The following is a 102,822-nucleotide window of genomic DNA, read 5'->3' as shown; positions in this document are numbered from 1 at the left end:
CCTGGGCTCTATCTCATGCCCCAGCTCTGGACCTCAAGACCTGCCTCCAACATTAAGCATTTAGGAAATATTTGTCAAAGTAAAAGAATGCATAATTAAAAAGGAATGAATACTCTCAGCATGCTAATCTTGCAAGCCCCAAACCAGAAACGGATGGTAAATGTCGCAAACAGCAATTCAACACTCTTACTAAAGCTATGGGGAACTAGAACACGAGTGACTTACAGCGCAAGCAGAAGCATCATGTACTGCATAGTCTGGCGCGGGGGGACAATTTCTAAACAACTTTCTGGAAGTCTCTCAAACATATACATTCATGAATCTTCTGGCCGACCTGTCCCACGTGATTTTTCCATTGTTCACAACGTAAGCGGCGTCTGTCTACTCAGGACAGCTGCAGCTCCACACCGGGTATTAGCCACAAAGCAAATCTAGATGATCGAGCCAAAGGCACATGGATATTGGGGAGTGGGAGACGGAAGTTTAGGGCAGATGATTTGGATTGTATCTTGCAGGTGGTGTTTGGCTTTCCCCCGGCTGCACCCTTCCACCTTGCCTTGGTCAAGTCGACACAGTTTGGGTGTGGTTGCTCATAAATATTCCCAAAGAGCAATGACGATTCTTTTGGATTCCTGACCACACCATCTCTGTTGTGGGAGAACTATGGGGTGTGTGTGCAGGCCTCTCAATGAAGTTTTAATCAAAGCACTGTTTCCTTCCCATTGTTGCTTTTGGAATGGCCTTGTTCTCTGAGTCCAAGCTTTGACCACGGCCCCTCCGCTGAATTTTTCCATAGCAGCTTTGGATTTCTGCCCCACCTCCTCCCATCTGCACGCCCCCATTTCCTCTCTCTCTGTTTTGGCTCCGAGTGGTTCTTGGTAAAGTGGTTGAGAAGTAACAAACCCAAAATACCTTAAGTAACAAATGAGTCACCATACTTCAACGGCAGATCTCTGAAGATCAGCCGGGTATGTTAGGGGATAAATAGCAGAGGAGGTGACTGCCCAGAGAAAGAGAGAGGGAGGAAAATAGAAACAAAATGAACAAGTTGGCAGAGGAGGCTGACAGCAGCTGAGTGGGTGGAGGGGGCGGGGAACTTGGGTGGCTTGCAAAGGTGAGATCAGCACTGTGGCTTGTCACACCCTGGCTGACTCAGGCTAAGTGCGGGCCCCTCGGGAACTGCTAATACTGGGCTGTCTAGTAAAGCTCAGCTGGATAAGTCACCTGACTGCTCTCTTCTGTTTACAAGTTCTGGGTCCTGGGGCTTGGAATTCTTTGTTCAGGTTGCAGCAAGGCTGCTAATCAGGGACACAATGATGTTGCTCCAGGGCCATTCCCTTTCTGGTCACGTGGTATCAGGGTGACAAGAGTCAGGGTGTAACCCAAATGACTTCTTGGTACTTTTCAGTCAGTTGGGATTTTTTAGAATGCATATTTTCCTAAGACCTGATCTTGAAGTATAATAGTGGTGCTGGATGCCGGCCCAAGGCTAAGCTAAGGCTGCAGGCAGAATGGGGGGGGGGGCAAGGGGGGGCACACACACACGATGGCCAACTCAGGCGGTGGCTGTGCTGAGGGATGCAGGGACGCTGCCGCACCAGGATGGGCTTGGCTGAGAAGCCACCAGGGCGTGTGTCTTGCTTAGGACGTGACTCCTACGGAGGCCGAGGCCTTGGAACATGTCTAATGGTCTGATTTCGTGGGGATCTGGCTGACCAGCCCACAGTCCTTCTCGAAGACTTTTAAACTGTCACAAGAAGCCAGAAAGAAAAAACACGTGCACAAGGAACAAGGGCCAAGAGGCACGCAGTACCACTAAAGTGAGATTCCAGGAGAATCTTTTGGAAAAAGACAAAAAAAATGTATAAAATGTCCCCTGAGATAGGCTGTCTCAGATCATGGGGATGACAGGATTTGCTCACAAGCTGGTTCTCGTTTTAGGACAAAACCAGGAAGTTTGGAGACTAGCTTAAAAACAGAGGAAAACAAAATAAGTTGATTTGGGTTTTTTATGCCTGCAGCCAAGTTCCGCTTCAGTTGACCCTGCAGGGGGGCCGGCCTCAGCCTTGGGTTTCATCTCTAGCAGCCCTCCTGCCCCTATCCCGCATAAGTGCACAACCAGATGCCATGACTCGGAAAGAGCGGAGCTTGATCTCAAGAGGAAGTGGGGAGACTTAAAGCTAACGAGGCTCGGCAGCTAGATAGAAAACAACTACAGTTCCTGTAAAGAAAGACCAGAAGTCAAGACCTGATCAGGGCAAACTTTCTGATCCCCGTTAAGTTCCTAAAAAAGTGTTGCCTCTGCTCACTTTGACCCTCTCCCAGCAGAGCCAACCGGTGAATTACTGAATATCCTTCTTGGAAATGATACATGCAAATTGCCTCCGGGAAGTCCATATGCTTGGCCTCAGAAGTCTTCATTTCAAAATGCTTTTTTAAGATGCTATAAACAATATATGCTTATTATGAAAATAAACATAGAAACAAAAAATTAGCCACAGTTCCAACACTCAAATGTTAAAGTGTTTCCTTCCAGTTTTTTTTACAGGCATAGATTTATTCTTTTAACACAGTCGCTCTCATTCCGTATATAGAATTTTGTACACTGCTTTTTGCTAAGTATATCTTACTGTTTTTTCCTGCTATCATATGGAAAATTATATTATTATTAATTATTATTATATATTATATATAATAACTCTGCTATATATGTAACTCTGTTATATATATAATAATTCTGTTATTATTAAAATTATTAATTATGGTTACATAACTTTCCATTATATATATATATAGAATTAACTTAACCCATAGAGTTAACTTAATCACTCGCTCTGTTTTGGACATTATATTTGTTTCCTGTTTTTAAAACTCTGAGTCTTTATTTAATTAATGTACACAATTTGGAGATTTTCCCATCAGCCCATCACTTAGCCAGGGGAAGTCCCTGTAGGACAAGACAATCGGTGGGAGCTGCCCGTCAGACTCTATGGGGGATTCTCACCCCTCTTGAGCTGTAAGATTCATGGATTTCTGGTACAGGGGTCTTGAAGGACATAGAAATTGCTTAAGGCATTATCATTAGCATCTAGCTGTGTATTTCTCTGCCAGATGTGGCCACAAGTTCTATCTCCAGCTCCATATTTTCCAGCATCCTGGAGATAAGACAAAATACTTCCAGTGAGCGGAAAAAACAGTAAAATGGAGGACGGGGGCTACACTTGGTGTGACAAAGCTGAGGATCTCGTTTAAAAGAACATGAAGTGTCTGTCTCTTATTCTGGTTTCTTACTGGAGCATTCTGATTTCTTTGGGGCTTGCCTGGCGAGGCCACTTGCTGGAGAAGTGTGGTTTGAGCAACAGAGTTGGGGCAGCAGAAGCAGGAAGAGTTGGCAGCATTCAGGACGGGCAGAGTCAACTATGGGTATAATTTATCATTTACCAAATAGCTTGTGTATGGTTGTCATTAAATATTTCATGCAAATGCTGTATTCTTTCAAAGGCAAGATCTGTGTCATATATAGTTCCCAAGCATCATGGAGGAGAATGTGCTGCATACCAAGCACTTCTTAGTGATTATTTCATTTAAGAATGTGAACAATCCCAAGTTAAGTGCTATTTTCCCCATTTTGCATGAGGCAATTAAACCACAGAGAAGTGAAATAATCCTCCCAAAGGGAAATGGCTAATAAATGTTTGAGCCAAGATTAGAACCCAGGGCTAACTTCAAAGCCTGTGGTCTTTGCAACATATCATGCCATCTCTCTTGTTAAACCTAATAGATAAACATAAAAGATGAGTTAATACTCATTGATAAAAGGTGGGGCTTTCTCTGACTTCCGGAAGTCATCATTATGGACAGGTAGGATCCTTCATAGCATTTTCTTGAGGCCCTAAGGACAACCCATGAAGACTAGCAGTCAGCCAAATCAACTGTGGAAAAGGGGCTTGTCCATAAGGTGGTTTTATTCTTTTTAAAGATTTTATTTCTTTATTTGAGAGAGAGAGTCAGCACAAGTGGGGGGAGGGGCAGAGGGAGAGGGAGAAGCAGGCTTCCCGCTGAGCAGGGAGCCTGATGTGGGGCTCCATCTCAGGACCCTGAGATCATAACCTGAGCCGAGGGCAGACGCTTAACCCACTGAGCCACCCAGGTGCCCCCATAAGATGGTTTTAATGACCCCATGGAGGCTCTGACAACAGGAGCCCATAGGGAGCTTCCACCCCCCATTTTGTCCAAGGCCAGTCCTTGAGACATATTATGGTTGATAGAAATGAAAACAATTAGTTTGCTGTGCTTTTTAATACCTGAATAACAGAATGATTAGATCATAACATAAGTGTTTTCCCACTAGACTTGAGTTTTGTGAAGCCAAGGACCATACCTGTCTTCTTCATTGCTATATTCTCACTCCTAAATTAGTGCTTCATCCACAGTAGATGCTCAGTAAAATTTGTTAAATGAATGAATGAAAATAATATCTTACCAAGTCTGTGCCAAAGGTGTCCACTGGAGTTAAGGATGTTTCATGATCAACTCCCCAGGTATGGAGGTGTTTCTCAGGATGTACCATCTGAATTGAGGTGGCCCAAAGCAGGATTGATCAGGGAGTGTGTGCAATCAGCTTCCATTTTTAAAATATTCATAATAAACTCTTGGTTGGGAAGCATGTAGCCATCTGACTTGGGAAGTGGAGTTTCCTTTTTCCCCTGCTCTTGCAGCATGGAGTGAAGATAAACATTCTCTTTTTCTCTTGCCCTTGATTCCTCAATCAAACTGGATTTATGCTAGGCTTAGGAAGAGAATCCCTCCTGCAGAGAGTGCCTACAGCATCCTGCTTATTCCCCAAAGGGAAAATTTGGGCTGAAAGTATACATTAAGCCCCATCATTAAGCAATTAATATTGTGCCCAAGAAGCAAAAAGTAAGAGCATTACAAGTGGATTTTGTCATAATCCTACATCTCCCAAATGTGTAAACTCCAGGAAAGTCCAGATCCCCAGCAGGAACCCATCTGCTATATTTCTGGTGTGATACTCTTCTGTTTATATTTGCTCATTTCTCTCACCAAGTGCCAGGAAAGAAAAAGTGATATTTAAAAAATTCATCTGCTAGTATTTATGCAAACACATTTCTCTCCAAGTGTGGGTTGAGCAATGTGAGTGAAGCAGATGCAAATGCCTCCAAGGGACCACACTGTCACTTTAATAAAGAGAAGAGAGAAATATATATGCCTGGAAGAGTTAAAGCAACTGTCCTCTGACCAGCCACACCCGATGGGGAGAAGGTGTGGGTCTTGAGCCCCAGATTTGGAGGCTCATTTGAATTTGTCAATGAATTTCTGGATCTTCTCTGCGCTGGCCAGTTAGGAGATTATAAAAGCTTAAGATTCCTGGTTGAGGATGTAACAGTAAACAATTATAAGAGAACATGTCACTGACATGAGGAGAAAAGGGAAGAAACTTTGGTTGATCCTCAATTGTGTGCCAAACTTTTTGCTGAGTGTTTTACGCACATTATTTCATTTAATTCCGACAGCTTTCTTATGATACGATCATCCTCGTTTTTCAGAACCAGTATCACAGTGGCCAAATAATTTGCTCAACATCATATAACTTAGGCTATTTTGAAAATCCATGCTCTTTCTCCTATATCATACATAAGAAGCTTCTAAGGCTTAAAATCTAATGTTATATGTGTTTGTCTTCTAAATACTTAGCATTTAGGGGCGCTTGGGTGGCTCAGTTGGTTGAGGGTCTGTCTTCGGCTCAGGTCATGATCCCAGGATCCTGGGATCAAGTCCTGCATCGGGCTCCCTGCTCAGCGGGGAGTCTGCTTCTCCCTCTGCCTCTGCCTGCAGAGAGCCATCTTCTCCCCACCCCACGCCCCCGCTCGTATGTGCATGTGCACTCTCTCTCTCTCAAATAAATGAAATCTTTTTTTTAAGATTTTATTTATTTATTTGACAGAGAGAGAGAGAGCAGGAACACAAGCAGGGGGAGTGGGAGAGGGAGAAGCAGGCTTCCAACTGAACAGGGAGCCCAACGCGGGGCTTGATCCCATGACTCTGGGATCATGACCTGAGCCGAAGGCAGACGCTTAACGACTGGCCACCCAGGTGCCCCTCGAATAAATAAAATCTTTAAAAAAAAAATAGCTAGCATGTGTGGAGTGCTTACTGTGAAATAGGCAAAAGTCAGAGTTCTTCATATATGTTAACTTTGTAATCATCTTATGAGGTAGATACTGCTATTATCTAATCCTCCATTTTAAAGATGGGGAACTGAATTTTCAAGCAAATAAACTTGTCCAAATCACAAGGAAATAGCAGAACTCAGTCTGGACCCCCAAGTCCGTGCATTTAAGCACCGCACTACACTGCCTCTCCTTTGAGGAGTCCTTCTAAGCACATTCTAGAATCCCACTCTCCCCTTCAACCATCCCAAGCTTACACTGATATGCTATTCAGCAAACATAGCATTTCAATTCCTCTCTTTTTTTTTTTTTTTTTTTTATTTATTTATCATGAGAGACAGAGAGAGAGAGAGGCAGAGGGAGAAGCAGGCTCCCAAGGAGCAGGGAGCCCGATGTGAGTCTCGATTCCAGGACCCTGGGATCATGACCTGAGCTGAAGGCAGACGCTTAACCATCTGAGCCACCCAGGCGCCCTCAATTCCTCTCTTAATCTCTCTCTGGCTCACATCCCAGAGGCCTGCCTGGAGGCATCATGCCTCAGGCAGGTCAGGACTGTTACTACAAACTTGAAAAACCACCTGGGTAATCTACACTCTTTAGAAGTTCAAGAACCAAGCACTGTGATTTCAGTTTCCCCTTAGTACAAAGAGAGATTCCTCTGGTTGTGATAGAGGCTGGTAGGCCTCCTCTTCCAGCCCGATGCTAGGAGGAGGCTGGAAGAGGAGGCCACATGCCAGGCCCGGAGCCCCCTTGCCCTCTCCTGGCCTCTCCTGCCCAGGTCTCTGCCTGAAGGAGAATGAAATAAATTAGAAGAATCAAAGCAGGACAGCTCTTTCCCATTCCCTGTGAAATCCCTTGTTAGCGTACCATGTTTAAAAGAGCATAGCGGTGACGAGAGAGCCAGGGACCTGGTCTCAGAACCACGAATACCACTTAGAGAGAAGCAAGCACAGGACGGGAAGAAACTGAAAGACTGAGCCTTAACCCAAAGACACAGAGTTAGGCCTAAAGAAACTACTTAAATCAGTGAATGACTAAATTTTAAAACCTATTGAACTAAAATTAGTTCTTTCCCTCTTGCTACCCAGCAGGTGCAGGCTCATAAGAGATATCAGGGTGATTCAGAGAGAAAAGAAACTATGTGTTCTTTAGACAACTGAGTGGAGTGAGTAATTGTGAATCCTGGTTTACACATGAAAGGGTAAGCAGATGTGAGTTTCAGCAGTCAAAATCAAAAGCGGAGAGGCTCCTAGGGCTTCACTCCCTCCCTTCTCCATAGCAGAGGGGGGTGGGAGCCCCAGGACCTTTCTTTGAAGACCTGGTCTCTCCCCCAGTGAGGTCCACATACTTATATTTAGACAATAAAAGAACACGTTCAATGGGGTGCCCAGCTGTCTCAGTCGGTAGAGCATTCTACTCTTGACCACAGGGTCATGGGTTTGAGCCCCACGTTGGGTGTAGAGATCACTGAAAAAAAAAAAAGAACACATTCACTAACCTCAACCACCATGTTCAGTGTGGGTAAACTGCCTGTGTTTTTTCTGGTGAGGTCAGTGATGATGGTGGCATCCTCTAGGCCCAAGGAGTAGAATTGCAGCCAATTTCTATTGCCCGTGGGTGACCAGGACACTGACCACCACAGCGGGGTAACCCTCAGCTGAGAAGGAAGACCTAAGGTTCCAAGCGCCCCTCATTCCCATCACAAGAGGAGGGTGCTGAAGACCCCCTGAGGAGAAGGAAAGAGACGAGCAAAGCTGTCATGAGAGACTGAGGAGTTAGTCTCAGCAGGCCTCTAGAAGGTTAACACGTCTCGGGGTAAAGGGGCTCAGGGCTCTATGTGGCAGAAGGTTGCCGTTACTCTATACATGGAAAACGAGAAAAGAAGACTCTTCTACTCCAAGTACAGGAATGAGCCTTTCTATCTCTGTCCATCCTCCCTGATGACAGGCAGCAGAAAGTATAGTTGATAGGCGCCCAGATTGGGAAGTTCAAATCCCAGTTTTGTCACTTCCTTCCTGTATAACCTTGGGCAAGTCACTTAACCTCTCTTAACACCCTGCATGTGTACTTTCATCTGTAAAATGGGAGAAACTAATAGTACCTTCTTCATAGGATTGTTAGAGGAATAAATAACACATATAAAGCCCAAAGAACAGTTCCTGGCATAGAATAGGCCCTCGATCAATTTGGCAATGATTACTTTTCTGACAAGGATAAAGTAGTATGATTTTGCAGTTTTTTCTAGTTTAAGGTATCCCTAAATTTATTGACAGGTGATTGAGGGTAGACTCTAAGAGGATTTTTCAACAAACAAGTCATAGACTATCTCCCTCCACAGGCCAATGACCTTCGCAGGGACCTGCAGCCCACACCCTGGAAAAAAAAGTGTTCATTCAGATCCTTCAGCAAAAGAGGGTTTCAAAATGAGTTTGACATCCTGACCCTTCGTGTCATTGGACAGTCTGATAACCGTGTTGTGTCAGAAGAGAGTACGGGACTACTCTTTTTTTCCCGCTGAAGGCTGAGTTCAGGATCAGGCCAGTCTTCATTCAGAACGGGCGCGTCAGCAAGACAACAATACTCACGGAAAGAATGTGGAGTCAGTTTTAACTGTTAGGGTTTAAACATTGGTTTCTTGGCTTCCTAACTACAAGAGCCGAAGAGAGTGGTCTTTAAAAATAGGGGATAGCATTGGGGGATGGGATAGCTGGGTGATGGGCATGAAGGAGGGCACTTGATGGAATGAGCACTGGGTATTATATGCAACTGATAAAGCACTGAATTCTACCTCTGAAACTAATAATACACCATATGTTAATTAATAGAATTTAAATAAAAAAAATTTTTTTAAATATTGGACTAATAATACCTAGTAGGTATATAATACATAGTAGGGTATGGGGAGGGAGAGTTAAATTATTTCTATAAAGTGACCAGCATAGTGCTGGCACTCAATGTCAGTTCCCACTTCCTCTTCCCCCATTTCCTGCTGAGATACAGAGTCAGCCTACAGCGTCAGGAGGGGGCAGTCATCAAATAATGTGTCAGTTTATTTTCCTCCCACTTTTCTGAGGCAAGACATCATGAAGATGGGAGGAAACAAGCACCCATTGTTCTAATCTTTTCTACCTGGTGAAAATTGTCCGTCTTTCTCTTCCAGTACTTAAAAAAAAAAAAGATCCAAGTCCAGCTGATACCGAATTTATCTAGCTACTCTAAGATCATCTTGATTAACCTAGGTAAAAGTGTCCTGTGGCTCTCTATTGAAGGCGGAAACAAATAAGGCCTCAAGAAAATCTACCCCAATACGGCCCCTCCCAAGGTTTGCAGGATGTGCGCAAACCCAAGGGGGCAGGCAGGCAGGACAAGTGAGGCCAGGGGTCAGGCTCGGCCTGGGCACCATGATGCTTCATTATCAAGGGAGGTCATACACGTCCTGCTAGCTTCTTACCAGAGTTTAAGGACAAAGCTGAGTCTGCAACTAGTCCCCTCCAGCTGTATTAATTCACAATCATAGAGCCCTTTTTCCCCACTTGGATCCATTCAAGCACCCAACCACCAAATCTCCAAGGCTTCACCCTACTTTCCCACCTGCTCCATTTTCTTCAACCGCCAGAGAACTTCCCAGAGGTGGAGCGGAGGTCAACAACCTGGGGCCCCTTGGATGGGAGGAGTCACTGTAGCTGCGGACACACACAGGAGCTGACTTGGAAAAGTACCTGCCGCGGAGTCCAGAAGCCACTTCCCAGAGAGGACAGAGGCACCCAATGCTGGGTTCCTGGACCACCACTGATTTGGCCCAGAACCTCAAAGCCTTCCGTGCCTGTTTCCCAGCATGTGGGAAGGCTAATGACAGCAAAGGAAAATTGCTACCTACTACCCCGCCTGTCATTGCTCTAAGTGCGAATGACTTGACCAACTTGAGAATGCTGTGGAGATTAATGAGTATTTACTGCGTATTTTGAGATAAAAGGTGCCAAAATGACCTCGCAGGGCTGAGGCAAACAATAGGGTGTCAGCTGGGGTGCAGTGAAGATTTGACAGACTGTTCCTTGATCTGGTCAACAGAACTTTAAATTTTTGTCAAGGTAGAACATTTTAGATAACAATTATCTTATTTTTTTTTCCTTTGTAAAGTACCTCAACCTCACTCCGTCCAAGCTGGAGGCGTCCTGAACAGCTGTGTTGGAATACAAAACCCGCTCTCCCAGCTGAATTGTTCAGGACTGCAATTTAAAAACAGAGTGAGCATCTTTTCGATTCGTCTTCACACCATGGCTATGAAGGGGATAGTATCTAGCTTCTTTCTTTTCTTTCCTTCTCTTTTAAACGAAACAAGTAAAATTTGCAGGGGTTGAGACTCTGCTCAGCTTTTGATCCTGTTCAGCTTTTGCCCTGAACGTTGCCTTTGCTTTTCTTGGCTGGGCTTTATTTCACACTCATTTCGGAAATGGAGATGTTTATTTGCTCAGGGGCCCCTTGGTTGCCTCTCTGCTCAAACTTCAAGAGCACAACAGAAAAGATGGCAACGATCATTTGCAATCGGCCCTCCCAAACCTCGGGTGTCGGTAAGGGAAGGCAAAGCAGGCTAGAGGAGGCCTTGGCTGCCACGCTCACAAGAGCGGCGTGAAGAGGAGGAAGTGGGAAGAGGCCCGGTGCCTGCGGTGGAGACTATCAGCCAAGTCAGCACCTACAGGCCGGTGAAGGCAGCCAAGGAGCATGTGCCTGGTGGCCCACAGGGAAACTGCCAGAGCAGTCAGTAACCAGGGGCTGGCGGGCCGAATTTCTGCACACTGTCTGCTCTCCTGGACGCTGTCGGGGACACAGACATCCTTTGGGGTCGGGAGGCTGCTTCTCGTGGGCCTAAAGTCTCTGCCTCGTTCTCTTTTCCACCTTCTCCCTCAGCACCATGCTTGGATCCATAGTCTTCTTTGAGTCCCTGGTACATGCTGGTTCCCCTCGAAATCAATTCCCAGGGGCCAGGGTGTCCACAGTTTAGCTTTTACCCTTAAATCATTTTGATTTTTTGACCTGTTTACGGCGCCACGGTTCCTACCTACTTCCCATCTTGCATTGTCGCTTGCTGTCTTTGGCATCCTTTTCCTTCTTCCTCCTTTTTGGGCCAACCCATTGACGGTCATTCCACAAAATGGTTGAGCAGTGAATTTCCTGTCTGATAAACTTAGCCTTAAAACAAGTTTAGTTGCAACAGTCTTGGGCCCTATTTCAAAAGTGATGAGCAACGTGCTTTGAAACATCCAAGCCTGTCGCCTCTCTGAACAGACCTAGGGCCATGTTTATCTCGTTCTGTGACTCATTGACCTCTCTGACTCTGGTTTCCATGTTGTGAGATTACCTTGGAGTTAGTTGTGAGATGAAGACCTACTGACAGAGGTTCAAGTTGATAGTGATAATAACTCCATTAAACTGCAGACAGAAGGCTGACATGGTTTCTTACCCGCCAGTAATCAGCACCCACAGGACTGAAGTGCTTTCCAAGATTCGGGATTTGCTGGGGGGTCCTCATAGTTAGCAGCCCACAGGGGGAAGGGGACACCCAAAACGAGCCTATTCTGTGAAGGTAGTTTGCACCTTTTTGTAGTTTGGTCATCATTTTGGCAAGATAGAAATCCCCAAGGGCCAATTTACCCCACCGGCCACCCCCTACAAATGCAAAAACAAACAAACTTAAGTTTGTTTATTGAGAAGAACACCAAAGCTTTGGCAGAGGACAGGGACAATGTCTTCAGATCCCCAGGACCTCATGATCTCAAAATATATTTATTGAGGTCCTTTGATTATTCTGAGGGTTAATCACACATGATTTTCCAATCCTTTCAATCTTGGCACTGTCCTTGGAGGGTAAATCTCTGTCCTAGAGCACAACCAGGTAACATCATGGGCAGACTAAATTCTTGATTTTATAAAACATGGAAGGAGAGGCAAAAGACCAACAGGAGCCTGAGCCTCTCCAATGCCTAGAATTAATTAATTGATTCGTCCATTGATGATTTTTAAAGATGTTTCCCTCTAAAAATTGGTGGAGAGACACGGGTGGGTCCAAAGGGGTTGCCAAGATGGCCAGAAACCCAAATACTGTTACAGGCAAAACTCTTGGCATAAGAGCAAAGAAAGCCGGGCCATGGGATTGGACTGTGTTTCTGAGGTCGTGTCAACAGTCTCCTGGGCCACAGCTTTTGCTTGCTCAGAATGCAATTTGTTCAGGCAGTGCAGCTGGGGGCAGCAGGGCTTCGGGGACAAAAACCTTGGCTGGTGAGAGAAAATCAAAATAATCCCCATTAAGTTCCCATTATCTTAAAAATTAGAAACCCTAATGAGAAGCTTCCAGAGCAAGTGGAGCAGCAGGAGGGCCCCTCTGATGAACGCTGTCCTCCGGGAGGATGTCACTGGCACGGTGGGCAGGCTGACTGCCCCAGCACCTCAGAGCAGTTTCCCCGGAATCAGCCAAGATGGATTGGGCGCCCCTGGACTCAGAAGCCATGAACAGACAGAGAAGCAGCCCAGAAGCGAGGCCAACACCCCGAAGGAGACCCTGGGCCTGAGGGGTGATTGTCTTTAACCCTGCATATTGTTAACTGTTCCTCAGACGCTGAACAAATTTACCTTGGAAGGTCCCAGATTCTAAGTGTGGTGCCACCTAAAGGCAGGTAAAATGCCCGGTAAATGTTGTCAGCCTGTGTTCCCCTCAGATTTCAGGTGGAGGAGCCTCTTACATACAAGAAGGTAGCTGGGGATGCTTCCTCCCCCGGCAGTGAGCTACTGTGGAAACACTGCTCTCACAGCCCTGGCAAATGGCCTCCAGGGTTTTCTGTCCAAACACTACATCTCCTCACCAGCTCTGCATCACATCTTGACGCTGCGTGGCCCAGTAGTATCACATCATGCGGTGGCACTGGGCCAGGAGCGTGCCCGGAGCACTTAGCACCATACAGGGAGTCTGCGGGGCCTGCAAGCTCCCTTCCCCGCACTCCTACTGGAGCATAGGAGATTATCAGGCGGCAAGTCATGGTGTTGTTATTATTACCCTGATGTGTAATAAATCTACATGGTGCAATAAATTAAGGCAAGGCTCTGTTCTCACTTTACACACTGCCAATAGTTTTATTGTAACAGCTCGAAGATGTGAGTTTTCCTTTTTAGGCAGAGCAGAGGAAGCTGTGAAATGTGAAGAGAGAACAAAAGGAGATGAATGTAGTTTGCAAGACAGGTTTTGTACGCCCGATGGCTCATCAGGACATCCAACACCTAACATTTTTGTGCTGAATGGTATCAGGAAACTGGGATGCCTTACAATGCCCACAAGAATTCATTTGAATTTATTTTCATATCAATGTATCTGCATTCTGCAGAGCCGAATTCTCTAACGAGACTTTCAGCGCTTTTCTTTCAGGGGTGAACCTGAGCTGATTGTAAGATCACAAATGGGTTTGGGAACTCATTAAAGTCAGCAAATGAGCATTAGGGAGGTAGTTGCATAGGCTGAGATTGTGATAATCTGTTCATTTTGGCAATTACAGCTCAGGGGATGAAGAGAGGGGTGGCAGGACCCTACAACTATATGCGCCCCCAGGAAGATTATGATTCATCTCAGAACCCTGTCCAGAGACGCACACGCTCTGGCTTTTCTTCCTTTACACCATTCACCTCAGTTCTACAGGAGGCGAGGGAAGGCCTCGAGAAAGGTTTGCCCTCTATCCCTTGCCAAGTTCAAAGCCCAGGCAAGGCCTCCAATCATGTCCCCACCGTACCTGACACTTAATGACACTTAATGCATTTTGTCAGGCATCCTGTTCTTGGTAGCAAATTGTTAGTCATTCAAGATTTCTTAACCCCCTGGTGTGAGAGCCTTCCTTTTATCTTCTTCCTCTTCAGGTCTCACGGGTCTGTGCTTTACGTGTCATTGTAGCCCCTGAACGCTTATTACGCTGTTGAGCACATAGTTGACACTTAACATAGAAGGACTGTTAACATAGGACTGTTGATGGGGCGCCTTGGTGGCTCAGTCGGTTAAGCGTCTGCCTTTGGCTCAGGTCATGATCCCGGAGTCCCAGGATGGAGCCCAGCATCGGGTTCCCTACTCAGTGGGGAGTCTGCTTCTCCCTCTGCCCTTCGCCCCACTTGTGCCCTCTCTCTCTTTCTCTCAAATAAATAAATAAAAATCTTTAAAAAAAACTGAATGTTGTTGAGTTGACTTTCAAAATAGTCATCTAGCTCATTCTATGACTACCAGCTCTGTCCCCCTGGTTTACCATCATCCCAGTATTGTCCTTAATGACCTTCCAGTCCAAAACAACTGACTCCCTTGGTACTCCCCTTGGCAAAACCCTAATGCTCACCCTTTTACTCCTCCTTAGAAAATCCCATACTTCTTCATTGTAGCAAATGCTAAGACAGGAGATTTCATTCTCTGAGCTTGGATGGTCTCATGAATTCTATTTTTCTCTTCTAGGTTTTTCCCCTAATACTTTCTACTTCTGGTTAATCTGTAACAAGCTTAATCACTACAAACTCTGGAAAAGCTGAGGTCATAACTTCTGAATCTGGTTTGAATTTGGGATTTGCTCCTGCAACTCAAAATTAATATTATAAATTTACTGGAAGTGTGTTTTCTACTTTCTGGCCTCAAACTAATATTTTTTACACACAAAGATTGGTATCTGGTTCAATTAAGTTATTAAATGAAAAAGAAATTTCCAACTCCTTCCCTGGCCTTTCCCTATCTCACCACTGCCCCGCCCCCCACTGGAGTTACTGGCGATGAGAAAGATGCAGTCCTTGCTTGAAATCCCCTTAGGTTGTATCATTGTTTGGAACTTATTGGTTCTCATCCAGAAGCAGACAGGGACAAAGCAAGGAGTTACTATTTTAACTCAGCCATATAAAGTAGCACAGGGGCACCTGGGTGGCTCAGTCCGTTAAGCATCTGACTCTTGATCTCAGCTCAGGTCTTCATCTCAGTGTCGTGAGTTCAAGCCCATGCCCAGTGAATGCTAATGAATATTTATCGAGCACTTCTGTTGCTCCCAGTACTGTATTGTCCATTATATTATCTCATTTAACTTAATTCTTGCCCTTTCAGGTAGTATTGATGTTTTCATTTTATAAATGAGGAAGCAAATGTTTAAAAGTACTAACTAGGTGACTTGTGTTGAGTGGTAGAACCAGATTTTTGGATACTAGGTCTACTGTTCTTTTCATTTCGTCATGTTTCCTCTTGTCTGCTTCTTAACTGTATGCTAATAGAATCCTATATGCAAGAACTGGAACTCCGTACAAGATGGCGGCTCTTAAAAGAACCTACAGAGCATGAAATCCCGTTACAGCAAATATTATTCTGACACAACCCCTTCTAGAGCTGGCACTGGCTCCTGGGTTTCATCCAGTAAATACTCAAGTGATACTTCACGAGCGTTTATACAAATTTCTCAGTGGAAATTTGGCATTTAGGACATCTTTAAGATTGGGTCCAAGTGTTAAGCAAAGAAACAGGAAGACTGATAGTAAGATGTTGGTTGTATGTTCCTTTATGCTATAGCTTCTAAAAGTTATCCTCATTTAATTGGTTGTAAACAAAATTGAAAGTACCATGAAAATAGTACCTTTAAAAGGGCCCCTGGAATCATGTCAATTCAAGATAAAACTGGGGGTTAGTAAATAACCATTTATGTGTCCTACAAAAGTATGTTTCTCAGCATTGACTATGTGTCAGTTACCATTATGAATTTTTATGTATTATTTCATCTTCACAACAACTCAACGAGGTAAATGCTATTTTCATTTTATACACAGAGAAACTCAGGCTCAGAGAGGTTAAGTAATATGACCAAGGTCACATAGCTGATGAGTGGCAGGACTAGAATTTGAACTCACTCACACAGGATGATTCCAGAGCCTACATGTTTAGTCACACTTAGAGTTGCCAGATAAAATACAGAATGTCCTGAATTTCAGATAAACAAACTCCAAATATTGCATGGAGCATATTTATACTAAAAGCATATCTGTTGTTTATCTGAAATTCAAATTTAACTGGACATCTTGTCTTTTTACTAGTCAAATCCAGCAAACCTAAGCACACTATGTTGCCTTCTGTAAATTCATAGATCTATCTATATTCAGGTTGCTTAATTCAGTGCTTTACATGTGCTTGAATTTTATTACAGAATAAATTACATTAACTTATATCCACAAAGCTGCGGCAAGCCCTCTTGGATTCCTTTTCCCTCCATTTATTGATGGCTGGGGACAGCCTTCTCCTTGATAGCACAGTTCAGTGCAAGCTTTTCTCTCCTGATAAGAAAAAACTTTGCTTGCTGTTGGCGCATTCTGGCCTCCTGCCTACATTGGGCTTTCCCTTCAGTGGCCAGCAGTGTCCTCCCTGGTGCTCATCCTTATCCAACTTCCTTGCTGCAGAAATCCTTGATTCTTTCTAGGAGTTAGAGTGCCGAGTGGCTGCATAGATGCTTCCTTCCAGATGAGTGTTCCCAGGAGGTAATGGAAAAGGAGTTGTCTACCTCTTAGCAGAAAGGGGCCCTGATATAAAGTCTGTGGTATAAAACATATAAATAGGCAGTGCATACACCCCAAAACAAACAACTCTTGCTTATCTGTGTGTGCACTCTCCACTCCAATGTAGTTCCCCACAAGGCACGACGTGCACCTGACTGCCTCCTGTTACCACCCAAACGACCTGTGCTGCAGAAATAGAAACTGCCTTTAATGGCCACTTAGGAGACACATGGATTGCCCCCCAGATCACAAATGCATTAAAAAATAAATATAAAGGGCTTTGGAATTAGCTCATGTTTATTATCTTTTAGTAATATGAATAATTGAAAAGTGACCACCTATTTACAAGCCTGGATAGTTACAGAATCACTCTGATAGTCCAGGTTTTTTAAATCTTTCAAATGGCATGAATTTTTATGAGCCCCGGATGAAATAATGATAGATAATATTTATTATAACATAAAGCAACATCTTGTCATCGTGTGATAGGCTCCGTGACAGCACTTTACATGCCCGATCACATAATTTTTACCAAAACCCTGTGAAATTCTGTACTTTTATTATATCACAGGTAAGAACACAGAGGCTGCAAGAGGTTAAGCAATTTGCCCAAGGTTGCACAGTTGGTCGGTGGCAGAACTTGCATTTAAACCCATGTAGTCTCACTCCAGAGACCACATGCTTAATTATGAGCAATAACGCCTCCGTGGCATCAGATCAGTAGACATAGCTTCTGCAGTGAAAAAGCAGTTTTGGTTTTGTTTTTAAATTCAAATTTGTTGTTAACTCTTTCATTCTGAACGCATGAGGTGTTCTCTTTCCGAAAAAGTAAAGGATATCCAGGAGGAGAAAAGGTGGGTGGCAAATAGCCAAACTGGTCAGGATTAAATTAGATCATTAAATCCCTACAAACATACAACCTACTAAGACTGAATCATGAAGAAATAGAAAATCTGAGCAGATCAATTACTAGTAAGGAGACTGAATCAGTAATCAAAAACCTCCCAATGAACCAAAGTCCAGGACCAGATGGCTTCCCTGGTGAACTCTACTAAACATTCAGAGGAGAATTAATACCAATCCTTCTCAAACTCTTCCAAAAAGATAGAAGAGGGGGGAGTACTTCCAAACTCATTTTATAAGGCTGGCATTACCCTGATACCAAGACCAGACAAGGAAGCCACAGGAAAAGAAAATTACAGGCCAAGATTCCCGATGAATATAGATGTAAAAATCCTCAACAAAACATCAGCAAACTGAATTCAACAACACATTAAAAGGATCATATATCATGATCAAGTAGGATTTGTTCTAGGGATGCAAGGCTGGTTCAACAACTGCACATCAGTCAGGGTAATACACCATATTGACAAAATTAATAGATGCAGAAAAAGTCTTTGACAGTATTCAACATCCATTTATGATAAAAACAAAGAGGGTATAGAGGGAACAGACCTTAATATAAAGGCTACAAAGGACAATCCCACAGCTAGTATCATACTCAATGGTGAAAATCTGAAAGCTCTTCCTCTAAAATCAGGAACAAGACAAGGATGCCCACTTTCACCACTTTTATTTAATACAGTTTGGAAGTCCTAGCCAGAGCAATTAGGCAAGAAAAGGAAAAAAAATAGTCATCCAAGTTGGAAAGGAAGAGGTAAAAGTGTCACTATTTGCAGATGACATGATATTATATATAGAAAACCCTAAAGTTTCCATTGAAAAACTATTAGGATAAATGAATTCAGTAATGTTGCAGAATACAAAATCAATACACATGCACATAAATTTCTATACTAATAATAAACTATAAGAAAGAGAAATTAAGAAAATAATCCCATTTACAATTGCACACACACCCCTCCCCCACCCATAGGAGAAAACTTAGAAGGTAAGCTCCTTCACATAGGTCTGGTGATGATTTTTCTAAATCTGACACCAAAGATAAGAGCACCAAAAGCAAAAATAAACAAGTGGGATTACATCAAACTAAAAAATTTCTGCCCAGAAAAGGAAACCATCGACAAAGTAAGAAGGCAATCTACTTACTGGGAGAAAAGATTTGCAAATCCTATATCTGAAAGGGGTTATTATCCAAACTATACAAAGAACTCAAGCAACTCAATAGCCAAAAAAAAAAAAACCCTAAAAAAACCAAAAAAAATATCTGATTTTAAAATGGACAGAAAGTCTAAATAGACATTATTCCAAAGAACAATGACAAGACATTGTTCTTGCCAACAGGTACATGAAAGATGCTCAACATCACTCATCATCAGGGAAATACAAGTCAGAACCACAATGAGATATCACCTCACACCTGTCGGAATAGCTATTATAACAACAACAACAACAATAAGAGAAAACAAGTGTTAATGAGGATGTGGAGAAAAGGGAACCCTGTGCACTGTTAGTGGGAATGCAAATTGGTGCAGCCACTATGGGAAACTGTATGGAGGTTCCTCAAAAATGAAAAACAGAACTCCCATATGATCCAGTAATTCCAGTACTGGGTATTTATCCAAAGTCAATGAAAATCTAACTCAGAAGGATACCTGCAACCCCATGTTCACTGCAACACTATTTACAATAGCCAACCTATGGAAACAACATAAGTGTCCATGGATGGATTAATGGGTAAAGAAATTTATATACACACACACAGACACACACGTATGTGAAATAAGTCAGAGAATACAAATACTACAAAATCTCTCTTTTATTTGGAATCTAGAAAACAAAATAAAACAAAACAAAACCCAAGCTCATAGATACAGAGAACAAATTGGTGAGGTGAGATGGGGGTGGGAGAGTAGGAGAAATAGGTGGAAAGGGTCAAAAGGTTAAAAAACAAAATGGATGCTGTATGACTAGTACCCAACTCATACCACACGTGACTCACCACACGAGTCCGTCAGGCAACACTTGTACTGGTTTCTGCCCTGCTCAACTGGACAAGTCTCCTGATCGCTCGGTTGCATGTCCCAGCAATCTCAAGTTGCCACAAAGGATTCTAAGTGCTTACTCTTGTTTTCTGCACTTAATGTCAACCGGTGCTATGATCTGAATGTCTGTATCCCCCTACAATTCATATGTTGAAATCCTAGCCCCCAAAGATGATGATGGTATTAGGAGGTGGGGACTTGGGAGACCTTGCTTAGGTCATAAGGGTAGAGGTCTCACGAATGGGACTGGTGCCCTTATAAAAAAAAGGTTGCAGAAAGATCTCTAGCCCCTTCCACCAGGTAAGGACACAGCAAGAAGGCACCACTGTAAACCAGAAAGCAAGCTCTAACCAGAATGTGACCTTGCTTTACTTTGATCTCAAGACTTTCAGCCTCCAGAACTTGAAAAAGAAATTTCTGTTGTTTACAAGCTATCCAGTCTGTGGTGTTTTGTGACAACAGCCCGAATGGACCAAGACAACTGGTAATAAAAAAATTTTGTGGGCCAGCACCAGTTTGTGAACCATACTTTGAATAGCACTAATAAAGAAAAGATCAGCTTAGCACGTAATTAATTAAAATATACAAAAATGTTAACGAATTAGATGGTTGGCTTATATTCTCTCCCTAGCCCTCCCTCTACAACACACACACACACACATACACACACACACCCCCATTCCTGAAATATTTATTGAGAACCTACAATATGCCTCCTATATTCTAGGCTTTGAGAATACAGTAATGAACAAAACAGATCAAGTCCGTGCCCTCTGGGAATTTATATTCTAATCCAATCAATGTTTTGACACCCAAAGGTCTCGGTTCCTGTTTGAGATCTTGCCAATTAATAGCTCTGTGCTTCTGTGCAATTCATTTAATCCCTTTGAGCAAGTTTTCCCTTCTGCAAAATGAGACTTATACCTACTTTAATGATATTGTTGGTAGGATTAAATTAGGTACTGTAGAGTCATTTTGGAAACTGTAAAATGGTATACCAATGCCAGGTCCTTTGTATTTTTTTTTTTTGCAACAAGCATAAAGTAGCAAGCACTCAGTTAAGATTTGTCGACTAAATGTTTGTAAGGTCCTATATGTGTGAGGTATATTTTTTGTGTAAAATATGCCTGCTCTTCAAATCCTTAAAACCACTGCACCAACAAGAAAAGTGTATTAGGTATTGCGGGGCATAGCATATGTAATTCTACTCTTGGGTTACAGGTTTCCAAGAGTCCTGGTCTAAAAACACATTTTCTAAACATTGACTGGATGGAAGCCTCTTTTTATTGATTTGTATCACAATCTGAATGCTTTTTTTTTTTTTAAAGATTTTATTTATTTATTTGACAGAGAGAGAGAGAGAACAAGTAGGTAGAGAGGCAGGCAGAGGGAGAGGGAGAAGCAGGCTCCCCGCTGAGCAGGGAGCCCGATGTGGGGCTCGATCCCAGGACCCTGGGATAATGACCTGAGCCGAAGGCAGCAGCTTAACCGACTGAGCCACCCAGGTTCCCCAATCTGAATGCTTCTTAAAGGGCCTTTCCATAAATTGACCATCAGAGTAGCTAGCTGTGTTGTTCCTGCTAGTTCTAAGCATACCTGCGCTCTCTAGGATTATGAGATAGAACGGAGTTGTAAAAGTGCCCTAAGTTGGGAAGTGTTTGGAAGAAATTCTCAGTGAACAGTAGCATGAAAAGAAGTATAGTTAGTCTGTTTCTCTTCAAAAGTTTGAATCTCATGTTAGGAAATGTCATGGTTATGTTTTTGTTTTAATTTTAAGGTCAGTTCATTGAGTCCAGTGATGAAAGCTAGCAAAAGAATATGCTCCTGAAAACGATTTTTTCTTAGAAAAAAAAGGCAAATCACCACCCTCTCAGCTCACTGTGGCAGTCAAGCTCTGCAGAGAGGAAGATCCATTCACCAGTCCAGTCACTCTCTGGGTCAGTGGGATTGTAGGTGAGATCGTCCTCACATGCAGCTCCTGGAACAAAGACTCATCCACTTCCACGTTGTTTCTAGCATCCTCCAAGAACTGGCTATTAGTTGTGTCCTGATTATGATCTATTTCAAAAAGCTGTTTCCCGCCTCATTTTTTTCTCCTGCTGGTTCTTCTTTCATTCATTGCTTCTTAATTTCCAAGAGCGCTGCCCCAAACCTGGCGTTCCAACTTAAGAAATTCTCAGTTGTAATAGGAGTGCCGTGAAATAATTGCTTTTTGGCTTCTTCTGCTTCTTGTCCTTTTTTTGTTTCTCCCCAGTATAAGGACATTCTCTCTGAGGGTCAGTGATTGTACTCAGAGTCAGAGAGAGGCACAAATGCTCTTCAGATTCCACAAAAGTGTACAACTCGATTCAGTGGCTGGCTGAGGAGTACCTCATACATATAAGCTGCACGGCGTAATTAAAACACGGTGATCTACAAGAAGGGATATGTAGTAATGGGAATAAAATGACTGCATAAAACATATGACAAGGCAGCACGACGTAATTAAAACACGATGATCTACAAGAAGGGATATGTAGTAATGGGAATAAAATGACTGCATAAAGGCAGCACATCAGTGCCACAGGTGAGGTGAAAACCGAAACTGTGGGGCTTCAGAGGAGAGGAAAAATCAGAAAAGGCTCCGGGTAGCTACTGCAACATGAGACAGGCCTCCAAGGATTTCAACAGATTCGGGGTCTGCAAGAAGGGACGGGGGGCATTGCTCCAGGCAAAGACAATGTAGGCAAAGGGGTTGGCTCCTTTTTGAGAAGTCGGTTGGAATTACAGACAGTAGTTTCAGGCTTACTTGAGAACCAGCTCTTTCTAAATAAGGGTGTCCTGCAAGGTGAGGCCGGAAAAGTAGGATGGAGCCACGTTCCTGGGCAAACGCCAGTTTGAAATTGATGGAGAAATAGCGATAATTTTAAAAATAGGGTGGAGTCCTGATTTGGCCACTGCTTTAGAGAGGTGGTTCCGGCAAGAACACAGGATGGACGGAAGGGAAAGGAACTAAGCAGGAGACCAAAGAGGAGACTACAGGAAAAGTCTGGACTAGAGGTAATCAGTCATGGCAGTGGAAGGAGAGAGGAGCGGCTGGTAGAAGAGACGTTGTGTAGGAAGGACCTCTACCCGTCTGTCCGATATAGGAGCCCCCAGCCATATGGGCCCATTTAAGTCTAATTTAAATTTGTTGAAGTTAAATAAGATTGAAAATCCAGTTCCTCAGTCGTGTTAGCCACATTTCAAGGGCTTGATAGCCACATGGGGCTATTGGACCAGACTATGTAGATAAAGAACATGGCAGAATGTTCCACTGGACGGTGCAGATTGTTACACTTTGGGGACTGACGGGGCACAGGGATGGGGAAGATTATAGGCAGCTGAGGCTTGGTGGCTGAGTAACTGAGAAAGATAGTGTCACGAGTAGAAAAGGCAAAATCAGGAGAAGGATTTAGGAGGAAATATGTCATTTAGTTTCTGTCAAACACCAGGTAGGATAAAGTGTGTACACAAATGCATGGTGTCCTCAGTCAGTGGAGAAAAAAAAAAGGGCAGGTAAAATAAAGGCCCCAGTGGGCTATCCCAAGACTTATAAAGAGGCCCTGGCAGAGTCCAGTTGGCTTATCCCCTGCTGTGCTCAGTTTCTCTCCAGCTTGCATAGCTCCCTCAACCTCCCCCCAGACCAACAGCTCAAGTATGCTGTGACAGGGCAAGAGCCTGAGGGCCCTGCTGGTTCCTCAGTTCCATGGCTCTCCCTGAACCCATTTTTCTCACAGATGCCTTCGCTTCCTCTTTCCCAACCACCTCACTCACCCTTCCCCATGCTTGATCCTTGGAAAGTCCCCTTTCCCCACTTATTCGACTGCTTCCTCCTGAACAATTCTTTCTCACAGGGACCACCAAACCACTGACCCCACCGCTTTTTTACTTGCCTCTCTTCCTTCCCAGCTGAGATTCCAAGGTCTGTTACTATAACCATTCCCTGGTGTACACTCCCTCACCCCCTCATTTACTTTCATCAGCAAACCCAGCCCGGATCAAATCCAACCCTCCTGCGGTCCCCCAGGCAATGGCATGTGGCTGAAGAAAACCACACAACCTTGCTGAATGGTCTCACTTTCAATATAGGACTGCCAGCTCAATAGGGCCCTCAACGCTGTCCACACTATACTTCTCCAGTAACTCTTCCACCCTTCAGGGGAATTCTTGCTCACCTTCTTCTAGCTCCTTAAATAGCCAATAGCCCCTCCCCATTCACAGTTTTTCATTGCACAGAATAAAGGAAAGCACACAGCCCAGATCTATCTCCTCAGACCCAATGAGGTAGCCGGCACATTCAGTACTCCGTGCAAACGGGGAAAACATGCACGGTGTGTGTGTGTGTGTGTGTGTGTGTGTGTGTGTGTGTGTGTGTGTGTGTGTGTGTGTAGGAGGGTGGGGAGGATGGCTAAAAGGCACCACTCCTCCAGGTGGAGTAATTAGAAAAGGTGCCCCCCCCCCCCCCCCCCGCCACTTCCTCCAGGCGGACATGGCCTCACAGCTGGGTTGGCAGAACAGGGGCTGGATATTAGCTCCCACCTGTCCCCTTCTGCTCTGCAGTGGTCTGAGCATGCCACCACCAAATGGACTACCTGACCTACCTGCATTTGCATCCACAGACTTTGCCTTCTCCCCCCAAATAGTGTGTGAACATACTGTCCTTGCTCCTATCCAAGGCCACACCTTAACTTCCATGCTAGGTCTCATTGCTTCGTATCTTCTTGAGGACAATCTTCCTGCACTTGTCTCCTCTTGTCTTCTGTTCCATCACATTTGCCTCTCTGAAGGATCAGTCCAGCATACCAACAAAGGAAAACATCTCCCATCTTAAAATACTCTCCCTTGATCCCAAATACTCCTGGGGCTACTACCCTTTTCTCGGTTACTCTTTATAGCAAAGCTCCTCAAGAGCTGTTTAGACTTGCTATAAACACTCTCTCTTCCTCACTTCCCATGCTCTGTTAACACACCCTAATCAGACTTTCTCCCCTACAACACCATTGAAACTGCTTTCATCAAAGACGTTGGTAACCTTCATCCGGCCAAATCCAGTGTTCAAACTCTGTCCTCAGCTTACTTGTTTCAGCAGTATTTGATAAGAGTGATGACTCCCACCTTCCAGAAACAATTCTCTTATCTTCCATCACTCACCCTTTCCTGGTATTCCTCTGATCTGACTGGTAGCTCCTCCTCCTCTTCTACTTAATCTCCAAGTGTTGGATTCCTCTTAGTCCTCTCCTCCAGCTACTCTCCCTAAGTGCTTTTATGTAGATTTCAGGCGTAAAAAGCATCTATGTGCTGATGAATCCCAAATTTATATCCAACTGTTGTATTCAACGTTCCATGTGGATATATAACAAGCACCTTATGTAACATGTACAAAACAGAACTCCTGATTTCCCCCATCCCCAAATTTCTCCTGTTTGAGTCTTCCCCATCTTCTGAAATGGCACCACCATTAACCCATCCTTCAGGACCTGAACCTAAGAATCATCCATGATGTTTTTTCCTTCACACACTCTCTGCCAAATCCATTCCAATTCAAAATGTATCTGAATAGCCTTCTCACTCCTTTGTTGCCATCCTATTCCAAGTTACCACCACCAACATCCTTAGTGGGCTTCTTGTGGACATTTGTGCTTCCCTACTGTGTATTTTACACATTAGTATGTGTAAAGAATATGTGCATGAATAACTTTTAAAAATGTGAATCAGATGTGGTCATTCCTCTGCTCACCCTCCCATGGCTTTCAGTTGCTCTTACAACAGCCCACAAGGCTCCACAGGATCTAATCCTTCCATACCTCTCTCCACACCTGCTCTCTGGCTAGCTGGTTCCATTCAGCCATACTGGCCTTTTGCTGTTCCTGCAACCTACCGGGTGTATTATTCTCACCTCTGAGTTTATGGCTGATTATCTTTCAGCTTGGAAAGGCTGTCCCTGCCAACCCCCTCCCCCCCCAACACACACCCTAGGTATTTGCTAGGCTTATTCCTTCACATCATATGTATATGATAGGTACTCAAAGGTCTCCTCTGCGGGGCAGTATCTGGCCAGCTATAAAGTCATTCCATTCCTGGCTTTATTTTTCTTCACACTACTTATCATTACCTGACATTTTTGTTTACTTGTTTGTTGTCTGTCTCCTCTCTCCCACCCCACTAGAATTCAAGCTTCCCGAGGGGCCTTTGCTTGCCCTATGGTGTTATCCGCCTCCGCCCCGCGCCTAGAACAGTGCCTGGCACTTACTAGGTGCTCAATTAGTACTTGTTGAATGATTGCATTCCCTCCAAAATTCTATTCCTCCTGAATCTTCGGACCCTTCTTCATTTCGTTTCCCGCCTTACGCAGCCTCGCACCCAGCCCTCCGCAAGGCCCCAATACCCCGCTCCTCCCACACGTCTCTCAATTCCCACCACCCTCTTCTGCGCGGCTCCTTTAAGCGGACTCCGGAAAGCCTCGGGGAAGGCGGGACCGAAGCCTTGCTGACGCCGACTCGGAGGGGCGGGGCGGAGCTGGGGGCGGGGCCTGCGTGCTGCGTGCGTGCGCGTTCTGGAGGCGCCGCCGCCGCCGCCGCTGTCGAGGCCGCCGCCGCCGCCGCCGCCGCCGCCGTCGCCGCGCAGAGCCGGAGCAGGAGCCACGGCCGAGAAGAGGGAGGAGGTGGAGGAGGAGGTGGAGGAGGCGCCGGACCGGGGGGGTGAGTGAGGGGCGGGGAGCTCGAGTTGGCCCCAGAGGGAGCCGGGGGCGCGGGTCGGCCGAGCCAGGGCTGAGGCGGCTCATGTCGCCGGTCAGTCCCCTGGCTCCCCCTTCCTCCTCCGCGTTCCCTCGGTGTCCGGGGCGGCGGCCTGGGGGCCTGGCCGGCGGGAGGGGCCGGGGCTCCGGGAGGCCCTGCCGCCGCCGCCAGGGCCAGAGCCAACCACGCCCGCGGACCGAGCCGGTCGACTGTGGCTGGGCCTGCGGGAGACGGACGGGAGGGGCCCGAGCCGGGTGTGGGAGAGAAAGAGGACATTGTGTCCCCCACCCTCCAACTGCCCGAGGTGTCATGGCACAAGCCCATTTCCCTCGCCATCTCCTCGGACACAGTGCCCTCGCCACTCAGTGCCCGAGAGATGCAGAGGGTTGGACATCGCTGCCTTTTTTCTCTTGCATGTCCCCACACTAGGGTCAGACCTTCCCTCAAACCCAGCTCTCCCCTTGGGGGTCACGCGAAGAGGGGGTTGGAGGGTTGGGTGAATTTTCTGCCCTCGTCCCTCGCTGGAGAAGGTGCAGGTAGACGGGAGCGTTGCCCTCTCTGCGTTCACTTCTGTCAGGGTCAGGGTCTCCCTTTCCTTCCTTTATCCCCCCAGTGCAGAGGGCTGACATCTCTACATCCCACTCCACCTCCCAGCCCCTTTCCCGCCCTCTCCCCCACGTCTTCCGTAGCTTGCCATGTGTACGCCTTTTCGGCGTTGCTCTTCTTGGGTCTGTGCTTCTTCCCTGAATTTTCTTAGGGAAGGGGTCACCGTGTGATTCTTGGCTTCCTTCAGACTGGGGCTGGTAGGAGTGTCGCTTGTCCCCTCAGGAAGTTAAGGACAGTGTCTTCAGCTGAATTGTGTAATTTACTGCTACAGGGAGAAGGTGAGGGGAAGACACTTGTGCCTGAAAAATGGGATCTTCTTGCAGGGCTAAGCACCAAGAGTTTGGGGGACCTTTTGACCTCTTGGAAAAAAGAACTAACGTTGAGTTATGTTACTCCTTTTGGGGAGGGAAGATGGTTTTGCCACTGCTTTGAAGGGAGGAGGGTATAAGAAAAAAGGGAATAACAGGGCAGGAGGTTAATGGGCCACAGCCTTACAGGTGGCCACAGTTTTCTGCTTCCTGGGTGTGGGATGATGATTCTTTCTGTTTTTATCACAGTAAGAGTAAAGTAGCAGCTCTTAGTTTTAACGTGGGGCGCCTACCTTCAAAAGCATGCTGCAGGGCAGTCTCAGAAGGGATGCTGCTGGAAACAGGATTTGGAAACTTTCTTCTGGTTTCCTGTCAGTGTGTGGAGGCGGGCATGCGTATGTGTGTGTGTGTGTGTAGTTTTTCTTTCCTTTTGATGTAATTGATATCTGCAGTATTTTGACATAATAGTAAATCAGGCCCTGAGCTCTTTTCTGTCTTTATTATGATTTCTTACAACACTTTCTGTTTTGAAGTTATATTTGCATTGGTTGAAATTATTTTTGCATTAGTTGAAATTATTTTTGCATTGGTTGAAATTATTTTTTTAGTCTGGTGTTTAACTGAACCTGTTTCCTTGGTATTTTCAATTATGTACTGCAAAATATGATTAGGTGTAGGATATTGAGGATCACACGGTGCCTGGCACAAGGTAGGCACTCAGTATTTTGTGGATGAATTGAATGATTGCAAAGAAGTGGCTAGGTATTATATATCTTATGTCCTTTTGAGAGGTGGCTTATATTAGAATATTGCACTTCCAGTATAAAATAGTAATTCTTAACCTTTTCTAGGCCACTGACACCTTTGAGATTATGATGAAATATATAGTCTCTCTCCCCAGGAAAAAAAAAAAAAGTAATAGACTTTTATGCACAAAGTTTTGCATTCAGTTTCAGGGTCGCTCTGAAGCCAAGCATGGATACCTGTCTCAAAAACAAACTGGAAACCCTAGTATTCAGTTCCATATTAAAACTGTTTAAAAGCCTTTGTTCACTTTCTATGTAGCCTCAAGAATGACAGTGCCGATACTTACAGACTAAATTTTGGGTCTTTAGGAACAAGATTTAAGAATAATTGTTATTACAATTTTATGAGGAAAAGGTGTCACTAATAACTACTACCAGTTTTAAGCTAATACACTAATGGCTTCCAAGGAAGTAAGATTGTTGTAGTCACTTTTGGCAGCCTAAAATCATAATCACAACTGACTTATAATTTCTATTGTACTACTTAGTTATATGATCAACACTTGAAAATGTTCACAAATCAAACTATTCATTTTTCCTGTTCTCTTCCGAGCTTGTTTATATGCATGATTTTTCATGTAGTTAATAATTATTGTATCAACATTTAATATTAATTCAACAAATGCTTTTTGAATGCATATTCTGTGAATAAAATCAAGTTCTTGTTGTCATAGAGCTTATATTGTAATCAGGAGAGATGGGCCATAACCAAATAAATGTAGAATATGTTAGATGATAACATATTAGGTGAGGGGAAAGAGAGAAGCAGTGGCAGGGAAGTCATGAGACTGGAGCAGAGACCTGAAGGAAGTGAGTTAGGTGTGCTCTCTTGGGGAAGGTTATAGGCAGAGAGGACTGCAAGTGCAAAGATCCCCTCGGTGTACTTGGCCTTTTGAGAAGACAGTAAGCAAGAGTGAGTGAGAGAGCTTTAAGTTAGAGAAGTAACTGAGCCTTGTAGGTCATGGTAAGAACTTGGAATTTTACTTTGAATGAGATGAGCAATCAACTATTGGAAGGTTTTAAGTAGAAGAATTTGTGAAAATCCTTCTGGCTGCTATGTGGAAATCAACTTGGTGGGGAGTTGGGGTGGGCAAGAGTGTAAGCAGGAAGACCAATTAGGAGGCTAATCTTTATTTTAAGCCTTTTTCGGAGGTTGCAAAATAGTCCATCTACCTGTTGTTGGGCATATAGGTAGTTTCGGTTTCCCTTTACTAAAATTAAGATGAAATGAACACTTTTGTATATGCAACATTTTCTTTCTTTTGGAATATTTTCTTGGGATTGATTTCCAGAGTAAGGACTGCTGAATCAAAGTATATGAATTTACTTGTCTTCTTGATGTATCTGTGAATTCCTTCAAATAGTGTGTTGTACTAGTTAAAGTGATAGCCACAGTTGTTGATCTAGTGTTATGGCAATATCACTTGCCTTGAGTATTATTTAATACTTGAAGAAATCATTTTGGTTATAAAAGAAAAATCTTCTAGATTGTTAGGTTGAATTTTCCAGTAGCTTGAATTTAGAGTTCGTATGTTAGTTCACCTCTCCAGCATTTAACAACAGAGTGCTAATTGTTGGGTATACAGAGATGAATTAGACAGGGTCTTTGTCCTCAGGAAGTTTTACATTCTGTCAGAATCTAATAGTTAAATAACTTAAAAGTCTTGCCCAAGTTTACTACCATCCATGAACTTTGTTATTATATGGCTGATGATCTTTTATATAAAATAGACATTCTAATCAAGCATCTAATTTTTCATATTGATAATTTCTTCTTTTTTTACAAAGGGATTTTTAAATGATACCTGCAATTTATTTAATTTCTGTTTTATGTCTTTAGAATCTTAAAACTGACAGCCCCGTGTTTTGTTCTTTGCAATAAATTATGCAGCTAGTACTTAGTTGAATTTTTAGATTGTTGTAATTCTTTATAGTTATTCAAAACACAGGGACTATTGTTTTGTTAAATAAGGTTAGCTTTGCATCTTTGACATTTTATTTAGTTTATAAGGGAGAACGATACCAGTCTGTTTTGATAGGAATTATACCACTGTGAGGGCATTGCTCAGCATTTCTAGTTCTGAAATCTAGATGGCTTGATTTGGCATGAGCAGGGAACTCCACCATCTCTAAAGTGAGTGAGTTGAATAATTGAGTTACCTGCAAACACCTAGCACTGTGGCTGAAACATGCTAGGGATCCAGCTGATGTTCATTGAACCTCAAATAACCTCTAAGTTTCCAGTTCTAAAATTCTCTTATTTTCGTTCAGTCAAAAAATTTGTATAAAGCGTTTATATATTAATTTTGTGGTGAATTTAAAATTGTGAACATCATCTTACTTCCTCCTGATGTTCCTTTTCAGATTAAACTCATTAATTTTAAAAAGAGTTATGGCGTATTTCCAAGTATTTTCTCTTCATTCTGATGTCATATATTGCTGCATGACTTAATGCCAAATTCACATCTTATGGAAGTGATTAGTGTTAAACATAAATATGTTTAAGCTTTCTTATGTTACTGAGATGAAGCATTCACTTCCCCCCACCCCCTTTTTCTGTTCGTGAAATTTGGGGATTACAAGTGGTAGTTTTTATGTACTTTTCAGTCTTTCATGTACGTGTACATGTACTGTCCCATTCAGGTTATGAATTTTTGTAATAGTGATTATGGACACTGAATGATTCACACACTCTTTACAGTCCCCTTCTCACAGTTTTGAGATGAGTGGTTAAGAGTCCAGTTTGTTTCAAAGTTAAATGATCCAGAAGAGTATTGAACCTATAAGCTTAGCTTATCATGATGTACTGATCAGCAAAGCAGTTCAACAGAGAACTATGCCATGCTCTCGTTTGCACTTGAAAATAGGCCTTTTAGATGTAGAAGGTACATGCGTGCACCAATAAGAAAAGGAAATTGTGTGTGATGATTAAGGTGGAGTTGAAACAAAAAATAGTGTACTTTTATAAGTGGTCTAAAAATACTGGTTTTAATATGATTTTCAGAAATATATGATATGCATAGGGAGGATTAAATGTGTTTTATGAAATTAACTTCAATCAGTAGACAAATTAATGGCTTTTTTTTTTTAAAGGTACTGATGTCTTATTTATTTAGGCTAATTCCAGATAAATCTGGAAAAAACATTTCTTTGCATACCCAGTTTTCTGTTTCTAGCCTATGTATGTAGTTCACATTGCTACAGATTGGTTCAAAGTGTGGAATGATAAAGTTAACTAAATTTGGAATTAAATATGTAACCCTGTGTTTGGTTTTAGAATATATTTAAGTTAGTCCATATTTCATAAGAATAGGAATATACTAAACTATACATTGTAACTGGTAAACGATACTGTTGGATTAATCAAAGCTTGAAGTATGTTACTTTGAACTCATAAGTATATGTACCTATAACATTCCATGGTTGTTTGCAGTGCTATGTTATACACATTTATTCTGGTTGTAAGAAATAACTTTGCTCAGGATAGAACTCTGGTTTCGTTATCAACCACAAAAGTGTAAAAGTAAGAGAGGCACGAAGAACTGGGTGCAGTTGTTTTTTGGACAAATCCCAAATGCAGCTTGTAAGATTCTAAGTTAGTAGTAGGAAATTATCTCCTATTGCAGACTGAACATTTCATATCAGTCTGATGTGTAATCTGAAGAGTAAATTCATTCACTGTATTTTCAGTGATATTTAAAAATTCATTTATAAACAGGATCATTCTGTTATAGACAAGTTGGCTGTATTATAAAACATTAAGCAAGCAGCCATAACTTAATTATTTTAGCAGTTGAAATTTAGACCGATCTTTGGAGTTTATGTAGTTTTCAGTATCTAGTCCAAATCTTTGATGTCTTTTGATCTACCTTTTCCATTCCATTGAATGCATGTAAAAATGTTGCATGATTTTATTAATAGATTTCAGATTCAGTCATTGAACAGATGTTTGCATGACCCAATATTAGGTTCTTTGATGGAAATGGAGATGTGAGACTGTAGCTTCTATTTTAAGGAATTTATAGTCTAGTAATTTATTTTGTTTGCCAGAACCTGACATATGTTTTATAAATAAATGTTGGATTTTCATGGTAGAGTGGAAATAGAATGATACTCATTTTCTAAGTAAGATCAGTGTAATACTTTAAATTTTCTCCTAGTTGCTCAACAACTATTTCTGTGGTATTATTTTCTTTTTTTTCCTGTGGCTTTATTTTCTAACAGCTTTTTAGTATTACAAGCAAACCAGTTTTCCAGTTTAAAATACAGTAAAATAAGAATTTTTTGCTTAATGCCTGTTTTACTTCAAGACTTTTTGTTTTTGTTTTGGCAAATTGTTTTTCTGCACATATGCCAAATGGTAGGAATTTTTTTTCCTCCTGGTTCAGCTGGCAATTTTAATTCTGTGGTTAATGCAAGAAGGTTTTTTTGTTGTGCTTTTGTTTTTTTGTAGACCAGCTTAATCTTTTTTTCTACACTGATAAAAATCATCTTTTGCCACTAAAGTTAACTATGCCCTAGAACAGAAATGTGCATGTAGAAAAAAATGGCATCAATGTGCATTTTTAATGAATGTTGGTAGCTTGCCAGCTTTATTTTCAAGTTCCTCCCCACTCCAGACTTAACTATGATGGGCTTATAAGGCAACAGCAGTATACATAGTTAATTTGCAAAACAAGAATAGTTTTTCTGGTTTTTCCCTTTTGCATGTTTTGAGTTAGGATTAATTGGACATTTATTATTCTCAATAGACATACAATAAAACAGTTCATTTAACTGGTGCTTTCTGTTGAAACACTGGCTGACTTTTAGATAGTGAGCCTTGTGCAAGTTTATGAATACTACTGAATTTTGGGTGACATTCTTTACACAGTCTAAAAGTAAGTGTGAGCTAACAGAAGGTGGAAATGAAACAAGTTTGACACTTTCTTTGCACTAGGAGGTGTTTCTTTTCCAAGTAACATGCCTTTGTAGGTTCAGGATCATTTTCAGTGAGTATAGCTGCTTAAGTATTTTTTTTCTTGTTTAAAGTAATTCATGTTCCATTGTGGCAAATTTTGAAAAGAACATAAATGTAAAGAAGAAATTGAAAATCATCTATAAACCCATCACCCAGAAATAATTACTGCTGACATTTTAATGTACACTTTTCTAGTTCTTTCCTTGCATGTATAGATTTTTTAATTAAAAAAATGGAATTATACTTTTATATATACTGTTTTGTTCCTACGTTTTTCTCTGAACAGGATATTGGTCTCCTAGCTTGGGACTTTTAGGTTGATTCTTTATAATACTATTTTAAATAACACTGGAGCAAACATTTTTGTACATTTATCTTTGATTGCATCTCTGTTTTTTTTTTTTCTTCCTTTAGGATAGATTCCCAGAAGTGGGATAACTGGATCAGAGGGTGGTTACCCTGTGTATAAGAGTGTGTGTCTCACTGCACCTTCAATGGCATTGAGTAGGTCAGTTTTTACAATCTTTGCCAATTTGATAGATATCTGTTACAATACGTGGGTGGTGATCGCAGTATCCTCTTATTATTAATAATCTGTAAAACCATCATAGTGTATGATTGGTAATTTGCAATCATCTTTGAAAAAGTTGGTTGGAATGAATTTCTTTGGAAATATTTTAGGTGAAAGTAATCTTTGTGACAAAAAAGGACATTCCTTGAAATTGCAATTTGAGCATTGTTCTTTTATTGGAAAGAAATAGCATTTTAATGTTCTCCCTTTACTAAACTGGCAAACATGAGAAAGCTTATTGTATAGTATGTAGTAGGTGGAGATATCATGTAAAACTAAATTATTTCAGATAGATGAGGGGGGTAGTCACATAGTTCAGACCAAAAAAAAAAAAAAAAAAGCCAACTGACTTAGGGTTTGGAGCAATGTTTCTGGACTTAGGCAGCCTGGGTTCAAATCCTTGCTTTGCCACTTAACTAAGTATATGATTTGTGGCAACTTACTGAGTATATAATGTGAGATAACTTATTAAATGTATGATTTGATGTTTCTGAACTTTGGCTTTCTCATCTTTACAAGGAGAATAATAATACCTACTTCATAAGTTTGTTGAGAGGATTAGAAATAATATGTAAAACTAACTGCTTGGCACATAGTAGGCATTTAATAAGAGCCAGCTGTTGTTAAATTTGGGGCTTTTTTTTTTGCCCATTTGGGGGGGGCGCAGGAGATATCATTTGTGTGTCCTTGTTTACATGAATAAATGCAGAGATGCAAAAGGGCCATGAGCAGTGGCAGCTGGAGGGGAGTGGTAGACATTCTTTGTGGTAGGAATGGCATGAGCCAAGATAGAAAGTTCAGGACAAGTTGGAGGACAGGAGATTGATTTGACAGAAGCCTGAGCTTGTATAATTAGAAAATACGGTGATAAGGCTGTAAAGATTTGTTGGGCTAGACTGTAGAAGTCATTGAATGCTAGGTTGAGAAGTACAGACTTTTATTTAGGAGCACAAGAAGTTTTGATATGAGGAAAATGACCCAATCAGAGCATTCATCTTTTGGAAGATGAATCTGGGTACAGAGTACAGAGTGAATCCAGGAAGAAAGGCACTGAGGGCAAGGAGGCTGGCTTGATAACAAAGGTAAGGCAAATCTGAGGGTTTAATGGAAAACAAGAGGGTAGGTTTTGGGGAGAGTTTCTGGGAGTTGCTGTTGTGAAAGTCTCTGGGTCTTTAAGTGTACTCAGTTTGGAGATGAAATTCAAAAGAAATAGTCTGTGCCTAAGGGATAGGCTAAATGGAGTTAGGAACCACTGAAAGAAGGTAGGACTCACCATGCTTTGGTTGTTGCTACTTTTTTTTTTTTTTAATCAAAGGGTAAAAGAGTCCTATTCTTTCACCTGTGAAAAGCATATGCTTACGCTCTTTGACAAATGCATAGTCTGCAGAAATGTTATTTATTTAGCATTTTGAGTTCTTAGTTAACAAAGACTCCTCAGTTTTAGACATTATATTTCTGGAAGTATTATCTTAAAATACTTCACTGTAAGGTTAAATTCTGCTGTCCATGCAACTGGGCTTCAGAAGCATCAGTTATGTGAGCAGAAGTGATGAAAAGTGAAATACAGGCTTCTCGTTAAGCAGCTTAGAATATTGCCAGTGAAATATGGAGCAATGAAAAATAGGAAATTGAGTATGTGATCTTCAGAGGAAATCCTACTTTTAGTACTTCTCTCCTCCCCTCTTTAATTTCTTAATTAAAAAAAAAAGTTTACACGTGCCATTCTTAGTCATTTTGGTACCTGGCTCTAGCTCTATGCTAAATTGTACTTTCCACTTGGCTGAATAAGTAAGCAGGTTAGCCTACAGACTGATATTAATGTTTCTTTGTGACTGGTAAGTAAACTCACATGGGTTGTGGATTATCTGCTTGCTGTCTTCCTTTAATACCACCAGTCGAGAAAAGAAGCAACACCCGATTTTTAAAAAATAAATATGGGCTTGTGATACTTTCAAGGTGTTTGCATTTTTTAAACCACTGAGTTGTTATATCTCTCTTAAATGTTTCTTTTAGTTTTCAGATATTTTCTAAATTCAGAAATAAAGTTTTTTGTTGTTTTTTTTTTTTTAAGATTTTATTTATTTATTTGAGAGAGAGAGAATGAGAGCGAGCACATGAGAGGGGGGAGGGTCAGAGGGAGAAGCAGACTCCCTGCCGAGCAGGGAGCCCGATGCGGGACTCGATCCCGGGACTCCAGGATCATGACCTGAGCCGAAGGCAGTCGCTTAACCAGCTGAGCCACCCAGGCGCCCCAGAAATAAAGTTTTTATTGTTAGTTATTTTCATTTAAATCTCTTGCTTTTAAAAGTATTCTTGAAAATATTTTTAAATTAGTAAGCATATTTAGCACATAGTATTGGGATTGTGTGTGTTACTTATTTCAAATACTGTGTTTTTCTTATGTGAAACTGCAAAAGCCCATTATCTTGTCAACCGAATGATATTTCATTTGCTAAAGAGACCTCAGGTATTCAAAACAGTTATTTAATGTCTCAAACTATAAGATTCTAGTTGAGTCTCTCTTGATTTGGTTTGAAGATATTTCTGTTTGTTAACAGAAATCAGAACTACAATTATTCTCCTAGGTCTGATCACTCTATCCTTCCCTCCTTCCCAACCCATTATAGCTGAGAGCAAGATCTTCCCTGGTTTGGGCCATTCTGGCATGGTCACTGTTAGGGCAGCTATGGCCTTCCCAGTCTGTATGTTTTACATTCTTAGAAGCTGTCCTGCTTGCAGGAAAAATAAGTTATTAGATTGAGTGGCTGGTAGTTCATGGTATACGATTATAAGAAAATTCACAATTTTATATATTATACCTCAGTAAAACTGAAATAAAAAAATTCATTTTCTTTTTACATGAAGTGACATACAAAGTGTGTGAAACCTGAATAGACTTTCATATTCTATCCAAAAGGATGAAATAAAATAAAGCTCACTTGTTGAATAGAACGTTGTATACATTTTTCTTATTCTTTATAGTCAAAAAACATTTTTTCTTACTTCTTTTGGATCAGCAATTTTGAATGCTAAATGTAAGTTGTTGACTAAGAAATCAGTCTTTCCCCAAAACATTCTTAAACATTTTGGCTAGTGATCTAACAAATAGTTATTGCATGATTATGGGGTGCCTCGTACTATTCTAGGAACTAGAGATAGAGCAATGAGTAAGACTTGCTGTCATGGAACTCTTTATACAAGTGGGGTTTGGTGGTGGTGGAGAGAAATAGTAAATAAGTGAACAAGATAATTTCGGAGGTCACAAATGCCATGAAGAAGCTTTAGATTGAGTGTTGAGGGAAAACTCAGATGATAATATTTAATTTGAGACCTGAATGACAAAGCTAGATGGAACGATCCGCAAGAAGAGTGAACCAGGTAGAGGACCCAGTTAGTACAAAAGCCCTTAAGTGAGAAGCAGCAAGTTATGTTTGAGAAGGCCATAGTGATAAGCTGAGAGGAGACTGGTAGATCGGCTTGTCAGGAGACAAATCACATAGATCTTTGGTGAAGGGTTTGGATTTTGTCTTATAAATACAAAGGGAATAACATAACAATAAAAAAAAATTTTAAAAATATATAAAGGGAAGACACAGGATATCAGTACATACTTATCTCTATGGATAAATATGTGTAACTTTTGAATTAGAAGTTGGTGTTACTAATGATACTGGCTTAAATCTGTAGGGTAACCAGTAGTTTCTCTAGACATAGAAAATCATGAACATGGTACATAAATTATGTTTTTCTCAGGGGTCTGCAGAGAAAGGAATGAATTATTCTCAGTATTGTAAAAAGCCTAATGAAAATTATATTTGTGCTCTCAATAGATTTAAACAGGTGAAATATTGTGTATCTTTGCTTTGACCAATAATTATATTGACTCAAATCTTTGCGGCTAATTATCACAAATCATTATCATATATTGTGGTGATTTGCAAGCTGTTAATGAAATAAAACATCATGCTTGCACCTCAAGAACCTAACATTGGGTTTCATTAGTATTTATGTCTTTGACAGTTTGAGACATCTGATTAGCCATTACTTCTCTAGTTAATTAAATGTCAGTGCAGTTGATAGACAAAAATCTGTAAAGATGTGGAATCTGTGGAAAAAAGAGATTTTTCATAGTAAGGTTGAGAACCACTGATCAATGTCCTAATCTGTAGAGGGACCTGCAGGGAGAAGGGAAGTAATATTTTTTTGAAGGTAAAGTTACTACATCGCATTTAATCTGTACAGCAAATCTGAAAAATAGATATTGTTCATTTTTTACAGATGATAAAACTCAAAGTAATTATATAATTTATAAAAATTAACAAACTCTAATTATAAAGGATAATGCTGACAGCAAACTTCCAGAAGGGACTACCACATTACAAAGCACACAATAGGTGGTCAATAAATATTTGTATTTTGCTTATACGCAGACGCAGACGTGAATGAATAAGTAGCTGAATCCCTATATCCTTATAATCATTTCTCCAGTGTAACACATCATTTTTCTTCTAGATGAGTCTAGAAAATTACTCAGAAGTAATTGGCTTCACTTTTTTTTCCCTGCAGAATTCCGCCCCCCCCCCCCCCCACGAGGTGTTAAGTTATTTAGATCAGTCACAGAGTACAAGTCCTGAGGAGGGAAATAAAGACCACAAACTTGGAAAGTATAATTTTCATTTAGATTTTAACTGACTAGTTTGTAATGTTTTTAGCTTTTAAAATATTAAAGATACCATCTTTTGTATTCACATTCAAGATACCATTTTTGGTTCTGTGCTCTTAATTTTTTTTTTTTAACTTAAAAATTTATTACAGTTTTCTGAACTGAGATGGTGGAAAAACAGTAGTCAAAATGTTTATGTAGCCAATATAAGTTGTCCACCTAATCTCTGACTGTTTCAGTGGTGTGGGAGGGCATACTTGGGCAGAATAGTAGTATGAGATCTCTGAACTACTTATTTACAAAGCTTCTTCTAATCCTTCAAATGAATTAATATCCTAATAAATTTAGGTTTAGAGTTCTTTCAAATGAATACCTAATAGGAATGGATGCCTAAGGGATGAAAGCAAATGCAGGTAATCTAGAGAGTAAAAGAAACTATTTTAGTGGAAGGTCTCAAAAGGGAAGGGATTATGATACAGGATTAACTGTAGGAGAATGGGTAATACATGGAAGTTGCTATGATAGACTGGAAGAGAAATTTATTTTCACAGAAACAGAAACGAAATTGATGAAACGTGGGCTATGAGATAAATTAATGTTGAACAAGTAAAAAGAGCACTTAGGTTAGGTATGGTGGCCTGCAGGGACCTTCAGAGGGGATATGATGAATCTTACCATGTGTGGCAGTATCATTATTTCATGGAGTATGGGATCTGTCTTGTTGGTTTGAGTTGGGAGTATAGTACAGTAAATCTAGATAGAATGAATAGGGTTGTTTTTGTGAAGAAGGAACATATTTTAAAATATGTTTCCAGTTGTCTGAGACTAAGGTTATAAGATGACAGGTCTATTGGAGATAAGTTTGTATGATATTTTGGTTCTTGGTATCCTTGAAGTGCTCTTTTTGCTATTTTCGATTTTTTTGCTAGATTTCTATATGACAGCTTTTAGACTGCTTCTGCTGCTCTTTATTCTAATCATATAATCGGTTTAGTAATGGCATACATGACTCCTGGAATGAGATTTTCATGCTTCAGAAAATTGTTTTGCATATAAAGTACAAGTAACAATTAGCTCTATAGATGTGTATATCTAAAAATTGTGGGTGAAACGTTTATTAATTTAGTTATTTGAGAATATCAGATTAAGAAAAACGATGGGCAAGTGAGCTTAGAAGGTCAATCTTATGTCTCAGACCCACCTTTGTTTAGATTTTCAGGTGGTAGCTTATTTTGATGGTGTTTCTTTTACATTCAAATGGTAAGGCTAGAATTTGACTAACTCAAAATTGGTCAAGTAGTATACTCTTTTAAAAAAGTTTTTGTGTCTTTTGAATGGAATTTCACACTTAGGACAAACTCCATTGTAAAACATCCCTTTGAATTTTGAATAAATATTCAGTAACTTCTCATAGTACTCCAAAGTCATAATTTTCACATTGGAATATGACAGCATTATAATTCAAGAACCAACCAAAATCTGCAGTTGAAACCATGAGTAGAGGGGTTTTAGATGATGTAGTCATTCTGCTATTCCCATTATGCTTTGGACTTGGACTACTGTCATCAATAGAACAAGCTTGAGACTGTGTCACCACTCAGTACCATCTGCTTGCATGTGTATGTAAGCAATAGGCCTTCGACACTAGATAAAAAGAATCATCACTTTGTGGTATTCTTAGCTGGTTCTGCTTGGGTTCCAGTGTACTGGGCTGAGCTTGTGTCTACAGTGAATTGTCACAGTTTTGATCTTTTGCAGCCATAACACTTCTATAACCATGTTTTTGATGTACTGCTGTGCTGAAGATGGACATGTGAAGTTTTTCAGTAATGAAAAGAAAATGCTTATTTAATCAGTGAAATTTAAAAATGATTTTTAAAAAATATTCAAATACTTGCAAGAGAGAGAACTCTTTCTATAAAGGACCAGCCATCTCCTCTCCACCTCGTGGTTAATTTTCGCAGTATAACAAACTACTTTTTAAGTCTAGTAAACCAAAGTATTTTGTAGAAAATCAATCATAATTTTATTTGTCTGCACTATTTTTAAAAAGTGCTGTATTGTTAAGAGAGAAATAAACATTACCAATGTTTATATAATATCAGTTCTTAGTTTTACAAAATGCCTATTCATATATAGGCTAAAAGGAAATACCAAAAGACTAAAGTTGTTATCTTGAAGTTGGGATTATAGGTGGTCTTTATTTTTCTCTTTAAACCTTTTATTTTCTGAATTTTTATACATCACTCATATATTTTATAATTTAAAATGAGTTCATTATAGAATGTGAAATGAAATTTAATGAAATTTTTAAAGATGAAGATTCTTAGGGGATAAAATGAGTTTAAAGGCTTTAGAAATGAATTAATAAACAGGATGCATTCCTGAGATGGAATATATAACGATAAAATCTGTACTTTAAAACAAAACAAGCAAAATTAAGTTGTCATTTTTTGGGTGTAAGGAGTGAGAAAAAACTGGAAAAGTATTGTTGTACTACTTGATATGATGACTTGGAAAATTTTTGTTCCATTTTCCTAACTCAGGTTTGCCTCAGTTACATTCATTTATATGCTCTTTTATGGATAATTATTTTAATACAAGATTTAAATTTATTCATACAGATGATGTGCCAAATCTCACCGAATATTTGGTCATTTGTTAATAAAATATTTGTGGCCAGCAGGCAAAACACTCAGTGAAAGTTTGCCGATAACACCTACTAGCTGTTACTTCTTATTTCTCAGTCTTTTCATCTGTAAAATGGAAAAAAAGAACAGTACCTATTTCTTAGACATGTTTGAGGATTAAATAAGTGTATGTGGCATACAAAAAGTACTTAAATATTATTGCTGCCACTATAAGGATTATTACCACCACCAAAAGGTGGCATAGATGTCTGTCAGGAATTGGAAAAGATTGCTATGGACTGGAGTGGTATCTTACACTTTGTATCCACTACTTTGACTAATCTCCTTGTATTCTTCTTTCCTTAAATAGAACTATTAGCTATGCACTTAGATAGTTTCATTATTTATGTATGCAATAAATCTTGGCATTGGTGGCTTAACGTTTTAAACCCAGAGTATTTAACATGGGAGATGTTTAATTTGGTGTAGGCAAAATGTTGAATTCTGCATATTTCAAGGTTGACGTGCCACTGAAGTATATTAACTAGAGAATTGAGTTTAGCGGACTGCATCCTAGTTATTATTATCCAGCAGTGACTTTTGTTCCTTACTTGTTTAATTCGCATCATAAGATTAGAAACTGTGTTTCTGTGTGACTAATGGTGCCTTGAGGAAGCCAGTGGTTAATGCTGGTTTTTGCAGATTTAACTGAAGTGAGTTTATTTTAGTGGCAAAATTTACAAATACTGCTTTTTTCTTTTATATTCTTCACAATGCCTTGTACCCAGTAGAGATCGTGAGTAATAGGGTGTGCTTGATAGTTTGTGAAGAAATTTGAATCTTCAAGTTCCTTCAAGGAAAAAGAGGAGTTTAGCAGGGATTCCTAGATTTCTGGGCTCTTAGTTTATTTTAATTTTTATCATTTTAGTACATAATTTAAAAAGTGTCTTAGACCAAATTAAAATATATCTGTATTACGTATTTCTATGGAGCGGTATGATGATGTAAGTGTGCCTCATTGAATAAAAGCCACTAGCCCCATGCATAGAAATTTTGATTTTATTAGGTCTGCAGTAAGGTTGATTACCTTTCAGTAAAGGTAGTTTACTTTGTAGTTGATTTAGTTTACTGCAGAATCTGTAGTTCACTTCTCCAAGTGATTCCAGATGATTCTGATGCAGTACTTTCTCATTTTTTTTATATTTTCATTTTAGTATTATATTGAACAAATAGTCTGCATTGTATTTAAAGACTTAGAGGAGTATAGGAATAAATTTTATATTTAAAAATGAAAATTAATGCTATGTCTTAACTTCCATTGTATATCCCTTTGTAATTAGTTCAATGTATATATATTACTATCCAAACTCATGTAATATCGGGACACCAGGGTGGCTCAGTCGGTTAAGCATCTGCTTTCAGCTCAGGTCATGATCCCAGCTCCTGGGATCGAGTCCCATATCGCATTCCTGGCTCAGGGGGGAGCCTGCTTCTCCCTCTGCCCGCCATCCCGCCCCTCCCCCGCTTGTGCTCTCTCTCTCTCTCTCTCTCTCTCTCTCTCGCTCGCTCTCTGACAAATAAATAAAGTCTTAAAAAAAAACAAACTCAAGTAATATCAAGTTCATTGTAGAAAAATTGAGAGTACCAATGAAGCAGTGTTCGTCAACCTTTTTAGCATTATTACTTGCTCACCCTGCCCCAGTCTTTAGATATTTTTTTTTCCTAATTATACCCCCATGAAATTTTAATAGGACAGATATACTCTATGTTTATGTACTGTATGTTAATTTGTGTTTTATATGCTAAGAGTTTTCCTTTTCTTTTTTTTTTTTTTTTTTTGCCCCTCAATAGCCAATTTTCACCCCCTTGGGGGTGATACTGCCCCTGATGAGAATGTATGCGATAAGCTTAAAAAAAAAAAAAAAAAACCTTGATTTTACCTCTTAGCCTATTAATATTTTGGTATACAATTTTCCCAGTGGTTTTCAATGCATATTTATTTTTTCTTTTAAAAAATGAGATCAGATGCATATTTCATCTCCCTTTGAAAAAATATATTGTGAATTTTTTGTGAAAAATGAACATATTTTAATATCTAAGGATAAATATCAGTGCATTGTATTCCATTATATGAATTTGCCATCATTTCTTTAAGTGATTCCTTGTACTTCTCAGGTTTTTTCTATTATAAAAAACCTGATCTGAATATCATTGCAGTTGAATTGTTCCATGCATTCTTAATTATTTCCTTAGGATAAATTCCAAGAAGTAGAATTATATTATTCTGTACATTTAAATATTTTTTTGGTATGTATAGCTTAGAGTGTGAAAGCCCCTTTCCCAAGGACAACCACCATTAATGACATGCAGTAATTTATCCATTCTTCTATTGAAAAACCTTTTGTTTCCTGGTTTTTTGTTTTTTGTTGTGGGCATGCATCTTTGTTTGCTTGTGTTTTTCTGTATAATAAATTCCCATTTGTGTGAGAGTTGTTGGGTCATTTAAGAATTGGAAGTACTTTACATGCTTGAATTTTTTTTCTTTAGGCTCTCCTTATTTGCCTGTTCTGATGTTGCTACTAGATTTTAGTTACTAATAACTTTGTAGTGTTGTGCTTTTATATCTGGAAATATAAAATGTTCCATTAAGTAAGCAAATGTGTCTGTATATTTTTCAGATTACAAGTTACAGTTAAGTTTGGCTAGGTTTTTTGTTTTATTGTTTTTTAAAGACAAGCATATGTATTTTAACTAGACTAGAATAATACAGATTTTTGAGGATTTACAATTTTAGGCTTGAGAACTTTCAGTGCCTAGCAGTGATTCAGAACTCTAAAAGCACCTTTCAGTTGCAAAGTAAAGAAAAAAAACTATTGAGCTGTGAGCTTTATGGAATATTTGGAACTGCAACATTTTTTTTTTTTAAGATTTTATTTATTAGAGAGAGAGAGAGACAGTGAGAGAGGAGACACAAGCAGGGGGGGTGGGAGAGGGAGAAGCAGACTCCCCACTGAGCAGGGAGCCCAATGCAGGGCTCGATCCCAAGAGTCTGGGATCATGACCTGAGCCGAAGGCAGATGCTTAACTACTGAGCCACCCAGGCGCCCCTGGAACTGCAACATTTCTGTCAAATATGCCTTTTAATCTTTGGTTTATTGATTGAAGTATCTTGGACATATACTCTGTTTGCAATCCAACTTTTCTTCCTTTTAAAAGGAAATACATTCTCTTTCTCATTTTACGTTTCTGGTAAGTACTTATTTTAGGTATGCCCTGCTGTGCTGTTTCTGCTTGTTTTTATAGAATTCCTTTATATATTGTCTTCAGAGTTATTCATACATTTTTCTGAGGTTTAGAGTCTCATAAAGTTCAAAATATATCAGAATAGTTATTATATTAGAATACTTGTGAATCAGCACCCGATTTTTACAGAATCTTAATCTAATTAGTGTTTTTTGCTAGATTGAAACAGGTTTCTTTATAGGAAACCATTAAACATTGCAAAAGAATTATACTTTGGTTTTCAAAGTAGAAATTTTTTTGTTTTTGAAAAATAGAGCTAATTTTGGGATGCCTGGGTGGCTCAGTCAGTTAAGCGTCTGCCTTCAGCTCAGGTCATGATCCCTGGGTCCTGGGATCGAGTCCAGCATCCGGCTCCTTGCTCAGCGGGAAGCCTGCTTCTCCCTCTGCCTGCTGTTCCCCCTGCTTGTGCTCTCTCTCTCTCTCTGACAAATAAATAAATCTTAAAAAAAAATAAGGCTAATTTTTCTCAGGTAGTTTCACCTTTAAATTTAAATTTAATTTTAAGTGCTCACACCATCACTAAAATCTTTAAATGTTGATTCTGACCCTACTATAATTATATGAGCTAGTTTTCTTTTTTAAGACACACTCTTGAGTGAGACTTTCAAATGCTCTAAGTGTTCTGGAAGAATTCGTTGACCTTTGTAATGAAAAATCCCTCCTGAGGGTACTACATTCACCACTAGGATGAAAGCTAATTATAATAAATATAATAACCGATACTCTACCTAGGCAATTCAGACAGGTCTGTTTTCTAGGAGTAGCCTCTCTTGGAGTTGAGTTGTCACCACAGCTAGCTTAGGCTCATTGCAGAGGTTCCCCATGCTTTGGATCACAGTTCTTTATTTAGTGAATTGAAAAACCATCTGTTTTCCCTCATGGTAGTAGTCTTTTTTTTTTGCATGGTATGTTTTAAAAAATTAGCATCTCAAGTGTGATTTTGTCTATTGAGGCTTACCATTTAACCAGGTGGGAGATTTTATTCTGTGGTGCAGAATTTAACTTAAACACTTTATGAATGTACACAAAGCTGGGTCCTTTGCTCAGAATCACAGCAGCAAACAAATGACAACATATGTTTGAGCATCAACTCTTTATGACTTTAGACCTTTGGCCAAGCCTTATGATTGCTTGGGTACTGCCTTACCACCCGCATTGCCTACTCCTTTGTTTTCTGAACCCTGAAGCCAAATGAAGAACTGAGAATTCATTTAAATGTATAGTCCATATAAGAAGGAGATTTTATTTTAACTAAATGTTATATGAGATTACTATAAATGATTGTAAAAATCATTGTAAAAATCATTTATGTGTGATAGACATTTGTGTTTGTAAAACTTCCAAATATTTCCATTTTATGCTTATTTAAAATATTTTCTCCTCACACTAAGTATTGTGATAAATTAGTACCAGTAAGACTTTAATTAGTAATAGCCATCTGGTGGAAAAGATTTGTTAATAGATTTGTTAGGATATAGATCTCCACTGTACAGAGAAGTAGGGAGATTCTGTGTTTTGTGCCCTGACAGAAAGTAAATTTTCACGACAGCATTAAGTAATTTTTACTAGTTTTTTATATAATTTTTCTAGTCAAAATTTAAGTAATCCTTGAATATCTTTTTAGTCACACTATTTTTAAAAAACTGATTGTTTTTAACTAAACAAGTAATACATTATAAAAAGAAATAACAGGTCACATAAAAAATATAGATCAAGTGAAAAATACAGATAAGGCAAAAGTAATAGTTACTAGTTTGCTGAAATTCCTGTGTAAACATATGTACATGTACGAATATTGTTTTCATAGCTGCTTTTTTTTTTTTAAGTTTTCAGATACAGAGGTGAGACATGAAGACTAGAAGTGTTCTTTACTATCATGCTGTGGTACTAAATAAAAATTCCATTCTTTAAAGACAGGTTTTGTCAAGTTCCCCATCTCTGTCCTTGCTCTTCCCCTCACCTGGATTCTTTTTCATTATCGCTCTCCTTGAAAGGAGAGAGGTATACTGATGTGGTACATCTCCATTCTGGCTTGGCTGTACATAAGAATTAACTGAGGAGCTTTGAGAAATAACCACATCCTGGCTCCACTATCCAGAGATTTTTATTTAATTGGTCATGATGAGGCAAGACATGGGGGAGGAAAATGTGCTTTATCTTAGCCTGCATATGGAAGCTTGCCGGAGCTTCTGAGTTCCAGTATGGGATCCAGGAAAGCAATGATTAGTCCAAGGATCTTCTTCCTCAGTTTCCTGTCTTTAAGAAGGGTGATAGGCAGGGCGCCTGGGTGGCTCAGTTGGTTAAGCGACTGCCTTCGGCTCAGGTCATGATCCTGGAGTCCCTGGATCGAGTCCCACATCAGGCTCCCTGCTCGGCAGGGAGTCTGCTTCTCCCTCTGACCCTCCCCGCTCTCATGTGCTCTCTCTCATTCTCTCTCTCTCAAATAAATAAATAAAATCTTTAAAAAAAAAAAAAAAAAGAAGGGTGATAGGCATAGATCTTTATAATCCCTCAAGTTCTCAAAGGAATGCAATGCCACAAACTTCTTCATTTAGTCCAGTATTGGTTCACTTACAGAATTTGTAATACTTGAATTCTAAGGAAAATCAGCTCATTAATGCAGCACAGATTAGATAGAGAAGAAGGTCAGTGGTGAAGCAGTATAGTGTTGTGGTTAACTGCACAGATGCTAGAGGCAGACCGCCTGGGTTGTAATCGCAGTTCTGTAATTTATATCTGTTGAGCTTGGGCAAGTTCGTTTGAGCCTCTCTGACTCATCAATAAAATGGGGATAATAGTCTCTACCTCATAGGGATGTTGTGAAGATTAGAAATACTAATGTATAAAGTGCACAAAGCAGCATTTTGTGTATGATAACTACTCAATAAATAGTACAATTAATGTGTTCCTTTTCTTGTATCTTCTTTTCTAACAATGTTACTCTTTTCTTGCCCATTCCTCCTGGAGGTAAATTAATGCTTTCTTTGGTAAACTAGAGCAGGGGTCAGCAAACTTTTTTCTGTAAAGGGCCAGATAAATATTTTAGGTTTTTAGGGCCATATGGTCTCTGTTGCAATACTGTGGGGCAAAAGCAGCCAGAGACCATATGTAAACAAATGAGCATGGCTGTGTCTACTTTATTTATGGGCACTGAAGTTTGCATTTCATATAATTTTCACATGTCATGAAGTACTGATTTTCTTTTGATTTAAAGAAAAGATATTTAAGACTGTAAAAACCGTTCTTAGTTTATAGGCCACACAGAAATAGGCAGTGGGCCCTGTTTGGGCTGCAGGTCATAGTTTGCTGATTCCTGAACTAGCGTAAAGGAACCCACACATTCTGACTATTTTAGACACCCTTTCTTTCTTAAAGCATGCCTTCATTCTTTAACTTCCCTGTACTTTGGAGGAATCTAGAAAATTATTTTTATTGCCATCAGGTTTAGAATTTAAAAATTCTACTTAGAGCTCTGATCTTAACGATAAGCACATGTGTGAAACAGGGAGCTCTGTGAACTCTCCTCTCCTCAGTAACATATATAATAGTACTTAGGGTTCTTCGGTTGCAAGCAACAGAAACAGACTTTGTCTTGCTCTCAGCACCAGTATAGTAGGTGTTTGTATTAGGGTTCTCCGAAGAAATAGATCAGTAGGATACATACACACACAAATATTATACATTTTGTGTGTATGTTTGTATAGTGAGAGATTTATTTCAAGAAATTGGTTAACATTGTTTTGGGGCCTAGCAAGTCCAAAATCTATAGGGCAGGGCAGCTGGGAACTCTCTGGCAGCCTTGTGGTAGAATTTCTTCTTCATGGAACCTCAATTTTGCCGTTAAAGGCCTTCAGCTGATTGGATGGAGCCTCCCCCACATTATTGATAATTTCCTTCACTTAAAGTCTACTGGTTATAGGTATTAACCACATTTACATAATACCTTCACAGCAACACCTAGATTTTGTGTGTGTTTGAATAACTGGGTACTACTGTATCCTAGCCAAGTGACACATACAACTAACCATCACATAGTTCAGTAAATATTTTTCCAATAAAAGGATGAACAAATGGCTAAAATGGTTAATTTAAGCAGAAAAAGACATGTATTTGAAGGATGTTGAATAATAGAATTTAAGAAATAAGCGTTCAGACCTAAGGAAGCCCCAAGAAGCACTGGGACAGTTTGCAGGGTTTTGAGACCTAGGTAGCAGGAATAAACAGTGTCTTTAGTGTAGCACAGTCAGAATGAATCTGCTCTAACCTTCTCCAGTCCTCACATCATTCTGCTCAAGATTCAGCTTCTTAAGAGATCCTGCCTGATTGGCCTACCTTGAGTTTGGGTAAGAGAGCTCCTTTGCCCAGTAGAGGGTGGGACACCTTGATTGACATTTCCACCAAAACTGTGAGGGAGTGAGGTTATTTCCCAACAGAGCGTTAGGATGCTGTTACCAAAAGGAGGAGGTGGGATACTAGACTAATGCAAAAATAACAGATGTCTGCTTCACCAATTCTTGATATCTGCCCACATAGAAAGACAGCTGGTGAGTCTGACATGGACCAGGGCCAGATCATGGAGAACTTTATAGGCCCTGGTAATCAGCTTGGGCCTTAATCCTCTAGAAGAAGGAACTTTTTTGGAGTCATAGCCTCCAGTGAGAATTTGAAATTTTTGAACCAAATTTTGGACCATCTTCCTTTCTTCAGAAAATTATACTGAGGCTTTAAAAAAGGTTTGTTTTTGGAGCGCCTGGGTGGCTCAGTCGGTTAAGGTCTGACTCTTGATTTCGGCTCATATCTTGAACTCACAGTTATGAGATGGAGCCCCACATTGGGCTCCGTGCTCGGTGTGGAACCTGCTTAAGACTTCCTCTCTCTCTGTCTCTCCCTCCTCCCCACTTGTTCATGTGTTCTCCCTCTCTAAGAAAAGGGGGGAGGTTGTTTTTGTTTTTTGTTTTGCATAGCATTTCAAAAGATCCTCCTACCTTTTGAAGTACATCTATGGTTGGTGGGAAGAAGGGCCAGTCTCTTAACCTGAATGCTTAAGAACTCATAGGGAGACAGTGGTATATACTAGTAAGGATTTTAGGCACAGGAACCACAATATAGAGCTGCATTTTAAATAAATCATTCTGGCTTGAATTGGAGGGTGGATTCGAGGGGTGTAAGGCTGGATGGAGGCTGACAAACAACCACAAAATTACATCTCTTCCCTCAGCTTCTGATAGTTGCAATTTTATGATTCTCTTTAATCTCTGATTGCTTGTGGAAAGATTTGGTTAAGGGATGATGAGGGCTTCAATTAACAAAGAAGAAATAGGGATGAAAAGGGAAACAACTTTAAGAAATATTTGGGAGATAAAGTTCACAGGACCTAGCTGTTGATCATATTTGGGGAACAGATTGTCTATGGCCATGTATGTCTCTAGCTTGCATGACAGAAAATTGCTGAGGGAATTAGTAGAGAGCAGGTAGAGGGATTGACCTTGAAGGTGAGGAGGGACTCACTGATATGAGGAATTCTTAATCTCAGGAAACAAACTGAGGGTTGCTGGAGTGGGGGGTGGGGTGGGAAGAATGGGGTAACTGGGTGATAGACACTGGGGAGGGTATGTGCTCTGGTAAGCGCTGTGAATTGTGCAAGACTGTTGAATCTCAGATCTGTACCTTTGAAACAAATAATGCAATATATGTTAAGAAAAAAAAAAGAAGATAGCAGGGGGGGGAAATCGGAGGGGGAGACGAACCATGAGAGACGATGGACTCTGAAAAACAAACTGAGGGTTCTAGAGGGGAGGGGGGTGGGAGGATGGGTCAGCCTGTTGATGGGTATTAAAGAGGGCACGTTCTGCATGGAGCACTGGGTGTTATGCACAAACAATGAATCATGGAACACTCCATCTAAAACTAATGATGTATGGTGATTAACATAACAATAAAAAATTAAAAAAAAAAAAAAGGTGAGGAGGGACTTTATCCCCTGAGTGGGACTTGAGGAAAAAAGATCATAGTGACTGGACTTGATAAGTTTACCAGTGAAGGGAGGGAATGAGGGAGGAAGTAAAGCAATGATTGGTAAAAGGATGATGTGCAGTACTGAAGGTCCAAGTGAGATTTCAGACCAGGAATTTGTAGTAGTGACATGAGTTACATAATGGTGTTTTCTCCAGCAATAAAGAGAGATTTTTAAGATTCATTCATGGTTGGGGCACGTGGGTGACTCAGTCGGTTAAGCATCCGACTCTTGATTTCGTCTCAGGTAATGATCTCAGGGTCTGAGATTGAGCCCTGAGTCAGACTCCGCGCTTAGCGGGGAGTCTGCTTCTCTCCCTCTCCCTCTGCCACTCCCCCCTGCTCTTGTGTGCCTGTGTGTGCACTCTCTCTCCCTTTCTCTCTATAAAATAAATAAATAAATCTTAAAAAAAAAAAAAAAGATTCATTCGTGGTTGTTACACTGGCTGATTTTGGGGGAAACCCAAGAATATATAGAATAGAAGTGGCTGGGCAAACAATAACTCAGACAAAGAGTGTGATAATGATAAAGAGGAAACACAAATAGAGCCCTTACTCTGTGCTAGGCACATATATAAGTATGCTTTGAAGATACTAACTCATTAACTCAAAATAACCCTGTGAAGTAGGCACTGTTATCCCAATGATGAAACAGAGACACAGAGAGGTTAAGACATTGCCTAGGATTACAGAGCAAGTTAGTAACAGCTGGACTTCAGACCCAAAATTTAGTTTCCAGAGTCTATCCTTAGCTACTAAGCTACACTGATGATCACTCTTGGAATCCAGGTTTGGGAGAGAAGGAGAGGAGATGATAGGCTAGGAGATGGTAAAGGGATCAAAGTGTCTGAAATTTTAGTGTGGCAGAAAACCTGTGCTGAAGGATTTTCCTCAGATTACAGACATACTCAAATACACACTGATTTATGCCAGGCCAGGTATTGCAAAAAAGGAAATTAATTTAGACATTTACTAGTAACTCTTAATGATCAAGAGCCTTTTTCATGAATTATATTTGGACTTCACAGTTCTTTTGCTTCATTTTTGCATGCTGATAAGATATTCTTGTAAAAGTAAACCTCTGTGTTTCCTTTTGTATGCTTCATCACCCCAGTTTTGACAGAACCTTTAGTAAATGACCAGATTTTTTCTACTCTTTTTCTTTGCTCTCATAACATTAATGTGGCAGGCTTTTTCATTTTAGTGTGTTTGTATCCACTGTACTGCTGTTTAGTAGGGGAGCCCTGCCAGTTAGAGCTAGAGATGTTTTGTTCTAATTTGGAGAGACAGCATGTGTCTAAATTCTCCATCAGATTTCCTTTTCTTTCCTTTCCCCCCCCCCTTAACTTGGTGCCACATTTGTAAATACATTTCTGCAAATGCAGACTAAGGAATAAAAAAATGAATGCATCCCTCAGAATGGAGCACCTTTTCAACATAGAACTAGTTTGCTTTTTCAAAAAATGTTTGGCTTTTTCCAATGGTGTTGTTACCTAAAGGCCATACAATTGATAAATTAATCAAACTAACACTGTGAGAAAAGGCATCATAATATTTTTATCTTACTAAATTTCGACAACTGGTTTTATTTTCCTGTATCTCTCACTGTCTTATATTCTTAGATCAACATAATGGGTATTTGCGGTATTAGAGACCACTGGAATGCTGCTGCTGTTGTTTTGTTTTTTTTTTCCCTGTATTAATCTAGATACCAAGTTAAGTTTGATGTTTGCTGTGCTTGGTGTGCTTTACAGATTGATTTGGGCTAATAATTTCAATTATTTGCTTCTAGCCAATGAAAGGCATTGTTAGAAACAGGACTCTAGAGGGGCGCCTGGGTGGCTCAGTTGTTAAGCGTCTGCCTTCGGCTCAGGTCATGATCCCAGGGTCCTGGGATCGAGCCCCGCATCGGGCTCCCTGCTCCGCGGGAAGCCTGCTTCTCCCTCTCCCACTCCCCCTGCTTGTGTTCCCTCTCTCGCTGTCTCTCTCTCTGTCGAATAAATAAATAAAATCTTTAAAAAAAAAAAAAAAAAGAAACAGGACTCTAGATCTAGATGTTGAGATTTTAGCCTCTAGAAAATTTAATCATATATGTTTAATTGTAGTATCGGCCTTTGAACCCTGACCCTCAAGGCTTTAGTAATAAAGTTTTTTCTGTAGTCAGGTGGCTTTCGATCTGACTATAAATACTTTTTCCCAGTTAACAAGCTTAGTTCAGATCTAGACCTCAAAGTAAACTCTTTTTATGCTTAAGAGAATTTTAATAGTTATTATTGATTGGTATCTTTTAACTTATGTGAAGTTATTTAAATTGGCAAATCATTATCAACAAAGTATTATAATAATTCATTTTTGTAGAACTTTGAGGATTATGTGAGTCCAAAAGTATTAGACTCAAGCACAGTTTTAAGAGTTGGTAATTTTGTAATTTCTTTGTATGTAGCATTGTCCAAATTTCACAGTTTATATATGACTTTGATACTTTCATACATACCAAAGGATTAAGATAACATCTAGATACTGAGAAATTTCTTTTCTTTTTTTTTTTTTAAAGATTTTATTTATTTATTTGAGAGTGAGAGAATGAGAGAGAGCACATGAGAGGGGTTAGGGTCAGAGGGAGATGCGGGACTCGATCCAGGGACTCCAGGATCATGACCTGAGCCGAAGGCAGTCGCTTAACCAACTGAGCCACCCAGGCGCCCTAGATACTGAGAAATTTCTAATAAATGTGAATGTGTATGAATGTTGTAGATAACCTATCAGTCTTTAAATTTGTACTATATTGAGAATTTTACTCTTCATTGAAAATAGCTGGTATACTTGTCAAGAATTAATTCTACATAGAAATTCCTCTATAATCATATTTTCAGGTGTTTTATAACAAAGTCATTGCTCAACTGTGCTATATAATTTCTGTTTATTTGTTGTATTTTGTGTATGTGGTTACTTGGAAATTTTATCATATATCATGGGAATAATTCTTTTATGACAATTTAAAGATTGTTCTCATACCCCTACATTTTATTTTTGTAGTTTTAATTATTTTATTAAATGTTGGGGTTTTTTTTGGCAGTTCTGATATCCTTAAATGTTTCCAGGCTTGTGACCCTTGGTCACTGTCTTTCAACATATTGATGTCAAATGCAAGATTTTGGGGTTATTTTCCCCTTATACAATGTTCTTTAGATAAAAGAAAGATACAATTCATTCAGACATAACTTTATTTTTTTATTTTTTTTTAAAGATTTTATTTATTAGAGAGAGAGACAGCGAGAGAGGGAACACAAGCAGGGGCAGAGGGAAAGGGAGAAGCAGGCTTCCCGTGGAGCTGGGAGCCCTATGTGGGACTCTGTCCTGAGCCAAAGGCAGATGCTTAACGACTGAGCCACCCAGGCGCCCCCAGACATAACTTTAAAAAATAGAATTAGGGCGCCTGGGTGGCTCAGTCGTTAAGCGTCTGCCTTCGGCTCAGGTCATGATCTCAGGGTCCTGGGATCGAGTACCGCATCGGGCTCCCTGCTCCTTGGGAGCCTGCTTCTCCCTCTGCCTCTCTCTCTCTCTCTCTCTCTCTGTCTCTCATGAATAAATAAATAAAATCTAAAAAAAAAAAAAAATAGAATTAGATACTATTATTGAGCAGATATTTTGCAGGATTAATATTCTTTCTAGTTAGAATTTTCCTGGCAAAAATGTTGTAATTTTCAGAGTTGAAAGTATTTTAAAGCTTTGATCAGAATTTTCAAGGAGGTTGTTGTAATATATTGGTTTCTTAAAACATGCAGACTCATTAGGTACCAGACCTTAACACTGATGTATACATAAGTAAAAATGGGAGTAGGGAAAGTGGAGGTGGGATTAGTTGGTTATGCTGATGGAATGTGGGTGGACCTGGATGATGACAAGTATTTCCTGGTGATCATTTCTGTCAACAAATAGTATTTCAAATATTATTCTCTGAGGCAAGTATTCTAGCACATATCAACCACAGTGACTTAGACTTACAGTCATTGGAATGGGTTTTCTTAAAAGAATGTAGCCACTGTGAGCAATGTAATCCCTTGAAACAAGGCTTAATCTTGAATTAAAAAAATTAAATAGAAGCTGATATTAAAATAAGTAGGATATGTTATCTCAACCCTTCATTCATCACCCTATTTTGTTGTGTAGGCTTCTGGTCATTAACTACTTTTTATCAGTTTTGTAGTAATTGGACAAGGAAAGAAAATGAGATGAAATGCACATCTGGAAATTTTGCCTTTTTTTGGATTTTGTTCTTGTTTTGCTTTTACTATAGAAAATAAAATCTGATAAACAATTTAGGAAGAGGGCATAGAGTTAGGTTAAGAATGTGGGCACTAGAGTCATATTACCTGAATTCTGATCCCAGCTATGCAAATTATTGTGTGCAATCTTTAAGATACTTTTCTTAGTATCACTTTCTTTAGCTATAATATGACAATTATAATTGTAACCCTGCTTTATGGTCATGAAAATCAAATGGTATGGTCCATATGAAGTACTTAGCATTGAATATTAAATATTATTGTTTTATTATCCCTTTTCTGTTGATCAAAACTTTACATGGATTCTGACTTCGTTTTTGAGGTTACTGTTTGGTTCCCATTGAATTTTTACCGGGCAGTTTAGTGTTTAAAGGAATATTTAATACATTTTTCCTTTTAACTGGAATAAGTTAAAGATGCAAAAGATTGAATGTTGTCTTAGATTCCCAAGACCTGGGGAACCAGTCTGAATACTTTTATGCACTTGGTTAACCTTTATGCCATTCAGAATGTGAGACCAGTTTGTGCTGATTTCCATTCCTCTGTTAGTCTTAAAAAATGAATCACCATAGTCTTCAATGATGTCATTAGGACCATTAGGAAAAATACCTGTTATAACTATGAAGATCCAGAGAACTCTTGTTTATACTTATTTTAATAGTGAAAGCTTGGTTTTGGTTATTTCTTCTGACAATATATTAGTAATGTTATTAGTAGAGTGCTTTATTTATAGACTTTTATAAATTTGATCTTCACAATTTTGTGAAAAAGGTAGGACAAATGGAATCACTCCTACTTTTAAAGATGAGAAATCTGGGCTTCAAAAAGTTCAGTGACTTTCCCAGAGATAGTGATGTCTGTCTCTTTCATTAGTTTTCATTCTACCATATCAAAGAGTTTCTATGTAGAACCAATTCCTTCTATATGATCAACCTATAATTTCCAGAATGTAATACTCAAATTGTTGAAATTACTGGATTTTCACATTTGCCAGAAGTATGTACCTTTTGTTTTGTTTTGTTTTGTTTTGTTTGGCTATATATCAAGTTAGAAGAATAAATACCAAGTTCTGCCATAGTATATTAGTATAATTTTAATCTTATTTGTAGCTGTAGGATTTAGAGATACTTGATGTGGAAGTATATCCTTAAAATGCATTTGGTGCTAGAAAGTTATTTTAATAAGTTAATTAACTTTCAATATAATTTTGATTCAGAGGGCACTATGAAAGATTTTTTTTCTCTGATTCTTTTGATATTCTTAGTCAAGTTGCCCAATTTCAAAAGAAAGATGACTTTTTACTTTCAGCAATCATTTTAAAAACTAGTATACTTTATATTGTGTAAATACCTATGGGGAGATGCATATTTCTTTTGATTGGGGACATTCTTTGTGTAAGAAGTTCAGTTAAAGTATTTTTAGATCCTCTGCTTTTGTATTCATGGGCTCTATGCACATCACTATGAAGGAGTATGAAATAATCCTTGCCTTGCTTTCAACAAAGTTGAAGCATTGATAGAGAAGGTAAAGCTAATTATGACACAGAGTAGAGGCTGCCAAACTACAATCTAAGGCCTGATTTTATATGGCAATCAAGCTAAGATGGTATTTGCTTTTGTTGTTTAAAAAAACAAACAATAGAGTGTGTAACATAGACCATGTGTGGTCTGCAAAGCAAAAAATATTAACTGTCTGGCTCTTTACAGAAGAGGTTTGCTGACTATGAATTAGAGGCATATGTATCACATAAGATAAAGTATAGCTAGAGACATTAAGGAATGCAAACCAAAACCACAATGAGATACCATTTCATACCCATTAGGATAGCTGTAATTAAAAAATGGACAGTAACAAGTGTTGACAAGGATGTGGAGAGATTGGAATTCTCATGCACTGCTGGTGGGAATGTAAAATGGTAAAGCCACTGTAGAAAACAGTCTGGCAGTTCCTCAAAAAAGTTAAACCTGGTTACCATATGACCCAGCACTTCCATTGTAGGTATAAGCCCAAGAGAATTAGAAACATATGTTCACATAAAAACTTGTTCATAGTATTATTAGTCACAATAGCCAATAAGTCCATCAGCTGATAGATGAATAACCAATATGTGGTACGGCCATACAATGGAATATTATTCAGCCATAAAAAGAAATGAAGCACTGATACATGCTACAACATAGATGAGCCTTGCATTATATGTGAAAGAAGCCAGACACAAAAGATCACAAATTCTGTTATTCCATTTATAAAAATGTCTGTCTAGAATAGGCAAGTCTATAGAGACAGTAAATTAGTGGTTGCCGGAGGCTGGGGAGGGGAAATTGGGAGTGACTAGTACTGGATGTAGGGTTTCTTTTTAGGGCAATGAAAATATTCTGGAATTAGTGTTGGTGATTGTACAGCCTTGTGAGTATAATTTAAACCACTGGATTATACACTTTAAAATGGTGAACTTTATGGAATGTGAATTATATGGCAACAAAAGAAAATGTAACTAAGTAGTTTTATAAAAGAAGTAATGAGAGATCAGGTAAAGAAGACTGCAGACATGAATTGATTGATACAAACTTTGAAGTTGGGGCTTGAAATGCATCTCAAAGGGCATGGAGAATTTGGATAGAAAAGAGGAAGTAGGTGGGTATGGCACTACAGATCTTAGGAACAGGTATAAGCTAAAATCTTCCTGTTTGACAGGAGAGGAAGAAGTGGCAAGACTAAGGAAGAAAGACAAGCTGAACTTGTTTCCATGAGATTTCTAAACTGTCATATTTAACTGAATTGCACTGCTAGGGATCATGCTTTGCACTATCATTTTTATGGAATAAATTGTGTATTCTTCTAGGCCAAAGCAGGAATTTTTTATTGCAGCCAGAAAGCAAGAGCCATGGTACTTTTAACAGGTTATTGTAAAGATTTTAATTCTCAGTATATGCTTTGAAGAATTTGCTACCATCTTTTTTTTTCTTCTTTTTCAAGTTTTTATTTGAATTCCAGTTAGTTAACATACAGTGTAATATTAGTTTCAGATGTAGAATTCAGTGATTCATCACTTAAATATAACACCCAGTGCTCATCACAAGTGCCCTCCTTAATACCCATCACCCATTTAGCCCACCCCTCACTCATCTCCCCTCCAGCAACCCTCAGTTTGTTCTCTGTTATGAAAACTCTGTTTTCTGGTTTGCCCTCTTTGTTCTTTTTTCCCTTATGTTTATCCTTTTTGTTTCTTAAATTCCACATATGAGTGAAATCATATGGTATTTGTCTTTTTCTGGCTATTTCCCTTTACATAATACTCTCTGGCTCTATCCACGTCATTGCAAATGGCAAGATTTCATTCTTTTTGATGGCTGAGTAGTATTCATGTGTGTGTGTGTTTCACATCTTTACCCCTTCATCAGTATTCGTGTGTGTGTGTGTGTGTGTGTGTGTGTGTTCCACATCTTTTCCCCTTCATCAGTGATGGACATTTGGGCTCTTTCCAAAATTTTGGCTATTGTTGATAATGCTGCTATAAATACAAACATCAGGTGCGAGTATCCCTTCGAATCAGTATTTTTGTATCCTTTGGGTAAATACCTAGTGGTGCAATTGCTGGGTCGCAGGGTAGTTCTATTTTTAACTTTTTGAGGAAACACCATACTGTTTTCCAGAGTGGCTACACCAGTTTGCATTCCCACCAACAGTGTAAGAGGGTTCTCCTTTTTTGCTTTGTTTTGTTTTTAACCAATTTTAAGTCATACAAAGTATCTATCTGATTTTTTGTTGTTGTTATTCGGAACAAAAATCCTTAATAATATGGTTCATTATACTTGCCACTTTACACTTATAAAGTTCTTTCTTGTGTATTGCCTCATTTAATCCTCTCACCACACCTGTGAGATGGATGGTATCATTCCCATTTTTTTTTAAAGATGAAAGAGGCCATATGATAGAGTGATTTGGAGCTACGATGGGGCCACTGGAGTCAAAATGCCTAGGTTGGAATCCTGGTTTTGCCAGTTACTAATTGTGTATGAGTTTTGAGTTATTCTAACCTCTCTAGGTTATATGTTTTCTCTTATGCAACATGGTGATTATAATATCATAGAGTTGTATTTATATAAGTTATAGAAGTAAAATTCTTTTTTTTTTTTAAAGATTTTATTTATTTATTTGAGAGAGAGAGAGAATGAGAGAGAGCGAGTACATGAGAGGGGGGAGGGTCAGAGGGAGAAGCAGACTCCCTGCTGAGCAGGGAGCCCTATGCGGGACTCGATCCACGGACTCCAGGATCATGACCTGAGCCGAAGGCAGTCGCTTAACCAACTGAGCCACCCAGGCGCCCTAGAAGTAAAATTCTTAAGAATCATGCTTGATGCATAGTAAGCCCTCAATGTGATGCTGTTATTTATAAGAATTGAGTGAGATTAAGAAGTCCAAAGTCTTCCAGCCGATAAGTGGTAGAGCCAGCACTTAATTACAGGTGTTCTGAATACAAGTCTTGTTTTTTAGTTGCCTTTACCAGATTTTTATTATATACTTATTTATTGGCCATACATTTATAAACTTTCTAAACTTTCCATTTACATGGAAACCAGACAATAAACCAGATATTGATAATGCAGGAGATTTTCTACCCTCTTTACAACAGAACTTTCATTCCAAAATCCAGTCTTTTGCTTTAATCCACCGATACCCAGTTCTTAGCTGTTACAAACCAAATTATGAACTATGGAGGGAAATTGACAAAGGAAAACAGATTTAACATAGTTAACAAAAATCAACTTGAATATGATAAAATGAACAATTAACAGCAAATAACACCTGGGGGGAAACCTGGAATAATGAAAAGGGTGGCTGTCCTTAATAAATAAGCAGAAAAGACTGATTGATAGGAAAAACAAATTTTTTCAAAGACGAATGAGAAAAGAATAGGCAGTTTGCAAAAGAGAAAAGATGTGACTGGTAAATATCTGAAAAACAGTTTAACTTCACAAGTTAATCAAAGAAATTTAAGTTTAGGATAATACATTTTTGATGATACAGTTAAACCAAGAACATTTAGGTTAAAATTTAAAAATTTAAGTTGAAACTGTGCTGTTAGGGATAGTGAAATAGGATCCACATATTCCTGATGAGAATGTAAATTGATAAACCTAGTAGTCTCCATGAAAAACCTTAAGAATGTTCCTAATCTTAGACCTAGTAATGATCCATCTGAGAATGTAACCCAGAGAAAAATGATTACTTTGGATAAAAATTTACGCACAAAGATTCATTGTAGCATTATCTATAATAAAGAACATTTGGACATATCTGGTCAAAAGAGGAAATTATTGTACATTTACTGCAGTATTATTTGTCAAATGGTTTTCATTAAAAATTTTAATGCCCTTGAGAAAAGATGATGAGATAATATTTGGAGGGGGGGAAAGCAAGATTCAAAATTACAGCACTAACCTCTGTGTCAAGTGGTAAACTGAAGTCTTGAGAATAAATATTATGTTCATCCTGGACAAACATTTACTGAGTAGCTCTTAAATGTTTGATGTACTGAATGTCTACCCGCTATAAAAATAGAATAAATAACACAAAATACCTCTTGAACCCAAAACCTCTTTCCTTGTAGTAGTGAACACTCATTTCTCTATTCTTTAAGCAAACTCCTCAAAAAATTTTCTACAATTGTTTCCAGTTTCTCACTCTTTCCTAAATTCAGTCAGGCTTTTGTCCCTAGGTTAGTCCACTGAAATGAGCTCCTCAAGTCTCCAGTGACCCCCAGTGGTCAGTTCCCAGTCCTTCTCTTACTGGACTCCTGAAAATAGCAGTTGATCACTTCTTTCAGATGTTTTCTTCTCTGTCTTGCAAGAAGCCACACACATGGTTTTCTCCCTACCTCACTGGCTGCTGCTTCTTGTCCTCCTTTGCTGACTGCTCTACCTGTGATTTTTTTTAAGTTAATATGATGAATTACGTATTTTTAAAAATTGTGGTAAAATACACATAAAATTTACCATTGTACTCACTTTTAAGTATACAGTTGAGTGGAATTAAGTCTTTTACATTTTTGTAAACTGTTCCCACCATACATGTCTAGAATTTGTTTCATCTTCCCAGACTGAAACTGTGTACCCATTAGACATTTAACTTCCCATTCCCCTCTCTTCCCAGGCTCTAACAACCACCCTTCTACTTCCTGTCTATGAATTTGACTATTGACTGCTCTGGGTGTTTCATGTACCTTGGAATCATACAGTATTTGCCTTTTTATGACTGGCTTATTTCAGTTAACATAATATTTTCAGGACTCATCCATGTTGTAGCATGTGTCAGAATTTCCTTCTTTTTAAGGCTGAATATTCCGTTGTATGTATATGCCACATTTTGTTTTATCTATTCATCTGTTGATGGACACTTGGGTTGCTTCCACTTTTGACTACTGTGAATAATGCTGCTGTAAACACAGATGTACTACAAATACCTATTTGAGTCTCTGCTTTCAGTTCTCTTGAGTAAAATACCCAGAAGTAGAACTGCTGGATCATATGGTAATTCTGTATGTCATCTTTTGAGGAACTGCCATAGTGTTTTCCACATTCCCATTAGCAGTGCACAAGGGTTCTAATTCTCCACATTCTTACCAATACTTGTTATTTTCTGGTTTCCTCATTTGTTTGTTTCGTTTGATTTGTTTTGGTAGTAGCCATCCTAATGGATGTGAAGTGGTATTTAATTGGGGTTTTGATTTGCATTTCTCTGATGATTAGTGATGTTAAGCATCTTTTCCATGTGCTTATTGGCCATTTGTGATTTTCATATCTTTGGAAAAATGTCTATTCAAGTCCTTTGCCCATTTTTTAATTGTGTTGTTTTTTTGTTGTTGAGTTGTAGGAGTTCTTTATATATTCTGGATATTAACCCCTTGTCAGATGTATGACTTGCAAATGTTTTCTCCCATTCCATCAGTTACCATTTTACACTATTGGTCATGTCCTTTGATTCTCAGAAGTTTTAAATTTTGATGTAGTCTGATTTATCTATTTTTTTCCTTTGATGCTTGTGCTTTTAATGTCATATCCAGGAGATCATTGCCAAGTCTAATGTCATGAAGCTTTCCTTTATGTTTTCTTTTAAGAGTTTTATACTTCTGTTCTTACATTTAGGTCTTTGATTCATTGTGAATTAATTTTGTATAAACTGTAAGGTAAGGATCCAGCTTAATTCTTTTGCATGTGAATACCCAGTTCCCAACACCATTTGTGACTGTCCTTTCCTCATTGAGTGGTATTAGTACCCTTGTCAAGTCATTTGACCATTTATGTAAGGGTTTATTTCTGGGCTCTCTATTCTACAAATTTTGATATGTTGTATTTTCATTTTCGTTCTATTCAAAATACTAATTTCCATTTTGGTTTCTTTGAATCATGGATTATTTAGAAACATGTTATTTTGTTTCCAGATATTTGGGGATTTTCTTAATGTCCTTTTCTGATTTCTAGATTAATTCCACTGTGGTCAGAAAACATACTGTGTATGGCTTAAATTCCTTTAGATTTATTGAGACGTATAGTCTAGATTATAGTCTATCTTGGAAATGTTCCATGTGCACTTGAAAATAATGTGTATTTTGTTGTTGGATGAAGTATTTTATAAATATCAGTTTGATCCAATTGATTGACGGTATTGTTCAGTTCAAATATGTCCTTACTCATTTTTGCCTGCTGGATCTGTCAATTACTGATAAAGGGGCGTTGAAGTCTCCATGAGTCTATAATAGTGGATTCATCTATTTCTCCTTGCTATTGTATTTTTTGTCTCATGTATTTTGATGCTCTGTTGTCAGGCACATACACATTAAGGATTGTTAGATCTTCTTGGAGAATTGACTCCTTTATCATTATATAATGTCACTCTTTATCCCTGATAATTTTCCTTGCTCTGAAATCTGCTTTGTCTGAAATTATATAGCCACTCCAACTTTTTTTTTTTTTTTTTTTTTTAGTGTTAGCATGGTGTATTTTGCTCCATTTACTTGCTCCTTTACTTTTAATCTATCTGTGTTTTTATATTCAAAGTGGGTTTCTTATGGACAGCATATAGTTGGATTTTGGGTTTTGGTCCACTGGGCAGTCTTTTATGGTATATTTAAACCATTGATGTTTAAAGTGATTTTTGATTTGTTGAATAAATAGCTACCATAGTTGTTACTGTTTTCTATTCATTGTCCTTGTTATTTTTTTTTTTGTCATCTCTTTTTCTGCTGCCTTCTTGTTTTAATTGAACATTTTATATACTTTCATTTTTCTCCTCTCTTACCATATCAGTTATACCTTTTTTAGTAGTTGCCTTTGAATTTAAAATACACACTACAGCTGATCCAAGTCCACTTTCATATAACACCATACCACTTCACAAGGTTGTACATGTACTTTATAACAGTATTCCCAGTTCCTCCCACCAGTCTCTTACAACATTGCTGTCATTCATTTCACTTATCCATAAGCTATAGTCACCTAATTTATTATTATTATTCCAGATGAGATAAGGCGCGTTCAGGGTGGTATGGCCGTAGACTGTTGTTAGTATTCCAAACAAACTGTTATCTGTTAGATCTACTGATGATAAGAAAAATAAAAGTTTTTATTTTACCTTCATACATTCATATTTAGTTCCAAATACCGGCCCTAAATCGTTTTCCTTCCTTCTAAAGAACTTCTAACATTCCTTGCAGGGTAGGTCTTCTGACAACAAATTCCGTGAATTTTTGTTTGAGAAAATCTGTATTTATCTTTCATTTGAAGGATAATTTTGCTGAATATAGAAGTGTAGCTTGGTGGGTTTTTTCTTTCAATACCTTAAATATTTCACTTCCCTCTCGTTATGCTTGTGTTACTTCTGAAGAGAAATTGGACGTAATTCTCATCCTTACTCCTCTGTAAGTAGGGTGTTTTTTCCCCTCTGGCTTTTTTCAACATTTTCTTTTTGTTTTTGATTTTCTGCAGCTTGAATCTATGCCTACGTGTAGATTTTTTGGTATTTATTCTGCTTGATGTTCTCTGAACATCATGGTTTTGTGGTTTGGTGCCTTCTCTTTATTATTATTGTCTTGATTATTATTTATTAGTTATTAATTATTTTTTCCTCCCAACTCCTCATTCCTTTTGGCCCTGAATTCAAAGTATGTCTAGAAGATAACTAATTCTTACCACTCCAGAGCCACTACTACTTTGGTCCATGTTACCATCTTTTGAGTTGTTTCATTTGCTTTCACATAGTTCTCCTTACCTCTGCCCTTCACCTCCTCCTTCCTTTCACCACATAACAGGATAGCTGTTTAAAATTTCACTGGGAACCCGGCATCCTTTGCTCACAACCATCTGGTGACTTCCCATCTCATACCAAGTAAAAGCCAAAACTTTACCATGGCCTGTATTTAGCTGTCTCTTACCTTATCTCCAACTAATCACACTGTACTCCAGTTAGGATGCCCTCCTTCCTCTTTGGAAGTCAGCATACATCTCAGAGGTCTGCACAACTCTCTTGTCTAACTTCCCATTGCCTTTAGGTGCTCTTGAAATTCAAATACCAGTTTTTCAAATTACAAATCTCCATGCCCCATGAACTCCCTGTCTTCCTTTCCTGCCTAATTTTTTTCCAAAACACTTTCACCAGCTGACCTGTGTCTTTGGCAGGAGAGAACATAGCACATTAGAGAAAATTAAAGAAAGTCAGTTGGCTGGAGCATTGAGAATGAGAGGGAGCATACTGTGGGGTGAAGCTAGAGTAGGAGTTAGGGACCAAACTGTGCAGAACCTTGTAGACCATCTTAACATTTTTGATCTTCATTTAAAAGTAGTGGGAAAGCACTGTAGTATCTTAACTGGAGGGATTTGGGAGGATAACATGGGTCAGTAACATGATTTGATAATGATCGTTCTGGCTTCATTGTGGAAAAAAGATTGGAGGGGGAAAAATTGGGTGTGGGGAAACCAGATGAGAGGCTATCGCAGTAATCCAGGTATAAGCTGATGGTAGCTTATCTGACCAGGGTTGATGGCCATATGGAAAAAATGTTTGGAACTGTTTGATTCTTATGAAGAAATCCACTTATAAACATATGTGGTCAGCAATTTATAACTCCTGATTGCCAGATTAAGATCTCCCATTTACGTGATCTCCATTGGATTCCATTATGAGAAAATAAAATTGTTCACCCAATGTAACTCTTTAAAATAGATCCTAGAAAATCAATAGTTTTATATCTTTTTATATATTTCTTTGTGGTAGGCACAAAAATCAAAGATCCCTAATTAAGTTACTCTCATTTTAATGGCCAATTTCTAGACCTGATCAAATTGATTTCTCTGTCATGAAAACAAAGCTTTAAGTAATTTTATTATATTTTTTCTGACCTCCTCTCATCTCAAAATTAAGAAGTTGATTAGGACTAAGATTGTTCTCAACGGGATTTTTAAAAGACAAAGATGTCTGCCTGTGGTATTTCTTGTCACAAAGCCAGTAACCTCTGTCAACAGGAACCTGGGTAGAACTTCAGAGTTTATGAGAATCAGAAACTCAAGACAACTCTGGCCATGCTAAGATAGATTTAAAGATCTTAAAGCAAACAAACTAGTAAACTAGGATCCTAACAGTAGTTTTCTAATATGGCAATATTTTCATCAAACCAAAATGTTGGTCCTATATTTGTTTCAGTTTTAAGAGGGAAAAAGCATTGAACTTCTCCCATGCGAGGCATTTTATTTTATATGTGCCTAAAATATGTTATATTGTTTAATTATCAGAACCAAGTCAAGTTATCTGAATCCAGCTTTGTTTTGTTAATAAGAAAATTGCATATTAATGAGGGCAAATAACTTGTCCAGGCTCATGCAATTTATAGAGTTTGGTTTTGGATCCAGATATGCCAGCAGAAAGATCTTTCATTTCAATCAGGGGTGTTAATTTGGGTTCCCTGGGCTCTACTTCCCCCTATGTGTTTATGGTTTTCAAAGAGCTGTGGCCCTTCAATTCAGTAAGGTTCAGAATCAATAAATTTTATTAATCTGCCTCCTGATTTGGGATTCCTAATCTGACAGTGCAGTCCACTCTTGGCTTATATTACCTTTCCACAATTCTTGTCAAAATACCAGCAACACTCTAGTTACAGTAGTAAAGCAGTGATAGTAGTTATTTTTTAGTGGATGATATTTGCCAGGCATTATACTAAGGGCTATATACGCATTATCTTGTTCATAGCAACGTTGCTGACCTATGTCTTTACTTCAAGATTGACCCTCTTTCTATCTCAAATCCCAGCCCCATTCCTTGCTTTCCTAACTGATTTCCCTGCTCCAGCTTTTCATTCCTTTGTTCCAACCTACACAGTTCTCATAGAGCTTTTTTTTTTTTTTCTTTCCTCAAATTCTCTGCTCAGAAGCCTTAGGTGGCTTTCCCCCACTGTTAGGAAAGGTTCAAGTTCTTAGAATATCAAACAGGGCCTTTGGTAGCTTGCTAGCTTACTGTTTAACGTCTGTATTCATTCCTTTCCCACTGCCTTTCACTGAAAATACTCAAACCACCTAGCCTTCTTTCTAAATAGTTTTTTTCTATTAGACTCATTTTCTTGAGTCTGCCTTTTAAAATGGAATTCCATGTCTACAATACTGCTGCTTTCTCTACCCCCTTCCTCTGCCTCACCTTCAAGAAATATATGCAAGGCATACAGTGAAAAATCTCCCTTCTTTCCATGTCCCCTCATTCCTCAATTTCCTTTCAAAGGTAGTCTGCATTTACAAGTTTCCATGTACATACGTGAGTATAGAAGGAAGTTAGCATGTTGGTTAAAGAATGTGAACTCTGGAACCAGGCTGCCTGAGGTTGAATCATGGCAGCTCTTCCTAGATGTGTGGTTTGGGCAAAGTACTAGTTCCTACTTCATAAGCTTTTTGTGAGGATTTCTTATAACAGTACATGGCATGTGATAAGCTCTCAGTAAATGTATGCTATTATGTTATTGTTGTGTTGCTGTTTTATAACAGAGCATGATACATTGAAAAGAGAATGGCATTTAAAAACAGCCTCTTAGTTATTTTGTGCCTGAGTCATTTAACCCAAGTTAAACCTTGTGTGGTTTCCTCATTTTCATAATGTACAGTTTTGATTTTGATGAACTGAACAATAAAAGGAAAGAGCTTTGTAAATAATAAAATGCTATATGAAGTTTAGTTGCTGTTGGTCACATCATTTTGTTTTCTCTTCCAGGAAAGGTCACAACATTTCAGCTGATGATAAGAAGTGAAATAGTCTTTAAAGGATAAAGGGTAAAGATATCACAAATTTAGTGATATCTGCTGTTTTGCTTTTTTTTTTTTTTTTTTTTTAAGATTTTATTTATTCATTTGACAGAGAGACAGAGAGAGAGGGAACACAAGCGGGGAAGCGGGAGAGGGAGAAGCAGGCTTCCCACAGAGCAGGGAGCCCGATGCGGGGCTCGATCCCAGGACCCTGGGATCATGACCTGAGCCGAAGGCAGACGCTTAACCGACTGAGCCACTCAGGCGCCCCTCTGCTGTTTTGCTTTACTAATTATTCTAAATTCATACTTTTTCATTAGCTGTGGCTTGCTTTCATATTAGTCTTGCATTTTTAAATTATGATTATATAATTTATGTGTCAGTGCCATTAAGGGAATAATGTTAAATACCTTTATTTGTGCAAATGTATCAATATTTCAGAATTGATATATTTAGCAGTACTTAGTATAAATTAGTAAACCTAATTTGGTAAGCCTTATCTTTTAAGGAAAAAAATTTTTGTCAACCTAGAAAATATTAGTCACTGCCTGTAACATTCTTTCATGGTTTACAAATGTGTTATTTGCCTGTGATGATAACAGTTGCTGAAGAATATTCATTTTACTAAGTATGTGGTGATACATGTAAAAAGAGGTTCCCTTTGATGCATCTTTGGATGATTTATGCTGTTGTTAAAACAAGAGAGGCATTCACCTTTTTTTTTTTTTTTTTTTTTTTTGATAACTCCTGGATTCCACAGTGCATATCAGTACCCAAAGACACACAGAATGGCATATTTTTGAGTACTCTGATATTCTCCCTTTCTTAATGAGAGGCATTTCCAGTATCCAGTGTTTAGGAGGAAAAATGTAGTCAGGTCAGTAGGTGGTAGAGCAGAATCCTAGCCAGGCACTATGGATGCTAAGTTCAGGCTTTAAACATTTCCCTGTATTGCTTATGAGAATGAGATCACAAAAAATTACCAGTAGACAAAGGGAGGGGGGATTTCTAGAAATAATATAAATTAAAAAGAATATAAGCTTAAGCTTCATGGAACACTTTAAAAACAGATTAGTCTAGAGAATTGGTGAAGTGGAAGACGATCTGAAAAGTAAATTAACCAAAATAAAGAGACAGGGATAGGACATATGTAAGAGAAGAAAAGAGAAGTAGAAATTTCTAGTTTTCTTTAATTCTTGTCTCTCTCTAAGTAATGGATGTATTAGTTGAATGCTTTGCTGTCCCGCTACAGCTTCCCATTCACTGCCTTTCTGATAGTGAATTTGACTACATGACAGGGTTTGGGCAGTTGAGATGGAAGTGGAAGTTATGTGTGCGTAGGTTTTAACCTTATAGGTTATGCCTATCAAAGGAAAGAGATATACCTTTTCCTTCCTCTGGACTGGAATGTGTACATGGTAGTGAACTATTTTTAGCTTGTGGAAGAGGGCAGTACTCCAAGGACAACAGAGCAACAAGATGTAAGAACTTAGCTCTCTGACTGCTAAGCTGCCCCCTGGACTATATCCCTTCTGACTGTCATATGAGAGAGGGAAGAAACTTGAATTTTGTTTAAGCCCTCCTAGGGTCTCTCATTACAGTAGCCTAGTCTATGTCCTAACTAATAGAAGAAGAGCATGAGAAAATCTAACAAATCTAAGCAGAATCCAGATATGAAGAAAAATGAAGTAGAAAGAATATTTGAGGAGATTATGATTGAGAATTTCTAAAACTACAAAAAGACCCAAATTCAAGAAGTCAAATAAAGGGTAAATAAAAATATAATTTGCATACAATGAGCAATCTTAAAAATAGCCAGAGGGAGAAGATAGATTATTTTTAAAAGATCTGCAATTTATTGAAAGGAAAATTAAAACCAAAAGACATGAGGATAATAACTACAGTGGGCTGCAAGTAAATAACTCTTAAGGCAAAAATTTCTTTAAGAGTATAGGTAATACAAAGTTTTCAGATAAATAAAAATTGAGAGATTTTACTACCAATAGAACATCTCTTAAGACAACTTCAAAAAGACATACTCTAAGACGTGATCCCTGATGGAGGGTTTGAGATATTAATTAGAAAAGAAGAAAGGCTAAAAATTAAAGAGCCAAGCATCCAAGCTAAATTAGAAAAAGAACAGAATAAAGAAGGGGATGAAGAAATAGACATAAAATCAGATATTAAAGAAATAGAAAACAAGCTTATAGTAAAGGATGAACAAAGCCAAAGTTGATTCCTAGAAAACGACAAACCTGGTAAGAGCAATCAAAAAAACCCAGAGGATTAAGAATGAAAGAGGAGCTACAACCACAGATGCTATAGGATTATTATAAAAAAAGTATACCTAAGTAACTTTTTGTTTAAGCAATAATTTCAATGGTAGATTATTGCATGTGTTGTCATAATAGTATATTAAGCTTTTCAAGACCACTTGTCAAATTTGCTTTCCTGAATAAGAGGGTTGGATTAAATATTTTAATCTTTCACTTGAATTTTTGGAGAATTTCAAGGGTGCAGTGAATGGGATGATTGTCTCAGTCAAACTTAAGTCATACAGTATTAAGATTTTGGTAAAGATTTACTTGGGCATAATTGATGGATGAGTTTCTTTTAAAACAGTAGAATTTGTGTTTGTTTTTAATATATAAAAAAGTGAGGAAGTATCATTCAGTAAGGAAATGCAAGAATATAAGAAACTGTAGAAACCTTGTATTCTTAAAATTGTTTTTTAAAAACGTGTTACTGGGGTGCCTGGGTGGCTCAGTTGGTTAAGCCTCTGACTCATGATTTTGGCTCAGGTCATGATCTCATGGGTCCTGAGGTTGAGCCCCCATGGTGGGCTCCTCGCTCAGTGAGGAGTCTGCTTGAGATTCTCTCCCTCTGCTGCACACTCCCCCCCCCGCAATCATGCACTCTCTCTTTCTCAAAAAAATCTTTTTTTAAAAAAAAGAAATATGGAGGAGAACATTCAAAGAAGCTAGAAGTTTGAAGTAGCTGTTGTAAGTTAAAGGGGATACAGTGACTGCTTTTTTTTTATTTTAAGCTTTTTAGTAATGCCTGCTAATAATACTAATTAGCACATAATACTTTTAAGAGACAGTAAGAACTAAAGCTTTTGCAGAGGAGACCAGAATGATTATAGAATTTGAAACTTTACCATTTGAAAAAGGAAATAGGACTGCTATTTGAAAAAGAGGATATTAGAGAGGGGGGAAAATAACTGTCTTCAAATATTTGAGGGATATGGACTTACGAAGAGGAATTCTCTTTATTCTGTTTAGCATCAGAGGACAGACCCAGTAAGTGGCCACTACAAAGAAATAGAACAGTGAACGGTGTAAAGAACATTATAACAATTAGGTTACCCAGAAATGGAATGGACTATTTTATGAAGGTAGAGTTCAAAGGGCTTAGATGACCATATCTAGAGATAGTTTTAGACTGAATTTCCAGAAAAGAAACACCTACTCTAACTCAGGCATGCTGTTGTTCAATACTGACTTCTGTATGTAAAACAAGAAAAGACAAAACCAGCTATTCATACAACATGTCATAAGATTTGCTACATGGAAGTTAAATGTATTGTTTAACAGGTCTTATATTTGTCATCCTAGACTTCATAAAATAAGCTTTTATCATTTGTGGTTTGTAAACTTAGGATTTAGGAGGACTTCTTTTTATTGTATCAGGACTACTGATCTCTTTTGTCTTATTCCTGTTATCTTTTGTTTACCTTTCTTTCCTGTTGTTTATTTTTCATTTTCTAACTTTTGGTTGAATTGGTCAAGTTTTCTTTACCCTAGTGATTTTTAAATTATATATAATCTAGTTGTATTTTTCATCTGTCTACATTTATATTTTTTCAATGTATAGAGAGACTCAGTATCTTATTTTTTTTCCCCAAGCAAGAGAAAAACTTCCAACATGCCTTAACTTTCCTTCCTAACTCCTCTCTAACCAGTGTGGAGATAATCATGGAGTTTTATTTCCAAGTTTTTGTACATATTTTACAGCAATAATTAGATTTCTAGCCATAATTTTGACTGCTTTATCTGCTTGTCATGATTTCTTATTCTTAATGCCTTTTTGTTTCTTGAATCGTTTTCCTTTTTTTGTTGGCATACCCATACCTGTAAGTTTTAATATGTATTTTTATTGTCATTTAGTTCTAATTGCTTACTTTCCATTTTGATTTCTTATTTGACCAATATATTATTTAGAACTGTGTTGTTTAGCTTACAAACATTCTATGATTATGTAGTTATATTTTTGTTGTATTGGTTTCTAGTTTGATTGCATTATGGATAGAATACTCTGTGATTTCAGTTCTTTGAAATTAGTTGAGCCCAGCATGGCCTTACTAGTAAATGATCCAGGCACACCTGGCTGGCTCAGACTGTAGAATGTGCGACTCTTGATCTCAGGGTTATAAGTTCAAGCCCCACATTGGGTGTGGAGATTACTTAAAAATAAAATCTTAGGAAAATTAAAAATAAAAAGTATGGGGAGCCTGGGTGGCTCAGTCAGTTAAGCATCTGACTCTTGGTTTCAGCTCAGGTCATGATCTCAGGGTCTTGGGATTGAGCCCTGCTTCTAGCTCAGCAGGGAGTCTGCTTGAGGATTCTCTCCCTCTCCTTCTGCCCCTCCTGCCGCTCACATGTGTGCACTCTATCTCTCTCTAAAAAAAAAAAGTCTTCCTAAAAAATTAAAAAATAAAAATAAATGATTCATGTACACCTGAAAAAATGTGTCATTTGCAGTTGTTAGGTATGGTGTTTTATATATATATATATATATATATATATATATATATATATATATATATATGACTATTGGGTAGTTGATTCATAATTTGGTCAAATCTTTGTTACTGATTTTATCTTCCTCTTCTGTCAGTTCCTGAGAGTCATGTTAAAATCTAATCATGGCTGTGTATTTCTCTAGTTTTCCCTTTAGTTGTGTCAACTTTTACATTACGTTTTTTGCCTTGTGTTTTAATTTTCTTTCCTATTGAATATTTATTAATGTAATTACTGATATATTTGCATTGTTTGACATCTTTCCATTTCAGTTTGTCCGTCTGTTCTTTGTTCCTTTATATTTTCTTTTCTTCCTGCTATATTTAATTATTAAACCATTCCAAACTGTAGTGGCTTAAAGCAGTAACCATGTATTCTCACCTGTTAGTTTTCTAGAGTATGGAAATGGGAGTGGCTCAGCTGGGTGGATCTGGCCTAAGGTTTTTCAAGGTGTTGCAGTCAAGATGGTGGCTGTCTGGGATCATCTTAAAATCTTCTTTATTCACAGATCTGTGGATACTGAAACTTTGAGGGCTCCTCACGCAACTCTCTCTGTCCCGACAGTCTCTCCAAAGTGGTGGCTTCAGGGCATCCTGACAGCTCTGGGCCCCATGGCATGGCTCCCAAAGACAGATCCCGGAGGAGGCTCTGGCCACCCTTTCTAGCATCAAAAGTCAGACAATATCACTTCTGCTATATTTTATTTAATAAACCTGCCGCTGATGTCATGAGCACTGGGTGTTATATGCAACTGATGAATCACTGACCTATACCTCTGAAACTAATAATACAATATATGTTAGTTAATTGAATTTAAAATTTAAAAAATAAATAAACCTGCCCATATTCAAAGGGAGGGGAATATATTTTTCCTCTCTAGAAGCTTTTTGGGATTTTGTCTTCACTTTCAGTGGTTTGAAATTTCAACTCCTGTATGTTCAGTTGTGAATATCTTGTTGTTGTTATTTATTATGTTTGGCATTCATTGAGCACTTTAAATCTGAAGATGCCTAATTTTCTTAGTTTACCTCGGGAAATGTCTTTCTATTATTTCTTCAATTCTTCTGTTTCTAGACGTCCTGTCAGATAGCTGGTAGAACTTTGAGATTTAGCCTTCTTACCTCTTTCTTTCATATATTCCATCTCTCTGTCCTTTTGTTCTGCACTCTTTGGGTAGGTTCAGTATATTGCTTCACTGACTTGCTTTTCAGCTATATCCATTTTTCACTTCAGCCCATCTACTGATTTTTTTTCTGATGGTCATATATTTTATTTCCTAAATCTCTAGTGTATCTTTTGCATAGACTTGATAACTTTCTAAGTTTCTTTAGGGATATTAATTTATTTTACAGTGCTTTTTAGGTCCTCTTAACTTTTTTCTTTGGTTTTTGTTCTCTGTTTGTTGAATTCATTGCCTCTGTCAAATTGTTTTCCTCAAATCTGTGATTGTCTGCTCTTCTTGAGAATCCCTGTTGGCCTCTTCTATTTATAAGAGCTTATCTCCTTTCATTATGGGAAGGGGTAGGAATGTTGTTGGGCTGAATGTGCCTGGTTTTAGACTGTGAAGACTAATTTATATACTTCATTTACAAATATGTGATGTCTGATCACTTTATATATATCCTACCCCCAAAGTGCTACTCTTGAGAACAAGAAGAGAAAGTATCAAGGAAGAGATTCTTGCAATGAGATAATAATGTGATTTCATGTTACCAAAAAAAGTTGAATTTCCATTATGAAGTAATGTGAAGAACATTGTTCTTTATTTTAGGAGATTAAATCTTACCACGATTTCCATATTTACTTAACCATCACCCCCAGCATGTGTGGTCAGTTGTCAGTTTTAAAATATTCATGGCTTCTGGGGCGCCTGGGTGGCTTAGTTGGTTGAGCTTCTGACTTTTGGTTTCAGCTCAGGTCGTGATCTTGGGGTCATGAGATGGAGCTCCGTTGGGCTCCAGGCTCAGCGGAGAGTCTTCTTCCCCTTTCCCTCTGCCTCTCTCCCCCTCTCTAAAATGTGTAAATAAATCTTTAAAATAAAATAAAATATTCATGGCTTCTGTAAATATAATCAACAATATAACTGCTTGTTAAAAAACTACCTTCAGTGTTCCTTAATGTAAAAAATTTTTTCTCTGAAATTTCTCATCACAACCAAATTTCCTTAAATGAACTTTGTTTTCTAGGTTCATTTGTGTAGGAGAAACTATTTCATCTTGTAATTAATTAGCTTACATATTTAAAAACTGAAACAAAATTGGGATTGATTTGTGTCATAAAGACAGTCATGTTATTTTGTGAAATTTAGAAGTTTTGCTGAAGGAAGAATGAAAAAATTGTATTATAGCTTAGACTATAATGTTGGGAACTCAAGATTGACTTAAAATTTAAACATAGTGTAATGTTTATTCTTGTCCTCCTTATTTGTCAGAGAATCTTAACCAGAGTGAGAAATTTTCTGGTGCTGTGTTGGGAGTGCAGGGCACAAGAGATTTCCATAAAAAGGCATGGGATTTGCTTGGAAGAACATAGTGGTTTTCTAACTTGGCAGTAATGAGTTAGAACTAACCCCTTTCAAAAGAAAATATTAATCCACATTATTCCTTATTGGGTATTTGTGTGTGTTTTCTTATCTGAGCTATATTATTTTTGTATCTGCATGTGTGTATATGTGTATACATTCATGACCCATGGTATTTGTTAGGTGTAAAGAAAATAATTTTCTGTACATATAGTATATATGAAAAGTAACTTTGGGATTTGAATATCTTACTACTTGATTTGAGGAACAGGGGCCAAATATTTTGTTGTTGCAGAATACCCAAAATAATTTGGCCATGTCTGAGTGCTTTTCCCAAATTCTGTTGCCCTAGGAGGCAGTTTGGGAAATATAAATGAGCCTTGCTATATTAGGATTCCCTCTTGAAAGATACACATTTTCGGATTAGAGAGATGATGTATTTACATCTTGTTAAAATGACAGTGGTCCCCAGCTAAGAATCACCAGGGACCTGAGGAGGGAGTTATAGATATTGTAGATCTGTCTGGATATATATATGCTCTTGTGTTTAATAATCAAGGTGTTTGTTTTAATTTTGTTTTCATAGAAATCAGAGAACCACCTGATACAGATAGAGGTATAGGATGATTAGTGTCCAGCACAAACCTCTTCCCGCTCATGTTTTCCTCCAGTTTCCTGTACATCTACATTGTAAAATGTGGTCTTTTTCAGGGCTTAATTCTTAGCTTTCTTCTATTTTCACCTAATAAATTCTCCTTGGTTGATCTCATCTGCTGTGGTTTTAACTACTAACATTGCTTACAAAAACTCCTAAGTCTGTACCCTCTAGCCCTTTGGTTTCTACTGAGCTTCCAGACTTAAGAGTTTTAAATACCACATATTACCTACTTTTCCCCATAGGAATTTCAAACTTAATTTTGGGCAGGAATATTAACTTTCTTTTTAAACCTCCTTTTAGCCACCTAATTTACCCAAAGTAGATATTTAGGAGTTACCCTTGATTCCTCTACATTCCCCTAAATAATAACCTGTAACTAGCTATGGAGGCCTGTCGGTTTTACCTTCAGAAAACCACTGTCCCCTCATCAGCCGTGGTGCTGCTATGCAGGCCTGTGTCATTTTCCACCCGAGCTATTTCAATAGCTTCCTGACTATTCTCCCTGCCTCTGGTGTCTCCTTCAGTCCATTTTATATACTGTTAGCAGTTTCTTTCCAGAATATATATCTGACTATATTACTTAAAAAAAAAAACAAAAAACTGTTTTCTCCCCATTGCTTACTAAATTGTAGACTCTTTTACATGATAAGTGCCTTTGCAAGCATAACCCAGTCTCCGTACCCTGCTCCATTTTCCATACCTTGCTTTTTTTTTTTTTAAAGATTGTATTTATTTATTTGACCGAGAAAGACACAGAGAGAGAGGGAACGCAAGAGGGGGAGTGGGAGAGGGAGAAGCAGGCTTCCCGCTGAGCAGGGAGCCCGATGTGGGGCTCGATCCCAGGACTCTGGGATCGTGACCTGAGCCGAAGGCAGACGCCCAACGACTGAGCCACCCAGGCGCCCCTCCATACCTTGCTTTTAAACAAGTTCTGTTCTGGCCACACCCAGCTGTGGGGTATTCCCTGGATCTTGTGTATTTAGTGATTTAGAGTATTTGCTTAAGCTGTTTCCTCTCCTTAGAATGCCCTTCCCTACTTACCTGGAACATTCCTATTCAGTTTTTCATTTAGTTCTTATGTAACCTCCATTGAAAAACTAACTGCTCTCTCCTCTGTTTCTCCATCCTTCCCCAACCTTTTAATCTCTGTTCTGTAAAAACAGAGAAACACACATACAAAAACACATGTTCACATCATATTGTAATTACTTACTTTTTCCTCCTCCATGAGCTCTTCAAGGATGGGAAACATACTTTTCATTTTTGTGTCCCTTGCACCTAATACAGAATTGGTACCTGGGAGATACTTTGTAAATGTTTTTTGATTCAGAACAGCAATCATAACCTGCTGCCATGTCTGTTGCATAGTCTACTATAATTTATCCTTACTATGTTTCTTAGTAAGGGCTGCTGGAACAAATTGGCATAGACTAGGTGGCTTAAACAACAAATTTATTTCTCATAGTTCTAGAGGCTGGGAAGTCCAAGATTAAGCACTGGAAAATCAGGTGTTTGAGGAGGACCTGCTTCCTGACTTAGAGGTGGCTGGCTGTTTCTTCACTTGGTGGAGAGTGAGAGAAGCAAGCTCTTGGGACTCTTATTAAGGGCACTAATCCAGTCATCTAATCTTCCTCTAATCCTAATTACCTCCCAAAGGCCCCACCTCTTAATATCGTCATATTGGGGGGCGACACATTCAGTTTATAAAACTATATATGTAACTGGTATTCTGAGAAATTTCCCTTTTTCCCCATTGGATTTTCTTAAATTAATTCTATTGAGCTACAATTTACATGTAATAAAATGTCCCTGTTTTTTTTCTTTTTAAATTTTTAAAATTTTATTTATTTTTAAATTTTAATTCCAGTATAACATACAGTGCTATATTAGTTTCAGGTGTATAATATAGTGATTCAACAATTCTGTACATTACAGTGCTTATTGTGATAAGTGTACTCTTATTCTCCTTTCCCTATTTCCCCCGTCCTCCCACCCATCTCCCCTCTGGAAACATCAGTTGTCTATATTTAAGAGTCTGGTTTGTTTGTCTTTTTTCCTTTGTTCATTTATTTTTTTTCTTAAATTCCACATATGAGTGAAATCATATGGTATTTCTCTTTCTCTGACTTATTTCACTTAGCATTATACTCTCTAGATCCATTCATGTTGTTGGAAATGGCAAGATTTCATTCTTTTTTATGATTAATATTCCATTGTCTATATACCACATCTTCTTTATCCATTCATCTATTGATGGACACTTTCATTGCTTCCATAATTTGGCTATTGTAAATAATGCTGCAGTAAACATAAGGGTACACATACCTTTTCAAATTAGTGTTTTCATATTCTTTGGGTAAATACCCAGTAATGGAATTACTGAATCATATGGTAATTCTGTTTTTAATTTTTTGAAGAACCTCCATACCGTTTTCTAAAGTGGCTGCACCAGTCTGCATTCGCATAGAAAGTGCATGAGGGGGGCGCCTGGGTGGCTCAGTTGGTTAAGCAACTGCCTTCGGCTCAGGTCATGATCCTGGAGTCCCGGGATCGAGTCCCACATCGGGCTCCCTGCTCAGCTGGGGGTCTGCTTCTCCCTCTGACCCTCTTCCCTCGTGCTCTCTGTCTCTCATTCTCTCTCTCTCAAATAAATAAATAAAATCTTAAAAAAAAAAAAAAAGTGCATGAGGGTTCCTAAAATGTACTTATTTTAAATGTGCAATTCAAAAAGGGGGCTCCTGGGAGACTTGGTCAGTTAAGCGTCAGCCTTCGGCTCAGGTCATGATCTCAGGGTCCTGTGAGGGAGCGCCACGTCCGGCTCCTTGATCATTGGGGATTCTGCTTCTCCCTCTTCCTCTGCCCCTGCTTCCCCCCTGCCCCACCTCCCCCGCTTGTGCACGCTCTCTCTCAAATAATCTTTTTAAAAAAATAAATGTACAATTCAATAAGATTTGATAAATGGAAATACCTATGTAACCACCACCATTGTCAAAGTACAGATCATTTCCGTCACCCAGAAAAATTCCTTTATGCTCCTTTATAGTCATCACCCCTGCCCCACCACTGGCCTCAAGTAACTTTCTGGCACTATAACTTGGTTTTGTCTTTTCTAGAATTATATAAGTGGAATCATAAAGTAGTCACTCTTTTGTGTATTTTGCTGAGTGTTTTTTGAGATTCATCCATCTTGTTGAATCTGTCAGTAGTTTGTTCTTTTTTATTACTGAGTAGTATTCCATTGATTGGACGTACCCCAATTTATCCATTCACTTCTTGATGGATACTTGGGTTATTTCTAGATTTTGGCTATTATGAACAAAGGTAAGAGTTGAAATTTATTTTTTTCCAGCTTGACTTGTTCAAAAGACTGTCTTTTACATACTGAATTACTTTTGTCCCTATCTTAAACAATCTATTCCTATGTAACAGATTAACACAAATCTTACTGGGCTTAAAGCAACATTAATCATTTATTGTCAGTTTCTGTGGATCAGGGGTTGGGAGTGGCTTGACTGTAAGGTTCTGGCTCATGGTCTCATAAGATTGCAATCCTCTAAATTAAGGCTTGACTAAAACTGCAAGATACACTTCTGAAGGGGGCTCACTCACATGTTTGGTAAAGTGTGCTGTTGGTAGGAGTCCTCAGTTCCTCTCCAGTTGGGCCTCTCTGAAGGGCTGATAGTTAAATGTCCTCATGACATGGTGAGTGGCTTCTCTTAGAATGATCCCAGAGACCATGGTATAAGCTGCAGTGCCTTTTAAAGGAGGTCACATATGGTCACTTCTGCCATATTCTGTTGGTCACACAACCAATCTTAGGAAGATACTACACAAGGATATGAAAACTGAGAGTGAACAGTACAAGTTATGAATACCAGGAGGCCAGGATCCTTGGGGGGGTTATCTTGAAGGATGGGTATGACAGTCCCTCCATCAAAAATGAACTGAAGATATATATGTGGTTTTATTTCTGGATTTAATTTGGTGCCACTGATCCGTTTGTCTTTATGACAGTAACAATATCTTTATTACTGTAGTTTTATATTATGTCTTAAAATCAGTGTAACACTTTTTTTTCTTTTTCAGAACTGTTAACTATACTAAGTTATTTGCATTTTCAAAAAAATGTTAAAGTCATCTTGTCAGTTTTTACAAAAAAGAAACCTGCTGATTGGGATTGCATTCAATCTGTAGACCCAGCTTGGAGAGAATTGACATCTTAACAATAATATGGACATATCTTAATATAATATGGCACGTCTCTCTAATTACTATGTCCTTAATTTCTCTGAGCCATGTTTTGTAGTTTCAGTATATAAGCGTTGCACATATTCTGTTAAATTCATCTTTTAAGTATTTTATTTCTTATTAGATACTATTGTAAATGGTATTTTTTTGGTAAATGGTATTTTTTAAATTACCTTTTTCAGTTCTTTGAGAGTACATACAAATATAATAGTTATTTTTTTGTATCAACCTTTTATCCTGAAATCTTGCTAAATTCACCTGTAAGTCTGGTAGCTCTTTTTGTGTATTGTACATATGGGATCATGTTATCTGTGAATAAAGACAATTTTACTTCTTCCTTTTGCATAGGCTAGACCCTACTATATCTAGCTTAGAAAATGTTGAATAGAAGTGGAAAGAGCAGACATATTAGTGGGAAGAAAAAAAAACGGTATAATACCAATAGATGCAGAAAAAGTATTTGGAAAAAATCCAATATCCATTCCTGAGAATCCATGTAAATGTAAACTCTTAAGAATATAAAAGTATATAAAGAAGATGTGAAACCAAAAAGTTTGAGTTTGATTAGAGTAACCAAAATGCTAACTGCTTGGAGGAGGTAGGGATTCATAATCTAGGGTCCCCAACACTTGTATAGAAAAAAAAAAATCTTTATTTTTCCTTAACCTCTAGTATTTGTTTCTATTTTGAGTGCAGGCAACAAACCACAGTAGTGATATTAGCAGCAACTGTTACTTTGTCACCAACAAATACTACTTTTAACTTTCCTTGTATCTTTAAAGTTTGTTTCTTGAAGACAACATGATTAGGTCTTGCTTTCTTATCTTGACTTCGAATTGGAATTTTGGAATATTGGAATAGATGATTTACATTTAATGTAATGGTGTGGTTGCCTTTTAATTCTGCTCTCCTGCTGTTTGTTTTATATTTTTCACATCTTCTCTTTGTTCTTTTCTGCCTTTTTGTATTTTTTCTGCTGTTTTTTGGATGAATCAGTTTGTTTTCATTGGCTGCTCTGGGTTTTACAGTATGTATCGTTAACATACGACAGTTTATCTTTAAATAATATTATACCACTACAAATACACTGTAAGAACCTTGAACAATATACTTCCAGTCCCCTTCCTTTTTTTGTGCTATTATTGTGGAATTATTGTGCTATTACTTCTGTGTGTGTTGTAAAACCTTGTAGTACATTGTTATTTAGTTTTGCTTTAAGTGGTCAAAAAGGTCTTGTAGATTTACTCTCATTCACCATTTTTGGTACTTTTTATTCCTTTTGTAATCTTCATTCCTTTATGTAGATCCAGATTTCCTTCTGTTACCGTTTTCTTCTACCCGACGAGCTTCCTTTGCTTTTTTTAAATGGTACTGTTACAATTTTTTCCCCAGCTTTTCCTTCTTCCTTACCTCTTTCCTTCTTTTGTTTCCTTTCATTTCCTTTTCCTTCCTTCCTTCCTTCCTGAAAAAAAACTTTATTTCACTTTCATTTTGGAAGGATAGATTCATTGTATTTAACATTCTAGATTGACCATTTTTTTCTTTAAGCATTTTATTTTTTTAAGATTTTATTTATTTGAGAGAGAGAGAGCACAGGGGGCGGGGGTGAGCAGAGGGAGAGGGAGAAGCAGACTACACACTGAGCACGGAGCCTGACGCAGGGCTCGATCTGAGGACCCTGAGATCATGACCTGAGCAGAAACCAGGAGTCTGATGCTTAACCGACTGAGCTACCCAGGCGCCCCTTCTTGAAGCATTTTAAAGATACTCCATTTTCTTCTGTCTTGCATATCTTCTTAAGAAGTCAGTCAATCTTCTGGGATTTCAAGTGAATTGCCTGTTTTTCAACAAGGGGAACTTTCCTGACCAAAACTCCCAATATTTCTCAGCACCCTGGAATTGTTCAGCTTATAGATCCTTATATATTCTTTGCCTTTACCTCACGGAGTTTCATCCTGCATTCTCTGCTTAATGTTTGGTCAGAGACTCGAGTGAACGCCTGTGCAGATTTCTGGAATTTTCTGTGCTTAACTCCCTCTTCCCTGATACACATTCTGGTCTCTGCTTGAGTTCTTCCCCCCTGTACCTCAGTCTGAAAAGTGCCTCCAAGCAGAAAGCCAAGGCAGGTGTAGGCCTCACTTCATTTTGTCACATCACTCAGCGATCATAGTCCTATACTGCTTATTGTCAAATGTCTGAAAACAGTTGTTTCACGTATTTTATCTGGCTTTGGTTTTTACTGTGGGATAGAAAGTCCATTCATACTTATTCCATCATGGCCATTAGAAATTCTTTCCTGCCTTTTTACCTTTTAAGATAACTGTGGAGATAAAAAAAATAAAGTTTATATTTCTTTTTTTTATTCTTTCTAGCAATTTGGGCCTTATGGAGTATATTGCTAATACCTACTTACAGAGTTTTAACAATTTCATTAATTAACATCCCTTTCGTATCCTAATAATTTTCAAGGTAACATTTTACATGGTTCAGCTATAATAGAATAATGATCAAAATAGTATATAATTACCATGATATTTTAAGCAAATAAAATAGCATATACTTTAATGCTAATGAGTGAATTTTTCAAAAAAGTGTGTTAGTTGTTTAAACAATAGCTTTATAAAGAATTGGGTTCGTGATTGTAGTTATAAGACAACTACTAGTTTTAATCACCTTATTTTCTAGTCAGTCACTTACAAGTAACAGTTACTTACAAGTAACATGAACAGACTCTAATGGTGATTGATGCCTAGTCAGAGATGATCTTTAATGAATTAAAATGCCTGGCAGTAGTCCTATAAACTTAGCTTAGAATCTGCATGGTTTTTACTGTGTGCCTGTCTTCCTCTTAATAGTCTTAAAGGAAAAAGCAAACAAAAAACAAAATACCATATATTTCATGTAACAGTTGCACATTCTTGGCTATTCTTAGCATGTTTATTAATCTTTAGGTTTTTGTTTTTTCCCCCAGATTGTCAGTATTTAAACAGACCACATCATGCGTGAGTACAAGCTAGTGGTCCTTGGTTCAGGAGGCGTGGGGAAGTCCGCTCTGGTAAGTTAGCCACCTAACTCTAACTTAATTAGTATAGTACAAGAAGAACATTGATATTTGCTTGCCTTAGATGTTTAGTCATTAGTGAGAAAAGGTGGCAGTATTTTTTATATGCCTAGTATCTGGCCTGCAGGAGGGGACAGAGATTCATTCAGTAACCACACATGTGTACAGTGTGTACAATGGTGGCTCATTCATTCTTTCACTTACCAAATATTTACTGGCTGCCTACCATGTTCTAAGCACTCTGTGATTGTGTTTCAAAGAGGAATAAGATTGTTCTCAGTTTTTAAGGAACTTACATTCCAGGTGGGGAGGACTGATTATTTCAGATACTAGTGGAGTAAGTCCTACCTGCTCCCACCCCAGACTTAAGCGAAATGAAGTTAGTTTTTGTTTATTTAGTAAATATTTATTGAGATTCTACACTGTTAACTCTAGGGTTACAGCAGTGAACAAAAACAGTCATAGTCCCTCAGAGCTTACCATATAGTGAAGGAGATACAATAATTAACAAAGTTAAATGAAGAACTACGAACTACCTCATTATAATTGTGAGAGAGATACTTTGAAAGAAAAGTACAGACTGTTAAGAGATACCCTTATGACAAATGAACCTCAATTAGCATTTGAACAACTGAGAACAGGTCACAATTGCCAAGGCAGGAGTGAACTGGAAGGAAAGTAGAAGGAATGAAGTGAGAGGCAGGGACCACGTCATGACTTGAAGACCATATAACAACTTGAAACTTACTCCTAATGACAGTGAGAAGCCATTGAAAGTGTTTTTTTCGGGGGTGGGAGGGGTGTTGACAGAATTGGATATATGTTTTAAACGGAATCTGTGTGAAGTAATTTAGAAGAGAAGCCGAGTAGACATGGGAGACCAGTTGGGAGTTAACGCTGAACCCGATTGTTTGTGGAACCTTATATTGGGGCTGTGCCAGCGAAGAAGAGAAAAGTAGATGTTTTGAGAATTAAATAACTTGGTGCTGGATTGATGTGAGGACTAGGAGAGAAGGAGCTGTTGAGGATGATTCCCAAATTTCTAGTTGTTGAGCTACTAATTTTATGGATGGATCATTTAAGTAAAAAGGAAACACTGGAGAGTGAGCAGATCTGAGAGTAAAAATCAAGAGTCATGTCAAATTTGGTTATGTGAGATGTTAAAGTAAATACATCAAATAAGTAATTGGATCCTCAAGATAATAAGCTTAAGAGAGACTTGTGATATGATTTGGGGCACCATGAACATATCAATGGTATTTAAGTTCATGAGAATTATGTTACTTTTAAATTAGTACCTGTAAATTAGTACCTCTGTGGTGAATGAGAATATCTGTCATTTTAGATGCACATATTCAGGGTACCTGTCTGGCTCAGTCGGAAGAGCATGCGACTCTTGATCTTGGGATCGTGAGTTTGAGTCCCACATTGGGTATAAAGATTACTTAAAAAAAAATAATAATAACTTAAAAAAATAAAAATAAATGCATATAACTTCCAATTCAGCAAGTCTCTTGAAATTTCACGTATAAGTTCATATATACAAAATAACATGGTCAAGGATATCGATCACAACATTCCTTACAGTGGTAAGAGTTTGGAAACAACCTAAATGTCTACCAGTAGGGGCTGGTTAAAAGTAAGTTTTTAATATACATTTTGAGTAGAATAATATATAACTATTAAAAAGAATGCAGCAGCTCTGTATATACTGATATATAGTGATATCTAAGATGTATTATTTAGGGGGGAAAAAGGTACCAAACAGTGTAGACTATCATTTGATAAGAAAAAAAGGAGGCCAAAGGGGAAGATAGTATAAAATGTAGAGACTATCTCTGCAAGGTTAAATAAACTACAGATAACATACTGGTTACTTGGGAGTGGAATTGGATAATTGGGAACAAAGGTGATAGGTAGGGTTGGTTACCACTGCATACTCTTGTGTCTTTTGTATTTTGTCCTCTGTCCATGGGATTACCTTTTCAAAAATAAATAAAATAATTGAAAATAAAAATCCATAGGAATAAGTGAGGTTGTCTAGGAAGAGACTAGAGAAAGAAGAACTCAGGACTGAGCTCTGAGTACCTCTCAACCTTTAAAGAGTAGGTAGGATTGAAGAATCCAGCATAGAAGAGTATATCTTATACTTGCATGTAAGGAAAGCAGCTTTACTTGAAGTCAAGTAAAGGAGAGGAAAGAGATGATACAGAAACATGGAGGTAGCTGGACTTGTTAAAGGCAAGCTGCAGTAAGGTCATAGTGCCATAACCATGCTGGGGTGGGTTAAAGAGTAAATGAGTGCTGAAGAAACAGAACCACAATTGTAGACAGGTGAAGTTTGATTATGAGAGGGAACAGAGAGGGGAGGTGAAGCTGGAGGAGTTGTGGAGTTAAGGGAAATTTTTATTTCTGGGTGGGAGATGGTAGAGCAAACGGTTTGTGTGCTGGAGGCAGTAATCCCGTGGAAAGGACAATGATGACATAGAAGAGGAAGGGAATAATTGTTACAGGGGTCAAAAGTTCAAGAAATAACAGAAGTAAAATTAATGAATCATTGAAGTGGTAATTAGTAAGTTTATTGTGCACACACCAAAAAGACAGTTTGCAAACCGGGAACCTTCAAAACCAGAACACGGAATGAGGCTCAGGGGTATATTGTTATAAAGCAGCTTATAGAGTGAGAAAACAGTGACTTTATTCTTCAGTGACTGGTTATAGTGTTAGAATTTTCTTTAAATGATAGAGAATTGGTTAGTGGTTACCTCAAATCAACCTTGGGAAACAGTGTAAGTTTTGCTTTTGACTTCCAGAGGCATAAGCAAGAAATGACCCCCAGGTCAATTTAGCTTTGCTAAATAAACTAAATTAAGCTTTGTTTACAGACTAAACTGGTTTTATCTGCTCAGGGAATTTTCAGGCTGGTCTCTGTTTTTGATTTTAACGCAGAAAGGACAGTAGGTAAGGAAGGAAGAGGAGGATCCAGTAGGAAAACTGAAGGTATAGAAGTCGGTATGAATGAATAAGATGTCCCTGAGAACTGAGGAGATGAGATTCAGAGAAACAATGAAAGCTTGCTTTAGGAAGAAGGAAGTGAAAAGTGGGAGATTGTTTTTCATTTTTGCTAGTCTCTAACAACCGCTTAGAGAAAGCACTTGGGTTCTCACACCTGCTTCTGCATCTAGTATCTAGCGATAACATGTTATATACCCTTTGGAAAACACTGTAAATTTATGAGAGTAAGCAAGTACGTCATGGTATTATGAGGACAGTAGGTTTTGTTCTAAACATCTGCTCTGGACCACATTTTGAGAACCTCTGTTCTAGTATAAAGCATATTAGAAGTTTTCCATGTTTGAATTCTATGTAGTGCTAAGATGAGGTGATTAAATCCTTGATAAAAATAACGATTAAAGTTTTTGGTGTAATTATATCCTGAGTCTCCTTTGAAGAACAGGAGCTTAGAGGAAGAAGTGTGAAGTTTACTATATTCCAGCTAATGTGTTTAGCTCAAGCTAAAATCGTGCATAATTTAAGTGTAGGTGACCTTGGGCCACATTCTTACCCTTCCTTGCTTTTAGGTGACAATGTACCAGACCTTGTTTCAAAGCTGTCCAGGCAATATTTCACAACCATCTTCCATACTTCTTTTTATTTACCAAATGATAAAATACCTAGTTTCAAGTCTGTGTTTATAGAAATCTTAGAGAAAGAAGTAGGTAACCTGAAAAAGATGAGTAGGCAGTATTTCCGATGAAAAAAGTAAGGCTTTGGAATCAGAAAGGTTGTATATTTGAATCTCAGCGGCAAATGGGAAAAATAACTACTTCTAGGGAGAACATGAAACTTGAATGTGACTGTAAATTTAGTAAATTCAGTACTTTCTAATTTCCTTTTCTCTTTTCCCCCACAATTAGACTGTTTTAAGATTTTCAAAGATTTAGAACCTTTTGTTTATTCCTTTAAGAGCATGAAATAAAAGTTACTATAGATGCCTAAAGAGGTATTTGGAGTTTAAATACTGATAAATTTTCATTTTTTCATTAATTTGGATCTGTGTCCTTATTTGTATCTTCATTGTATTTTGAAACTTAATACAGTAATTATTTCACAGTGGGAGTTGGCTGCAGTATTGTTGACAGCTTTTTAACACACCGCCTCCTTTCTCAATGTGCCCTCTTAGTTGTGGGTGTATCCCTGTATTGAAAATAATGAGACTGTACATCTGCATGTTTACTCAAAATTTTCACATAATTTCATTTAGTCTTTATCACTTATAAGGGTGTAAGTAGCATTCTAGAAGAGTTGATTTTTAAGTTCTTAATTTTTCTCTGCTTCTTTTTTTCTAGACAGTTCAGTTTGTTCAGGGAATTTTTGTTGAAAAATATGACCCAACGATAGAAGATTCCTACAGAAAGGTAAAATGTGAAACTTGTGTACACATGCTTACCAATAGTTCCTTAGGACTTTAAAACTTGACCCATAGAATTGCTTTTTAAAAATATTTTTTGAGAAGTGATACAAATGTTTCATACCTGTTTTTAAAAATTTCACAAGGACAGAATATTTCTCATTAAATACTACTTAGCTACAGAGAACTCTATGCTCTGTTACTGATTAGTAATCTGTTCTTTACTGTACACATTTTCCTGGTGGAGGGGTTTTTTTAATTTAGAAAAATTGCATATAAATAGGTATATTTTTGACAACGCTTTTTGTGAAGTAAAATTAAGATCGCTTTTATTCTCGAAGTTATCCTGTGACCAAAAGTTTTTATTTTTGTTTAGTTTTAGAATAACTTTAAGGGATTTCATCTTTAGACTATAAGAAATTAGATACTGGATTCTGTATGATACCATAATGGTAGCTACATGTCATTACACATTTTCCCAACCCATAGAATGTACAACACCAAGAGTAAACCCGTAATGTAGACTGTGGACTTTGCATGATAATGATGTCTCTATGTAGGTTCATTGAGTCTAACAAATGTGCCACTCTGGTGTGGGAGGCTGATGGTAGGAGAGGCTAGTGGGAAGCAGGAGAAGGGTATATGGAAACACTGTACTTTTCTGCTCAATTTTATTGCGACCCTAATGCCAAAGTTCTAAAACATAAAGATTATTCAAAAGAAAAAAATTCAGTAGTCTTGACAGAATACTATTTTATTTCATTATAAGACTAACATTATGAGGAATGTTCATGATTTTATTTCCCAAGTATGTTAAGGGGGGAGGAAGAGAATTAAACCTACCCCTCAACAAATAGGAAAGGATTACTTTGTTAAATGTTGTAGAATTTATCTTCAATAGTGTTACAAGTTTTGTTAAATTATGTAAGCTCATCCAGCCATACTGGCAGAGCAGTTTCATTATCTGCAAATTGGAAATAAAGTTGTGTTCCAGGTACATTGAGAAACTACAGACCTAATTCATTATTCACTGAGCATGCCCACTTACTGATTGTGCAGATGACCACAGGAGTCCTGTAAGTGGTGTAACAGTGAGTTTGTAGGTCCACCAGTGGTGCTTCTCAGCAATCACTGATCTGACGCAGAAGATTTTAAAATAGGCCTTATGTTAATACACTTATTTTTAGAAGACAGTGTTGCCGTACTAAAATTGCTCCCAAACAAGTTCCTGGCTAAAGCTGTAACTACAAACAGATCTGTACCTAGAATGTTGAAGATTGAACTTTTCTTAATTACTTCTTTATTAAAAATTTTCCACACAGTTGATAGTTGATACTTCTTTTAGGCCAACCTTCTCTTACTTTATAAAACACTGGGGAAATACAATTCAGTATATAAAATTTCACCTTATGCACATAGCGTTTCCAAAGACATACCTTTTCCTTAAAGTCTTGAGGACTGTATGAGTTCAGTGTTACTCATTTTAGCACCTCTGCATTCCCCTTATCTCTTAAAATTTTCCTATATTAAATTTGGGGCATATTTTAGTAAAATTTTCTTTAAAATCTTATCTGCATTTTGAGCTATTTAATACTTTTGTGCTTTGTTTTCTTTGAAGATAATACAAATATACATATTTTTATACATTTTTATTTCTGTTAGAACTATACCTGTTTGTTGCAGTTTTTCTTAAATTGGAGTCTATGACCGTTACCTTCTAATAATAGCAAAAATCATTACTCAGTTTATAGTGGTCAGAAAATATCTAAACTCAGCATTAACAGTCCTGGCTTCCGTAGTATTAATAGAACATGCTTGAGACCTCCTGTTGTTTATTATAGTGCCAAGTTAAGTCTCAGCCAGTATAGCAAACTCCTAGAGAAAAGGCTTTGTAGTTGTTAATAGGTACTTGGAGTGAAGAGGTGGCAGGAAAACAGACTGACATTTTGATTTTGATATTACTCTTTCATTTTTCCTCCCTTCCCCAACAGCAAGTTGAAGTAGATTGCCAACAGTGTATGCTCGAAATCCTGGACACAGCGGGAACAGTAAGGATGTTTTCTCTTTTTCTGATAGATTTTAGTTAACTAGTGAACAGGTTTTGTCATCTGAATAATTCCTCTGAGTAAAAGTAATTATTCTGATTAAAAACAAATTATCTAAATGTAGGGCTTCTTAAATTTTCTTATGTGCTTCCAACCATCTGTGATGTACTTCATGCCCACATACCACTCTTACATTGTATGTCGAGTTCACCTACAGAATGTGTATGTTGGGTATCTTCTCCCAAATTGAGCTAAGGATTACCCTATTACTGCTTTTTTTTAAAAAGGTATTTTAAATCCAGAATTTTAGTTAAAATGGGTATTTCTCTGGGTTTATGTAAGACTTTGTCTCTTGGCACCATAGTCTTTAATTTTTATCAAAATTGTTTTTGCCTTTTATTAGTATTTTAACATATCAAGGGGCTGTTGACAGATACATGTTTTCTGACAAAAATCTTCAGGATTATTTTGAGCCTTTTTTTCTCATCTTTAAATGACTACTGTATGATGACATAAGTATATCATAGGGTGCTTGTAATGATCAAATGAGATAATGATTATAAATCACTTGGCATAATGCCTGTTTTATAGTATGAGCTCCAAGTATTTGCTTTTATTTTCATTGCCTTCATTTGTCATCTCCTTTATAATTTTGTTATTAATTACTGATGATTTCCTGTTATACTGCCATAAATGCACACATTAAGTGATTTTTCTTTTTTTCTCCATACATATAGACTTTACCTATTAGGCAGTTCTCAGCTTTAGAATGGATGGTATTCTTAAATGTAATAAGTTGTTTAAAATTTAGCACAAATTTTCCACATAATTTTATGAATGATGAGAAAGTTTCATGTCATTGAGAAAAGCATATAAGTAGACTGGCGCAATTGTAGTGCTAATGATACTATATTTTTCCATTCTTTTGTGGGAAAGGAAGCTTGGGATCATTAGAACTACATCTTTCTTATATCTGCTGACTCTAAATATCTCCCCCTTTTGCCATTCCAACCTCCCCTAATTTCCTTAGCCTCTGAATCAGCAGTCATTCCCCTCTGTTCCCAGATACCCCAGTAGTTAAAGAGCACTTTTCTACTTTTTCCTTTCATCACCTCCACAAGGGTGAAGGAGTTTTTTTGTTCTTCCTCTTGTCCAAATTAAGGAAGTTCTTCCCTACTGTAGAGATCTTTCCTTTGTGCTCTTAAATATCTTATCATTCTCCCATCCTAGTGCTCAATGTGTGGTGTCATAATTGCCTGTTTAGTTGTCTTTGTCCCCAGTGCCTTGCATAAAGCTTGGAAAGTAGTTGATGCTCATTAATCGTGTCCCAGATCACTCCTTACTCCTTGAAGAGTTTTGCTCACTCTCTTCATCACTGCTTCAGTCAGAATTCTTGGTGATTTTAGTATTCAAATAGAACCTATATGGATATTATAGATGATCCATTTCCTCGGCCTTCCAGTTTATTGACCTCCATACTGCTTCAGCCATTCCCACCCATGGTCTTACCTAGACTATCTGATTACCAATAACTGTGATACCACCTTCATCTCATTTTCAAGCATGCTACTCTCTACCTCTTGTTTTTCCATCTCACTTCCTTTTATACCTTCAACTTCACTGGAACCTGCAGTCCATTTATCCCACCATCTTTTGATTGTCCTCATATCCTAACCCTCTCTTCACATGGCTTCAAGTCCATGGCCTGTCATTCATGATCAGTCCTCTGCATGTATCCTCAACTCCCTTGGACTTTTCAGCAACCTCCAACTGAGTTGATCACGGTCTTCTGTAAAAATTTTATTCATTTGGCTTCCAGGAATCAACACTTGCTTGGTTTTCTCCCTCTCTCATTGGTTACTCCTAAGTCTCCTTTCCTGATTTGTCTTCATCTCCCCAATCCCTTAATGTTGGAGGGCCTCAGGATTCAGTACTCAGGCTTCTCTTTTCTAACAGCACTTTCTTGGAGGTCATCTTTAGTAGCATCAAAATAATTTAATTAGGATCTATATGTACAAAGGAATTATATACAGTTTTCTAAACCACACAGAAAGCATGATATTGCATGATAAGGTGGTTAAGATCTCCCTTCTAATTTTCTAATTCCTTAGTTCATTGTCATTGCTTCTAGTTGTATAAGTAGGGAGCAAGAACATCTATCTCAGAGTTTCTAGAAACTGTGTAATAGGTCTTATATTTCCTGTCATGATAGAGTGTAAGAAAAAATTGAGTAGCTTACTTGTGATTATTCAGATGTAAATTGTTCCAGTGTACATTCAAGAAATCATACTTATAATTGTACATTTTTTTATTATAGGAGCAATTTACAGCGATGAGGGATTTGTATATGAAGAATGGCCAAGGGTTTGCACTAGTATATTCTATTACAGCTCAGTCCACGTTTAATGACTTACAGGACCTGAGGGAACAGATTTTACGGGTTAAGGACACAGAAGATGTAAGTATTTTTCTATTTGTTTTAAAGATTTTATTTATTTGAGAGAGAGAGAAAAAGACAGAGCACGAGCAGAGGGGGAGAGGCAGAGGGAGAGGGAAAAGCAGACTCCCTGCAGGGAGTGGAGCTCTATCCCAGGACCCCGAGATCATGACCTGAGCTAAAGGCAGATGCTCAACTGACCGAGCCACCCAGGCACCCCTGTTCTTCTCACTATAAGACATACTGCTATCTCTCTGTGGCCAAAAAGTGTTTTTGTTTTTCTGTTAAGAGGAGTTGGAGGGTATCTACCACAAACCTAAAGGTATCTCTGTGATCAAAAAATTTTTACAACTTTCTGAATTTACCTACAGATTATATGCTAAGATAGAGGGCATGTTTGATAAAGTGCTCATTGTGCTGTGTGTTAATAAGTGCAGTAGGGAAGAAAGAGGAGTCAGAGTACTTGGGAGAAGTGGGACTCGAATTGAGCTTTGAAAGGTGGTAGTTATGTCAGAAACAGTGTTCAAAGAACATTAGTAAGAACCATAATGGTATGTTCCATTTCTAAAATTCTCTTGGTATAGTTTGTACTTAACAGTTTTTTTCCTTTGAGTTATGTTGACGATTTTAATTAACTGGGCTTTTGTATTTTTTTCAGTTTATTTTTGTTGCAGAATTCTTATTTGATGAATAACATCATTGCTGTTGTGCCTTTTTGCAAAGATGAAATGTATATTTTACGTGTTTACCTCAGTTTTGAACTACAGAGAGTTCCTTTTCGGTTGTATAAATTGGGATATAAAATTTCATTTGTACCTTTCTTTCTGTTTTTGCGTGTTCTCTCTCATTATTAATGGGAACATATGCATCTGCTCAAGACCTTAACTTTGGGTAATACTGTAGGCGGAAGGGATTTCTACCATATGACTCATGATCAGCGTAACCTAATGAATAGTTCTCTTGCTTCCCATGAGTAATTTATCTAAGAGACTTCTGTTTTCATAGGCAATTATATACAAATCACCGAATTCTGGTGATGTTAATCTCTTTATCTCATGTCATAACTAAAAAAGATGGACTTGTAGATGTCTAGTATGTTTCATCTAACTTGTGATAATTGCTTATTTTAGATACAAGATCCACCATGTCCCTTAAATCCTTTCTTGTGTGTAGTGTGCATCACCTCACAAATGACTGTGTTCTGTGGACACCTTTTATCTAAGGGTGTTATATAGTTTGTTAGCAACTTGTTTTATTGCAAGTAGGGGCAGCCTTTCTGGTATGGGGAAAAAAGGGAAGGCATGGTTGCTTTGTGGCTCTATTTTGTGGGTTATTGTTAAGCTGTTATTCCTTCTTAACATCTCACCTAAACTGGTCTTCAGATCTAATGTCAAACATAGAAGTAGAACCTGTTACTGTGTTGGTCTTGCCAACTACTTTTGGAATTTGTTGGACCTTTGAGATGAAGCACTTAAACCACAGTTAGGCCCAGTGAGTACATTCTTCTCTGCATTGCAGAAGATTCCTTTTCCTTCAGATTTTTGTACTTGGAATTCAGCTATTATTAGTAGTCCACATGAGAATTATGCGATTATATCCTTAAAAGAATTTAGCAAATGAACGTAGTAGGATCTCTTCCATATTTTTTCTGTCTCTTCCCCCTCCGTCTACCTTCTTTCCCCCAATGTGCATACATAGAATTTTTTTAAGCGCTTGGTGAAGCTTATAGTCCTAACTAATACATTTCAATTGGTGACAGGTAGTTGCTTACTTAAAAAAGGCTAAGGAACAAGTTATGCTAGTGCTCATATTACGTTTTTTTCCTTCCCACAGGTTCCAATGATTTTGGTTGGCAATAAATGTGACCTGGAAGATGAGCGAGTAGTTGGCAAAGAACAGGGTCAGAATTTAGCAAGACAGTGGTGTAACTGTGCCTTTTTAGAATCTTCTGCAAAGTCAAAGATCAACGTTAATGAGGTAACCTACAGCTGCTAGGCAGCACAAACAAGTGCCTTTTTAGTTACCTTTAAGTTAATAGCCAAAACCAAATTTTTTGAAGAAAAAATTTTCTTCTAAGTGATCTTGATTCTAGCAGTGTACAGAGAACACTAAGTAATTCCTAGAAACCATATTCCCTCACTTGAGTAAAATCACTTTGATGGCTGTGATGAAGACACTGATATTTACCTTATTGGCAAAGAGAAAGTTTAAGTTAAACAATGTGTTTCAAGTCCTGCTAAGCTTCTGAATGATATGCCAGAAGGTGGTGTGTGCATATGGTCCTGTCACCCTTGCATTGTAACAGTTACCTATGCGCATGTGTGTAAAGAGGTTGTAAAGTCAAGTAGGAAAATACAAAAATCAAAGTAGTTATTGAGCTTGTGAACTTATGTTATACAGAAAGATAATACCTCATGGATACCACAGAATTTGGTGTTTTGAGTCGTGCCTGCCTTTGGTTTCTGACTCAAAGGGAGGAATCTGTGAGCATGGGCATGCAACTGGAATTCACCCGCTCTTTGAGGCCTGGTGCAGCAGGTGCCCAAGGCTTTTTTTGTCTGTGACTTAAGCCTTCCACTATCCTGAGAACGTAGCTGTGACAGGAAATGCTTAATAAGCATGCCCACTGCCTGGGTGTCAATCCAATACCCTCCTGGATCCCTGAAAGATCCATGCACTTCCACCTGCCGCCACCAACCGACCAAAACCTCAAGAGGTTCTCTTTGCTTTTGTTTGTTTTAACATATTTAACATAAGCTTTTTTAAAAAAACTAACCAGCCAACCAGAGTAGGCTTCTTTCCTTTCCCCGTGATGCAGAAGTCTTCACTTGCCAGTTTGCTTGTCATTTGTGGTATCACAGGTCATCGGTCAATTTAGCTCACTTATAACATAGGTGAGACTTATGAGTGCCTTAGGTTATCAGCATCCTGTGTTTTTGTTTGCTGTTTCTCTCTGGCCTTTGGGTCTGTAGGTCACTTTTCCTTGATTTAATATTATGGTTATAGGCTCTTGTTTGACTTTTAAAATGACTAAGTTACTTTAAACATCTGACAGGCAAAAAAATTAAGCTTGCTACAGATCCTCTGTTTTCAAATAACCAAGAATGTTAAAGTTTACTTTTTTAGGTAAACCAATTTTTATAAGTACATAAAAAAATTCATAAATTTCATTATTCAGCAAATATTTATTGCATGCTTACGTGTCTAGCAGTGTCTGGCACTTTATTCAGCAAATATTTATTGTGTGCCTATGTGTCTGGCAGTGTGTCAGGCACTGGGGTAATCCCAGTGATCCAGACAGACACTATTCCTGCTCTAGAGAAGTTTGCATCCTAGTGGGGAACAAGTCCTACTGAAATCTTCAACAGTCATTTCTTTTTCACTGCCAAGTAAATGAAAGGAAGTATGACATGCTTTTAGCTTCAACTTTCTCTGTTGTGTAATTACAGTTTTATAGATGTTATTTTAAAAATTTTACTAATCATAAAATTTTAAGTTTGTTTGTTTTTTAAGATTTTATTTATTTGAGGGGCACCTGGGTGGCTCAGTCGTTCGGCGTCTGCCTTCGGCTCAGGTCATGATCCCAGGGTCCTGGGATTGAGCCCCTCATCGGGCTCCCTGCTCCACGGGAAGCCTGCTTCTCCCTCTCCCACCTCCCCTGCTTGTGTTCCCTCTCTCGCTGTCTCTCTCTCTGTCAAATAAATAAATAAAATCTTTAAAAAAAAAAAAAGATTTTATTTATTTGAGAGAGAGAGAGAGTGTGTACAAGGTGGGGGGACAGCAGGAGAAGGAGAAGCAGACTCCCCTCTGAGCAGGGAGCCTGATATGGGGCTCCATCCCAGGACCCCAGGATCATGACCTGAGCTGAAGGCAGATGCTCAACCAACTGAGCCACCCAGGCACCCCTAAAATTTTAAGGTTTAGTACAGTCTTTTCTCAAAAAAAAAAAAAAAAACAGAGCTAAAAAGCATGGTGGGGGTGGTGCTCGTGCATCCTCGCATGCTTGCTGTCTTGTAAATAAATAAATCTTGGGGGAAAAAAGCATTAGGATTGATGCATGAGCTTGGTTAGGGAAACAGTAGTACAGGGTCACCATCTGCAGGATGATTGGCCTTAGGGATCTGGTTCCTTGCTGTCCCTGTTCTCACCCTCACTGGTACCCCCCTGCCAGGTTCATAGGACTTGGCTCTGCTGGGGCTGGGTTGGGCCAGGGTCCAGTGAGTACCATGGACTGGAGGTGTTCCTTACTTTTAAAAAGCATTACATGTTTGTGACAACTCACCTGCTACTTGCTAAGCTTCCTGGGTTATAGTTTCCAGTGCCCCAGGGCTCCATTTTCACAGCAGTCTTATTAAACCTTGATGTGAGGGTTTATTAAAAACGGAGAACAGTAAAACAAAATGGAATACATTAGCTATTTAAGGATCTTTACTCTTTTGAGGGACATACAAACTTTATGCTAGAGTATAATATTTGAGTTTCTTTTAATGTTTCTCTATTTATAGCTTGATAATCCAGTTACAGAGTTCCTTGGATAGTTCATAGTTCCTCAGACAGCTAATGCTTTGTAAATATACGTGTGATTTTTGTTGGGACTCAAATTTCAGATCACACAGGGACGTACTGCTTGGCTAAATAGCCCTCTAATTCCCTGATACCTGTAGCAGAATATATATATTAAACTCTTATCCACACCATTTTTACTGTGTTCTGAAAGTAGGACTGACAGTACCAGAATCACATCAGTCTTAATCAAGAATTAATTGTTCTTTGCTGAGGCTGGAATAATAATTGGAATCAAGACATCCCAGTTGAGTAATGGCAGAGGGATTGAGAAACTGTTCTGTCTTCCCTTTAGATTTTTCTATAGTTCAGAGAGATGAGGAAGAACCTAGGCTGAGGCCTCTGAGCGTATCTAACCAAATACTTACTATAGTTTGAACTTGCCTTCATCACTGAACCAGCTGCTGCGGTGAGGTGGGCAGCGTTTGCCAAAGAAGTCATTGAGGATATCACTACAAAACCAGTTAGTGTAGTACCAGAAACCCAAAACTGGCTGGCGTGAAGAAATATGTGGTTTTGATTCTTGGACTATTAGTTTATCCTTTTAATTTTTCATCTTCTAGCTTACGCATTAAGGCTAGGGAACAAAAGAGAACTTGTTCGTGGCTTATGCATATTAAGTTCTTGAGAGAGTTTCAGAGCTGTGAAACTGCTGTTTTGTTCATAAATCCAGTGTTTTCAACTTTCTTAGAAATAAGATAATAGAGAAGTTAAATGGAAGAAGATGGCAGTGGGGAGGATGGAGCAGAAAGAAAAGAATATAAATGAATCACTTAAAGCTTTGGGATAAAGCTTTTCTTTTTAATAATTTAGCCTTGTAATCTTAGGACCATTTTAAAAAATAAATAGAAGTTGTTTTATCTGGGCACCATCTTAAAGAAATGATTTTAAAAATATTTTACTTTTTAACACTTACTGAAAATATGTAAGAACAGTAAGAATTTTTTCACTCTTCATCCAGATTCACTAGTTAATATTTTGTCAGTGTTTAAGTATCACACTCCTTTACTCCTAAATATGTTAGTGTATGTACCCTTAGATCAAAGACATTTTCTTACACAACCACAATTATTAAAATCAAGAAAATTGTTATTTACACAGTCCCTGTTTAGTGCATATTCAGATTTTGTTGTTTGTCCCTATAATGCCCCTAAAAGCTAGGACCTTTTGATACACTTCTACAAAGCACTATTTATTACAGATGAGTAATAGTAAAGAGATTCTGCGATATTTGCTTCTCAGGTCATTAGTAAGTAAGTATTCGCATTTCATAGCAAAGAACCAAATTCAGCTGATCTGTTGTTTAATTGTTCTAATACCTGGACATACTTAGCACTATGAAACATATAAACATATCAGTATTAAAATAATCTTCTTCTGTGAAATAAGTACTATTGTATTTTTGTCTCTGATGCCTTGCATTTTTCATCCAAAACAAATCCAGAAGATGTAGTAACAGAGATTATTACTTAAAATTGGGGTCACACACTTTTTCAGTTTAGCCAAAATTAATATCACCAAAAGCAGCAAACAAAAATCATTTGCTTTTACATGTGGTATCTTGAGGGGAACACGGTTGTCCTATTCCAGCCAAAAATATATAACATGAATCTACTCATGAGGAAACATCAGACAAACCCAAACTGAGGGAAATTCTATAAAGTTACTAGCCATCCATTTTCAGAAATGACAATGTCATGAAAGACAAAGACTGAAGAACCGTTCCAGATTTTAAAAGATTAAAGTGACAGAAAATTAAATGCAGTATGTGATCCTAGATGGATCCTTTGGTGGGGGTGGAGCAGGAATTCTATATAGGACATTACTGGGATAACTGATAAAATTGGGATCTGCGCTGTAGATGATACAAAGTAACGTATTGGTGCTTAAATGTACTCAATGTGTAACTGTAACATGGGTATGGAAGAATATCCTTGTTCTTAGGAGATACACACTCAACCATTAAGGGGCCTGTTGTATGCAGACTACTCTCAGATGGTTTAGAAAATAAGAGTGTATTTAGAGAGAAATGATAAAGTACACATGGCAAAATGTTACTAATTGGTGAGTCTGGGTAAAGAATGTACACAAACAAGTGCTTGGTATTCTTGTAACTTTTCTGTAAGTTTGAAGTTTTTATTTTTATTTATTTTCATTTAAAGATTTATTTAAGAGGGAGAAAGCAAGTTCGCACGAGAGCAGGGGAGGGGCGGAAGGAGAGGGAGACAGGCAGACTCCCCATTGAGTGGGGAGCCAGTCATGGGGCTTGATCCCAGGGCCCTGAGATCATGACCTGAGCCGAAATCAAGAGTCGGACACTTAACCAACTGAGCCACCCAGGCACCCAAGTTTGAAGTTTTTAAAAATAAAATAAATGTGAAGATTCAAGTTGAGCATTAACTATTCCCTTAATAATTATGTTTTGAAGCATAGACGAGTCCATGATGAATATAACTTCACTACCTTGTTTTTCACTATGAACTTTTTTTCTTAAGTTTATATTGAATGTCTAAGAGCAGGTTATTTCCCTCACAGTAAATTGGTAAGTCCTGCTTTACCCTGACTGAAAGCCACCTGGGGCTTCTGAGAAACCTGCTGTTAGAATAAAGCAGCAAAATACAGATCCAAGAGCAGAATAACATTTAACAGAACCAAGATGGTTTTGTGGAGCAATATCTCAAGTGTTTGTTGAATAAGACTTTTTTTCTTGTTTTTATTTAGATATTTTATGACCTGGTCAGACAGATAAATAGAAAAACACCAGTGGAAAAGAAGAAGCCTAAAAAGAAATCATGCCTTCTGCTTTAGACCCACAGTGAGCAGCAGCTCTGAGCCAGGTAAGGTCCGGAAAGCAGAACAAACGCCTTGCTCACGCTCTTATTTTGGGCTTTCCCCACCCCTAGCCACTTCCCGTTCCACCTGTTAGGGTTATTTCCAGGTTTCTATGTCTTGTAAATGTGATACATGGCTTGTAGATGTGCTCATCTGTTGATAATTTGTCTCTCTCCCCATGAGATGAGATTCTAAGCTGTCCGAGGGCAAGGACCATAGATGTTTTGTTCACCACCGTGTCCCCAGTGCCAGCTACAGAACGGGTATTCCAGAAATAGTGGTTGAATAGGTAGAATTCCTTCCAGGGTCACTCCTGAGTTCCTGCCAAATTAAAGCCGAACGTGGGTCATCTGAAACAAAATGCTTAAGTGCACATTTGATGTGTTATTTCAAAGTGAACACACCTCTGTGTATCAATAATAGTCATTCCTCCCTCAGGGTAATCCCTGCCCTGATTCCTAACACCGTAATTGGTTTTGCCTCTCTTTGAACTTAACATTAACAAAAACAGGTATTCTGTCTGGCGACTTTTACTCAAAAATATGTTTTCGAGAATTGCTCTAGAAGGGTACTACTGCAATAGCATATGGCAGCGGTAGTTCATTTGCATTGCCTGGCTGTACTAGCAGTAGACTTACATATTTTGCTACTGATGGACATTTGGGTTCTTTTCAAGAACTAATATGGATAATTCTCTGCATTCTTGCATGAGTCTTTATGCACATGTGCATCATTTCTACTTGGTATGTACCTAGGAACGAGATGGCCAGACTATACACTATATATATGGATAGCATTAGTAGATACTGCTAAAAAGTTTTTCAAGGTAATTGTACCAGTTTACACACCTGCTAGCAGTTGATGAGTTCCATGTCCTCGCCAAAGATGGTACCGTCAGTCTTTTTAACTGAAGCCATTCTGCTGGGTATCTGGTGCTATGTTTTGGTAGTCATTTCCTCTCGGATCTAGGTTGACTTCTTTGAAATGTTTTGTCTATAGGCTTCTAAGTAGTAGTTGACTTTAAGTACCACTTAAGTTTTCGTTAAAGTGAACCTATTGGAGAGAAATTAGTGGCAGCATTGAAGCTGCCTATCAAGTGAGAAACCAGGCCCTGTGGGACCATTTGTTTCTTTTTATCTAATTGTGTATATGAAATCCCTTGAACAATTTCTACTTATCTTCACAAACACTATAAACTATGCCATAAAAGAATATTTTCATGAAGTTATTTTATGAGGTAATTTGGTGCTGGTTATGTGCATATTACTAATCTTGGTTCGGTCAGAGGAAAGGCTACTGTTGCCAATTGAGAGTTGCTTACACTAAGTCTTGTAAGTCTCTTGGGTCCATCGAGCAGATTACCTCTTCCAGAGCACCAAATTAACTAATATGTGCTTCCTGAGAGACTTGGATGAATCTCTCTCTTCAGGGAAACAACTCAATAATTGTACTCCCTTTAATTTAATTTTCTTGGTACCCCCCTTTTAAATGAAGGTCAAGGAAAATGGGTAGAAAGGAGGAAACAGCATGGGGTTGCCTCTGGTTGGATTTAAGAAAGACAGCTTCTGGTCAGATGTTTGCTTTAGGCTTTAAGTGAAATCTTGATTCAGTAACTATAAATCATTAGCTCCGTGAAGGTGATTATTTTAAACTTTGCTGGTGTGTTTGTTTAGGTAAGGAAAACAGGACTCCAGTTCCTGTTCTGAACTGTATCATTTAACTCTCCTAGTTAAGTCAGCTGTAGTTGACTGTCTCGTTGGTGCCATTACCTTAGCTGAGCCTAGTTTAATTTCCAGTTCTCTAGAAAATGTTTGGCTTATGTTTAAAGGAAGAGGTGCCATCTTCTGGCCTGTTATGAAAATTCATTCATATACACCCTGCAGTGTATTGTGTTTTACCTGAGAGGAGAGAAATCTTGGCCTACATCTAGAAGTAAGACTTTCATCCTGGGTGTATAAATTCTTAGGCTCTGATATGTAAGTCAGCCTAACAATATATTTAATAAGTCACCTGAGATCTCTGTGGATGTTTGGAAATACCAAATAACGGGTCAATTAGCAGTCAGAATACTTGGCAAAGCAAAGAAATCACAGAGTGATTATAGACTGGAAGTGCCATGTTGATCTCACTTGAAAAGTACCCAGATAAGGGGTAGATTTAAGTAGCTATATATGTTTTTAGTAAGAGTACATGAACCTTGAGGGCAGTGTATCTGACCCTACCCTTTAAGTAAGATTGTATTGAAACATGCTAATCTCTTTCTTGTGTGTCCCACTTCTAAAGACTAGAAGAGAAATTCATCTTCAGGAAATTGTTCCTTTAACCTAATTCTTTTCTGCTGAGCAATACAACTAACGTGGATTCTTCTGCCCTTGCATATGGGGGTCACCTCTTTCTGTGTCATCTCTTCTGGTCCTAACCTGTATTAGAAGTGGTAATCCTAGGGGCGCCTGCATGGCTCAGTTGGTTAAGCGTCTGACTCTTGGTTTCGGCTCAGGTCATGATCTCAGGGTCATGAGATCGAGCCCCCCGACGAGCCCTGTATCAGGCACTGTGCTCAGCTCGGAGTCTGCCTAACAGATTCTCTCTCTCTCCCCTCCCCCTCCCCCCACTCGTGCACTCTCTCCCTCTCTCTCAAATAAATAAATAAAATCTTTAAAAAAGTGGTAATCCTAATATCCTATAGTCCTGAAATAGTTGGATAAAGAAATTTTATGCACAGGTATCATTTCCTTTTTGGAAAAATAAGATGATAATGGGATAGAAATAATTACTGTTTTCCTTTTTACAGACAGGACTGTCAGATTGTGAAACTAATAAAACTGTTTTTTAAACATTTTCAAAAGGAGTTTAAAATAGCCCTGTTACTGTAGCTGTTTAGTATAATTTAGTTGTCTAGTAACACTCAGCCAATATCTGTTTCTTTCTATATGATTGAATATCTCCTTGTTCACTACCATCTTCTGACATCAAGAGATTAACCATATATGTGTGTGTGTATATATATTTTATATATATATATAAATATAAATATATATTCAATGTTCTAGATTACAGGAATGAAGAACTGTTGCCTAATTGGGAAGTGCCAGCATTCCAGACTTCAAAAATTAAATCTGAAGAGGCTTCTCCTGTTTTATATATTATGTGAAGAATTTAAATCTTATATTGGTTTGCACAAATTCCCTGGAGAAAAAAAAAAAATTGCTCTGTGTATATCTCTTGGAAAATAAGACAATAGTATTTCTCCTTTGCAATAGCAGTTATAACAGATGTGAAAATAAATATACTTGACTCTAATATGATTATACAAAAGAGCATGGATGCATTTCAAATGTTAGATATTGCTACTATAATCAGATGATTTCATATTGACCTTTTTATCATGATTCCTCCCTGTCAAGAACTAAAAGTTGAACCATTATACTTTATATCTGTAATGATATAGATTATGAAATTTCCCCTCAAACTCATTGCAGCAGATAACTTTTTGAGTCATTGACTTCATTTTATATTTAAAAATTATGAAATATCATTCTGTCATTATATTCTAATTAAAATTGTGCATAATGCTTTGGAAAAATGGGTCTTTTATAGGAAAAAAACTGGGATAACTGATTTCTATGGCTTTCAAAGCTAAAATATATAATATACTAAACCAACTCTAATATTGCTTCTTGTGTTTTACTGTCAGATTAAATTACAGCTTTTTTGGATGATTAAATTTTAGTACATTTTCATTTGGTTTGTGTGTTTTTGTTATTGTTTATAGATTTAAGACTTTTATTTTATAATGGCCACATTGTTTTAAAATGCAACAGTAGCTCCTTTCTGCCTGTACCTACAGAACACTTGGCTTTAAACCCCTAAGTCATTGGTAATTTCTCTAAGAACAGACCTCACACTTTCTGTTCTAGATGTATTTATTCCTACTATACAGCAAACTACATCGGACTACATAGATTAGTTTTGTATATTCTCTCTTGATCTTAAAGATTGTATCTTATTGAATAAAATATCCCACTGTGTATTATTTTTATATGTAAAAATAAGTTTAATACTGTATCAGGGGTTAACTTTACTATTTCAGATCTTCCATAGCTTGTAATTTCATCAAGGGAATCCTTTTGTCATTGTTAATATGTTGGGTATAAGCCCACCAATGAAATGTTATGTAAAAATTTTCAAATTTGCTTTATAATAGATTGAAGAATTTGAGAGAAGTGGGGAAAAGTGAAAACGCATATGGAGAATGTGTCAGTTGCTTTTGCTTCGACTGTATATGAAGTAGTGTAGTAGTCATAGTATGGAAAAGATCGCCAAGTTAAAATTTTAGCTGGCTATATAGTGGTGCTTTTCTTTTCCTTCCCAGTTGTTTCTGTTTTTACAAAGATGACACTTAA

At 38.2% G+C, this 102,822-nt stretch overlaps 1 protein-coding gene across 3 annotated transcripts; it reads left to right on the top strand.

The window, feature by feature from the left end:
• Positions 1 to 26,229: 26,229 nt before the first annotated feature.
• On the top strand, positions 26,230 to 102,159 carry RAP1A (RAP1A, member of RAS oncogene family). 3 transcript variants are annotated; one of them, XM_078072606.1, is made up of 9 exons: positions 26,248 to 26,385; positions 33,516 to 33,605; positions 82,042 to 82,125; positions 86,481 to 86,549; positions 88,534 to 88,590; positions 90,905 to 91,045; positions 92,858 to 93,001; positions 98,309 to 98,424; positions 101,470 to 102,159. In XM_078072606.1, exons 3-8 carry the CDS (start codon positions 82,069 to 82,071, stop codon positions 98,393 to 98,395), a joined length of 555 nt encoding a protein of 184 aa, XP_077928732.1. In that variant the 5' UTR covers positions 26,248 to 26,385; positions 33,516 to 33,605; positions 82,042 to 82,068; the 3' UTR covers positions 98,396 to 98,424; positions 101,470 to 102,159. The 3 variants fall into 3 exon arrangements, with proteins under 3 accessions (XP_077928731.1, XP_077928732.1, XP_077928730.1); XM_078072604.1 differs by having other exon boundaries at positions 33,516 to 33,609; XM_078072605.1 differs by lacking the exon at positions 33,516 to 33,605 and having other exon boundaries at positions 26,230 to 26,385.
• The last annotated feature ends 663 nt before the right edge of the window (positions 102,160 to 102,822 follow it).

The sequence above is a fragment of the Halichoerus grypus genome, chromosome 5, assembly GCF_964656455.1.
Source record: "Halichoerus grypus chromosome 5, mHalGry1.hap1.1, whole genome shotgun sequence".
In the NCBI taxonomy this organism is placed as follows: domain Eukaryota; kingdom Metazoa; phylum Chordata; class Mammalia; order Carnivora; family Phocidae; genus Halichoerus; species Halichoerus grypus.
The sequence above is the reverse complement of the archived record's forward strand: the minus strand, read 5'-3'. Positions and strand labels throughout refer to the sequence as shown.

Bases quoted from the DNA above. Each gene is read 5' to 3' on its own strand.
- RAP1A (XM_078072605.1), top strand. From the start codon at position 82,069: ATGCGTGAGTACAAGCTAGTGGTCCTTGGTTCAGGAGGCGTGGGGAAG. The intron at 88,591-90,904 runs GTAAGGATGTTT...TTTTTATTATAG, and splicing joins TCCTGGACACAGCGGGAACA to GAGCAATTTACAGCGATGAG. The intron at 93,002-98,308 runs GTAACCTACAGC...GTTTTTATTTAG, and splicing joins CAAAGATCAACGTTAATGAG to ATATTTTATGACCTGGTCAG.